Source organism: Anguilla rostrata, chromosome 7 (genome assembly GCF_018555375.3).
Source record: "Anguilla rostrata isolate EN2019 chromosome 7, ASM1855537v3, whole genome shotgun sequence".
Lineage (NCBI taxonomy): Eukaryota > Metazoa > Chordata > Actinopteri > Anguilliformes > Anguillidae > Anguilla > Anguilla rostrata.
Window position 1 is genome coordinate 16,067,010 of NC_057939.1, and position 141,430 is coordinate 16,208,439.

The 141,430-nt window shown below is 39.8% G+C and overlaps 10 protein-coding genes across 24 annotated transcripts in view; 8 read left to right on the forward strand and 2 right to left on the reverse strand.

Moving 5' to 3' along the window:
* The window catches only part of LOC135259150 (voltage-dependent calcium channel subunit alpha-2/delta-1-like), a 125,862-nt gene extending 116,441 nt beyond the window's left edge, over positions 1-9,421 (forward strand). For 4 of the 7 annotated variants that reach the window (XM_064343145.1, XM_064343146.1, XM_064343148.1 and 1 more), the window contains exons 27-39: positions 219-322; positions 980-1,066; positions 1,300-1,367; positions 1,749-1,787; positions 1,879-1,950; positions 2,714-2,866; positions 3,319-3,371; positions 3,960-4,015; positions 4,577-4,703; positions 6,361-6,473; positions 6,885-6,967; positions 7,599-7,687; positions 8,746-9,421. In XM_064343145.1, coding sequence (XP_064199215.1) covers positions 219-322; positions 980-1,066; positions 1,300-1,367; positions 1,749-1,787; positions 1,879-1,950; positions 2,714-2,866; positions 3,319-3,371; positions 3,960-4,015; positions 4,577-4,703; positions 6,361-6,473; positions 6,885-6,967; positions 7,599-7,687; positions 8,746-8,782 — 1,081 coding nt within the window. In that variant the 3' untranslated portion in view covers positions 8,783-9,421. The remainder of the gene's footprint in view (positions 1-218; positions 323-979; positions 1,067-1,299; positions 1,368-1,748; positions 1,788-1,878; positions 1,951-2,713; positions 2,867-3,318; positions 3,372-3,959; positions 4,016-4,576; positions 4,704-6,360; positions 6,474-6,884; positions 6,968-7,598; positions 7,688-8,745) is intronic. The other 3 variants (XM_064343147.1, XM_064343149.1, XM_064343144.1) reach the window with 1 other exon arrangement.
* A 14,505-nt stretch (positions 9,422-23,926) lies between these two features.
* LOC135259151 (hepatocyte growth factor-like) lies at positions 23,927-54,652 on the forward strand. Of its 3 annotated transcripts, none has more exons than XM_064343150.1 (18): positions 23,927-24,067; positions 26,748-26,916; positions 30,119-30,231; positions 30,771-30,885; positions 37,161-37,303; positions 38,739-38,859; positions 41,360-41,478; positions 42,872-43,037; positions 43,467-43,600; positions 44,251-44,344; positions 45,713-45,849; positions 46,249-46,281; positions 46,433-46,538; positions 47,028-47,102; positions 47,704-47,853; positions 48,274-48,380; positions 48,665-48,804; positions 49,490-54,652. In XM_064343150.1, the coding sequence occupies exons 1-18, from the start codon at positions 24,019-24,021 to the stop codon at positions 49,670-49,672; spliced, it is 2,154 nt and encodes a 717-aa protein (XP_064199220.1). In that variant the 5' UTR covers positions 23,927-24,018; the 3' UTR covers positions 49,673-54,652. The 3 variants fall into 3 exon arrangements, with proteins under 3 accessions (XP_064199220.1, XP_064199221.1, XP_064199222.1); XM_064343151.1 differs by lacking the exon at positions 23,927-24,067 and adding an exon at positions 25,691-25,865; XM_064343152.1 differs by lacking the exon at positions 23,927-24,067 and adding an exon at positions 25,691-25,841.
* Positions 54,653-59,412: 4,760 nt separating this feature from the next.
* On the forward strand, positions 59,413-76,486 carry LOC135259154 (solute carrier organic anion transporter family member 1C1-like). 2 transcript variants are annotated; one of them, XM_064343156.1, is made up of 16 exons: positions 59,413-59,431; positions 60,230-60,375; positions 61,427-61,495; positions 61,877-62,018; positions 62,253-62,385; positions 62,892-63,016; positions 63,420-63,566; positions 64,135-64,233; positions 68,115-68,363; positions 70,613-70,777; positions 73,315-73,510; positions 73,906-74,071; positions 74,678-74,859; positions 75,072-75,136; positions 75,268-75,385; positions 75,601-76,486. In XM_064343156.1, the coding sequence occupies exons 3-16, from the start codon at positions 61,445-61,447 to the stop codon at positions 75,821-75,823; spliced, it is 2,061 nt and encodes a 686-aa protein (XP_064199226.1). In that variant the 5' UTR covers positions 59,413-59,431; positions 60,230-60,375; positions 61,427-61,444; the 3' UTR covers positions 75,824-76,486. The 2 variants fall into 2 exon arrangements, with proteins under 2 accessions (XP_064199226.1, XP_064199225.1); XM_064343155.1 differs by lacking the exon at positions 59,413-59,431 and adding an exon at positions 59,438-59,947.
* Positions 76,487-77,745: 1,259 nt separating this feature from the next.
* LOC135259153 (solute carrier organic anion transporter family member 1C1-like) lies at positions 77,746-87,796 on the forward strand. 2 transcript variants are annotated; one of them, XM_064343153.1, is made up of 16 exons: positions 77,746-77,855; positions 80,977-81,063; positions 81,465-81,567; positions 81,668-81,809; positions 81,939-82,071; positions 82,285-82,412; positions 83,035-83,181; positions 83,259-83,357; positions 83,828-84,046; positions 84,357-84,521; positions 84,860-85,055; positions 85,628-85,793; positions 86,024-86,208; positions 86,495-86,559; positions 86,831-86,948; positions 87,340-87,796. In XM_064343153.1, the coding sequence occupies exons 3-16, from the start codon at positions 81,469-81,471 to the stop codon at positions 87,545-87,547; spliced, it is 2,070 nt and encodes a 689-aa protein (XP_064199223.1). In that variant the 5' UTR covers positions 77,746-77,855; positions 80,977-81,063; positions 81,465-81,468; the 3' UTR covers positions 87,548-87,796. The 2 variants fall into 2 exon arrangements, with proteins under 2 accessions (XP_064199223.1, XP_064199224.1); XM_064343154.1 differs by lacking the exon at positions 77,746-77,855 and adding an exon at positions 80,406-80,839.
* Positions 87,797-90,521: 2,725 nt separating this feature from the next.
* On the forward strand, positions 90,522-93,592 carry LOC135259155 (calcitonin gene-related peptide 2). The gene is made up of 4 exons (XM_064343157.1): positions 90,522-90,661; positions 91,226-91,320; positions 91,746-91,880; positions 92,962-93,592. The coding sequence occupies exons 2-4, from the start codon at positions 91,238-91,240 to the stop codon at positions 93,134-93,136; spliced, it is 393 nt and encodes a 130-aa protein (XP_064199227.1). The 5' UTR covers positions 90,522-90,661; positions 91,226-91,237; the 3' UTR covers positions 93,137-93,592.
* Positions 93,593-98,062: 4,470 nt separating this feature from the next.
* On the forward strand, positions 98,063-108,358 carry pyroxd1 (pyridine nucleotide-disulphide oxidoreductase domain 1). Its single transcript, XM_064343162.1, has 12 exons — positions 98,063-98,404; positions 99,818-99,898; positions 100,373-100,492; positions 103,349-103,477; positions 104,063-104,136; positions 104,669-104,853; positions 105,418-105,518; positions 105,860-105,989; positions 106,198-106,310; positions 106,395-106,517; positions 107,257-107,394; positions 107,890-108,358. Exons 1-12 carry the CDS (start codon positions 98,324-98,326, stop codon positions 108,136-108,138), a joined length of 1,524 nt encoding a protein of 507 aa, XP_064199232.1. The 5' UTR covers positions 98,063-98,323; the 3' UTR covers positions 108,139-108,358.
* Positions 108,353-121,166, reverse strand: recql (RecQ helicase-like). Of its 4 annotated transcripts, XM_064343161.1 has the most exons (16): positions 120,865-121,158; positions 118,657-118,737; positions 117,969-118,184; positions 117,548-117,727; positions 117,214-117,320; positions 116,840-117,038; positions 115,848-116,014; positions 115,475-115,556; positions 114,921-115,069; positions 114,647-114,764; positions 114,052-114,190; positions 113,496-113,587; positions 113,105-113,312; positions 112,826-112,955; positions 109,733-109,868; positions 109,245-109,322 (listed from the first exon to the last, which is right to left on the reverse strand). In XM_064343161.1, exons 2-15 carry the CDS (start codon positions 118,676-118,678, stop codon positions 109,758-109,760), a joined length of 1,920 nt encoding a protein of 639 aa, XP_064199231.1. In that variant the 5' UTR covers positions 118,679-118,737; positions 120,865-121,158; the 3' UTR covers positions 109,245-109,322; positions 109,733-109,757. The 4 variants fall into 4 exon arrangements, with proteins under 4 accessions (XP_064199229.1, XP_064199228.1, XP_064199230.1 ...); XM_064343159.1 differs by lacking the exon at positions 109,733-109,868 and having other exon boundaries at positions 108,353-109,322; positions 120,860-121,166; XM_064343158.1 differs by lacking the exon at positions 109,733-109,868 and having other exon boundaries at positions 108,353-109,322; positions 120,865-121,165.
* A 206-nt stretch (positions 121,167-121,372) lies between these two features.
* golt1ba (golgi transport 1Ba) lies at positions 121,373-126,427 on the forward strand. 2 transcript variants are annotated; one of them, XM_064343165.1, is made up of 6 exons: positions 121,373-121,528; positions 122,592-122,683; positions 122,850-123,028; positions 124,475-124,556; positions 124,892-124,926; positions 125,575-126,427. In XM_064343165.1, the coding sequence occupies exons 1-5, from the start codon at positions 121,504-121,506 to the stop codon at positions 124,898-124,900; spliced, it is 387 nt and encodes a 128-aa protein (XP_064199235.1). In that variant the 5' UTR covers positions 121,373-121,503; the 3' UTR covers positions 124,901-124,926; positions 125,575-126,427. The 2 variants fall into 2 exon arrangements, with proteins under 2 accessions (XP_064199235.1, XP_064199233.1); XM_064343163.1 differs by lacking the exon at positions 124,892-124,926.
* A 2,737-nt stretch (positions 126,428-129,164) lies between these two features.
* Positions 129,165-132,861, forward strand: spx (spexin hormone). Its single transcript, XM_064343167.1, has 6 exons — positions 129,165-129,366; positions 129,826-129,906; positions 130,004-130,061; positions 131,672-131,734; positions 131,988-132,074; positions 132,663-132,861. The coding sequence occupies exons 1-6, from the start codon at positions 129,361-129,363 to the stop codon at positions 132,728-132,730; spliced, it is 363 nt and encodes a 120-aa protein (XP_064199237.1). The 5' UTR covers positions 129,165-129,360; the 3' UTR covers positions 132,731-132,861.
* Positions 132,858-141,430, reverse strand: part of gys2 (glycogen synthase 2) — a 16,792-nt gene continuing 8,219 nt past the window's right edge. The window contains exons 11-17 of the mRNA XM_064343166.1: positions 140,907-140,985; positions 139,237-139,350; positions 138,369-138,495; positions 138,060-138,155; positions 137,676-137,839; positions 137,051-137,131; positions 132,858-134,466 (exon numbers count right to left, since the gene is read on the reverse strand). Of these exons, the coding sequence (XP_064199236.1) occupies positions 134,254-134,466; positions 137,051-137,131; positions 137,676-137,839; positions 138,060-138,155; positions 138,369-138,495; positions 139,237-139,350; positions 140,907-140,985 (874 nt within the window). The 3' untranslated portion in view covers positions 132,858-134,253. The remainder of the gene's footprint in view (positions 134,467-137,050; positions 137,132-137,675; positions 137,840-138,059; positions 138,156-138,368; positions 138,496-139,236; positions 139,351-140,906; positions 140,986-141,430) is intronic.

The window sequence follows — 141,430 nt, forward strand, 5'->3', positions numbered from 1 at the left end:
GCAGCTGGTTGTAAAGACACCCCTCCTCCCTTTTCGTATTTGATTGAACGTGTTTGGCGATAACGGTAGTAAGCTGTGGTGGAATGTCACGGACACCCCTTGCAGAGTGTTTGAAGTTATGGACTCCTTTTCTGATTCAGTCTCATTGGTGACTCCTGTTTGGTTGTCCTCATAGACCTGGAATGTCTCAGCCTCCTTTTATTTTGATTTGTCTGCAGTGCTGGGGTGGAATGGACAGAGAACCCAGAGACATATGAATCAAGCTTCTACAAGAGGAGTCTGGACAATGACATCTACATCTTCACTGCGCCACCTTTCAACAGTACGTCACCCCCAACCCTGTCTGAAGTGCTCTTCATCTCTGTCTGCGCACGCACACTCTCTCTCTCTCTCACACGCACACACATACACACACGTGTCTGCACACACATGCATACACGTGCACACACATGCAAGTCTCTTCACGCTCCTTCCCAAACACACTGTGTTGCCACAAATCTTGTTGGCGTGGCCTCGCAGATGTCAGTCAGATAGTGGGATAACGCTGCACATGAACTTTATGTTGTTTGGGAGACTTTGGGCTGTTTCTCAGCTCCGCTGCCGCACGGTGCCAGGGGGCAGCCTCTGAACTCTGAGCACAGCTGCCTTTTACCTCAGGCAGACCCCCCTCACACCTTGCACTTCTACACACCAAAGCCAGCTCAGGGTCCCGGTGGAAATCAGGGTGGGGTGGCACAGGGGAGCGACCCGGCTTGGCTTCAGAAGCCGCCTGGAACTTGCTGCGCCAGTCATGTGCAAAGGGACAGAAATGAGCGCAGGGACCCTTGCTTTCCCTTTGATGTTTCACTCTGATCTCAATAGCAGGGGCGCCGTTCAGCCAAAAAGGAGGGTAAAAAAACTCTTTTTAGCTCAAGCACTAAAACAGCGCTGTCAACACTTCTTTAATGTGCCCTCGTCTTCCTTTCTTCTTCTGGCTCAGAAAGCGGGGAGGCTGACATTGATTCTGGCATCTTGGTCAGCAAGGCTGTCGAGCTGAACATCGATGGGGTGAAGCTGAAGCCAGCTGGTAAGGACAAGCTTGCAGTTCGAAACGGACAAACACCGGTTACCACGCAACATCTTTTCCCACCTGACATCCTAACTGTTCTATTTTATATTCGTCAGTGTTTTTAGTACATGTAGTGCTACTCTTTCATGATGTCTGGAAGCTACTGAACAAAAAATGAACACAATGTAAGCGTTCCAGATGGTGGGAAAAATGGCCTCCGATTTGCTCTTATCCACTATGTGTGTTTGCAGTGGTCGGTGTGAAGCTTAACATCACCGCCTGGATGCTAAGTTTCATGAACGCCACAATGAAGACAAACGTAAGAAAGAACGTTCATTCTAAAGAATTTTAATCTGCTTGGCAGACTGAAGCAGTGTTTCGGGCCTGTAGCCAGACAGCTGGGTGTTCAATTCCATAATGGGGTATTGGTGTTGTGCCATAAAGCAACATAACCTGAATTGATCTATAATCTTCCAACTGCTTTGATGCCTATTATTTAAAAAGCAATTTGGCCCACCAAGGAAATATGAATGATGTCTGATAAGGCAAGAATTTTGCAAGCAAAAATATATCTGAGATAGCATTTCCTATTTCTAAAAATGAGCCTAACCTCTCTCAATGTTCTTAAGTAGGTGCATAATGAACGTTCGCAGAAAAATGAACATTTATTGAGACAACATTATGACTCTTTCCTCTACAGTGCAAGGATGAGATCTGTGGCTGTGTGAGGAATAGTCAGGTATGGTGCGACTCATACTCTTCAGAACACAAGAATGCAACTCCTTTAGTCTCTCCCCCCAGTGACTGTGGAAAACTCTTCTCAATTGCAGAATGTTGACTGTGTTATCCTCGACGATGGTGGGTTTCTATTGATGTCGAATAAAGATGCCTATATCACTCAGGTAAGCTTCCTGTAGTGGAGTACGGTGCAGGTTAAGCAGCCTTGTACTGTACATTGTAGCTTTCCTGCACCTTTATTTCCCACAGATGGAAGGAATTAAATTAATATTTTATCTACGCCATTAAAACAAACAAGGACAGGCTAATCATGGTCCAGTGAGTGGTAAATATATCACTGCCTTAATATTTGCCAGGATTATTAAAGTGGGGACCTAGGGTCATGTATTGAATGTGGTCCATAATCTAAAGAGAATTAAAATAAGGTACAGTGGGGACAAGAGCACTCTGAAAAGAGCGGAGGATGTTAATTTATTATTCGCATTATTGCACGGTGAAAAGGGAATTTATACTCTTATATTTCCTGGTGGCCCTCACGGTTTACTTATGTTGGATTCCCCAAGTATCTGATTTCTCAGTACAGGGTGGGGTCTGTGGGGTCTGAGTAAGTTAAGATAAACAGTGATCTTTCCAGAACTGCATGTGTATTGCAGATGTGTTTACTATCCCCTGTGTTCTGTACACATTTCTAATGAGAATATTGATGGAAGTACGTGAATTTAAACTGTATTCTGTCTGTCTCAAAATCAACAAACCCCAAGTGTAAAAGATAACTTTTTTTCAAATCTCTGGAGCAAATTTCAAGATCCATCGTAATTCCTTGTCTTATACGGTGCTTTGCCTTCAAGTCAGAATTAGGTAGTCACCTTCTTATACAAAGAGATGCGCGTTTGAGTGTTCGCTACCACCTCTCATCGCCCCCCGCAGATCGGGCAGTTCTTCGGCGAGATCGACCCCAACCTGATGAAGAGCCTGGTGAACGCGTCGGTCTACTCGTACAACAAGACGTACGACTACCAGTCGGTGTGCGACCCGCAGCGGGAGATCAAAGCGGCGGCCGGGCTTCGCTCCGTCTATGTCGTGAGTTAACCGCCTAAGTGAAAGGGAGATTCAGCGTGAATCACCACCGGGGAACCGCAGCAGAACAGCACGCTCGCATGCAAAACCTAATCGAAACAGGGCGCTCGTAATTAAAAGCAGAGCCGAGCCGTTGTTGATTCGTTTAGTCTTATTTTGGGTGCTTAAATAGCTCCAGATTTACTCTTCGTCCCCTTCTGTTGGAATGTTCTTGTGATTCTTTTATTTTTTCATTTCTTGTGAATTTTTGTTGGTAACGTTTTAAATATTTTGTCAAAAGATCATTGCATATTTCGAATTCTAGTTTCCCTTACACAGAGCATTCCTGTTAGACAGAGGAAAAAAGGAAGGGGCACCCAACCTAGGCAAACTTCTCACTGGCACTTAGCATTATATGAATGGCTTCCCTTCCTATGTCAGTGTTACATTTAATGCTAGGTCTTTTTCCTTCACAGCCTACAATAGCAGAAATACTGAATATTGGATGGTGGGCTTCAGCTGCAATGTGGTGAGTTCAGTGATGTTCAGGGATTGCATGTTTACTTTCATCCATGCTTCAGTCCCCTGGAACAACTAACGGGACTGCTGGTGACGTGAAGCAGTATCCCAAAACTCTACACAAACAGGAAATAAATTACGGCATGTTTTAATATTGTGTGTACACTGAACATGACGAGGGTGGTGTTGTCTGGGAACTGTGTGCTGTACATATTTCAGTCGACATTATTGGACTAATTCCTTTTGGTCATTCACAAAGTCTGCAATCAGAGGTTAACAGAGGAGAGCTTAGTGTTGAAATGGTGGATTTTGTTTTCCATTATAACCCTGAAAAGATACATCTGTTGCCCATATTTAAAGAACAGGCTAGAGAAAAAGCCATCTGTAAGTACAGTCACTTTAGGTTGGAGTACAAATAGTTTCATGATTGGAAGCATCCACCTTCTGAATATCAAAATTTCACTCATTGTCGATGTTAAAGTTGATATGAAGTCTGCATCAAAGGATATCTTTCAGACATGCTGTTCACATAAAACATATTTCATTGTGTGCGCTAAGTGAATATTACCTACTCACTGCTTTTTTTTTCCTGTGCCAGGTCGATATTGCAGCAGCTATTTCTTAGTTTAACATTTCCTCAGGTCCTCGAAGCAGGTGAGATCGCATAAATAACTCATTTTAGCAAGTTTATTTTTGACCAGTTTCTATTAATTTATTTTGAAATAGTTTCATAACCCATTCATGTTTTTAAATGCATTATCCATTCAAATATTGTTAGAACCTTGAAAGCAGAAATGAATCATGAGATTTCACGTCACGTTTGGCTTCTCGTTGAAAGCGTAGTATTTGTCTGAAGTTGGCGAAGGCTCTGTAATTTTTAAGTGTTTACACTGAACAGACACATCACAGGTCTCCATCTATCATCACTGAGTTTGCTATGCCTTATATCACTTGCTCTGACTCTGTGTACATATCAGTGATTTAGGTCCATGTGAACTATGCGCTATAGAATCACGCTTAGTTCTAAGATATATTTCCAACGCTGCTAGAATTTAATCAGTACACATTTTTTCAGTTAGCTCAGTGTTACTTAGCAATACATTTATTGCAGTGGTGTATGTGCGTGCCTAGGTTCACATGTGTGCTTATGCGTGCGTGTGTGTGTGTGTGCCTGCACGTGTGCGTCCATGTGTGTATTTTGCTTGTTTCCCACAGCGGACATGGAGGATGACCTTACAGATGCTCTCTCCAAGGAGAGCTGCATAACGGAACAGACCCAGTACTTCTTTGAAAGTAATGAGAAGTCCATTAAAGGAATACTGGACTGTGTAAACTGCTCCAGGTAGGGGTCCACTTTGAGAAGAAGCAGCGCATTGACCGTTAGTCCTGAACACGACCTGCCAGCCTAGGCATATCGACTGCAGTTTGAACAGGCGTCTTCTAAAACTGAAAGGCATGGGTTTCAAGGTCAAATGAGTGATTTAGCAGGAGCGGGATGGAGACATCAGCGTGAAAGGGTGACGTGCTGTAAGAAGATCCCCAGTAACTGCATGTCCTAGAATGTCAGGGTTCCACTGGGACTGGGTCTGGTATGGAGTTGGTTTCCTGGTTTGCAGAAGCAGTGCATAGCACGTCGGGATTTTAATATGCTTGAAACTCACACAAATCCATTTAGAAACTAAGTCAGGCACCCCATCAACTGTAAATGTAACATGCTGTGAATTTAATGTAAACTCACTAAAGGGAAAAATGTCGAGGGAGTTGCATAAGTGGCATTTTTAAGGTCCCCACGTGCAGTAGTATGCATGCTATATTTCTTTCTTCCACATTAACGACTATAGACATGTAAAATTTAACAACTGCAATAAAGAAACTTCCATTTCCAGGCAAGTGTGCTGGTTCCTTGGGTTTCAGCATATGTAATTTAATCTAGGCCTTGCCCAAATCCACAGCCTTCTCTCTGGTTATTACAGCAATACAAGCTCATAAATTTTAAAGGCACCTAAGAAGAACCCAAGGAAAATATTTGGTAGGACATACAAAGACATTTATATTTAGCTTGTAAGGACTGTTGATCTGGGGCTATCAGTTTAGCCAGCAAAATTCTTTCTCTAGATTTCCTTTTCAAATTCATGGTGACTCTTCTCGGAAAACATAAAATGCATTACTAGCTCCAGTTTGCAACACACATTAAATGGCAGCTGAAAGAAGATTTATCGAAGAGCGTTTCTACGTAGCTATCTAGAATACCTCAATGGATATTGCAAGCATCAAAACTCTTCTAAACATTTACGTTAATCAAATGTGCACATTTCTCTGTTCTATCATGGCCTACACATGGTCACGGTACAGAAAATTGATGTGTTTGGGCATAGAGTTTTGGTACATGGGATATTCATAGAACCTCCATTTCACCATTGCAGTTTCATTCACTGCAGGTATTGCAGTTATTTTACCTGTCATTTATTTCAATGGTAAAAAATGCCTGTCTTGTTGATACCTTTTTTTATATGAATGTTTTGACCCATGTCAATAAAGATTTGGTTGCTGGGAAAAGTTTTTGAAGTGAACCCTTTTTGGACTTTGTTTGTTTTGGTTGAGATACATGAAACCAACTTTCTTGAAGCAATAATCCCTTCCCAGTGAGGCACTCTCCCATGCATGAAGGAGACTTGTTTTGATGCCAGGATATTTAGCATTCCACCTCTTCCTTTGATTACAGACCAGGAAAGGTCAGGCTGTCGCAATGGCAAACTAAAGACATTGATGTGATTTTCCTTTGGGGTTTGAATTCATAAGGGTAGGGCTGCATGACCAACAAAGGGCTTTGAGGTACAAGCTCAGGACATGTTCTGTCATTAATGCCTTCACCTGAAATGGATATGGTGGCACAGGCACGCTACTGACCTTCACCTGTGTCAGAATGAGCTCAAGACGACCTCATTATTTTGGTCAGTGCCATTGCATCCGTGTGTCATGCACGTGCATTTCTTTTTCAGAATGTACCACGGAGAAAAAATCATGAATACAAACCTGCTGTTCCTCATTGTCGATGCCAAGGACACCTGCACGCCATGTGACAGCAAAAAATTGGTCCAAGCAGAGCAACCATGTATCCTTTACCAGCAGCAGTTGTGCACAGCATAATAATTAGGGACTAATTCATATTATTTATATTCATTTTATGTCTGATTTTTTTTAACCAATTTATGTCATAGGTTGAGCAATGTTTTTCCTCTATTTTGTTTTTAATACAGTAATAATAACAGAAATAAAAGTAATAAATCAGCCATACGTGTAACAGTCACATCATACATTCGCCATACAGTACATAAGGATTAACATTTTAAACCTGGTTCTCTGGAGATAAATTGCATTATCTGGTTTCCTACTTAGCTCTTCCATAATTTAATAAAGGTAACCATGAATTGTAGCTTATAGCTTAACCAAAAAAATATGGCAAATGCATTTTAAAATGAAGAGGCTTAAGAAGTTTGGTTGTTTCCTAAGCATGCTACTTTAGCCTCTGGTCCAGACCCCTGCGAATTAGCACAGAATCCAAGGTACAGGAAAGGACCAGACGTCTGTTTTGACAACGATGAACGTGTAAGTCACTCCCATCTGAAATAGGGTATTCTTACCTTCTGTTCACCAAGACCCGTCAATGCAGCAAAAGGACTCATTTCTGTTTATGCAACTCAAATGAACATCTTTTAATCAGTACACGTGCTTTAAATATGTTGTAGAATTTCTGAACTGCTGAATGCTGTTACAGCTATTTGTTTATAAGAATGGCTGCTTTTCTCTATAAGTGATTTTCAGCTTTCACACACTAAGGCTAATGTTTTGGAATATGTCCCATTAATAATTTTTTCTAGGCCAAGACTTTAACCTCTCAATACAAGCCTTAGTCTGTGAAATCTGGATGCTTGCTCGCTTGATGTGTTTGTTTGAAGCAGTCTCTTACTTGTGTCTCTTCCTGCTTTTGTCATTTTTTAAAAGTTTAAACTTTACTTGTGACACTTACTCTGCCTATATGGATGCTTTTCTCTTTCTCTTTTTTTGTTCCTTTGCCTTGCACATTAACTCTGCTAACAGCCAGATCAGATGTTGCATGACTCTCTCTCATCCCTTTCTTTATCACCTCTCTTTGTATTCTGTTCCCATCCTGCGTTTCGATTGGCCACTCATCACGTCCTGCTTTTCGATTGGTCGCTCATGCTGCCGTTATTAATAGGATGAGCCTATATGCACGACGAGTCGTGGCTCTGCCTTGGCCTCGACTCCTCTCTTCATTTTACTGCAAGTGTTCATGTGCTTTCAAGGGTCAGTCTCATCTCTTTTCTGTCATTTATTTAAGATGCCCTTAGGTGTGTGTGTGTGTGTGTGTGTGTGTTTGGACATATGTGTTTGAGTATGTGTGTTTGCGTGAATGCATGTGTGCCCATGTAGGCATGTGTACAACTGCAGAATAATATTTAAAGGGTTTGTTTCACATTTTTAATTTATCAGTTTATTTAGACAGGGATGGGAGGGGATTTTTGAGTCCAACATATACAGTAAATGTCAGGGTCCCATAAATCTGAATAAGATTTCACTCCAAGAAGGTAAAACTAACATAACTAACCAATTGGATGCCCTAAAGACAGCAAAAGGGTAACATTGCATTTTTTATGTTTTTGTAATGCATTAAAATGTACATTAATTTATGCTGCTCTTGGTTCATGTACTGATTGTCTTTGTAAACATGTGTTGTTGTAAAGTGTGTGTGTGTGTGTGTGTATGTACAGACTCCCACTGAAAGAGCCGTTTGTTTTACCTCAAAACAGATGAGACAGAAAAAAAATGGGATGGCACATACCAGTTCTGCAAAATGAGTGATAGAAAATATAGACCATAGCCCTTTCCTCCCTATTTCTGCAGGAGAAAGTTAATTTTTGGAATGCGATGCTTTCTGAGAGATAGTTTCTTTGGAATAAACATAGGAGGCAGCAGACGTGCTTCCTGGGTTTTGACAGTGTCCAGTAGATTATTATGTTCAAGCCTATAAACAGATTAGACCATCCCTTCCATTGGCTTCCCTAAGGACTACACTGGAGCTCACAGACAGTGCAGTCATTGACAGTTCAGCTTTTGTAGTGGAGTTAGACTGACAGGCATTTTGGGATATGCTAACAGGAATCGTATGGCTGGATCATACGTGCGAATCACAGCCCCAGCTGCACTGCAGACTGAGCGATTACATTCAAGTCTAGTTGCATGTATGAGTCTTAGCATTCACAATTTGAGAATCAGGTACACAGGTCTGTACTGTAGGGTGAGAGAGGGAGTCTTAAAGTAGCTGCCATGTCACTGACTGTAACCATTTGCCTCTGTGGTGACAGGAGGATGATAGTGACTGTGGTGGGGGGTCCAGTTTGAGCCCGTCTCTCTGGTCCACGATGGCCGTCCAGCTGGTTCTCCTCTGGGTCCTGGCCGGGCCGAGACACTACCCGTCATGACCTAAGAGCCCAGGGATTGTCCACCGCTGTCCTCCCATACATTTCAGGATCCTGCCAGATTTTCTTTCTGAGATTCTACATTGACCGGAGGGGGATGGAGGCTGCGTAACCACCCAGGAAGTGAGACTGATAGTATGTATTCCCAAGTCTTGCTCTGTGGGCCAAGGGGACGTCTGTTAAGGATAAACATGGAGCGATCTCAAGCCTACACGTGTCCTGCAGAGGCAACAGAGAGGACTGCCTTATCCCAGAAAGGGAGAATGGAGATTAAACTACTTCATTTTTGTTGTAGGTTTTTTGGTGTGCTGCAGTATGTAAAGAAATAAAACCACAAAAGTAATCAAATTGAATTACACTGCCAGATATTTCAAACAGAAATTCTGCCTCTAGCCATTGTATCGTGGTGTTTGTACTTATTTGTTAGTTCTTGTTTTTACTTGATTGTTTATGTTGAAAGGTTTGGGATGGCTAGTGACTGATTTCTGTGCAGAAGTGACTCAGAATTCTCCTGCAAGCAAAGCAGAAAAATACAAGTAAAAAAAAAACAATACAAGTTTTTTTTTTTAACTTTTTGAAATGAGGCCTCATTCTCTTCCACCTCATGCCAGGGTGCTGATGGTTTGCTCCCAGGCATATCACAACATCTCTTTACAATCCATTTATAAGGAAGCATTTAGATATCCCATTTGAAATACATTTTTAATTGAACCGTTAAGATGCACAATTTTTATGGGGGTCATCACTGCCACCATCTTTGTGTTTCCTGAGGTAGTTAAATATGCAGTTTTTGTTTGCAGACTGTTTATCTCCTTATTTTATAGATTTTTTAACCCTGAAAATACAGGGAATTGCTGCCAGTCTCTACTTCACTCTGCACGTGAACAAGGCCTTGTGGTCTTGTGATACCATGCCAAAGGGCACGCTTTCACCTCAAAATCGCTGTGCATTGTGCTAGCTTCATTGGCTTTCTTTATTGTGCGATGGAATATTGACAGCTAGCCAAATCTTTTCATTTGTATTTATTTATTTATTTGAATTCTTAAAGCCATTGGAAAAAAAAGCTTTTCAGTGCAATCTTTTAGATTTTCATCTATATATTTTTACTTTGGAGCCCGTTTTCTTGGCCTTTTTTGCATGTTTTTGCTGTTTAATTTAGGTTTCTTTCTATGGTTTTGATATTAAGTGTTTATGCAAAAAAAGAGGTTACTTAGTCAAAGAGACAGGGAATTTTGATATGTGTGCAAACTACTGTAATACTTGTTTAAACAAAATGGCACAAATACTTGTGAATGTTTGAAATCATGGAACTTTAGGGAAAATGGTTTCATGTCAGAATTATTCAATATGGCACAAACTCAGAATTTTTCAGAACCTTTCCACACAATATAACTGGGTTTAGTTAACTCAAGTGTGGTATAAAAACATAAAGATATTTCTCAGGCGGGTTACTTTTTCACTCGTCTGCTTTCCTATTCTCATTTTAGATTCCTGTTCAGATTTCCGTCCGATCGGTCAGATAAGCATGCTTTCTTAAAGCATCTTAGTGGATGAGGCAGGCTGTCTCAAGGTATGCTATGGAATAAAGCTGGGGGGTGGAAAAAGGACTTCTCTGTGGTGTGCAAACTGTGTAATCCTGGCAGTAATAAATAGTGGGAAGTGCTGCAGGGACAATGTATTTGTGAATATGAATAAACCCAATATTGCAAAGAAAGTATAGACTACAATCAACTGTAAGTCTGATTATGATATGCAGTTTAAATAACTACGCAATTTATTTTTGTAAAAATAAGCAAGATTTACCACATGATTAGAGGACTTCACTGAATGAAAGAAATTGCAATATTGTATTTATATATTTGAGCAGGGAAGTATTCTTGATCTAGCGATATTTGGAACTTTGGTTTAAAAAAATGTTTTTAAAAAAAAATTTTCAGCTGCAAATGTTTTTATTATTATTATTATTATTATTATTATTATTATTCAGATTGTCCATTGCTTTAACATTAGACAACATGGGGTGGTTTGTAATTTACTTTCTAATGATCCTCCTGCATTGAAGTTATGTACCTGGATGTGAAAATCACTTTTGCTGCACTGTACACAAGAGAAGGCTGGAGCCTGATTGTTTATTCCTGCAGTCACACTGAGGTATTTGTGTAAATATGTGACTTACACCTGGATTCAGTGGTTGCATAACTGCTCATTCCAGAAAATATGAAGTCAGTCATTATATTCTCTCCATATAATGATTCAAGACATAAAGACAATAATGTGGTTGTGTAAGCAATGGATTATGGGTTGAGTTTGTAACAGACAATAAAAATTATATTTGCCCGAAATCGGGCATATCAGAAGATTTGTATCTTACATCCTTAGGATATGGACACAGGAACCTTTAACACTTGCTCAAGACATGCTATTTAGATCTCCTCAAAATCGCATAATTATGTGAAGTGGTTTTGGCCATTAGAATGCTCATAAATTTTTATTCCCCTTCATTGGAGTTGCATTACGGTAGGTACACATATGATCCATCATCACATAGAGTTACTCTATGTGATTTTGCATTATTAGAATAATAGACAGTGGTGGAATATAGTGGCCCTATTTGTACACTATTTGGTCATTATTTACCAAAAAATAAATAAGGGCTACAATCGTACAGATACAGTGCTTGCTTCTGCTTGGGAAATTTAAACCACCAAAGTTACATCTCCATTTCAAAGATATGGATATGATATATACAGTTGGTAAACGTTTTCGTAAACAGTTGGTAAAGTTTTTGTCTTCACTGCACTTGTTGGAAAAATTCATGTAACCGAGACCAATTGCATTTCATATTCAAAAAGTGACATTAAGTGCCATAGGCCTTTTTCATCTGTTATCTTCAAAAATGTGTTTGGAGGGGTGAATCCAACACAGTGTAAAAGGCCAGTTTTGTTGACGTTGTTCCCTAAATGCATGATATGACATCAGTGACAGACAATAATCCTTCTTAGGTATTCAATTTACATAAGTATAATACAGTGAATATTATATGAAGCCTTTGTTCTTAATATGGATCAGCGCTACTGCCGTTTTCCTGAAAGAGACAGCATTTGTTTTTTAACACATTACAATGACCATCTTGAGAGGTGACCATCACCAGAGGTAAATAAATGGAACCTTGGCTTTTAAATGTCAAACCATAGAAAATCTTGAAAAGGAAGCCCAAGATAAACCCAGTTAGTTTCACTAGCAGTTTACTTGAATAAAATTTTGTTTGAAAGAGTCAAATGCACAGTAAACGTAAAAAGTAAGGGGGGGCTGATATTGTGCCGTTATCAACGATGACTTCCACACATTTTGTTTTTCGAGTTTTGCCGTCGTTCTCAGTGCTAAAATCAGATGCTGTCGCTTCAGGATCCAATACTGCAATGTGATTGGACGTGTGTTTAATGCTGTCAGTGCTCTTTGTGCAGGTCGTCTGGGTCGTGCTTTTTTCTGGACTGTTCTATGGAGACTGCTTGATGTGTGTTTATATGGAGGGGCTCGGTGCCTGCTGCCCCTGTGCCAGCAACCAGCGGGTCACTCTGTCAATATCCCTTGATTGTGCTTTAAATACATTACACTTTTGTGGAGCTTGACTAGCCTGACTCAATTTTGTATAAATTTGTACCATAATGTTATTAAACAAAAAAAACAAAGAATAATGTTTATAATCCTAGAAATGTTGTAATTCTTGTGCAAATACAGTATATTCAGAATAAAAGCCTATCATTATTATCTGTCGTTTGGCCTTTTATTGTACAGCCTCACATTTGAAGCACCTACATATTCCTGTGAAAGGCTTGTATTAATAGTTGAGGTCCCTTTTTTCCCTTCAGTGTGGAAACATAATGTTAAAATGTGTAAAACTTTTTTCTGTATTTTCTATGACAGAGAGAAAAAGCAATTGGACTAAACGCAGTGACAGATAGGTTTGAAAAAGGATCACAATGTTGCTTTGGCCAAGATCTTGAAGTGTGTGCTGAATGCCAATATATGACAGATTTTAAAATGATTCCTTTTGCTATGTGCAGTTAACTGTTAAAGCATGTCTTAAGGCCTGTGGGACATTTACATTGGGCCAAATACACTGTCAGCAACCATGTAATTTCATTTTAAAGTGAATTATAATATTCCATGAATCTCTCTGAAATTACTAAATTAGCTTAGTAGTCATAAACTATAATTTAGAATAGAAAATTGTTTACGGTTATTAACAAAAAAAACGTCTGAATGGTTTTAACAGTCAGAAAAAAACAATATATTAGAATCTATTTGCTAGAAACTTTCCATAGTAATAACAGCCAAATTATTATTAAGCACAGACTTTTAAAAAAAGAAATGGAAAACTACTGTTAATTGTTAAACTGCATCTTTTTCATTAGTCTGGTTCTTACGTGATGTATGTTCTCCAAACATACGTCACGTAAGTTAGATTATGTTTTAGTAAAATTCCATTGCATAATAGTAATACATCTGATATTTGGTAGCAAAGGGCAATAGCCACTTAAAATTCCAAGGAGAGCTATAGTAGGGTTTGATCAGTCACAGCTAGGTTGTCCCTCAAAGTTGACTCAAAGGGCATTTCCTCAATTGGAAGCTGGCAGACATCTTCAGGAAATGTTACATTCTCTTCTCCCACCACTAATAAAGGGATTGATCATCAGGGTGGTTTGTTCACAGGCAGGCATGCAGTGCAGTTAGATTTACAACTGCAAAGAAGGGAGGCCTTTGACAAGAAAAATGATTCAGGCTATGACCAAAGACACCGGGGAAGACCATCTGTAACTTGGCTCTGCCAGCACAAGAATGCCCACACAAGACGACAGCAAAATATAAGGCCTCAAGGGTTAACAGAAGCATGACAAAGTTGTTTCCTGTTTTCTGGTGCTCAGAATTGAACTAACTTTGGAGGTATTTTTCTGAATGCCACAGAAGGCACTCCCCTATATATAGATAACAAGCAGAATGATTTGAAGCGGCATGGCACGTACCTTGCACCAGATTTGTGAGAAAATGAAGAAAAAAGCAATCCACGTCAATTCTCCAATGGGTTCTCAAGTTGCCAATTTGAGAACTATTTGAAAGGAAAGTAATAGGTTGTTCATATCAATTAAATCATTTGGTTGTCTTGATTCATTACTCCTTGGCTGTGCCCTCAGTTACCAGAGTGGAGTTTTTTACTTGCTTTTTTCTTGTTGCAGTGCTTTTTGAAGGTTTTATTATGACTATCCGCTCAAGGAATCTGTGCCATGGAACATAGGCAGCAGTCTCTGGTCAAAGATCATCATCTGGGGGTCGATGTAAAACGATACCCTTGTCAAGCAGAGTAGGGTCATAGCCCTTTCATGTCTCTCCCTTTCTGCCACATGCTGGACCTTTAATAAGCAGAACACAAAGTAAACCAAAGAATTTCAGTTGTTCCCTTAAGGTTATGGCCTTAATCAAATACACTCTCAAGGGTACCACCACAGAACCTCACCACGCCAAAGCCATTTGATGGTGAGTGTTTAGAAGTTCACGTTTCGTGTAAAGATTGCTTGACCAAGCAAATGCTTTTTCTTTCAATCAAGAGAAGTGCACAATTTAATGGGCTTTCCTGGTGAAAAGTGAAAAGTGAAAAGTGAAAAGTGATGCTTCGTTGGTGAATGGGGGGAAACCACAATTTTCAACCTAAATCACCATTTAAAGAGAGAAAATGACAGCTTAGGGTTTCTGGGGGCTTTGTTGTGGAATTGTGGGTATAATTCAGTATTGCACATTGTATTTCTTTTTGGATCATTTAAGTTAGTGAATGCTGTAATTAAGAATTTTATGGAGGATGCACTGATTTATATTACAGAGATCTGAATATGCTTAACTGCTACATTTCTTGGCAGCATTGATTGTGTTATTCAGTTCAAACATGATGCAGATTTTCTTCATACAAAGCAAATTTACTCGTAACCTCATCTAGCTAACATTGTGATATGTGCCTTCCAGAATTCCATGTAATTTCTGTTCTTTCAAGTTTTTTCATTTGTTTTGACTTAGTCTGCATAGTTCCAATATAGCTGACCTGTGCCCCAAAGTTCTGTAACTGGCAACAGTTGAAGCTGTTTGGTCATCATTAAGGCAAGCACTTTCCCGTAAAGATAGTTAAGGGGCCAGACATGCTCTTGTCACAATATTGGCACAAAGTTTGTTTGTGCAAGCCAGTGGGGTTTCACTGTGTTTATCTTAGAGGTCTTAACTTTCTTAAAGTCTAATATCAATTCAGCTAAAGCCCAACTCCATTGTGATGTGATGTACCCCATAGTCTGGAATGGAGTCCTGACTGTCCCAGTCTTATTGGGAAACAGTTGGCAAGGCAACAAATATTCATACAATAGAACCTCATCAGGTTGCCTGTGTTATGCAGTAGTATAGCACGATAGCAACTGGTCTTTTAACTACAAGGCTGTCAGTTTGAGTACCAGGTGAGGTAATGCTGTCATACCCAAGGTAATAAATGAGAACTGTTCCAGTGACTTTTCAACCATAAAAATGTCACATAATCAAACAAATCATACTGTGTAAGTCACTCTGCTAAAAACTTAATAAAAAGTAAATGTCTTCTCTCACTTCATTGGCTGCCTGTTATTTCTCACATCAAGTTTAAAATCTTGAGACAATTGAGTTAATGAACCGTTCCACCACACATACAATAAATCTTCAAACACAGATTTCAGATCTGCCCCACAACCTCAGATAACTGTCTCCTCACTTGGGTAGTCGGTCCTCCCAGTCATGATGCATCTTTGCCTTCGTTGACATCACATGAATGTGACCACACAACCACTCACCTATTTTCCTGATCTAGCAGTATTGGGGGGTTACAATATGAATTCTCAGAAAAAGCTTTCCCAAAGCGGTTTTTTGTATGGTATTATTCATCTGACCCACGGCTTGGCCATTCCAATAACATGCCATGCACTGTTTATTTTTCTTTGGCTGCTTTCTTTCTCCCATATTTCTCAGGTGCCATTTAAAGATGACTGATTGCATTCCAGCCAGAACTCCCCACTCCTTTCCAGAAGAAGGAAGATCTGACAAGCAGGTACGCTGTTTGTCACCCCAAGCCATGGGGAAAATTGGATGCAGACAGTTCATGTTTTTACTCATAAAAGGTGTAAAAGAAGCTATGTTGGCAGGGATAATACAACTGGTACGTATGTGTGTGTTGCAGGATTCCATACGGAAAAGGAAAGCCACTACTGTTTGGACGATGACCTGTTTGGACCTGACAGAAAAGTGTGTCCGTTTCATACACTCGTTTTTGTTTTGTTTTTTTTAAATATACACACCTTCTTGCACCTTTTACATTTGAGCCTGAAATATCCGGATTTCCCAGAATTAAATCACTGAACAGTAATTTAAGTTGTATCTTTTTGCACTTTAACATAAAGGTAAGTAAGATTCAGGAAAGGCAATACTAGTTTTAGGGAAAAGTGATCTAAATATGTTATATTTAAATGTAATGTCAAATATTAAGAAGCTAATTTAAGCAATTTGAGCTTCCAAAGTCCCATGTTTATCTATCTTGAAAAATGATGTAATACACAGGACATCCAAGCATTCATCCATTTAGTGTAATGCATACAAGTGTACATTCAAATAAAAACCAAGAATATTGTGAAACTGGAATACTTTTCTGTCTGGCCCAGACAGGTCGATGTCTCACTTGGTCATTATAAGCTAATTGTTTCAGCTGAACAGATTCCATTCTCCAATAGATAGATAAATCAAAATGGTAAATTTGAATGTGAAATTAAGTACTGAAGATTTTTTTTCTCTTATTTTCTCATGCTATTTTTAAACACACACCATAGAAGTTCTCGTTGAGCCAAGATTAATGATAATGCCCCTGTCTACTGAGCTGTCCAGCAGCCGAATGCTTTGAGAATTGAGATGAGTCCAGGGCCTATGCAAACCAGCTCCAGCTCCAGCCCTTTGATAATGCCATGGAGCCAGGAGGCAGGGGACCCATGGAGGAGCATTGGCATTCGTTGAAAGGATACCAGTCAGCAGATGGTGAGTCGGGGGGGCTGGAGCAGGAGCGGTTCCTGCATGGAGGTGGGTTAGTGGAACAAGTGATGCTTCAGCATCTGCTGTATGGACACAGACTGAGACCACACCCCCACTCACCCTCATCCGGCATCACACAGGCCACACAGGTGACTAAAACTAGTGGGTGAAGGGGAGTGCCCCTACCCCTCCCCCACAAGCTGCAGCTGCACTGACGGTGGGGTAGCCTTGCGCTATGAGACCTGCAGAGCAGAGCCTTAATGACTCACATGTTGGTCATTTAACGCATTCGGCACTGCGAGCCCACCCGTCCCTTTATCATGTACTTTCAAGTTATCGGCCATGAAAGTGAATCATGTCGATTCGGAGGGGGAAATTCTCACAGATGTCCTGGGCCCTGCTTCATCAAGAAGTAATCAAGCAAGAATGGTCTGATATGGATGTGGTTCCCATTAAGAAAACAAAAAGCGTGAGCTGACTGTTATATGTGATCCCCCTAGTTTGTAACATGAGTAGGAGGCCAACACTTTGGGCTTACAGAACGTGGCAGCGTATAGCAGGTCCCTGGACACAAAGTTAAAAGTCTCCATGGCTGTTTTTCTACTCTAAAAGATCTGTGCGCTCTCCAACAGCCCGTGACAGCTGCTTAATGTTTCTGGACCTGGTCGGTATTAAAGGACTAATTACACATTTTCAGTCCAATAGGACATGAGTTATGATAGCCATCCTTAAACAAGAGCTCTTTCAGGGGTGGTGGGTGTGAAAATTAGCAGGTTGTATACCAGACAAGGCAACTAAAGTGTCAGCAGATGTTTCGCGTGAAGGCTACAGATGAACTGACTTTTCAGAAAATCATGTTTATCCGGCTATTCTCTTTGACAGAAAATTACAACCAAATTATCACAGCTGATCATGACTGATTATTGTTTTTGTTTTTTTGTTGTTTTTTTTTTTGTTGTCAAGGACTGTAGTTTTTTTAAAATATGGCACTCTTACAACATAAATATTCTGTGTTTATTCTGATCTTTCTGAAAACATTAATTTAACAATATTACATACATCAAAGGGAATTCAACAGCTGAAAATTATGATTAAATTTAAACCAGTAACTTCAGAAAAAACTAAACATGGCTGCACGATTGTACCTCTTGAAAGAAAAATCAATTTTTTTTTTCTTGTGCAATGTGGCTTCAGATATAAACAAAGACAAAGGAATTTAATTGTTTTGGAAAATGACAAAGGGCAAAAGTCTGTGACAGTGTGTCATAGGACGGCGTTACACAGGTAAGGAATGGCTTGTAACGAAGGTGAGTTCATCCCGGTAAGGACACTGCCGTTACCTTGAGCAGTATTACCTGCATTGCTTCAGTATATATCCAGCTGTATAAATGGATACAATGTAAAATGCTATGTAAAAAAGTTGTGTAAGTCGCTCTGGATAAGAGCGTCTGCTAAATGCCTGTAATGTAATGTAATGTAATGATGATACACACTGTGGTTGATTGCACCATATGGGAATGAACATGATATAGAATAGTTATGTCAACCATTGACGCAAATTGCCCTTCACAAAAATATTTGAGTAACTAAATCACCACACCTTTTTTTTTTTTTTTTTAAATAATAATGATAATTCTTCACAAAAGTAGTGAAAAGTGAACGGTCAAAGGAAATTTCCTTTAGTTATGACTTGTACACAGAGAAAATGAGTTGGAAACTGGCTGCAACAACAAATGCCATTGCCAGAGTGTATTATAAACAGCAGCATGTGTATAATAAGCAATTAAATTAAAGTGCTGTTATCCTAGGATACTTAAGACAACCTGGGTATCCAAGCCTTCCACCTACATGTTACCAGTACAGCACCATAGAGAACCACTATGCTGAACTGTTCCTTATACAATGAGCTGAAATCGATTGTTATGGTACTGTTGCCTCCAGATGCGTCCATGGAACAAGATCAAAGGCACAAGGCATAAAAAAAACTTCTCTCTCTTTCTAACTTGAGGTTCAAACATTGTTTGTAGCAATTCAATAACTCAATAAATGTTTAAAAGGAATCTTAACAGATGATCCAACATAACAACTGAATGACCAAACATTTAAGCTGTCATAACAAAACAAGCAGAATACAAATACAACTAAACAATTTGCATATGGTCTTGTGCATCTGAAAAGCTCACAGACAAGTGTGTAATGAAACTATTGTTATATATTAATTGCTCAAGTTTGAAATGGTGTATTCCTGTTGTATATCACTTAACATTATTCATGATAATTTATATAAATCAAATAATTAATGAGAGCTAACATAGAAATTATTTTATGGACACAGATTTTATGACAAGTGAGTAATCAAAAATAGATTCATTGTTTTAGTACTTTTTTCATTTCCAGTAGTGACTAACAATGTATGAAGCAAGCTGTTTGTTTTTGGAAAGATTCTTTCACGCGATAGCCACCTTAATGACATTTAGACTCATAGTTAGCAACAGCTGTTTGGTTTAATGTCGGGCTTGTTCCCTGCTTCTTGTCACAAACCTGACTCATCCTGACCTTCCCTTCCATGCACATCCCCCCCCCCCCACACACGCACACACACACACACCCGCCCGTTTCTCAGCAGCTCCGTAATGGTGGCCACACTCTGCTTCAAACTCCAGACAGGCGAGCGGGAGAGGAGGTCAGCTGAAGGTCCAGGTAATTTGCTGCATAGGAAATTCTACACCGGCTCAAGGACCTGAATGACAAACCTCAAAGCTCCAGGAAATCTATTAGCACCCCGAGGGCTTCCCTCTCACTGCTACAAATTTAATAACACCGTAACGAACAGAAATGAGGTGAATTACAATTCCACACAGCTGGAATTTAAGAGTTTAACAGGGGAGAAAGAGCTGAAATTTATTTGTTGAGTGCTGTCACACATGGCATTAGTTAACCCACAATGAGGGTGTCAACTGGCTCTACAGCCACAACACTAACACTATTGTCATGTGGTTTTATTGTACACTGAGTTTAGGCCACAAATAGACTTTACAAGTCTTTTATCTGTCACATTTCTTTGGAGGCGGGGTTTAACATTACAAGGGTGTTTCCTTAGGGGTTGCCAGTGATGAGTGCTGCATTGTCAAGTCTTAATGGTGCCCAGTGTATGGAAAGTCTCTATTTTGCGTTCATAATATCTGGCTAAACTACTCGGTCCTCTATACATCACTTACTTAATCACTGTAGGACCAAAAGCTTTTGAAAAAAGTGTAAATGTGTACGACTGTCAATAACCTTAAATATACTGTATGTGCGGACCTTACTGGAACTTATAGATCTTTCTCTCCTCGATCTTATACTATATAATCCTATATGCTTTATCATTATGAGTACAGTACTGTGTAAGAAGCTGAGCAAAAAGTTGAAACCTGTTTAAGGTAGCTAATGAGTTAGATGTGAAAGTACTCTATGATTCCTTCTCAAGAGTCAAAGTGCTCAAGCTACCAGACGATTTTTGTTGGACTAAGTGCGGAGTTCAGCCTTGGTGTCATTATTTCTGAATGATTAAATATTCTTACTGTATGTTATTTATAATATAGCTATTTATAGCCACTGAAAAAATTCATTTATTGGGATTATCCATGTTCCTGTTTCAAGCCTAACTTGTGAAATAACTGTACATCTGCTGGTCATTATTTGAGTATATGATACACAACACAAAGTCTTGATACATTGTTCAAGTTCGCTTTTTCATTAAGAAGAACAACTCAGTGGATCTCAGCTAAGCAAGAGAAATTTTAGTTGCCTGTACTCTAACGCCATGCGCCTTTGGTAAAAGAAAGGCAAGAGTGAGTGTCACTGTGACTCCCTGATGTCCCAATGTCATTGAGTTCCCATACAAATAACTGTCCCATTACAAGGGATGTGTTTGTTATTCCTAAACACCTGGAGATGGACTCGCAAAAGGAAGGTATCTGCTCCCTGAGAGTAATGACCAGTATGGCCGCCAGTGATTTCCCTGGGTTGCCAGACCCCAAAAGGCACCATGGTAAAGGGACCGCAGTCTCCCGACCAATGACAGGGGCAGGCCGTGGAAACAGAGAGAGTGACACTGTTACTCTGATGCCTCCAGAAGTGTGAAAACTCTCCACACATCCCACATCAGTTGACACATCGCCCCACCTGACAGGAAGCCTTCTTCAAACAAACAGACACACTTCCTCACACTGTTAACATGATTCAGCTGGTTGAATAACCACTGCCCTCAAATCCAGTGTCTCAGCCAGCATTATTTTCATCAGTGGCTGTCAGCAACCTGTCAAAATTAAAACAAGCCATAACAAATCTTTAAATTGTGTGGTGTGCACATCGAAAAACCAAATAATGGACAGGCGGGAGGGGCCATTTCTAGAAAGCAGACCACTTCGTACGTGTGGACTTTACAGACTTTATGATGCGTTTCTTTCTTTGGAGCCATCTGACTTTTGTCCAATGCGAATTGTGCTTGCAATTTTACAGAGCTAGTAAAGGCCTTGGCTAGGTTCATACTATATAGCAGAAAGTGACTTTTCCTTTTAATAATTTGAACTACATGTCAGAAGGATGATCGTCCAAAAATCTTTGAGACCTCAATTTTCCACAATATCAATTTTTCATTTGTACTATTCCACATGGGTCAGAAGATTGGCAAAGGTTGGATTTTAATGGGAGGGTTAATATCCTTCAGATTGTCCCATTCCCAACATAACATAGCAAAACAATTTTATAGATCGCAGGTTCTTGTTGAGACTATATCACATCTGTTAACTGGAGTTTTGACATAATTTGAATCACGTTAATACAATACAATACAGTATTGGGTGAATGTTTTAACAACAGTGAGTGACTACATAAACGCAAGTTCAACTGTGAATTATTTTTGTCTGTCATACTCCTCAGTTTAGCAAGGAACTACAATCATTAGCACCAATATTTATTTAAAATGAGAAGTAAATTTAGAACACATCAACATCACAATTATTTTTTGACTTTGACTGACAAGAAATTATGCCCCAAGGGAGACCAATGACAGCTGTCCTTTATACAGTTACAGTTTTACAGCTCCATTTAAACAAACATTGTGTCACTTATTTCTGACTATAAGGACCTCTTTAAGCCTTCATTCAACTTAATAAGAAAGAACACGTCTCTATGTTTTACCATAGCCCCTGTTTTCTCAGTTTCTCGGGAGGACACATATAAATCCTCTTAATGGCAAAAGTGCGGACTCTTGTAAAATAACGGCCCAGCCAGTCCTCCCTGGAGCACATGTCTAAACTCAGGAACACTTAGTAAAACAAAGGCCACAGGCTCATACCTGAAATGGATTTCACACAGCTGGATTTAGCACGGAACCTGTAATCACTTCGTCGACCACTGCATTACTGAAAACATGCCGACAATAGGGCAATGAAACTGGCCAAAATTGTCAGACAAATAGCTCTGTAGGTGTTCAAAATACACTGCAGGTTGATTTTTATTTGGTCTTCATATTTCATTCACTGACAGTGTATATTTATTTTTAAATGTATCTATTTTTCAGTACAGCATATACTCCAACAGCTTTAACTAGGAATATGTGAAAGTGACCTATTGGCGTTCTTTTGTATATTACGTTTTTACTTTGTGTGTAACTGTGTTGCTGCCTACAGCCAGATAAAAATATACATTGGCCCATATTCATTCAACGTCTGTCCATAACTTTGGCTTGCTGTTAAATACAAGTTTTTCAAAACAATTTGAGAGTGCAATTATCACAAGAATAAACTCCTCAAATGTGTGAAAAAATATTCCTTTAATTTAGTGTTGTATTCAAAATTAGGGACAAATATTTATTTAATCCATATAGACTTTACCTTGGACACAGCAGCAGTTTCTCTTTTAATCTGATCTGAACAGAAGAGACAAAGGGTTCTATTGTAAAATGTCATAAACATGAATTTGTGTGTCCAGGGGTAGTGATGAGAAAAATAATTTAAATCTGAAGACCTAATTTTTTTTTAAGTGTAAACCATCAGCTGTGGGTCAGTTCCTGGACAGTTAAGTCAGTTCCTTGGCTCAGATTGTCAATAGAAACATTTAACATCCATCTGATATAATGTGCATAGATTTGTCTGGAGTTAAGTGGTAGGCTATATATTTGAAATAATAGCTATGTCATTTTGAAAAAAGTTTGATGTCTAATCTAAATGGGATCCAGCATAAGATCATCACCACTTGTAGCAACTGTGCAGGTTCTGTGGACATTTGGGGATATCTTTCTCTGACATCAATAGTCAATCAGAGATCCTTCTTACCTAGCTGTTGTCGACTGGCCATTCTTCCTAAACCAGTCACTACCTTTCTGTGTTGAAATGGGCCTCACAGGTTTCTGACCATAGGACAACATTAGGCTGCAAGTACTCATCCACGTCATTGCGTTCATTTAGAGCAGTGCATGTGCGTCTTTTGGGGTAGCCTACGGGACATATTAGCATGCCACTTTATGAATTCCTTCTATGGGCAACAAAAGATTTTTTTAAAATTTCAAGCAAAATAAGTCATATGAAAATGTATTAATGAAAAAACCCTATAAAAGTAGCTTCTCTTAATTGTGTTTAGAAAATACATCGATACATCATTGTAGTTTAAAAAACATCATGTTCGGTGGTGTAAAACTAGTTACACACCAAAGTATACATGTGTCAGCAATCGTCCTATATTTGTTCCTCAATGAACAGTCCTCACCAAAGGAAATTACATGCATCTGGTCAAGCATCTCAGCCCTCGGTGAAATAAACCCGCTAAATAAACAAACCAGCTTGTTTGAAACTGGAAGGAAAGTGGGGTTGAGTTTCCTTTAAGTGCTTCGCTTCGGGGGAGGGGTAACGGTGCGATATAGTCGTATTGAGGGTTGAGCAGAGGACGGATCCTTTCCAGTAAGGGGGCATCTTTGCTGTAGTAAGGATTTTTCCAGTTAATCATCCAAGCTAATGGTGAGATCAGACCTTATAAACAGACGCAGCGCAGCCAGAAGCTCAGTGATTCGCAAACCTCGGAATACCTGTAACAAAAACGATAATGTGGATTTACAAGGCGCTATTGTGTGTGGCTTTTGTAGTTTACTCAGGTAAGTTTTCAAAAATGGGTATTTTTCAGATGCGCAAGTCATTGGTTTATTCATTTATTTACATCGCACGTGTGCTTTATATTACAAACCATATTTCTAAGAAGTTTTTTCCTGAATTTTTTTCAGAATTTCATTTTATTTATTTATTATTTTATTCCGGGTAATAAGGTGTTGGAATGTTTGTTATATTATTATTTGGGGGGGAAGTAGCTATATAGCCTATCATGCTTGGCGTGACATATAAACTGACTTCTGCATATAGGCTATCTGTGAAGTTTTTCTGATGTCCAGATGTGCCAGTGCATATCACCAGGAAAAATTATTGCAAACAGACATGTAACCATGATAGTAAACTGACATCGGATAAGGAAATCATCTGCACTAGGCTACTACGCACTCTTCAATGGGGAAAACATCCTTGTCATTGTAGTTTAAATATGGTGAAGTTTCGTATCTTTCGTATTTACTTAGCATTAATACATTGGCAGCGCAAAAAGTCAATTTCACAATTAATTCGTAACGGAAACGGTTTGCCCGTGGCTCGAAACTGAAGTTTGTGGCTTCTTTGGCAGATTATCGGGAGCGGTGCGTGTGACTTCAATGCTGAACCTCAACACGCACAAGTAGCCTACAAATCGCATCACGTATAATATCATTATTTTCATATTGTCTTAATTATCGGTTTGGGTTATTAATGAATCACCTGCGTTCACGGAAGAAAATGATTTCTCACATCAAAATATCAGTTGAATACATAGCATAGGCTATGCTTTGTGTAGAACGTTGCCTGCACGTGAAGTAGCAAACTTGCACAAATGTAACTGAAAACATATTGTAGAGGGTTGTTCGTCCGTGAGTCGGAGCTTTGCATTCAAGCAAAGCCTAAACTTACAACCAACGTTTCAACCAAAGCCTAAACTTACAGCCAGCGTTTCAGCCTGCATTGCATATCAATGTTGTGTTGCAAACTTTTTCAGTAACTGTGACAAATCGTAAGATTTCCATTCGTGGGAGGCTTTTTATCATTGCCAAGGGAGACAAATTAAATTCATATATTTGCCTCCAAATATGCGGCTGTACACTAACCCTTGGCAACGAACCTAAGCTGAAAGAACGGACAGAGATCAACTTCAACTGTGAACTGAATTTTCTCTGGAGAGCAATCGTTTTCAGGTTTTCAGGAGGAATCTGTACGCCCGTGCGAAAAGAAATTACATCATAAGCAATTAGCGCACCGCAACCCGACACAACAGCTGCAATCCGGAAAGAACAACATTTAAAAAAATTATTAAACCTACCGCGCTGTAGGCCTATTACTGGGGTTCATAGCGATCTTTAGACTGCAACAAGTTAGAGGCAGCCCCTCTTCCCTGGCCTATCATTTGAACGGAAAGGTTGTCACGATGTATTGATTTGACGATTAATTACGGCAATCTCTTCAGGTAATCGTTTGCCAATAAAAGAGAACGTAAAGCCAGTCAAGTGTCATTTGTGGCAGTAAAATTGGCCTACAAATGTGGCCCTAATTACATTTACAGCTGCACCGAGAAAATGGGATGGCTTGGAATGCTACACACCAGGAGGACAACCTAAAGTGAAATCTAATTTTGAAGCCAACACTGCCGATGACATAATAAATAACCCAGTGTGATGGCTACCAGATGTGATCCAGTATAGTCCATTAATAACTGGGTTTATTTTAATATTGTTTATTTTGCCTTAGAACTGAAAAGCAGGTTTAATTCTTTAAGCATGACGGTTAACAGATGCTGTGGTGTGTACCTTTGGATTTGCAGTGGTAATGTTTGTCTTTAATATGACTTTTCTCAACAAAATTATTTGCATTATAAGGTTTTCATTTATGTCTCAAATGGGGATTATGAAAATACAACAATAATAAGTCACAGGCAAAACTGAAGTTTAAGAGTGGACTTTTAGTGTTTTATAGGTACGTACTACTGCCCATGGGTGGGCAAAAAATGACTTGATTATGGATAATTGATTAATTGGGTTAGCTCATGGGAAGTGAATGTAAAACGTGGGGAAAGGCTGGCTGATCCAGTCTTGCTCACTTGGTGCTTTGGGAAACCTGGCAAGAAAAGAATGAAGTTATGCCAGACAGGAGGTCCTAGGTTCAAGTTCTAGTGGGCTCGCTGACTCACTTTGAGAGTGAAAATGAGCTGCTCCTCAGTCCATGCTTTCTGTGTTCAAGGAGCAAGATGTTTACTCGCCCCCAGTGAGCGAGCCCAGATGAGTCATTACTGAGTAACATGACAATTGATGTATGGCGCTGTTTTTAACATCAAATCACCCTTTCTTAGAGTGAAACATAAGTGAAACACTGTTCTGTTTTGAATATGTTTGAAAAATTACAATTTGAGGGATGGCATGCACATGACAGAGAACATTTTTACAAAAATATTGTTTCTTTCAGGGTGCTATTCCTGTTTGGGGGAAGGGTGCTATGCTTTGAGTTTACATGTAAAGAACAGTTGATGAAATATTGCATGATGTAAAAACTGAGCAGTCAAACATTATGGGATGAGATTTAAACTCAACAATCCCTTCCAGCTGATTGAGTAGCACAACTCTACCAGGAGCCTAAGTGGTACAGGTTAAAGCTCCAGAACTGGGCTCTTTTCTGATGTGTTTTTCCTTCCATGGTCTTCCATTGTTTCAGAAAGCAAGAGGAACTTTCTTCAGGACTACCAGAAGAGTGATGGGGTACGCCTAATCAGACCTGATGGCTCCTATCTGACAAAGAGCAAGCACCTTAGTGTGGTCAAGTGTGCCCGGAGATGTAGTCGGAACAATGAAATGAAAAACAAAGAAAAAACATTTACCTGCAGGTAGGTTTGAAAGTGTGGAGAGTCCTTTGCTGTACGTGTTTTATGACAGAAAAGAATGGAAATACACACTGATCCAAATAAGCTAGATGCAGCACAGAGGTAACACATGTGCATACATACAGCACATGAACAGATATGTTTTCTATTACATGTTTTGATATATGATATTGGGCCGTTCTTTGTTACCTGGAATCTGTGATACATAATGATTTCTGCAACATATACATAAACACACTCTCACTTCAGGTGATTATAAAAGATATACAGAGTGAAGTGGTCAGTGTTAAATTAACTCTTACAGTGTACATGTGGTTCCCATTGGAGTCATATAAACTCTGTTAGAGAGTGGAATTAGCCCTGGAAATTTTACTGTATAGGGCATAAATATTTGATTTCTTTCCTAAAGAAAATAATCCTGCCACCTGCTAACTTTTTTAATCAAAAGCCAAAAATTGTAACTTTGATTTTTTAGAACTTGGCCTAAGTCATCAAAAAGGCAACAGACTGGATATGACCAAGCTTTTGTTACCATATCTTAACCCATTTGAAGCAGCAATGAGTTGTCCAAGTGTTTTCTGGCCAAACATGTTGCTCACGTATGTTAAGCAATATATTCACATCGCCTCATGTTTAGGAGCTTTCTATTGCTCAAATACAATACACAAATGAAAAAAGGTGGAGCAACAGATAAATATTTACTAGCTGTGAACATGAATATCCTCAAAATGTTGATAACTTTCAGCTACAGTTTAACTGATGCTGTTTACAGACATTGAATGGTTTACACAGCGCCTGTAATTAAGGGCCTGAATACACTGTAGCCACAGCCATGATTTTATCTGTCTCCACGCATGAAACAGGGAACCACTGGAGCAGCAATCATTAAAGTCAATTAAGTCAGCTTCCATAATTCAGTCCTTAATTCAGTCCTTGAACTGATTATGAACTTAATGCTTGTTTGGCTCATGACCACTCTGTGTTAGCTACTGTACAGTAGACAAATGTGGTGAGTGACAACACAACTTCTTATCTTTTGTGAACATTGCTGTGTCTCAAAGCAACACTTCCCCTTCGCATATCTTCTTCATAACAATGTTTGTGAATCCTTGATATCAAAAGCAGTGATTTTCACTAGCATGCAGCTAAAAGGTAAAAATTGTAATTTGAATATCAACCGCCCGGTTGTTTCATCTCCCCATAAGCAACAGAGCTTTTATCCCTCATATCAACTTTTCTATGATGGGTTCCATCCACTGTTTGGTTGCAAACAGTAGTACTGAAGATACTGGTTGTTTGTTGAATGTTAACTATACTGATACGGTTGTTCACAGTACATCTTCTGTGGATATGAACTATATAAGGAAGTACATGGCTATTTAATTTATACATTTTGTTTTTACCATTTAGAAATTAAAGCGCTTTTTATATACAGCCCCCCATTTCAGGAAACAATAATGGTTAGGAAACATTAATGTTATGTAAATGAAGGTAGTCAATTATATCCTTAGCACGCAATGACTGCTTGAAGTCTGTGATCCATAGACATCACCAGGTGTTAAGAATCTTCCTAGGTGATGCCATGCCAGACCTGTACTGCAGCTACCTTGCCTTGCCTTGTCTTGCCTATGTTTGGGATCAATGCCTTGATGTAGGATGAATCACCATCCAATGAGTTTGCAGGGATTTGCTTGAACTTGAGCAGATAAGATGCTTCTGTACAGTTCAGAATTCACTCTGCTGTCAGCAGTTAAATCATCAATGAAGACAAGTGAGCCAGTACCTGTGGCAGCCATACATGCCAAAACCATAACACCCACACCACCATGTTTCACTGATGAAGTGGTTTTCTTTGGATCATGGGCAGTTCCTTTTGGCCTCCACACTTTACTCTTCCATCACTCTGATGCAAGTGAGTCTCTGTAGTTCTGTTAATGCAGTCTTCTGTGGGCAGTAGTCTTTGGCACGTCTTTGGCACATCCATACCTGAAGAGTGTTTCTGATCTGTCAGACAGGTAGGTGTTAGGGGCTTTTTATTCATTTTATGGTGAGAATTCTTCATCCATCAGCTGTAGACGTCTTCCTTGGCCTAACAGACCCTTTGCGATTACTGAACTCACTAGTGCTTTCTTCTTAAAGGCGTTCCAAACAGTTGATTTTGGCAAGTCTAAGGCTTGACTTTATTTAATATGTTTTTTTATTTTTTATTTCTCAGCCTCATAAAGGCTTCCTTGATGTTCATTGGCACAACTCATTGGTCCTCATCTTGACAAACACCAGTTACAGACTCCAAAGGCAATCAAAAGCTTAGAATCAAGACTAGATACTGAAAGCTCTCTTATACCAGCACTAAGAAAGCAATTAAACAGGTCTGACTAATCAGAAACACTTGTGAACCCATTTGTCCCAAGCATTATGGTGCTCTGAAATGAGGGACTATGTATGAAAAGCATTGTTAGTTCTGCATGGTGAAACCAAAATGTAAAAAATGTATAGGAAAAGTATGTCTTGGTCCGAAACATTATGAATCTCCCTGTAAAAATGCAAGTCACTGTGTTTTACAGTCAGTAAGTGTCTCTTGTACTGTCTTTTTAATAACTTTAGTTGCCTGATACATTAGCCGGTTTAATACTCACAATATTGATTACAGTAGACCAAAGAAATGCGGTTGATATTTCCTTTTTTCAGTTCATTTATGCATATATTTGATAGTATCTGGTCTGGTTGACAAATTTTATATATCTATATATAGTTGTATGGAAACAGTGTGTGGTTTCTGCAAAACAACAAAGCAGAAAATGTACTTTTGATGTCCATGGATGCCACACTAGATAAAGGAAGGGAAAGCATCCAACACTGGTGTTTCTGGAGTGGTACTGACAATGTGGATATTTCTGTAGATCGACCAGCATTATAGCTGGGTTGATGAGCTTGCTGATTCAATATGAATTATTGTACATTTCACAGGGAAATCACAATTTTTCTACAGCCTTTTACTGTTCCTTTGCCTTAGTTATCAATGAAGGTAGTTTTTATGGGGTTCATCCCCACTATTTGCATCCAAAAATCCCCAAGTTAAGTTAGATACACCGTAACAATTCATGTAATGGTTACTCAGTGTGTCCTTGGCTTACTAACTCCATCATTATTTTCAGTGCTGTAGATGGCAGAACTAGGTGTCCATCACAACTTCCTGTCTCCACAGAGCATTCCACTTTGACCAGAAAAACAGGAAATGCCATTGGCTCTCCTTCGACAGCCACACGCCCAGCATCCAGAGTGTCCAGGACTTCAACTTCGATCTCTATGAGAAGAAAGGCAAATGTTACTATTGGCTTCGAGTTTGAGCTAAAATTGACAGGGCAGTTGCAACCAATTAACCATGAGTTTTAAGATCAACTTGATCAGGTCTGGACTTGCTGTTCCATTTTTTATCCAGTTATGTGGTCAAGAGATAAGTTGATCATCATTTCCCCAACATTTTGCACTCTGTTTTTATAGAAGAGAAAGCTAAACACCCTGGCACAGGTGCAAAATTTAAATTTGTTGATGGTGAACTTGAAGTTGTTGAGAATCCCAGGCCAAGTGGAAATGTTAGTGGTAATCAGTCAATATTTGTTTTAAACACAAGACAGTTCATTTTCCGTTCTGCAAATTGTCAACAAAAAAAAACTTCTTAGTGCACCTGTTATCCGTACATCACAAGCAATAATATTTAATATATTTAATATATAATTAGATTTAGAACTAATAACTAAGTGACATTTTTCTTGTGAACTTCATATACAGCAAATGCTTCATTGTCGATGTCAGTGGCCTCATGAGTCCTATTTTTTATTCTGGCTTCTTTTTCATAGACTATGTGAAACAGTGCATCGTTGGTACTGGACTGAACTACAAAGGAAATAGATCTGTCACAAAAACTGGAATCAAGTGCCAAGCTTGGGCTTCTACAATACCACATGATCACAAGTAAGATTTTTGCTGTTTTATTGCACTGCTTTGCTGCTTTGTAAGTATATTGTTGTAGGATTATTTCTACTTTAGTCAAGAATTCATGATTGTAATGTTAGTAGTTTTGTTTAATCACCTGGAATGTGCAAGTGTTATGTATTTGGGAAAAATATGTAATTTTATATAATATTTCAACATTTGAAATAATCCCTTAACAAAAAGTAGGGCCTCAGTAGTTAAGCAATTGATATCCTATGTGATATGGCTTGTGCAGTGATACTGTATGACTGAATTTGCACTTGAACAGCAAAGACAAGTTAACTGTATCTTGAGGTTCGTGTCATCATTTTTAGTGCTGTTAGTGCAAGCAAACCACACAACAGAATTGAGTATTTAAGAATCCCTAATGTGCAAGGATAACAAAAACCGGAGCAAAAATAGACTTCATTGAGTTGGAACTTGTGGAAATGCACCTACCCCACACGGATACTGAATTAACAGACAAGTTAGCTGGCTAGGAGGAGGGGGCGCGTGAGTAAACAAATTACCAAAAGGAAATAAATCAAATGATAATGTCTGGATGTGTAGGACACATGGAGGGGTTCGACAATATGATAGAGGATTTGCCAAATTATGTGGGAAGAGTTGAGCAGTTTTGTGTGGCTAACAAAATAAGTGACAAAAGAAAAGTTGCTGTGCTGCTAAGTGTAATGGGGGCTACAACCAAGAACTTACTTCACAATCTCATTGCGCCAGCCAAACTGGCTGACAAAACCTTTGATGAGATAACAGAAATGCTAAAAAACCATTTAAACTCACCACATTGACTCCTGCATTAGAAATAGCCACATCAATGGATGCAGGCGAGTTACAGGGCAAAAACACAGAAGCATGCTCAGTGCACAAATTGCACACCAAGTGAAATGACAAAACACAGACTTGTGGTTGTGGTAGATGTGTTAAAAAAAAAAAAAAAAGTCACATGACCCTGCCGACTGCTGATTTAAGGACTGTAAGCAGTGTAATAGAAAAGGACATATACAGAAAATGTGTAGATTAAACCGTAATGACCGACAGGCAAATAAACATGAAAAAGGAGACAAAAAGGAACACAAAGTGCTTGAAACAGTCTCTAATGATTCAAATGAAGAGAATTTGTCAGAATCTGTGCAGGAAACTGACAGCGATGTGATATGGTTGACACCCAAAATAAATGGAGTGCCATTAAAGATGGAATTGGACACTGGGTCAGCTGTATCTATCATATTCTACAAAGATCATGATAAAATGTTATTAAGCAATTGAGTTTCGACAGAGCTTCAACATTTAGAAGACCAAGGAATTCTATCCAAGGTGGATCGGTCTGAATGGGCAACGCCCATAGTGCGTTGGCAAAAAGACAAGTGACAGAGTATGCATCTGTGGAGATTTTAAGGTTACAGTAAACCTTACAGTAAATCTACTAATACATGCATACCAGTACCCACTCCCACACATAGAGGACATTTGTGCATCCTTAACGCACGTTTTTCAAAGATTGACCTTGCTCAAGCATATTTGCAGATGGAAATGGAAGAATCATCACAAAAGTACCTGACAATAAATACCCGCAAAGGTCTGTATCAGTACCACGGACTGGTATTTGGCATCTGGTATTTTGGCATTCCAGTGCCCTGGAAATATGGCAACGCACCATCGGACCAGGTGCTACAAGGTATCTTTGGCACTCAGTTATTTAGACTATATTATTGTGACTGGACCTGTCGATGATACTAACCTGACAAACCTTGATGTAGTCTTAACCAGGCTAGAGAAGTATGGACTGAGAGCTAATAAGAATAAATGTGAGTTTTTTAAGGACTCCATTGAGTATTGTGGGCACATAATTGACAGAGAAGGCCTCCACAAAATGCAAGAAAAGATTGATGCCATTCTCAATTTTCCAAAGCCAGAAAATGCGAGCCAGTTCTGTTCCTTCTTGGGCCTCATCAATTATTATCATAAATTCCTGCCTAATCTTTCCACTGTGGTGCACCCACTGAACTCACTGCTGCAACAGGATGCCAAATGGAGGTGGACCAAAGACTATGTGCAGCCTTCAACACAGCTCAACAACTAATAACGTCACAGGAAGTATTAACACATTATGACCCCAGCCTCCCTTTTATGACTAGCACGCGATGCTTCGCTATATGGCATTGGTGCTGTATTATCACATAAGATGACGGATGGATCAGAGTGACCAATTGCCTTTGCATCTAGGTCTCGAACTGCTGCTGAGCAAAATTATGCTCAAATTGACAGGGAAGCTTTGGGCCTGGTATGGGGGGTGAAAATATTTAATCAATATCTCTATGGAAAACATTTCTCGTTGATCACTGATCACCAGCCCCTAGTATCCATTTTTAGTCCTCAAAAAGGTGTTCCAGCTATGGCAGCTACACGGTTGCAGCGTTGGGCTTTCTTTTTAGGAGCTTACACATACACTATTGAGTATAAAGGTACTAAGCTGCATGGAAACACTGATGGACTGTCTCGCCTCCCACAAACAGAAATGACTGAAGAGACTATGGATCCTGCTGCAGTCCTCCACGTGACACTGATGGAGCCTCTTCCTGTTACCAGTGCCCAGGTGCAAAAAGAGGCGTTGAGAGATCCTATCCTGGCTAAAGTTTATGATTTAACCATTAATGGATGGCCTGCTCAAGGAGAGTACCTGAGTACTCCAACTGGCGAGACCAACTGCTAAGGATGTATCATGTGGGGTACACATGTTATTGTGTCTCCAAAGCTGCGTGCAAGAGTTTCAGTTCCACTGCACGAAGGGCATCTTGGTGTAGTCAAGATGAAAAGCCTCCCTCGGAGCTACATGTGGTGACCTGGCATAGATGCCCAAATTGAAAATTTAGCCAAGACCCACATAGGTTGTCAGCAGACCTAGCACCAACCTCAGACAGCACCTATGGGAGTGGCCTACCACACCATGGCAGCGCAAACACATAGACTATGTTGGACCATTTTTCAATCACATGTTTCTCATAGTGGTCAACATTTAAAGTGGCCTGAAATCTTCGTGGTGAAGAAGGCAACAGCCACTAAGACAGCGAATCTGCTGAGAATGCTGTTTGCATGCACAGGCTTACCTCAACAACTGGTCAGTGATTCCCATGGGAGGAGTTCCAGTACTTCATTAAGAAGAACGGAATAAACCACATTACTTACACTCCTCACCATCCTGCCATGAATGGACTAGTGGAACACTTTGTCCAAACATACAAACAGTCCACAAAAGCAAGTAGGAAGCAGGAGATGCTGCTGAAGCAAAAACATGCATGCAATGACAGGTCAGACATCGGTAATTTTGCTCATAGGAAGGAGTTTGAGGTCATGCTTAGACTTATTAAGACCGGACATTTGTAAACATGTTCAGGAGAAAAAATTTCCTGCCACTCAGACACAAAGGAAACTGAGAACCTTCGATATTGGACAGAGAATGCTGGCCAGAGACTATTTGAGTTCCCAGCAGAAATGGCAGTTTGGTGAGATACTGTCACAGACAGGTCCCCTGTTATACACTGTAAGTGTGGGGCCCATCGTGGTCTGGTGTAGGCACGTTGACACCCAGAGGGCTCAGATACACCCCATTCCTCGATTGGTTTTGCCTTCATGACACCAGATTTTGGGCGTGATAATAGTGACACTCAAATCCCAGAAGCTGTCAACTTTGCTCCTGAGAGTACAAATGTCTTTGAACCCCCAGTAGAACGTTACCATGAGAGAAATCACAGAGCACCTCAGAGACTTGAGCTATAGTTACTGTACAGACAGTTGACTTGATTGTTGATTGATAAAGAGAGAGAGAAAGCAAATGTAAACATTATGGTTTGCATGTTACATGTTATAATGATGTTGTACAATTGGCTGGTTCTATAGGAATTACCTGTGAGTGTGATGGGAGTTTGTTTTCATTATTGCAAATCAGATTGTCCCATTTCTTTGCCTTTAAAAACAGTTTGATTAGCACTACAGCCAAATGCTTATTTCATCATGGAGGATGAGCAAGCATGTTATGAGAAGCTCCCTAGGAACCCCAAGCCAGATCCTGGTATTTGATGTTCCATCTCAAGCACACCTGATGCAACTAATCAAGGGTATGATTAGTTGTGTCAGGTGTACTTGAGGGGTAACACATGAAATACTTGGATCTGACTTGGGGTACCCAATGAGAGATTTTGGAACCACTGTTCCTGGCCATCCGGTCCACTAATGTTTTTCAGTCACATGGTGTCTTGCAATGGCTTTCTTGAAGAACAATTATAAGGCAATTGTAAAACCTGTTTTTGATACAGTTGTATGGGCATGTAGATATCAATGAACCTGACATTCAAATATGACAGGAAAGTAACTGATGCCAATAATAAAAGATGTATTTATATGGGTCTTTCAGAAGTGAGTTAAAGATAGTCGCATGTAAAAACTGTTTAAATTAGGTTGTAAGTGAGGAGGAGTGTTTAAGTATTTAATTACACAAAGCACAAATAAGGAACTTTGTAAAGTTAAAGGTGTTGAAGACGCAGGGTTCATTATAGGTGCAAATACCTTTCAGCATTACTTGCTTGCTATGAGATATTTATAGATGATTTATAGGGTAGTGGAGAAAAGCACTAAAACTCTAAGGGTTGGCATATATGGATTTTTTTTGTATGCCTTCCAGTTGTTCTTTCCATTCTGCAGGCACATGGCACGGCAGTATTTTTCTCTGAGAACTTACTTTCCTCCCTGTTTGATGTTGGTGCCAGTTAGTTATGTGCTTCTTATCTCCCCGTGTGTTATCACAAACGGAAAATGACTTTTTAATATTTAATTGTTTCAAAAAGTCAGTGGAATGTCTACTCCTTAGCTGCTTGTTTTACACACCTATTATGTTTCTAGGGAAAAATAATGGTATCACCATCCTCCAGTGCCAAGTTTTCAAGGACCCCCCATCTTTGAACCATTTGTACTATACAGTTGGTCAGTGGAAATTCACTTGAAAATGAATGTAGAAATATGAGAATTAAATGAAGTAATTGAATCTAAAGGCAATCCGATTTGTTAACTTATCAGCTTGTCTTATGGTTTCTCAGGTCATTTGTGAATGTTTTGTGTTAACATACTGTAGCAGTCAGAAAGTAGTTATACTGTAGGTCATTTACCAATCAGTGACATAGAGGCTTTCCGTAAACAACCTCTGTTTCTTGCATGAATGAAGTGGTAGCTTGACTACTTCAAACATGCTTTTTGTTCATAACATGCATCCCTGACCAGTGTTTTCCATACTCTCAGTCTCACTTCATCAAATCAGTTTCAGATCAATTTATCTAAATTGCAACAGTATCATCCCAGATATGAATGCTTTTCAGAAAGTATTCCAGAAGTGTACCAAATGGCTAAGCTAAATCTGTTAATGCTGGCTACCATGTTCAAGGCAGTCAATGCCTGAAAGTCTGGATAAGGAAACTAATTTTTCTGGATGCTTCCCTGAGAGGGAGTGAAATGCTTTCCATTGTAAGCTTCATCAGGAGGTGTCCACTGGGATTCCAGGGAGTCTTGCTGCATCTCATAACAGATTCTCGTTCCATTTTAACATACTGTCTACTGGCTCCCTGGCAAGCCACTGGAATCCTTTTGTTCTTGACTGGCTAAGTCATTTACCCGATCTGAATGTAATTGAACAATCATTTCTAACGCCGAAGAGAAAATTAAAGTCAACTAATCTCTTAAACAAGCAGGGGCTCAAGATGGCTGCAGTTCAGGCCTGCCAGAGCATCACCAGAGAAGGTACACCTGCTGATGTCTATGGGCACAAACGTCAAGCAGTTATTGCTTGCGGAGGATATGTGAAAAAGTACTATACATGACTTTTTTAACATATCATTAATATGTCCCCAATGTTACCGTGCCCTGAAATGTAACCACATGTGACTTGTTTGATTACAAATTCAAAACTGTGGAATACAGAGCCAAATCAAGACAGAAATGAGTCTTTGTCCAAAACATTATGGCGCTCACTGTATGTAGTTTGTCCCATGCTATTATTGCTACCAAGAGAGTTCCAGTCAATGTGCTTGTCCAAAAAAGCATGGGACCAGAAGTCTCTTGAGGGTTGTCTTTGTTGAAAGTGTTTTTCTCCACAGTGTCCAAGAAGGCTCCACGGAATGTCAAAGTGGCATGAAAAATGAGATCAATATCCATCCAGCCGTTACAGTGTTATTTGCGAACCCAGTGGACTCATGGGTCTTTTCTCTGCTCAGTTTCCAGCCCACAAGGAACAAGAGAAGGGACCTTCAGGAGAACTATTGCCGCAATCCAGACAACGAGACCACAGGGCCTTGGTGCTTCACAACCGACCCCGAACTCCGGCATCAAACATGTGACATCCCCCAGTGCTCTGAGGGTAAATCTTCGCATGCAATGCAGAAACAAAGAACCCTGTGTGGGTACGACAGAATTAATAGAATATACACTGGGAGCGTAGAATATCTGAGTATTTCAGGATTGTCTGCTGCTATTAAGCAGCTCCTAGAAATGATAATAAACCTGAGTAGCTACCGCCCATTACTTGAGTGCATAAAGAATTTAGATTTAGTCCATTAGAACACCAGAGCTTCCCATGTACAGCCACTTTTACATTTGGGAGAAGACCCATCAATTTGCCTTAAGCTGCTTTTTGGTCTGAAAGTAGAAAATTGATTTTATCAAGCCCTAAATCAATTTATTGCTGTTAGTGAGTCACGTTCATATGTGCATCATAAAAGATAAATATTGGCTTTTATGATTTTTTAAATGCAGCCAAGGTGCATTTTGTATATATCTCAGCTGATACCATGTACCTTATTCTGAATTAAGAGCAGTTATCTTTCATCTCATGTCCATTACTCATTTTTGTTTCCATTAGGCATATATACAAAATTGGGAACCAACATTCTACATCAAACAAATGTAACCTAAAGGAAACATGGTTTCTGACTAAAGTCGTGCATGCGCTGCTAAATTAAGGGCAAAATTTTCCACTAGATGGCAAAAAAGGCACCATAACAGTTCTCTGCAAATGAGGTCACAACTCGTTTATATTTCTTGTTCTTCAATCTTGTTTTTGTGCTTTCTACTCAGTGACTATTTCAAGGACTTTGAAAGCGTTGGCCCAGATTAAGTTCAATGCAAAGTATCTTTAGCCATCCGCTATGAGTTTTAGAAATTTGTATGCCACAGAAAAATGCATTGTGGTTTGACTGAATCTGTACCCTTTGCTCTAAGAGTTCAGAGGTGTGGTTTCTTTTAATATTGTACAAAACGACCAAAAGAGGAAGATACTGTGAATGAATGGTTGAGTCTGTGGAAAAAAGGAACAGGATGTGCTTTAGAAAACAGTGACAGTGCTAAAGTGTTGTCTTTTGTCAGCTCTGGGGGGGAAATAAGCACAAAATTTTTTGTTAATGAATTAGTTTCCCGTAATCAGAAACACAAGACAGGATAAATTCGGGTTTCACAAGAGTGACAAACTTAAACATCTGTTTTGCGTGCTCTCCACTCTTTTTCATATTATTGTGCGTATTTTAGTGAGTCATAGTAAACTGCAAAAACAGAGATGTGACCTTTTCAAATTTCTTATTCATTTTTTGCATGCAATTCTATGGCAATTATCATATAGTCAGAACAACTTACATGGCAAATATTCCATAATGTGCATATGTTTGGTTTTATTATACAGTTCACATTCATAGCTATATTTAACCAAATGATTTTACTGTGGTAAAGTAAGAACAAAAATATGCACATAATCTTTTTTCATGTCAGTGGTGACTTTTTCCAACTTTTTTCTTTCTATGCAGTGGAATGTATGAAATGCAATGGGGAAGGGTATAGAGGCCCCCTGGACCACACAGAGAGCGGAAAAGAGTGTCAAAGGTGGGACCTAATGGAACCCCACAAACACCTCTTCCATCCCAAAAGGTAGGAAAGAGGCACCTGGACATACATTATCACTGGCATAAAATGAAATCCAGGACTCTTTTAAACCCATCAGAGGGGTGGCAAAGGGTAATTCCTCTTGTCTGCTTGGCTGTGGATGAATTTTTGCTGCTTACATTGTTCAGCACATTATATTCCATACCATGCCAGAAGTGAACTTAATCTTCTAAACAGAATGTACAAAAAAAAGAACATTAAACGTTAACTAAAATTTGTCAGCTGAAGTCAGAAGACTATAAGGGGATCAGGAGGGTCACAGGTAGGAATCAAATGTATTTCAACAGAATAAATTAGCTGGGATACACAAAAACTGCCTGACAGGAGGTCATGATGTGTACAGTACTGTTCTATTAGTTAATCAAGGTGGCTTTCAAAGGGTGGTTTCTCTTACAGAGGGCTGCTAGATAACTCATTCAGTTAAGGTACCGCACTGGGGGTGCATGGGTGATACTCCTTCCAATCAAATCGGAAGCGTTTCAGTGCCTACCGTGGCCTGCAGCTCCATAGGGTGATGCGCGATTGCCGATTGTGTCGCCCAGAGTATGGGAGAGTCGGTTAGGGATCTAGCAACCCCCGCTAGTCGATCAGGCGCCTGTGGACAGCTTGCAAAAGTCGAGTGTGAAAGGTATTCTTCCAGATCCGATCTGTGCAGCTTAGTCTGTGGTGTGAAAAGAAGCAGCTGGCGACACCATGTGTTTCAGAGGAGAATCACGGATGTCTACACTCTCCTGAATCGACAGTGGGATTTTGCAGCATGAATGCAGCTACAGTTGCAGAGGATCAGAGATGCTCAGCCTGTTGCCATGTTGTGTGCCAAAAAAAGGTTTCAGCTCCAGATGTTTATAGTTAGTAACTGTCTCACCACAAACAGCTCTGTGTGCATGACATTATTATATAGTATTGTGCCCATGGGTACGCCATGCAAACCCTCCGGTGTTTCATAGTGCCGGCTGTTGGCCCGAGCCCTGTGGGTAGTTATCCATCTCCACTCTCATCTGTTACATGCTCATCAGAGCGTTTCTCATTACATCGCTGCTGCCAACTTTCAGTAATCCTCACCACAATACCTATGAGTACAGTTAGTAATCCTGCCAAAGTCCTTGAGTACATTACAAAGTCATGACAGACAAATGAAGAATTCAAGAGAAAAACACATGACGGACACTGGTGGGGCATGGTGTGGTGCTGTTTGAATAAGCTGCGACCGTCCAACACGCAATGGAGAAAGGCTAACCACCTTTGTGGTGGTTTCCTAGTAGGTTCCTACAACGGTAATTTTGTAAAAGTGTTTTGTAGAGTGAAGGCGGAGGAACTGATTTCTGCTTTCCATTTGTGACATAGTATCACGTTGTGCACAGCGAAGATAAACTCACGGTGCACTAAAGTGTGCACAAAATGAGAGATTTATCATCATATGACATGCCTGATCGGTGACAGTGGTCACATGTAAATGTTGGATTGCACTCATGCAAGCCACAGTGTACATTCTGAGTGTGTGTGCGGCAGTTCTGGCTGAGAAGTAGTGACTGGTTAATCTTCAACGCATTTTCCTACTGATGGTTATATAATATGGGCTGCACATGTAGCCCATATTACACTGTACCCTCGGTTTTCCTTTATTAAATTGTAAGTCTTATGTTGTAAGAGAAATTTCATTAGGTACTAAGTTAAATAAGCAGCATTTGTACACATATAATATTCAGTTTTGCTAAATTATGGAGTTTGGGAATTTTATTATTATATATGTAACAGCCTTTAATGTGCTGAATCAAAGGAAATAGCATAAACAGATATGTTTTGGAATGTTTTTTCCAGCTCCTTAATCAGGCCTTGGGAACTGACACTAACATCAACATTGCATTTTTTCCAAAATACTTTTGACTTGGCCCCAAAAACTAATTTGTCACATTCAGAAGATGACAATAAATCTAAACATTTAATTTTCCATTTCTTTCTGTTCATAAATTATGGTTTTCACACATATGTGTGTATGTGTGCGAGATTTATGTTTATGCAAAACTTATAAAAAGGTTAATTCTGAATTACTCATAGTGTGCATAGTTCAGCCAGCATTTCTCAATATCATTTTGTTCCAGGAGTGTTTGTCTTTTTATCTTTCGCCATGTAATAAATAGCAAAGAATACCATAACAAATGGAATCAGCGTGCAATAACATTTCATCAGCAGGTAATTTAAAGAGGGGAATTAAGAAGGGGAATTCCAATATGGACCATTCTTATGCTCTGAGGAACTGTGACCCAGTGTTTCCTTTGTATGACTTCACTGGAGTCCCAGACAGCACTCCTCAGCGATGTGTGTTTGGATAAGGCGGCCCAATCCTCACCCCTGCGTTTATCCAGGCTGATGATTTAGAGGCATCTAAACCACATTGTCTTTGTGTGCACGTGCATTTTTTTAGTGTAATACTTCAGCCAAAAAAAAAAAACTAATGAGGGATGGCCACGCCCCTTTCCTTTCCCAGGTACCCTGACAAGGGTTTGAGGGATAACTTCTGCCGCAATCCCGACAACCGCCTTCGCCCGTGGTGCTACACGCTCGATCCCAAGACCCCCTGGGAGTACTGCAACATTAAAGCGTGTGGTGAGTCGGCCAAATTTACTGCTTCCCCTTCCTGTCCTTTGGTGCTCTCTGTTGCTGGCAACCCCTCCGGAATGTTGTTTGTTAAAAAGTGTGTTTCACAAAAAAGGAGTGGTGGGTCTTTCACCAGGTCCACTCCTATCGTTATCTTAATAGCCATGGTGCAACATATTTATTTGTTGAAACCCCTCCACTATCTAGAGATAATCCACCTTAGCACTGCAGTTTGATCTGTAAGTAATCTCCTGACCCTTCTCAAAGACAAAATAGGAGTGTCTATTACACTTCAGCCTCCACCTTCCTCTGGCAATGATAAACCTCAAGGGCTGTTTCAATGGCATGCAATCCGCTCTGCAGTTCTGGTGTAGTTTTATCATTCGTTTTCATTAACATCATGTCAGAGCCGCTTATGATGAGGAGAAGTGATTAAGTGTGGCAGAAGCTTCAGGAGCTGGTATCCTGATAACCTGTCTAAAAAAAAGTCTACTTTGTCCCAGACATTATTAAAACAAAGAGGTCTGTAAAATAAAGAAATGGATTGTTATTTATTTTTTGCACATTTCTTTTTTTACTTGGGCAGTCACAAATACAAACAAACTTGCCAAATATATTTCCCTTTCAGTGACCCTTTGGAAAATGATGCTTGCTCACAGCTTGTATATTGAACATTAAATTTCTCAGGTTCTATTCTTAAGTGCATTCACATTTCGCACTTTCTAATTTTGTCTGCTTTTGGAGATTTTATAAATTGAAAGGGTCATTTTTGTTTATGCTCATGGTTTTTTTTTTTTGGTTTATTTTATTTTATTTTTAATAAAAAATTGTGTATGCTACTTCAGGTTTCAGGTGTGTTCTGTTAACCAGTCAGAATGTAACTGTTCAAGTCTCTGAGGACCTAAACCTAGTGGTGGTTTCATGTAATAAAATCAAGGCACTCTAAAAAATGTAATAAAAACTTTAACAATGTTGAAATGTGAAAAACTGGAAATGACTAACGCTGTGCCCTAACAGAAGACGCATGATTATCATAGAAAATACTATGAGAGTTAAAACACTCGTGAACAGTGAAGCCAACATTGTAATGTAACGTGTTTGGCAGCGTACACTGTAATTATTTTTGAGAATTACTCCTGGAAAATATTTTCATCCAGTCTTCAGGCCAGGGGTTGTAATGTTATTCATCCAAAGATTATTGCAGATGTTTTCCTTGGTGATAACGATATTGCCGTTATAGCCATTTCTTCTTTTGACACACTTCTATTGGATGCTGCTCTAGTTTTTCTTAACTTTATTTCATTCTGTGATGTGCTTAATTAGAGGCGATTGCCAGCATTAATCTGATTGAATTACAGTTGATGAGTTTATTGCCCCTCCATTTATTTCTCTCAATCCCCAGAGCCAGACACCAAGAATGATGCTGACGTGATGACAGAGTGCTTCCACGATCAGGGGGAGAAATACCGTGGGACGGTTTCTGTGACTCCCAGTGGAGTGCAGTGTCAACGCTGGGACTCGCAGTTTCCCCACAATCACTCCTACAGTCCGCAGAACTACAAGTGCAAGTAAGGCTTCCTGCACTAATAACGTCACACTCGTGGCTGTGTTTTGTTCTGTTGGTCTTTATATGTTATGGGAGCCATTGCAGAATGTTCAGTCTGGGGTGAAAGTTCAACATGGTAATAAAATAGTACCTTTAATATTTGCTCTTTTACCCTGGCCTTGAAATATTGCTTATTCCAGGTTCATTTATACTGTCATACTGTCCAAATATTGTCAGTAGTTTATTGTCTCTGCTTGTGAGCCTCTGATTTGGAAGAACTGAAAGGACAATCAGCCAGACTGCAAGCCCTGTTAGGACACCCAAGCAATGGGTACATCTTCATTGAGTGTTGAGTAAATTATTATCATCGGTATCATAAACAGCACTAGCTTGAAATGACTTGCCACTGTCCAGCTGGTGCCACCTGTCCTCTTGTGTGTTCCTCTTACAGAGACCTGAGGGAGAATTACTGCAGGAACCCAGATGGGGCCGACCTGCCCTGGTGCTTCACTACTGACCCCAAAGTACGCATGGCCTTCTGTACCAGCATCCCCAGATGTGGGGCCAAGACCACAGAGGCAGAGGGTGAGAACATTCATTAATCTGGATTAATTTGGAGCGAAAGTGGGATGTAGAACTGTAAACACAGCTGAACTCTGGCCTCAATTATTTAGAATGGTTACCGTTCATCATTAAATGACAAGAATTTAGCACACATTGTGAATATTCCTCGATGTTGGATGGTGAACATCTCCAGATCGATTATTTTAACTGCATTTAATGCTGGTAATTTTGCAAGTATTTTTGCTTCTCATTTTCCATTTATTATTGTGGCGTCTTCTGCAAAGTAACACATTTCAGATGTGTCCTGCTTTTCAAGTGATTTACTGCTTTGTATTTCAAAACAACTAATGAGAGGGCTATTCAGCTTGAGGGTTTGGATTAATGCAGCTCAGTTTCTTCTATTGCACTGGACCTAACAGACCCAGCGTGAATTGAAAACAAAGGGCTTGGAGTCTTTGAAAACCACACATTACACTGTGGTCTGTGAAGGAAAATATTGCTAGCCACAAATAAGGCTGATTTCAAACATGCTTAACCACCTTTGATAATCCCAAATGCAAACAGTTTTTCTTTCAGGAACCGCTAAGGAGGGGTATGTGAATGCTGAAGTCAGTCATTGTCAAAGACAAGGGTTTCAGAGCCAATGTTTTCTGGGTTCGTGTCTGTTCTAGACTGCTACGAGGACAATGGTGAGAAGTACCGAGGCCGTTTGTCCAAGACAAGATCTGGTATTCCTTGTGGGCTATGGGAAGACCACAGTAAAAGGTATTGCGTGCTGCTACATCCCCCACCCCCCAAGTGTTGTGGGGTAATGCGTGGAAGAAAAAAAGCATACATTTCAATTGTAGTTTCTATGGAAACGCACCTTGGCCCTGCAGTTCGTTTTTCTGCATTGCGGGCCTTTTTTTTTTTTTTTTGAAGATTCTCAAGGACAAACCTTTGTGGTTCCTGTTCAGCTACAAGAAATATTCATTTTCTATTTGCATTCAGATTTGAATGTCATGTTAGCCTTTTTTGTTGCTTTGTAAGCATATTTTAAATCAATATAATGGTGCCACATGGTTTTGTTTCCTATAGGCCTAGATTACACACACATGGTTATTCAGATGATATGGTAATCATAATTGCCCAAATATTACAAGACTTGTGATGCATGTGAATATTTCACTTTCACTGTGAGTGTTCTAATCACACCGTGGTAACCTGTACCTTTAGTATACAATGTACAGACGGGGTTTGCTGTTGATTATATACATCTCACAGGAGTCTTTCGATTGTTGGTGTAGATTTTTCATTTAAACAGTTGGTTTTGATTGTTTTGACACTGGGGGAAGTCAAAGTTCACCCAGCATAGCCATAAGTGTTAAAAACAACATGGGTGTATCTCTGAAACCACAGGGACTAATCCTATGTGAGGTCATATTTGTCAAGCTCGAGAAAATAAGGGAATGAGAAAATAGGATAAACACAAAATAACTCACATTTACAGGTCTTTAGTTGGTAAATGTGTTGTTAGCATTACAAATTTACAAAAATTTAAGACAGTGATTTCAGAGCTGGTTGGACATGATCCAGGGGTGACCCATGAACCGAAGAAATTCTTGCCCAGTCACTCTTCTGAGCAGATCAAAGTCAATCAGCTTCTTTATTTGGCTCACATCCAAAGAAGCAACCTTCAAAGGTCAGGTGTTGGCCCTGAAAAACTTGTGGGAGGACTTGTTTACATTTTGCAGAGATTATATCATCACTCAAGTAACTCCATGATCTGTGCTATACATTTTTGGACCATATGTCATTCCTGTGTGTTTCAACATTTACCACCAAAGGAATTGAGAAGGCAGTTTCAAAAAGAAAAAAAGAAAAAGGAATTCCTTCAGCTATGAGAATGTGGGAGCAATGAATCTAGGTGGGCATGTCATGACTAATGCTCAAAGCACATACTTTCATTTTCCCCAGGGAGTGTTTCAGGAACCTTTGGGCCTTTGGACCATTTATAGAATTTCTTTTTTGAACTGTAATGGCCAAATCAGGCTTGTATTTCTGTTCAGTGTGACCATCTCAGTCACATTACATTGTTCAGGGAAACTTGGTCTCCAATTGACTATGCTTGTGTGTTTGTCTTGTTGAATGCAGTGGGGACAGAGATGCACCAGTGCTGACCGCTGGACTGGAGATGAACTACTGCAGAAACCCTGATAAGGACAAACATGGGCCATGGTGCTACACTAACCGGTCATCTATTCCCTGGGACTACTGCCCAATAAAGCCATGTAAGTTCTGTGGGAAATGGTACAAATGACCCGCTAAAGATTTTTATAAAATATACCAGAATGTCCTTAATATTATTATATGCTATTTTTTTTAATATAGATATATATATTACAACCTAGGTCAATCGATCAAATTTTATTTATAGAGCACATTTCATTCAAGCAACGCAGCTCAATGTGCTGTACATAAAAATAAGAGAGGTAACCCTGAAATTATAGTATTGCTTCCACATGTTGTTTGTGGGTCATGGATCAACCCCAATCTGCTTCTGTGTATGGAAGAAGAGCCTTGCCCCATAGCCCACTATCAGCTGTATATCCACTTTGGATCTAACAGATGAAGATTTTGTGTATTTATGCATTTAGTACCAATGGTAATTACCTTGCTTTTAATTCCAGGTAAAACTTCACCAAATATGATCCCTGCAAAGAGTGAGTACCTTTTTTTCTTCCAGAATCAGGATAATTAGCTGAATTAGCTTTTGTTCTACTTGCTTGGAGAGCTGCCCATCCGATGTACAAAATTTTCTCCTTAGTGCTCCAGGTTTTGGTTTTGATTTTGGTCTGTTTTACTTTTTTCAAGCTGACACATTAAAGGCATCCTGCTTTGTTCACAAAACAACGAGGATTGTGGGAGGAACACAGGTCAGGATCAAGGAAGGGAGCTGGATGGTCAGCATACAGAAAGGGTAACGGTCTCTAGATCATTTTAACAGGCTTTACAGTTCACGTCTGCAATTCACATTAAATCAGTGTCAGCCAACAGAGAGCCATAGATTCTGATTCTGTGCCAACATGCATCTTCACTATTTAATTGGAACAACTGAGTGGATATTTAAGTTAAACGTATGTGCCAGATGATTGTGAGCAGCAGGTCTAGAAGCATTATGAGGGTACATTAGCCATACTTCTTTGCTTTATGTGGCAAATTACATAGCTTTGCGCAATGTCTTTGTTTCTGTGAAGGTAGATTGATCAGTACTTTGTTCATTGATATTTACAAACTGAGGCTTATAGTTCAGGTTTTTTGCATGGATTAAAACCTCGTGTTTATTATCCCAACTCCATCAGTTTTGAGGACTAAGCCTGCACTTCTATGCCCTTTCATTTCTTATGTTAGCACATTGTGAAATTTGGAAGCAGTCCACCTGAATAAACTAATTTACTTTTGTTCCCAGTAACATCCACTGGTGTGGCGGATCGTTGGTACGAGAGGACTGGGTACTAACCCATCGACAGTGTTTCTCTTCCTGGTAATTTTTTCACATACTGAAAAATGTGAAATTATGTGAACAAGCTGCCATTTTTGTGAAATTTTAAAAGTTACTTTTGTGGCAATGGGGACGAGTTCCTCAGAATAATTTGTTCTTTTCTGGTTGGTCTCATCTGTTTTGTACTTGACATATCAGTGGCCTGAAATATGCCTGTGAATTTTCAAGAGCAGTATGAAATAAAATCTTGGTGGTCCCTGTGGACTTTTAATAGTGGACCACTTGTCTGTGTTTTAGATTATCGCTCTCATCCAACATCAGAGACAAGAGAAAAGGCACTGTTCAGATTTAGCAACTCTTACTTTTTAAATGTTGCTTATTTTGAGAGATTAACTTTTATAATCATCCAAGCTTTCCACCAAGAATGTTTACTCAACTCTGGTTATTTTCCCCACTGATCAGGGTGCTTAAAAACACTGTCAAGTACTGATGTGCAGCCAACGTAGAACCATTTAGCTGGTATTAATATTTATACACACTTGAGAATCAGCCAGTTCAGTGAACCGTGTCACTAGGAAAGCCACAAAATTCCCATGATATGAGGGCATAAGGGCGATGACCAAATTTTGGCCTTACTCCACAGTATCCCTGACCTAACTGAATACAGAGTGTGGATGGGGTTCCTCTACCTCAATGACTCTGGTGGGACGTTATCCACTAAGCAGGAGCTGAGGATTGCCCATGTCATCTGTGGTCCAGAGGGCTCCAACCTGGCCCTCCTCAAGTTATCACAGTGAGATTCCTGGAATAGTTCTCTCGTTCATCTGTTTATTATTTTTCATGGGAAATACATAACATGTTGATACATATTGCAAGATAGAAAATCTGTAATACTGTGAAGTGTGTTAAAGTAAACTGAATGCATTTGAAACCATATTGCTGTATAAAGATAACTATATAAATATGTTGTTCAATTTACTTATATTTTATTTCACATTGTCAAAAAAATGTAATTACTTACACATTATTCTATTTGGGATTTTATGTTATAGCACTTATTCATTTTTCAAAGGAAGGTAATGCTGCTTGCTTACAATTATGCAAAATGCAGTATTTTATCACATTCTGTTTCAGCCTTTAACAGTACAAAGAAAGTGGGCGAGTGTTGACCATCAGTTCTGTTAACATCCATGTTTTGCTGTTCCATGCTCAGACCTGCCCGCCTTGCAGAGAACGTCAGAACAGTCCAACTTCCAGTGGCAGGATGTGCCATGAAAGAGGGGACCAACTGCACCATGTATGGATGGGGGGAGACCAAAGGTACCATCTGGTCTACCCAACCCCCTCAAAGACACCCTTCCTCTAAAATGCACCACATTCTTTTTCAGTCGATGGCTCTGTTTAGAGTGTTTTATACTTTTATTTGATCCAAGTCAGGTCGAGTAACTTGCCAAAAACATTTAAGTGCCCTATCAAGGATTTCGAACCTATAACCTTCTGCCTTGCCCAGGCCCCACCCTACAATTTCAGTCATGCGTTTCTGTATCTGCTTTTGGTTAATGTGATTTATGAGCACTTCCCCTTTGTTGTTTCTGTCTTTAAAGGGACTGGATATGAAGGAGTGATGAAGGCCGTCCAGTTGCCAATAGTCGGTAATGAGAAATGCAGTGAGAACCACCGGGGGAATCTGATAACAGAGACCAAAATCTGCGCTGGGGGCCGAAAGGATGAGGGAGTTTGTGATGTGAGTGTTTTTAAAGGTCTCGACTCAGTATATACACTCTCCACATGTGAGCCAGTCACTGTGGGGAGAATTATCACTTCAGTGGCTGAGTTTCTGAATTTATGCTATGCCAATTCACTATTTTTTTGGGCTTACCTAAAGAAAACAGGCTCTCTGTATATTAAAACAGATGATTTGACTGTTTTAAAAACAGAAACTTGTCAGTAATTGTCCTATGTGCTCAATGGTCTAAATAGTAGGTATATATGCATTGAATACGCAACCCTGTGGGTCAGAGGCAGTACATTCAATTCCCTGGTGGGGATATGTGTACCCTTGTGAAAGGTAATTCCATCTAAGTTACTTATGAAATACTTGAGAAATATCCAACTGTATTAAAAATAATAATAATTAAAAGTTGTTTTAGGTGCTTTAGGCGAGGTTATTCATTAAACGCTTAAAATATAATGGAAATTTGCCCTAATACACGAGTGCATTTTAACTACATAAAAAAATCAATCAGCCGTTGCATTATTTACTAATTGAAGTGTAATACACAGTGTGTACTCAAATCATGCAATTTCACTTTTCAAAGTCATTCCATCTTAGCTAGTAGGCTTTAGCAGTATGTAAGATCACAAACTTGTGTTTAAAGACATTCATTCATACATTCTATTGACTTCCTGATCTTGCTTCTTTCTTACAGAATGATTATGGTGGGCCACTGGTGTGCCAGGAGGGTGAGAGTAAAATCATACTGGGCGTGAGCATACATGGCAGGGGGTGTGCTCGAGCTAACCGGCCTGCAGTCTTTGTCAACGTCCCCTACTACACTCAGTGGATACACAAGGTTTTCCGATACTTCTTCTACCTGGAGGAGAACCACTAGAGGAACCATTCTTGGAAGTTTGAGACAGACAGATTGAACTTAATGACATCTGTGATGTTTAAGACTTGCTTTAAGAAAGCCATATCTTGGAATTTGGTCACAATACTCCTCTACAGCCTCTTCAGTTTTCCGTGGTCTGTATCGGCAGGGATAATCCGGATATCCAAGACAGCTGCTTACGTGGGACATGACAAATGAGGACAGAATGGATTTTTTTTTTTTTAATGCAAAATGGAAACATTTTTGGATTTCTTTCTTCTTAAAAGACTTCTTAAAGGTTGAACATCCTTTGGTTTTGGTTGCCACATTGACATGAGGGCTGGCATCATTCAGTAAGCTTTACAGAAATATTTCCTTTGAGGTCAAATCTGTATGAAACCTAGTCGTGTGTACAGTAAGTAATCAAAGTTACAGTGAGCATGTGTGTGTGTGTGTGTGTGTGTATACAGTGCCCTCCAAAATTATGCTTAATTAACTTAACAATTAGCAAAAGGCTATACAATAATAAACAAGCACTTTTACACATTTTATTCTCAAACATGTGGAAAATATTCTACTTTAACAATTATTCAGTGTAAAAATATTTTGGAACGTACAATATAACTCATTGCCTGTATTGATTTTATACAGCCTTCTTTGCTCATGTTTATCAAGGGTGTGAATAATTTTGGATGGAGCAGACTATATGTGTGTGTGTGTGTGCGTGAAGTGAATTGTACTGGCAATGAAAATAATGATGAATGGCAGTAGCATTGGTGATGGTTGTTTTGATGTGTGTTATCCCTAAAGTATTGTCTCCTGAAAATACTTGAATTCTTTCAAAACCAAAATACTTAATCTGTCTGTAATTCTTGTAAGAAACTGGGTGTTTCTGACTTCAGTACCCAATGCATCATTTAAAGCTGTGTGGTTAGTGTCAGATGCTAAATTGTGGCCAAGCAGTGTTGTACATACTGTAGGTTTATGAGAGCACTGCAAACACTCCGCAATGTTTTGTAGGTCTTATAGATCTGTATATTGGAAATGTTGACATAGTAACATCTGGCTTATCCCATTTTCAGTGTTATTTTCCGTGTTGAATTTGCAGTTAAATCTGTCATGTTACATTTCCAGGGAAATCTTTTGGTAAGAATGGTTTTCCCTTGTGTTTGGACAAATTAAATTGTTAAATAGATTTCTGGTAGCTGGGAGCCAAAGCAAATGGTATCTGTAGAGCAAGTATTCCTGAATGTATTCTTTATAAATTAGTATCAGTTCTGTCTTGAAGATGGTGCATGCATGTGTACACAAGTAACTATTGTCTGAAGAAGACTGCACTGCCTGTTTGCGTTCTGCTGGTCAGAATACAGATGTGTGTCTATGTGTGTGTATATAATAAGGTTGTCATCACAAAAGATAAATGGTCACACGTTGGACCAGATTTCCCTCTCGAGTTCTGGTGTACCTTATAGCATGCATGTTTTATTGTTGGCTCAAAATAGGCAGGCCTCCAAAGTAATCTACCAGAGAAGTAGCTTCATTAAATACAGTCAGTTAAAATAATATTGCTGAAAGACTCATTTTAAATGTCTGTCTTGTGGCAATGTTCATTGTGCAGACTATCAAAAATAATGAATAATGAATCATTAAAGTTTATACAAAAAGACCTAAGGGATGTTATATGTTACAGAACAAAAATAAGTTAAACGTATTTCTCTGATTTGCAAAAAGGAACAGCAACAGTAATTTACTGAAGGAAACTCACTAAACTGTTTTGGCACTGTCTTGGCAAAATGTTATTTCTAACAGCTTCTAATGCTAGTAATGTTTATACCCTTTGGGAACCTGGACATAAATGTTTTCACCTTGCCCTCTTGTTGTGTTACAATATCCATCCATGTTTCATATTAAATAGGCTATGGTCCTGTGTAATTGGACCGTAGATAAAAGCGTAAGAAACTACAAGCAAGTACTGTGTAATTGCTATGAGTCTATTTATAGTTGCATAGTTGATTTGTGAATGGCATGTACAATAAGGCCAGAGTTAGCTGTGGGTTTAGGTTTAAAGAAAGGGGATGAACGTATACTTTAAAGTATAGCTGATATTGGGGCTATAGTTAAAACAAGGGGTAGGGCAAGAATTAGTCAGGTCATTTGTAATGATAAAATCTGTGTGTTCCCAGTTCACTAATTTTAGCATAGTGATAGGAAATCAGCATGGTAACAGGAAACAGTATGAGCAGAAATAATTTCATTGAGGAACATTTAAAAATAGGGCCATTCCAGGAGATGTAGTAAGATCTGGCTGTCTACTGGGTTGATAGCTGCAATTAATTAAAAACAAGCTATTCTTGCAGTAAAAGACTCTGCCTCTTTGAAATATCCAGCCTTTTATTCAGACTAATTAACGGTCCAGGAAGTTGTTCCAAACAGGAGAATTCTGCTGACATTTTAAATACAGCACCCTCTAGTGTCTTGGTGGTAAATATTAAAAAAAGACCATTTTGAACAACTGAAGGCAGTTAAAAACAGGCAGAAAGTGAAAGGAATTACATTTTAAGGATATGGTCCAGAGAGCATGTTTTTGGTTTGTGAGTGAAGAAGCCAAGAAACATCAAACTATGAAGCAGAGCAGACTGAGTGAGGGCGAGGTTGCGTGGAATCTGAATGACAGGGCACTTAGAACCAATGGATGACAGCACGTTTATCTGTTAAGATGCATCCACAGTGACAGAAATAAGAGGGTAACTTCGGGAGGCGAAAAATAGTTTGTGATTTAGTAGCTGCGTGTTGGTATTTTGCCTGGAAGGATTATATTTTAGCTGCAGTTATTGGAGACTGAAAAGTTGGAGGTTGGCGTAGAGGGTGCGTTCAGTGGCATTCGATTTCTTCCGTCTCCTCTGCTTATTGTAGTTTGATTGCCATTGTGTGTGGCAGCTGAGAGCTAGGGACTTGGTGGTCTTTTCTGTTGATTTGGATGAGAGATGGCAGAGAGTGTCAAGGATGCTGTAGACGGGAGAGTGGTTGTTAGCAGAGCTAGCAGTCAGGAGGAGGAGTCAAAAGAGGACAGAAAAGACAAGACCATGAAGGAGGGGGGGAGAGCAAAACCTGTTATGGAATACACAGTGGAAAGTGACAAGGGGTAATGGAAATAGACACAAGAGGAAGGGGGTATTTCTGTCAAAAAAGGTGACATAATCATGATCTGAGAGCTGAAGTGGCATGACAGAAAGATTTAACGTGCTGCAGTTTATCCTGAAATGCAAGGTCATGCTGCCGGCCAGCCTTACTGTGTGTGCCGAAGACTTACAAACAAGGATTGAAAGAGTATAAAGGAGAAGTAAAAGGGGAAAGGGAAGACAGAACACAAGGAAAAGAATGGAAGTCAGAATAGCTGGTAAACCACATACTCTATTCCCCTCACAGAGGACTTCCAAAGATAAGACTACCATGTCTTTGTACAACGGAGTAATTTGACAAAGAGGTTTATGCTTAAATCATCTTTACTTCAACTAATAATTCTACCATCAAACACTTATTCCAATTGAGAGGTAGACAATGGACGACTACACTTCTACCTCGATTTAACAAAAAACTGACAGTTGAAACTGCATATTCAAGACCTGCTATTTATTAATGTGGCTGGCACAGGACGTAGGCAGCAGTACAGTATAATGGTTAGGAAATTGAACTTGTAACTCAGAGGTTGCAGGTTCAGTTCTCAGGTAGAGCACTTCTGTCGTACCCTTGAGCAAGGTATTTGCCTGAATTGCATCAGTACATAGCCAGCTGTATGAATGTATGCTATAAACATTTCATGTGTTGTGGATAAGAGTTTGTTAAATGTATATTCTTATCCACAGTAAAACCTCTATTTACAAAATTAAAAAAATTCTTTACGAACAGGCACTGTCAATTTATCTATGTATTTAGAAAAGGTAGCAATACTATGGCTATAGCTTTAAAACCCATGCCATCTCCTCTAGGTTGTTTATTGAACTGCTTGTGGATACTTAAATTCTGTGAAGTAAGCTATCGTGCACACATCACTCTTTTTATTGAAGATAAAGGTAGCTAGGCAAGCTTAGTAATAGGGAAGGCTCTCTCTCCCTCTCACATGTCTAGCAACAACATTGTGGAGGTGCTAACCTGTCAAGCTGTGCTTCAGCTCAGGGGGCAGCCACGCAACTCTATCAGAAATCAATGAAGCTAATACAGCGTTTCCAAACATTTCTATTTTATACTACAGAATGGCTGATACTTAGTGCAGAGGACAGTGTCCAACAAAATATCTGAAACGGTGATACAGGCCAGCAGGCTAGGTACTATATAGACACAGGGTGGGATCAAAGGTCAGGACTGAATCTGCTGGATGTAAACATTTGACTAAACAAAAAAGGAGAATTCATCTGACAATATTTTATAGTAGGGATCTAATGGTCTTCATAAAATCTGAGTAAATTTCAAAAACAATGATTGGAGTATTCTGCATGAATTGGAATAAATTTAAAAAATAGACAGTAGGTAAGATGATATTCCTTCCAAAGAGTATTGTGTGTTTTCAGTGTCAAGGTAAACAATGTACGAGACTATGGTTGATGTTTGTTTGTAACTGAAGGTGATACAATCTCTAGAGCAAAAACATGAATGTGCGCCACAATAAGGAAACTAGAGAGGTATACTGGTACCATTAACATGGTATTTAAGTACCGTTGCATGGTGAAATGGTAGTGCGTCAACTGTCAAGATGGTGGATGCATGTGCGTGGGGACGTGCCTTCTTGTCTTGAGCCCATCCCCCCAAAATGTCTGTATGCTGCAAACCTTAAATATAAATTATGATACTGGACATGGTCCTTGGCAGCAGAATACCAAGTGTGCAAGCTTTTACTTGCATGACTCAGGTGGGAGTTTTATTGGTGGGGCTGAACCTTGTTACAGTATTTCTTAAAAGCACTGTGTAGCACAAATGTCTGCTTGGAATAAACATGCAAAAACCCAACTGTCATATTGTCAAACTGGCTGTAATGCAAGCTTTCATTTCAGTGGGACACATTCTTTTGAAAATGCCGACAATGGTAATAACATATTTACATTCATTTTGACAAATTTCACAAAAATGTAAAACGGATATTTATCCTTTATAGATTTCAAAGTAAATCACAGAAAGCCATTGAAAACCCCCCATTTCCAGAGGAAAATTCCTACATTTTTTCAATGCATTGAAATGGCAACCAAAGGAATTTCCCTAATATGGTATAATAAAGTATCACTTTACTTGCTTTTACTTGAAAATAAATTGTACAAAATCACTATGCATTTCAGTCCAAGAAATACACTGACACTCCATGCAGCATCTCTAGGGTCTCTGCCATGAACACCATTACCGTTCAAAAGCATTAATTTTGCTGTGGTCTTTGCTGTCAAACCCTGAAGCTGAAATGTGGTACTATAAAAACTGGCATGCTATTACATTCATTCAGCAGATTCACTTATCCAAAGCAATATACAGAATAGGATAACTATAAGTGCATCCATCTGATTAATACTGTAGGAGGGTAGGAATTTGATCTTTCATAAAGTAAAACTTGTAGCAAAAAATAGTCTTAACAGTATGAAACATACCAGGTGCAAGCAAGGCAGTTTAATTACAATACAGTGCCATTTAAGCACCAGCTCTGTACTACTTTCCCAAAACAAAATGTACCAATAAGGTGGCAGGTAACCAAACAGACATTGATACCTCTGTATGCATATCTGCTCCCCTTCTGACAAACTTTCAAAACATCCCTTCTGTACTTCCATGTCCCTGGTAGGTCTATCCTAAATCAACATGCGTGCATACTGGGGCTGGTTACAAATAGTCTGCATATTGGGGCTGATTACAAATAGTCACTGTCACCTCTGGGTGTGTGTGTTCCTCCCATTTAGTTCTGGTTGGCGATCAACCACCCCCCTTTGGTCAATGAATGTCTCCAGCTAGTCCATCCCAGTTCAAGTCAACACTCAAGGAAATAGTGGCAAATTAGATCACGCAAAGTTCCTTACACTATGAGCAGTAAAATGCTAAAAACAGCAGTCAACCTTGGTACTGCAATTAAGGCCAACTAATTAGAACGTTTGGCAGGACGTATGAGCTATATTTATGCTGCACCTGAGTTCCTTGAGCTATAGCCTGCTTTAGTCTGTGTCTTACAGCTGCGAACATATAAATACAGAATGTTGAATACTTTCTTTGCCAATAATCACAGTCAATACTACTTGGTAACATATTAGCTTACAATCACTTGGCAAACACTCTTATCCAGGGCATCAAACAGCAGTGGGGAAAATCAGTGTTCCTCTCAAGAATACTAAATGCAGTACCACTAAGGCATACAGGCCTATTTATAAACACTAAGGGTAATATTAACCTAACAATATGAATACTATTTGAAGTATTGCTGTGCTACAGAATCACAATTTTTCCAAAATCGCAATTGTAACTTTGCACAAACAAGTGAATGAACAAAAAGCGTGTGACTCACCTAGATGTTCCACCTTGATCGCAAGTTAACTAATCAGTGGTGTCACAACCAGGAGCTAGGTACAACTGTGTTGTGCATGAAATTATGAAAAATAAGTACCGCAAGCTATGCAACCTTATTTCTTATATAAAGGGCCACCAGTATGTCACCTCTTGTTTTCTAGCAGTGTAATTCAGTCCACCACCAGCTAGAAGTCGTGATAGCCTCTATGTAAAGTTAATTTGCAAACAACTATCCCATTTGCACCACCTCAATAATATAAGTTGACAAAGTAATTGCCTTTAATTAAGCACAGGTGATGATCGATAGGTGACACTAATTAAATTTAGTTGAATTACTTACTACTGTGGACGTGCAGCAGTATTTTAAAATGCTGTACTTGGGCCACATAGGTTTTGTTTGAAGCAGTGGTAAATGTCCACATTAAAAATGAGAGCAGTTATATAACATTTAACTTGCACACAAAAATAAATAAATAAATTCATAATTTAACTAATTATCTAATCATGGTCTTCAATTAAGACTTTATGTAGAATCAGGTGTTTCAGTGCTGGGCTAGAACAAGAATCTGCAATCCCAATGGCCCTTTTCGGATAGGACTGGACACCTCTGCTTTATATAGAGGTATTTTCCTTTTTACTGCAGTGATACTCATTCCTGGTCCTGGGGAGTCTGCTGATTTTTGTTGTTTCCTTAAAATCAGTGACTGATTCATATCCAAGAAGACCCTGAGTTAACTGTGCAATCCACTGCTTTTCCTGATCAATTGCTGTGCTACTCAAGTTCTGAGTGACAACTAAAGCAGACTCTGCGACTCACCATGACCTGGAGTGGGGACCACAGACTCAGAGACATGCCTTTCATTGTATTTAAACTTCATCCACTTTCACTTTCTTTCCTGATTCTCCCCATATTAGATCAACCAGATGTTTACATGAATGTCTCAGTTAGAAATTCAGTTGTACAATTAGTCACTTGATTGTGCTGTTGGAGTGGTCACATGGTTGAGGCAAACTCGTTGCCCTACTTGTTTAAAAGGATTTGCCTCATATCATTGGTAGCAGCTGTGGGATATTTTACATATTTCTGCGTAGGGCCTTACGTCATTTTAGAACATCTGTTGGTAACTCTGTTGTCTCCCCTCGACTCTCTGCAGCAGCTTGCGGGGCCAAAACATTGCTTTGATTACAATTGTTAACAGTTACAACTCCCAATATCTAGCAGACCTAATGTTATTTTTGGATGTCTCATCCCAGTTTGCAAAGAAAATTCCCATACTGGGTCATTTAGCCATAGCTTGCTAAAAGCTTAGCTTGCTAGCCCACCGCTAAAGTTTGACCTAGGTTGATCAGATTTTTCTGAATTTCAAGACAATTTGGTAATAGTTAAAATATAGGGGAGACTGGGGTTAGTTGTTCCTCGTAGACCTTTTTTAACACCTTCAAGTGCTGTACGTCATTTTTGATTCATTTTGTAACATCCCCTTCTGGGTCAAGATGAGTGTTGGACCACACAATGGGTATCTCCATCTTTTGGCTAAACTTCCAAGTTTACAAGGGTATTTTGGGGCAATGGGGCAGAGCTTAGTGCCTCTTGTCCCTAAGAAGGGGGACCTAAAGGTCAGCCAATCAGCCTCAGTTGATTACCAGATCACGGTGAAGGCACTGATGATAAGGGTGCAATTATCAACTTGCTCCTCTTGAGACATCTTCACCATCAATGGCACAGACATTCATTCTATCACCACTGCAACCAAGATATTATATGACTTCCAAGCAGCCAAGGGTGCCCTGGTCAATAGGGAGCAAGCATTTCATGTCCTTTCATGGCCTTGGAGTGGGAGACCTTCCCTTTCCCTTTCCTAAAGCTCTTGGGGGTCACCTTCAAATAAAAAAATTTAAAAACATGGTTTTGCTTTCTTTTCAATTCCCATTGGGACCTGCTTTTCTTTTTTTTTTACCAGCGCAACAGAAACACAGACCTGGTTCTACTAATTAGCAGCTCAACAAGAGCTCTATCTCAGATGTTACCAAACTAAATCCTGGGGCCCCCCTGTATAGCCTAAGATGGTTTTTTTTCCAACCAGTCACAATCCCAAATTTTTTAAAAAGCTGTTATTTTTTTATTTATTTTTTTAATTAGGCTATTTTCACATTTAGAGAGCACATTATGACAGAAATAGCTATGCATGCCATAAAGAATAATTATCACATTTCCTTGTAGTTACTACAAGAGGAGTTAGATAGATAATCATTACAAGATAATCATGAATCTCTCATTTCCCTGTAGTGACAACATGGAGACCTAATTAATATCTGTTCGTTTAATCAAACTTTTTTTTTTCTTTTTTCCTCAATTGCCACTCCCATTTTAATCCAATATTTTCCAACAGCTAATTTGTGAATAACACTTGATAATATTCTATTGGTTACATAACATCATGCCCCTTATGCTTTGGAACCCTGATGGAGGCTGTAATCTGTAAGTCCAGCATGTTTCAATTTGTCTTTCCATGTTTAAATAAAGGCTTTATAAGAGTGCCTTGGACTTCCACTTGTTTGCTATCTTTACTTTCACAATTTTTGACTGACAAACGAAACCCTTTTTTTCTACATTGGAATATCCTCCTCCTTCCAAAGAACACCATTTTTTCGGCTATTCTGTTTGTATGTGCAGTGTTCCTTCTCTAGCATTCTGCACAATAAAATGTCCATGTTTATATTGTGCTTATTGAGTTACATTGCAAACAATTGCATAAAAGGAGGTACAACTTCAAATTAAAGACTGGGGTGAATCAATAGGCTCCTAATTAGTGAAAGTGTGAACACCTGGCCACTAAAACTAACCATCTGGTCGATAATGAATTCAAAGACAAGGCAAATGATAATGAGCAAAATCTGCATTGTGTTAAGTTTAAGGGAAGAAATTATGAAATTAAATATGTGTTCAATAACTTAATTGGGAGCCTACTGATTTATCCCTGTCTTTCATTTGATCAAAAAAAGTTTCTTCTTTTTAAGCAAGTACACAATAACCACAATGTAACACAATATCAACATGGGAATTTTATTCTTTGTGGCAAGAAAAGCTACTTCAGACATAATAATGTTTTAAGAGGACAAATAATTCCTCTAAACGTGAAAAGCACCTAATTAAAAAAATATGCAGCTTGTTAAAATTATGGGATTGAGATTGTGGTTGGAACGAAAGTTTGGGAACTACTGCTCTAGGTGTTAAATTAGGTGTGCCATAGGGTGAGTCCCTTGGGTCGAAGTGAACTCTTTAAACGGCTTTATTCAGAAATCGTCGTTTTTAACCCTAATCTGTTAAGAAATGATGAGGCATGATTCCAATACTGTGGCGAAGTCGAGTCGACGAAGTTTTGTTTGCTAGCCTGTCCCATACTATGGCAAGCCGTTTTATCACTCCATCGACATCATCGTGGTCATATCACATTGGATCACGTTGGACAACACAAACGTAGATGTGTTGGTTTTTTTATATCAAGCTTTCTTGCAGACAATATGAGAGGCACCTAACAATGCAAAGAAATTGTGTTCATCAGATAACCTTCGTTCTGATATAAGGGAGGGCAGACAAGTTTATCAATAGCATAGGTGTTGCTTTAGGAACAGAAAGTGTTGCAATCAACCGGTCACGCTATGTGGTCAAACCGGCACAAAAAAAACAGTCTCTTTGGGTTTGCGGAGTACCCAGAATAAACGAAATAATTGATTTTGCTACATAGCCTACCCCTCAGTCTGTCCCAGGTGAGTAACAGAAATGTAGCTATTCAGAATGATGACTGATTCACATCAGGCTACTTTCAAATAAATTTCAGCCGCCTAGCTCATATTCGGATGCAGTGAACTGATCAGCAGTTCTGACACTGATATTTCCCAGTTTGTATGATCCGATGCACCTTTCTTTTGGAGGTGCAAATGTGTTTAGGGCGGGGTAAGGCCTTTTCACCAGAAGGGTGGTGCGAAAGCATGCCAACGTATTGATATAACCCGCAAGTAAACTGTTCTCCGTGTTCACGTTTGTTCCAGGACCTTTTCACAGAATCAACAGAAGTACTAGGTTACTGATTAGACGGGATTTTATAACATCTCCGATGACCAAAGTCCCGTTTGGAAAAGCACCAGTAACCTACTAATCCATTTGAAGAGGACATCTGCTGCAGTTCTGGCAAAATGTAGGCTATTCCATTAATTTCACTTAAAGCTTTCAAAATAATTTTAATTAATTTTAATAAATTAAGTGTGTGCGCGTGCGTGCGTGTGATTTTACGCTTTGCATAGTTAGTAATCTGTGTCTTGATTTCTTGGGTCCCTAAAAAGACACTTGGGGATGTTTCATTGCTGTATCTAATAATTCAGTTGTAAAGGGTCCAGAGGATGATACGATCTTCTTTGCAAGAAAATAATGCGTTAAAAGATATGTAATTGTCTTTTTTATTAGCAGTGCAATACAAAGGAGACCAAAGTAGTTTACACAGACACTGTACTTTTAGGACTGTAAATTAAGACCACACAATAAAATAGGCAGTATTAATTCAACAATCAAAGGATAACATTTTGTTCCCACATTCCATGGTGGGACCAAATGTTATCAGTTGAGAGCTAAATTAACATTGGACCTTTTACTGTGTAGGAATTGCCAAACAACGGTCAGTTTTTTGGGTTCTCCCGCTGACTATAAAAAACGTATGTCTTTCCCAACGGTTCTTTTTTGTATCCTTATTGATTTGTGAAATATTAGTAAGCTACCAACAAGTGCAAGAAACACAATGCCAATGTGCCAAGCATGTTGCTGAAACAATTACATTTATTAAGCAGTCAAACGATTTGAAGTACTACTAGGGAAAGAGTGTTCTAAATTTGTCAGTCATGAGAAAGCAAAATTAGTATATCTACAGTGCATTGTGAATGTAACTGTTACCTGGGAGTTAATGTCTTATTTAGCTATCTTCATTATGATAATTTACACCTTGGATTTTGAAGCGGTTTGCTTTTAATTAAACTAATCAATTAATAATTTAAAATATGCATATTTTGTCAGCAAAAATACAGCTTGATTAAAATAATTTAAATATTCTAATCATGGTAAAAAAAATGTAAACTGTTGAGAGTGGAGCTACTCGAGTGTGCTGTGATACTACATAACAATGCTTGAGTTTTAGATAAACCAATTCCTCAGGTCCTGTCTGGAAATATTTTTTTCTCAAAGTGTTTGTTTTGGTACAGCATCTGCCACTGATCATCATGAAAGAAGAGGTCAAGGAAAAAACAGAGCCTTGTTGCTCCAAACTGAAGGTGACCTGCCCATTTCCATCACCCCTAACCCTTTCACATATCTCTTAAACATTGTACAGTCCTTCATATTTTCCTTGAACCTTTACCTATAAACTTTGCCCCACACCCTTTGCCGAACATGTAGGCTAATACCCAAGCCTTAGTGTTTCCCAACACTAACACTAACTGTATCTCTGGCTTTAAGTAAATTTACTTATTTTTTTGGATTATATATAAATGATGTCATATATAAATGATATTTCAATGGATATAAAGCACAATAGCTTATTGTTCAGCTTTGTTGTGATTGTTTTTGGATCTAGTCTAATATTTTCATGCTGATGGAAAACAAGAAAATCATCAATGCAGGTAACCCCCTAAATGCGTTGACCTCTGTTACAGATGTTCTTGGCCTCCCTGTCCTTCGTTTACTTTGCTAAAGCCTTCCAGGGGAGTTACATGAAGAGTTCCATTACTCAGATAGAGAGGCGGTTTGACATCCCCAGCTCCATGATTGGAGTAATCGATGGAAGCTTTGAGATGGGTGAGGTTATTCAAGCTTGAGCAATTGCAACAGTGAACCATTGATGCACTGTCTAATGAAATTCTAAGGCCTTTATCCAGGGGTGACTTGCATTGCTTACCTTTCACCTATTAGTACAATAATGTACTAATGGAATTTGGAAAGGAATTTTCTCTCTTTTTCTAGTGTGAACTCCTGTGATGTTCCCATTGCCACCCGTGGTTTCAGTGTTCTGTTTCATACCTTGCTTCTCAGGGAACCTGTTGGTCATTGCATTCATCAGTTACTTTGGTGCAAAGCTACACCGCCCACGACTGATTGCAGCCGGATGTCTAATCATGGCAGCTGGATCATTCTGTACTGCTCTACCTCACTTCTTTCAGGGCCAGTGAGTCTAACCCGCACTACACCTACATCTGCACCTCATGTGAATGTGCCTTGTAAGAATTCCTGAAGGTATTGTGCTTAATGCAGTAGATTGCCTTTTGGGCTGGAGGGATACATTTGTCGTATCTGGGCTGTATCTAACTAGCTAGCAACAAACACAGCTGAAATCTGACCTCAAACCACAGGCTCTGTATTTTTAGCCACACCCACCCCTCCCCGTACAGAAAAGAGTGCCAAATGTCTCATTTTAGAATAACACAGGTAAAGGTTCACAAATTTGGCAAGAGTACAGTAAGAGTATAGACACTGCCTTGGCATGGCTGTTTTATAATGTTTTCAAAGTGAAAATCCTGCACAGTATGCAGTACATCCATTACATTTATACCGGCTGAGATATGAAAGTGATTAACCAAAATCTGATGCATACTTGATTATTATTGGCTATCACCTTTATGAAACCTACTGTCTGCCCTTGCATTGCACTTACCAGTGACTGCTCTCACATAGGTACCAGTACGAAACAACTGTTTCACAGCCCCAAGACACCAATTCAACTGAGAGCGCCCTTCCATGCCTGGCCAATCAGAGCCATGTGCTAAAGAATGATGAAATCTCAGCAAAGAGTATGGCAGGTACAGAACAACCAACCAACCAACAGAAAGAAGGAAATGATACTTATGACTTAGAGAGAGCCTGATCTTGTGAGGACGTCATTTTTACCTTTTACTTAGTCCAGATAAATCAGTACCCATGACAGTGTAGTCGATGGAGGATTAATATTGAGATCAGCATGCGTGAACCTGACGATTGCAATACGATATGTGCACTAGACCAAAACAGAAGAGGAGATGTGTATGTCATTTAGCACAATACTCGAAGGTAGCACCAGGCATGATTGATTAATATTTCAATTTAGACCAAAATGGGTCAAAGTGTTTGCCCTTTGCTTTTCAAATGATACCCTTGAGAAGCTGTGGTGCCTGCGATTGTATGACTTGCTGGGTCATGACAGACTAATGGGCTTGGCTCCTGTAGCGTGTGAGAAAGAGGCCGGCTCCATGATGTGGATCTACGTGTTCCTGGGAAACATGCTGCGTGGAATTGGAGAGACCCCCGTCACACCTCTAGGCCTGTCCTACCTGGACGACTTTGCAAAGGAGGAGAACACCGCTTTTTACCTGGGTGAGTGAGAGAACCGTTTCACAGTGGAAAGTGAAATATACTCGCTGACAAGTGGAGAGAGGTCTCAAATGTGCCTGAAACTCATTAAATAAAATCATTGCCTATCAAGCATCTCTGAAGTGCTTGTGTTTCTTGATCCACATTGATGTGGTAATGTCTGTTCTCTCCTTAATTAAAGAAAAGATTTGCACACTGATGGATCCAGATTCCACGCTTTTAGCATTTAGCATCAGTCTTGTAGTCTGAAGAGCAAATGGCCTTGAAATGTTGCTGCGGGTGCTGAATAATGCATGAAAACAGGGGCGATCAGTGCTCAACATTTTTTCTTTAATTCTGGATATTACTTGGTCCTGCAGCTGCCTAGTATGGTTTCTTCGGATGTGCGTGTAACCACCTTTGCTGTCTGTTCTCTTCGGCACAGCCTTTTATATGCAGTATCAGGCCAGATCCTCAGTTATGTAGTGTTAAGTACTGTCGATGTAGTACAGTACTGCCTGTCCTCTTCACTGCAAGCTGTGTAAATATGGACTGATCCACAGTGATGTAATGTCTCATCTTTCCTCTGCAGCTTGTATACAAACCGTGGGCATTTTAGGGCCCATGGTTGGATTTATGCTGGGATCCTACTGTGCCAAACTCTATGTGGACATCGGTACCGTGGATTTAGGTAACTGAATTGCATAAGACCACAACTTCAGATTTTTTAAAAGTGACTTCAGGGGAAAAAAACAAGGCCAAGGTCACGTATTATAAGCAGATTTCGCAATACTGATTTTGAGGCATCTGATTCAGATGCTGCTAACTGTATTTGTATCGGCGTGGTTGAGACTGCCCCCCTACATACAAATAACTGAAGTTGCACATAAGGAGCATCACTATTTAGCATACTTTCCAAATATTTACATTTATATTTCACTTTTACATTTAACATAATATATAATTTTTCGGTTTTGCTTTTAGACTTACAAATAGCGATGACTATTTTTTAGATTAATTTCTTCATTAAAAAAAGTGATTACAATTTGAAAATTGAGTTCCTTTTTTTCGACACTTGGTGATTCTAAATTTGCTAAAACTGAGCCAGGTTACAGTGTGCAACATTTTACATCCCACCGAATGTGACCGTGTGGCTACATAAGGGATTTCAGACATGGTCAAGATCTCCGACTTTGCTTTTTGTCTTTTAGCCAAGTACCACTAGCTTGCTAGCTAATGTTAATGTTTATCTAGCTGGCTGTGTACACCATGCCCCTTATCATGAAGGAGCGTGGCAAAAGTAGTTCTAGATAATATAAGAAAATAACACACTGGAGCCAATCCAGAAGAAGCCTGACGGGATAGATGCCTTCGAAAAAATGTAAAGTAGCAACAAAGTGCAATTTTTTACAACTACGAGATAATAAGCCCTGGAGTGAATTTCACATTGCTGCGACACATTTACTAACAATCTAAAGGCTTTGGCCTGGAGTTTTCCTTTAAGTTACTAGTTGTAAGGAATTATGTTTTTAGCTTCTACAGCTTTTATAAAAAATATTTTATAACATTTGATAAATTTTGCAATGGATTTTCATCAACTCAAAAATAAAGCAAATTAGCAGCAAATTAGCAAATTAGCAAATAAATGAACCCCCCTATTACATTTGGATACATCCAGTGAAAATATTTTTTTCACTTTGCTACAGTATGTGCATTTGTCATGTGTCTTGTTAAAGTCCAGGTCATACTTTCTTTATGTCCATAATCAGGTCATTGATTGGTGCTCTCTTACTTTTGGTCATTGCAGTTGTTCTCTGAGCAAATTAGGAATTTCCAGAATTACTGTTTAATTCAGCCTTGATTGACCCCAGTGTTGTTTGGATTGCAATCTATAATCTGTTTGCATGTGAGCAATGATAGCAGTAGGTTCAAGGCCAGACTTTGTCACTGTTCTCTCACCTGATTTATATTGGCAGATTCCAGATTTCCAAATCTTGTGATTTTGCATATTGCGTAATCTTTCAAAATGTCTAATTGTAATTAGAGCCCGACCGATGCCAGATTTTTGGGTCTGATGGCGATCCCGATTTTGGAGAGTCCTAGCCCACCGATTACCGATGTTTTGACCGATATTTTGTCAAAAAGTGCAACATTTTCAAATCAATTTGAAAAACTTATATTTTATCAAATGTTTCTATATTTGAGAACATTTAACTTAAGCAAACAAATAAAAATAAAAATAAACACACAAAGAACTTTTTAGATAAAAAAAAGTAAAAGATGATATTAAATTAAAAATGCTTTATTTAAAAAAATCTGTTTTCCCATTTCAAACATGTATTTTTATGAATATTATTTTTATCGTTGTTGGTTTTATTAATTTGTTATTTCTTAGTATCTATTCTCAGTACATTATATTTTCTTATTTTATTCCTACTACATGATCTCAGAGTAAGACTATCTAGCGAGCTTCCCTGTCCATAAGAATTCGGTGGTGAAAATAACTACAATGCGCTCGGACGCGTGACTAGATGACACATTCGCTCGCAATAACGCATTAGCTATTGACACAGCCTCATTATTTCTTATTACATATTCTCAGTAAGTTAAATGAATTATATTTCCTTATTTTATTTCTACTACATGATCTCAAAGAGTAAGACATTATCTAGCGAAGCTAAAGAGTGAATCAAGTGTAACGTTAGATGAAATTAAATTGACTGGATGAAATATGTGAAAAAAACTACAATGCGCTTTCATGCAGGTTACCCGCGCTAACTGTTGGTTGATTCACTTCTCCAACAGCAATCCTTCTCTCATGTTATCATGACAAAGCTAGATAACATGGCTTAAAATGATCCATGTTAGTAGTGTTTTATCTGCGTTTTTACTGTCTGGTTAGCTTGCTACGATGATGCGTGACTAGATGACATGCTTGCAATAACGCGTTGGCTATTGACACAGCATCATATAGTAGCTCATATCATTATCTCAGATAAAAAACAAATGTGTGATGCATTCAATCACCATTTTATTTTGGCTCGTTATTTATTTGAGAATACAGCGATGTCCTCTGGAAATGCAGATCCTACGCTGCTTATGTGCTCACTGCCACTTCATAGGAGTGTGGCCAGTGGGTAGACTCGCTTAGTAACCGAAAGTCGTAGTTCGAATCCCGGTGTAAGGACACTGCGTTGTACCAGAGCAAGGTCTTTAACCTGCATTGTATTCAAATATCACTGTATAAATGATACAATTAAATCTAAGTAAAGTTGTGAAGTGTCTGGATAAAGGCGTGCTAAATGCCTGTAATGTAAGTAATGTATAAAGGCTGCTACAGCTAGCTGCAGTGAACAAATTGTTGTGCTCGCTGCTTGATAATGAGATTGTAAACATAGTGGTCTTATAAAACGATTTAAGTAAAAACTGTTCACTAAATATACATACTTTATTGCGGCAATCGAATCGTGCAGACAGTCTCAGTGAAATATGGATGAGGCCGAGTGGCCAAAGGGCGAAAGTACGCGTCGTGTGCAGTTCAATTGTATTAGGAGCTTCTCTACTGTGATTCTAGTAATCAATACAACTTTGACAACAGTACAGATAAATAATCATGTTTTGTTAATCTTAATATCGGGACATCGGCAAACTGCGATCTGATTCGCAAGTCAAATAAGGCGATATATCGCCAAACGATTCGCGTCTAATTGTAATGAGGCTTCGTACTGGGAGAGATATGCAAACATGAATAGGGCAGATAAGCGTATAAACAGCAAATCATGTAAGATAGGTTACACAAAATTACTCTGTAGTATTGCACTACCCCTTGACAATTTTGCTTAAATAGCAATTATATATTGGGATCTTGTTCACTTACTGCTAGTCTCAAACCTACAGCGGATTAGGTAGCAAGCTAAAAGTATCCATTACGAGCCACTGTAGCTGTATTTTATATTGTTATTCAAAATATGATAAAGTATACTTTTTTAAATATCAAAAATTATATTATTTACAATCCACCGTTTCATCAGTCAAGGGAATGGTTTTTAATTGGCCAGTAAATAGCTAGTTAGTTACAGAACTATTGCAGTTAGATGACTAGGTACGTTTATTTAGACTCTGTAGCTTGCCCGCAAGCAAATCTGGAGGAGTTAATCAAATTCTTATATGCAATGCCCAATTTTTTGTATTGTATATATGCGTTTTTCATTGTTGGGACCATGTGCATTTTGTGTGCAGAAGCATTTAGATTTTTTATTTTTATATTTTATTTTTAATACCTAGGTGTTATGACTTATGGTATTGCAGTTGACTAAAGTGATTTCTGTCGCCATGACAAAGTGTAGAGATTGATTATAGTCAGAAACTACACTGAAAGCTGATTTATCAGCACTATTGACATATTACCTAATGATGCTAGTATAAATCCTGACCTATAATGTTTCACTCAATTTTGACCTTTCTACTTCTTTCAAAATATAGAAAGCCCTTGATATTGCAGTTCTGTCTTGAAGTGGTATAGAATCATGCAGAACACGTCCCACAGACCTCACCTCTACATGCTCCCTACAGACACCGTGTCCATCACTCACAAAGATTCACGCTGGGTTGGGGCCTGGTGGCTTGGTTTCCTGGTTACTGGAGCTTTGATGCTCCTGGCTGCGATTCCATTCTGGTTCCTGCCCAAGTCTCTCAAAAAGCAAGATGAGCAAAAGGCCCAGAGCACTGATGATTCACCAAGTGAACAGGACCACTTCCTTCCGGAGACTTCCTCGCCTTCTGAAACACCACAACCTGGTACCTTTTCGGGGCATGCTAAAGGTACTAAGAATTTCTCTTGCTGCTATTCATTGCTCCCATTACATTTTGTTAGCATAGCACATCAAAACTGCAGAAGCAATTCATATTTTTACAACTGTAACCAGCCAATCACTGTTTGTAGATTTTTGGACTGTTCCTTTTGTTCACTTTACTGCTTGTCCCAAGGAACATATGTAGCTACTGTGCATGCATTGTGCAAGATTTAAAATTTTGTTATTAGCTGTGGTGACCAGAGTATGTTTTTCCCTGCATGTTGCACGAACAGAAGGCAAGTATTATCAAACTTTTAAATTTTATTGTGTATTTGAAAATAATTGCACAGCTTTAGCAACATCCTCTACTGTAAACCCCTGTTCTGTCTGAAACAGATCTGTACCTCATCAGCATAGTGAAGTGCATATGAAAGACATTGTAATGAAGTAATATGGGTATTTTGCATGCCAGTGCAGGTAGAGGTACATGCTAGTGAAGTTTATACAGTTTAGAGGTACTGTAATATGAAGAATATAAAAGACCCCAAGATTGTATTATGGTTAGAAAAAAGTTCAGTATAAAGCAGAAGAGCTTATACATAGTGTTGTGTAAGACTATTCACTTGTACGGTGCAATTTTGACTTCTAACCAAATTTCGCTTTTTCGCCTCAATGTGTACTTTAACCATTCCATTGCCCACACACTGGCAGAGTCGTAAATGTCACAGGCTGTTAACAGCGTCTCGAAAGACAATATAACAAAAACCTTCCAGGCTATGGGACAGTCTTGCAACCTTTTTACCCCACCAACGCTCATGGCCTGGAGGAACGAGAATGGCCAGGACTCCCACAGGCACCCCAGTTTCACATGAGAACCTGGCTGACCAGTACCAACATTATGGACTGGTAGAACGCGTTATATGTATTTGCATGTAAATGCAAGTCTATACAATGTTGTTTTCCCCCCCTGTTTTCCCTTTTTCAGTGCATCTTAAGTATGTGGTTTGCATATGCATTGTCTGGACTGTGCATCTCTGCGCGGATCCGTCAGTGTATTGGTCTCTCATGCAGTTTTGGGGTAATGCAGTAATGGGTTACTTCCTTGGCATTTTTATGCGTTCACTAGCTGGATGTACAGCTGCTCCAGGATAGCTGTTTGAATCAGTGCCCAGGTGTCATGGTCTGCGACATTCAGATAATCTCACTGACCAGCTGAAGTAACTTTAGTTAGGGCTCCCTGGGACAGCTGTTAGTTTCGGTGCTTGGGCATACATATTTTTAAGCTTCTTCATAGCTGCTAGGATAAAAGTCCGTAGTGTCAGAACAATTAGACGAATGCCTGGCAGCAGTAGATAGCCTTGCTCTCCGGGGTACAGAGTTTTGTCACCCATTATTTCAACACACCCCAGTCAACGTACGTATATACAAACCTGAATTCACACAAACATCCACGTTACAGGTTTCAAAGTTAGTGGAGTCAGAAACTTGTTTTCCTCCCTGCCACCAAATCGAAATCCTTACAGACTCGATCCTCAAACACTGTTAAACCATGCCTGTCGCCCAGATAGTTTTGGTCAACTTACCATAAAGACAATGCAGGTTAAGCAAGTATAAGCGACACCTCGCTACTGATCTGCATAGTACTCAATTATACAATAGCGACATGGAGTTGTGAAAGAACGATTGCAAACAAGGAGACTTGATTAACACTGCCATCTACAGTTTCCTAACTTTTCCTCTGGAAACTGGAACATCTGACTCCCTATTGATTGACCAATTGTTTGATTTAGGGAAGCCAGACACTGGCTTCCTTAAGTAAAATCGCATTGTTTAGAATATGGATATCTGCTTCCCGCCTCTGAATTGAATGTCTGGAAAAGGGTATTTAAGACCATTCATTCCTGATAACGAGGTTGAATTGACCATTTGAGGCAGTCCTGCGTGAAAGCTTTACTAGATCATATTAAAAAACTTTGTCACTCTTCATCAAGATCGGAACTGTGTTGAATTTCCTTACAGTTCACATTAAGTTTAAGTATTTGTATACACTTTTTTGAGCATAGTAAATGCAAGTAGGTATTAGTTTCCCACCATCCTTCTGTATACTTTTTGCTTTTTGCTCAAGACCTGTAGGAACAGAAGATTCTGGTCTGTGACATATATTGCTGTCTGACTCATCCAGCCCTTATCAGACAGAAGATAACAAGACATGTTGTTCTTATATTTTCTGCTATGATTTCAGCACTAACTAAATTAATATGTCTTCTTATTTTCTAGGTTTTGTGACATCTTTGAAGAGACTGTTTAGAAACACAGTTTACCTGCTGATAATTTTCACGTCCCTTGCGCAAGTCAATGGCTTCATTGGAATGATCACCTTTAAACCTAAATTTATGGAGCAAGTCTATGGCCAGTCTCCCTCCAAGGCCATCTTCTTAATAGGTTGGTTCTTTCTTATCTCTGTTTGACCAGCAAGATTTCACCTCTAGCAGTATCAATACACAATTCTTTCTTTTCAACTTGAGTCATTTCAACTGACTGCAGTCAAAGTATTCTGAACTGTTCCCAGAGATAGTGCTGCTTTGGTCATAAACTCCAGGGTACAAGTGCCTGTTGTTCTATGAGTTATTAGCTAGCCTTAAACTGCATATGATTATTGGATTTCATCCAATCTTGTGACTGAAAACGATATTACTTAATGCCATCTTCATGGCCAATCAGGGCAAAGATGTGCTTTTGTGACTTAATTTGGGCAGCAGTACAATAACACACAAACAGCTGATCTGATTGTAGTGTAGGCTGTGAAAGTTGAACATATATCGACAGAGCATGCACTGGGCCGAGTTTATGAAGCACAGCATCTTCCTCATTGTCGTGAGGAGGGGGCTTAAATGCCACCAGGCCCAAAATACATGAGCAAAAGTACGTGGCGATAAGCTTAGGGATAAACACAGGGTTTGGTCACAGCACAATTCTGTCTGATCATGAAAAGGAAAGCAGACCGTTCGGGTTCACAGACAAGGTGCATAAATCACTTACTAGCTTAGCGGAAACTAGCGCAGTAAGCAGCACCACCTTTAGAAACAAAGCCCTTCATCTACACTCTCCAGCGGTTCGAAAGGAGGGCTGCACAAAGCTTTCAATACCACCGCTATGTCCCACTGCGGAGCACGAGGCGGGGCAACAAGTTTCATGCGCCGGACGGCCTAGAGAAAATGTTTTACCAGGGGGTAGACAGAAACCGTATAACCAGTATACTGTAACCAGTATGGCATGCAGAAATTGCAGACAGAGGCCCTTATCTAGTAGACTCTGCACTCTGCACAAAATTTAATACTAGAGATACAGGGAATGCTAGGGGGTCCTGAGTGCATTCCGGATGGCAAGCTTTGAACGTCTCCCATCTACCCTTATATGCCACCATAGTCAAGGTAGTGTGAGAATGCTGGATAGCGTTTATCGCTGCCCTGCTCAACCCCATCCTCACGAGCTCGCATCTAACGGGCCAGGTCTGAGGCGTTACCTCTGTACCTCACCCCCTGTGCAGGTCCCGGAAGCCAACACAGGTCCCCGGTCAGCAGCAGGGCTATGTCAGCCATCCACTGTTTGTGAAGCCAATCTGGCCCGATCAAAATGAGGGCTTGTTTCTCCACTCTCGCCGTGGTTAGCACCTGCAGTATCAAGTCAAAGGAAGGAAAGGCATAAAGGAAGTCCTCGGGGCAGTGATGGGCCAGTGTAGTCAGCTGATGCCATCGTAAACCAAATACTAGCAACTGCTGCTTTGTTGTTTCTCCTGATTAGAAAGTGTTTGCCCTGAAGATAGGGTGCACATTGTTGTAACACAAGCCACCCTGCTCCAGCACATTGATAGGAGGCAGAGGAGGGTCCCAAAACCCGCTCGCCATCATGCCATTGCAGACCGCACCCCACCCCTTAGTCAAGGTGTCTGTGTACAAAGGAACATGAGACAAGATGGTGCCCTATCAGCACACCGACACTCAGCGTCTTGATTTTTCACCAGTGCAAGAGATCTCTTGCAATCAACTGCGGAATGCAAAACAGCGTCTCGCGGTCTCTCATGGGGTTGAATTTTATTCGCCAGAGTTGTTCCGGGCTCATGCATAGCCCCAACCAAACTACAGCAATTGCTGCTGCTATTAGTCCCAACAGGTGTATAAACCAATTCCCATATGCAGCTTAAAGCGAAGCTAATAAGGAAAAGAACTCCTATATGCCATTGAATTTCTCCCCACTGGTAGATCACTGTTGCCTTGCTTACCTTCCACTGTTGTTGGTTTAGATCTTTGAACCATTTTAACAGTAGTTGCTTTTAGCTGTTTGCAAGGATCATTAGGAGACCACTTCATTGCATTGCTGATCAGTTTTGAGCATTAATTTAGTTAAAATGATACAATGTATGCATGCCTTAGGAGAATCAAACATTAAGGTTGTGATCAGTTTTCCTCTTGTGAAAGTTATTTTGCTGGTAGGCAAATATGGTAATTATTTTACACCATCTGCGTAAAAACCTGTGACTGTGCCTAATTGAATAGTAGTTCATTTGGTACAGCCTAAAAATTTACATTGGTACTGAGAGTAATATCTTGAACGCTCAACACCGTCTTATCATAATAACCACTGGAAGCAGAGCTCTCTCATTTTACTGCATGGACATAATCAGTGCCTGCATATTTTCTGCCACTTTGTTTACCTCTGTGCAATCACAGCAGGTATTGGGGAGAGTCAGTATAAATGTAGCAGTTTTTGGATTTTGCTGTAGATGGGGAATGCTTTTTTTAAATGCTTATTAAGAGAACGACTTTACAACTTTATAAAGCCATAGTGAGTTGAGGCATTTTATCATGTCCTGTTTTCCATTATTAAGCAACATATGTGGGCCTCTTGGCACGTATTTTGAATCTAACCATGTTTGTGTCTTGGCAGGCATTATGCATTTACTCATGTTTGTCTCTTGCCAGGCATTATGAATCTACCTGCAGTGGCCCTAGGAATCATTACTGGAGGGTTTGTGATGAAGAGGTTTAAGCTGAATGTTTTGGGGGCTGCAAGAATGTCCTTCAGTGCCTCGGTCTGTTCTTTTATTTGCCTCCTCATGCAGTACTTCCTACAGTGTGACAATGCACAGGTGGCTGGACTAACTGTGACTTATGAGGGGTAAATGTACTTTGCTCTGCTCTACTACTTTCTCTCTTTTACCGATGCAACAAGTGCATTTATTGAAAGAAAAGAAATCAGGCTTTTCATTAATAAAAATGAAAGAATCTATCAAAATTAGACAGAAGGCATTCTTGGCACAATATCTGATTAGTACAATAAATTGACAGAAATTTTATCTATCTTTGATCGTTTTGGCCTGTACTGTATATTAACCTACCAATACTGTAATAGTCATTGGTGACAGTAGTTTATCGTACTACTTTTCTGACTATTCATAAATGACCACTGATAAATGTTTCTTTTAATTAATTTGAACTATTAATTTTGAATTATTTTTAGGTAATTACAGTAGTATGTTTATGGTAACTGAGTTTAAATATTCTGTCTGACAGGGTAAAACAAGTGTCATACCTACAGGAGAGCTTGCTGTCCCAGTGCAACATGGGATGCTCGTGTTCACTGAAACATTGGGATCCCGTGTGCTCGTCCACTGGCATTACTTATGCTTCCCCTTGTCTTGCTGGGTGCCAAACCTCCAGCGGTTTGGGTAAAGGCATGGTGAGTTCGTCTTTCTATTATGATGTACGTTTATTTTAGCTTTTTATTAGGCAGCCTCAACTCAACTTCGTACCTTCTGCTCATACCACTTTCACAGAACCATCTCTACAATCAGACCCAAGGTCTGCACATTTCATGAATCCCATGATGGGTTTTCATAGGAGCCTTTATTAAGAAGAAATTAAGGAAAGTTTTGTGAATGAAGCCTGATGACTCTAACACTAGAGCCTAATGTATTTGGCTCATTTTTCATTAAATAAATTATTTCAGACACATTTCATCTATTGCTTTTGTTGAATTGATGGCTGCTGCTCTAACCACTGTTCCACACCTGTCCCATGTGTCACACAATGATCTTAACTATTGCTTCACATTGCTGCTCTGACCACTGTTCCACTTTGGTACCCTGTCTTGCTTGATTAGTCATGTCTGTTCTGTTTTTATCTTTTCTGTATTTCCTTTGTGTTAAATCATGTCTGTTCTGGTTATGAGAACATTCCTTCAGGTGTTTGTTTAATCATTTTGTTCTGCTTCTCAGTATAATGCTTAATGTATTTGATTAATCGTCTCTGTTCCTTTCTGTGTTCATTCTTCCTTGTCTTCCAGGGTTTCCACAACTGCTCCTGTGTCGAAACATGGCCTGTCCTCTCTGCCAACTACTCTGTAGTCTTGGGACAGTGTTCCCGCCAGAACTGTGACAGCATGTTCCGATACTACATGGCGGTGTCAGTAGTGGGGGCCTTTATATCTGCCCTAGGGGCCACACCCGGTTACATCGTCCTTTTCAGGTAATATCCTGCACAACTGTGGAGTTCAACTTGCTCAACTTAATTCTGTTTTCACTGAATTATCAGATAAGTAGCCTCCTGTATGTCACTATGTACTAGAATTGAACACTGAACAATTGCATGATATTCTGAAATATGCTGTAATGGATTTTTTAAAATTTATCAGGACATGGAATATCAATATTCACGATCAGAACTTGTTTTGTGTTCAGATCCATTCCACCAGAACTGAAAGCACTGGCCATCGGCATGCACATCTTGATTGTCAGAACCTTGGGTAAGAACTGAATAAAGTCCTGTTGTGAAAGGAGATCAAACCTTAATTCTCCTGTTCTAAGAGATTGTTTATTCTCTTTGTGGGTAATCCACCTTTGTGCCTCAATGCTGACTGTTCGGAACGTGTCATAGGTGGGATTCCGGCTCCGATATATTTTGGGGCAATGATTGACAGGACATGCCTGAAGTGGGGTTCCAAACGATGTGGTGGTCAAGGAGCTTGTAGACTGTATGACTCTGATGCGTTCAGGTAACTCTCGTCTTAATACGTATTACAAAATATTTAATAAACCTAGGGATCTAAGTTATATGGCACTGGTACTAGTGTTGAATATATACCCTATGATGTATGGGCTTTTATAGTATTATTGTACAAATCCTTTCTTATATGAGGCCAAAATATGTCTCTTGTGGGACTGGTTAGTGATGCTGTCTTGGACCACCTTCCCGTCTCTGTGCCTGTAGAAATGCGTTTCTGGGCCTGATCTACGGCCTGTACTCTGCATCCATCTTGCTGTGGGGAGTTCTCTATGCGAGTCTGGTGAGAAGACACAAAAAACTTGCGCTGCGGGAGAAAGCCAAGCCTTGTGGACAGGAGGAGGGTGCGGTGAACAATGTGAATGGAAAGGCTGTTTCCGAAGCGAATCTCAAGAACGGTACCGAGCCGGAGAGCGAGTGTGCCGTATGAGACATCCCTGTGTCTGCTCTCAATGCACAGAGCTGCTATTGCACACTGCGCTATTTTTTAAACACATAAACACAGTATCATATTAACATGTTGTTTCTCTCTTTCAGTCGTGCACATGTGAACACACACGCACAGACACACACAGATTTTCTTGGAGCCTACAGTGCAATGTCATATTGTTACTCAGTATTGGTTTCATTACCAATGGTTACAGCTTGTATATAAATCTTTTATAGTGAAAAATTATCATATGCCTTGTGTCATAACTTGGCAACAATGGGTGTATGGAAATACCTGAATTATAGTGATATGTGTAAGGATGAATCAGCGGTATGTTTAATATATTGTAAATTAGATGTTTTAAATTTTTTACAGAACTTCCTGCAAATTCTCACTGTCCGACCAGTCTCATTGTCACAGTTCATGCATTGCTTAAAAACCATTCATACTTAATACAGCATTCCAGTTTGAGGTCAGCATCACATCATGTTGATTTTTTGTCTCGAACCAACTTTGTTCCCTTTTATCTTTTACATTATTAGAAATGATTTGATTTCTATATTTTGATTAATATATTTTGTTTTTCTTTTGATTTATAATGACAGAGAAGTTGACCCAATGATCACAATGCCTGGATTTTTTAATAAAGCATTTTACATTGTATTTTATTCTTTACATGGCTGATATACAGAGTTATGTACATTACTGCACTTAATATTATTCAGATGGTGATACTGAAAACATTGTCAAGTGCTGGAGGTTTTTCCCTCTACAACAGTAAATTTACTCAGTCAAACAGTTGAAGTCAATTTTTTCTTACCAAAGGTCATGTTCTCCCCCCCTCCTCCCCCCTTCACTGTGTTGATGGTTAAAGTGGCTTATTCAGTCCCAAATTGGTTATATAGCTGAAGCAGTACTCCAATTCTAACTGTAGGTGGTGCTAATTTATTATATATCGACACATGTCTCTACTGATAGGCTGTGCCTTTTGCTCTTGGTAATAGAACAAATTGAACAAGTAAACAAACGCTCTGAAAATCAATGCAGGTTTAATACAGTATTGATTTGTGCGAATGAATAATTCTGTGGAAACGCGTATCATCTCTAAATGTGAGGGTATATATGCTAAGACTGTCCGTGAATTAATTTTGTGCAGATTTATGTACAATTAAATGTCTTGCCACTATATGTACCTCAGGAAGTCGGGAGAAGAAAGTGCATTTTAGTCTGTTCAGTGTTAACTGAGTAAGCACATGAAAGGCACAGAAGAAATTGAGCATAAATGTGTAAAGGGGTGTTGGACATGATTATCTGGGTGTTTTTACTTGAAATTACACTCTTAGACATATTTCAGGTAATCTTGTGCACTATGCTGAAAAATAGTTTGCAGCCTGGAAAAAAGGAAATAAATCTTGTGTGCTGTTATAAGTTGCTAACAAATTTGTGTTCTACCGGCCCCTGATTCTGAATGCTTGAGTGATAGTTGTCCTGCACTTGGGTAACATGCTGTACCAGGTATTGAGAAACACCCTAGGTACTGGTGTACTCTAGAGGTATGATAATTTTCAGGAATGTGTACCACCCACACCAAAAATTTGAGTAACTAGGCAGAGGTGAAGCCAACATTGTGGTCGTTTTATAGAGTTATGAAAGCACCAGCAGTTGTGTGGAGTCAGCAGATATATTTGTGTAGCTTCATGAAACCTAAACCTAAACCCAGGGCGACATAGCTCAGGAGGTAAGACCGATTGTCTGGCAGTCGGAGGGTTGCCGGTTCAAACCCCGCCCTGGGCATGTCGAAGTGTCCTTGAGCAAGACACCTAACCCCTAACCCCTAACTGCTCTGGCAAATGAGAGGCATCAATTGTAAAGCGCTTTGGATAAAAGCGCTATATAAATGCAGTCCATTTACCATTTACCATTAAACACATGCTCATTTCCCCGTGGACTAAAATTTTGAACTGAATTGACCGTATCTTCAATGTGATTCTGTCTGCGTTCTGAGTTTATCTGAGTTCACAACACCAAAGTGGTAAGTATATTTGTATCTTGGGGGGAGTTGATATCTACATATGCAAAACGAAATGAGAAGTTGGGATGCCTGCGGGCCACAGGTGAATATGGAAGAATCATAATTGTAAATGGATACATGGTGGAGTAACTCAGGTCCGAGCGCTTAGCTACGCGCAGTTAATCACTTGCTATGATTTGTTTAAAATGTATCATAGGAGATACGGGAAGAAGAAAAATATTAGTTATGTAATGTTTAAGTGTTCTTACAATCAGTGGTCGATTACGCCTGAACAGGGCAGGTTTATTGCATTGGGCATGGCTCTGGAAATAACAGAACAGAAGACGTTACATTTATTTGACAGACGCTTTTATCCAAAGCGACATACAATAAGTGCATACCGAAGGTCATTGGAACAACTGCAAAACACAGGTCCGATAAGGTACAATAATCATTTTGTAATAGTTATTCATAGCCATGACCACATTAAGTCCAGTTTACACAGTAAACAGTACTCTGACCTAACCTATGCTAAGGCAAACTAGGGGGCATGAGAAGCTACAACATCAAGATAATGATACAAAGTGCAATAACTGCTGGATGGAGGTACATGTAAAAAAAAAAACAGGAAAGTGGCACAGGAGGTGTAGCATGAAAGAGGGGGATTTAAGTGAATAAAAATGATCCCTGATTGCCTCACAAAGTGGTGATAGTTAGGTAGTCCAGTTATAGTCTGAAGAGAAGAGTCTTCAGACCTTGGCGGAAGATGGGCAATGACTGAGTGGTTCGTAGAGGAACAGGGAGTTTGTTCCACCCCTGGGGAGCTAGGGTGGAGATGCTTTGTGGTAGGGACGAGTGATAACCATTCTTGGGAAGACAGGAAGAGAGCCAGTGTGTGCACTGGCAGCAAATATGCATTTGAAGTAGTACATGACTACATGGTATTTGAGAACACAAGGGAAACCTGACTGCAGGGGAAGACGACACGAAAAACTGACTGGAGACAGTGGCTAACAGCAGTAATCCATGGACGAGCCCATAAAATGATAGAGACCGTGTAATGGCAAGGTATGCTTATGACGACGAAGCAACAAAGCAGGCTCTTGATGACAAAGTCCACTAGAGGCTGTAGGCTTGAAATGCCAATGATTCAATGGTATTGTGCAAGAAGCAAATTGGAAAAAGGCAGGGAGTTTACCAGATCAGAATAAAATTTAGTGAAGGGTTGTTCATAACTTCATGATTCCTTCTACTTTAAGAATGATCTCTCAAGGGCCATCGTAAAAATGGGAGAAACGTAGGCTGTAGTGTTACCAGCAGTTATATGGAAAGTTCCAGCAGCCCCAAGAATAATAGTCCTGAAGCCCCTCAAGACTGTGACTGAGAGAGCCATTAGGCTCTCAGTTTATACTCTCCTGCTGGAGTGGGAAATTAAGGTCAGGATTGTTTGAGGTAATATCTGCTGGTGTTGGACCAGTCACTGAAACAGCTGGTGGCAGAAAATAAGGCCAAACAAAATATAACTAGTAAGGCAAGAGCTCTGCTACAGCATGGGCTACATGTTATCTCAGCAGAGGTGGGCCCAGGTGACTGGAAGAAATGACTTCCCAACATTGGAGGTCTGACTTCTTCTATACAAGTACTGTTGACAACTGAGATGTGGTATTATGTATAGTTTGTTTTAGTCAACACAAAGGTATATGCATTTTAAATATTTTTAAATAGGAATTAAATTCTGTATATGAAAACGATTCTGAAAACTGGACATAATGAACATCATTTTTATAAATTTTGCATATACCCCTGAATCAAAATCTGAGAATAGTGCTTCAAATACACCAAATATTTGCAAACACGGTAAATATACAGAAAAAGAAATAAAAATGAAATGGACCCACCATCGGTGTAAAACAGTTTAACATTGTTAGTTTGGTTAATTAATGTGTGTACTGTTGCAGTGTCAGCTGGGTGAATGATTGTAACATCTGTAAAAGGTCTGTCGCTGTGGTACATTCCCTTCAGTTCAGGGGTGCTGTAGAGCTTAAATGTTAATCCTTAAATCTCCTGTGAAGGGAAAGCTGTTTGTATAACCGGCCTGCCGGTACCCCATGCTGATAAAAAAATGTTAAAGCATTCCTTAGACTATAGCTCTACAACAATTAAACATTTAATCACAATAGGACATGACATTCAGTTTTTTCCACATGAAAAAGATGTTTTTTATATGTATGGAAAGGTCTAATTCACTTTATAGGTTTGCCACAAATGTGACATTTAGTTCTTATTTAAGTGCTGTGTTAGTCTTTCAGTAGAAGCTAGAACATTTTCTTTTGATAAAAACATTGAAGCGGTTGTTTTTCTTTTTAATTTTTACAATGTTAATTAGAAAAAATGTAACAATTCCTGGAGACCCTCAAACATGTGGACACAATGTTTTATCATTAAACCACAAATGCATAATCCACAAAAAATGTGTAAAACAGATTTATGTGAGAGTGAACTGTAATGTTTTTTAGCAGTGCTTGCTGCCTTGTTAGTGTCCAGTCCAGGGCTGGTACATGGGCAGAATAGAAATGCGCCAGGTTCTTTGTTCTTTTGGAGCCTTTGTACTGTAGCACTCTGTGGCACTCATTAGTGCCATCCCAAAGCCATGAACTGGGATGGAAAAACACTCACTGCCACCTACAGGAAGATAAGTTCCATCACTGTTCACTCATCTACCAACAGGACAATGAGGCAGTTTACTTTCACTGCCTGGCCCAGCTATATCTGGGCATAACTCTTGTAGCATTCCAGCTGTCTTTGCTTTCAGCACCTGGTTATTCTGCCCTATCCAATAGCACAGAATGTTGTATAAGAAACTGCACAAATTCTTAGATGCTCTGGGGAGACCTCTGTGCAGAATGTTTTGTTCTCTCTAAGTTTTTGCTTGCTGTGCATCTGAAGGCTCATTATTGGTGGGGGAGAATTACCAGGGCTAAATCTGTAGGATTACCAGAATACTGGTAGGTACTGAAAACTGGTGAGCTTCTCAGCAGCATGTAGTTTTGGACATTCCTCTGTGTTTGCCGTGCTTGTCCTCAGTCTTCAGGGAAAGAAACTTTTAATTTTTAACTAATTTAATGTTGCATCTGTCTGGCAGGACATGGAGTCAACAGGTACCATGTGACAATTACAGACATGAACTGACATTTGTGAGAACAGTGACGCACTTAGAAACAGACTGAAGGTAAGGCAACTCCTATTTACATGATTTAATATGTGTATATGCTCCTGAATGGTGATTGTGGTAACACAGTTGCATTTATTTTTTTAGAATAGAAGCCTCAGATAAGTACTATGACTTAACTAAAGGAACAATTTGAAATGTTTTATTTGGATCTGTACTGGTAGGTTTTTCTTTTTGTTAATTTTGGTGTAGTTAAGTTAAGTACCTTTAACTGAAATATTGCATTTTGTGAGGTCATTGTCATTTTTGTTGTGATTGCTTATGATGCAGTTGATAGGAGTAATGGGTAGTGTAAATAGAGTTGATAAGAACAAGAAGAAACAAGAACAGAATTAAATGAATGTTGCTGACAGTCCAGTATGTATGCTGTATATATTGGTGGGTTCGGTGAATATTTTCAGAAAGATGAGCAATCCTGCAGAACAGGCTGATGAGAGGCTGACCAGCCAAGAGGCCCTATGCCTAAAAGAAACCTCCAAAGATCAATGCTGCTCCACGCTGAAGGTAATGCCAGATCATAATTCCAGTGCACAATGAGGACTTCTGGTTGGAGTCCAGGTTTATATAATTCTTACTCTCTCTTCTTTTCCTGTCTCTCTTTCAGCTGTTCATTGTAGCCCTGTCCTTTGCCTACTTCTCCAAGGCTCTGTCAGGGACCTACATGAAAAGTTCCATCACACAGATTGAGAGAAGGTTTGATCTTTCCAGCTCCCACACCGGGCTCATAGATGGCAGTTTTGAGATCGGTAACAATAGCACATTGTCATAATGAGTGAAATGTTTCAAGCAATCCTGCTTCTCTTCTGCTGCTCCTGTGGCTCTCCCTGCTGTAATTCTGTAGGTGACCAGTTGTTCCTGCTATATTTCTCCTGCAGGGAACTTGCTGTTCCTGGCAGCAGTAAGTCACTTTGGGGCCAAACTGCACCGTCCCAGGCTAATAGCGGCAGGGTGTCTAGTTATGGCTGTTGGTACAGGCCTCATTGGTCTACCTCACTTCTTCATGGGACGGTAAACATACGTCATCAAAAGCACATACTTTAAAAGTACAACGTTCCACACACTTTTGTTGTAGTGATTTTACAGTATGCTGCTCAGCTGATACATTGTGTCATGCTAGATCTCTTGTAGTGAACAGGCATCATCTATAGCTTATTATCTATAAATACCCCAACTGTAAATGAATAAATGTTTTTTTGTTTGTTTCTGTGATTATCCTTGTAGTTACAAGTTTGAAACTGTGATCCGAAGTTCAATGAATGAAAATGGCAGTATATCTCCCTGTCTGGATATTCCAAAACTGCCTGCTTCTCAGGAGACCCTACCTATGCCATCTCTCGACATTGATGCAGGTAAAAGTCACACCTGAACACATTACTCTTGTATCAGCACAGGTGAAGACAGAATAGCTTCTCAATGAGGCAGACTTGATAGGCAGAAGTCCCAAAAAGAGTAAATTTGACTCATTGATTCATTGATTATTGGAAAGGGACAGATTGGGTGACACAGTCAGCCAATACATCTACTATGTAGCAAGGCCAGTAGTAGGATGCTGGCCTCCATATTATTCTGTTATTCCCTGACCAAAGATCTCCAACATAGTGCCTGTAGATACATAGGTTGAAATGATTATAATGTAAGGAATCAGAGAAGGTTTGCAGAGTGAGGTTTTTTTCAGGGATAGCTTCTCCTGTGCTTGCTTCCAAAGTGGCCTGTTCCTCTTTGGGTTTATCTGTCCTAGGTATTTGAAGTTACTCTGAGCCTAGAAAAGGCCAACTGTTGTGTCTTTGCACAGAACCATCAAAAACTTTCCCAGCTCTGTGTGTAGAAGTATGTCTCTGTCTCTCTGAGTGTCTATATGTGTATACAAACTGAAGCTCTTTGGGTAGACAATAGAAACTCTGTGCACACATGGTGTATATAGGCTGCATGTGACATTGCGTGTACACCGTGTGTGTCTGTGTGTTTCTACAGCATGTGTGAAGGACTCTCAGTCTCACATGTGGATCTATGTGTTCCTGGGAAACACCCTCAGGGGACTAGGCGAGACACCCGTCACACCTCTGGGAATATCATACATCGATGACTTTGCAAAAGCCGAGAATTCGGCCTTCTACATTGGTAAGCACCTGTAGAAACTGTTGTTGCACATGAATGAAAGACAGTTATATTTTATGGAATCTTTATCTGATTCACAGCTTGTCTACAGACCATCACTTTGCTGGGACCCATGTTTGGCTTCTTATTGGGATCAATGTGTGCTAGACTATATGTAGACATTGGCTTTATCAATACAGGTAAGACTGTCATCAATGATGCAGATGATGTATAACTGTATATTGCATCATTTATACGTTGCTTTTTATCATCTACCATTATATCGATTATATACTATAATCGATTGTATTGATATCGTACCCCATCTATGATGTAAAAATAGATAATCTATTCCATTAGTCAATCAGTTTTTTACCTCTAAATGTCCTTAAGTTGCATGAAAGAAACGTAAGATGTGTGCTATGTAAACCGATGCTGTATTTGGCAAATTTTGCAGGAACAGCTGTTGTTGACAAAAAAAGCATAGAATGGTTAAATGATTGGGTCTGTGGCTGTGCTCTGTGTTTGTGTATCATTGTTGGTGACAGAAGAATGTTCATGTGTTTGCATGAACACTCACATTAGAGAGCATGCTTGTTCATGTGCATGTGTAAGTGCTTGTACAGGCCTGACTGCATGTGTGTGTGTGACAGAGGCTGGTCTCTTGCAGACAGCATAACTATCACTCCAAAGGATGCACGGTGGGTCGGAGCCTGGTGGCTGGGCTTCCTGGTGTCCTCAGCCATCATGCTCCTGGCTGGCCTCCCGTTCTGGTTCTTCCCCAGGTCTCTGCCCAAACAGGGCGAGGAGCACGTGGTTCCACTGCCTCCACAGGAGCAGCCAGAGCTCCCTGCCCCTCAAGCCTCAAAGCTGGCTGACATTGCCAAAGGCAAGCTGATACAAGCCCAAGCCCTGACCCACACCATGACCACAGTAGGGCCTGCAGAACACCAGCATTTTTGGTTTTGTCACAGGAGACATCACCCTCTACATTCTCTGCTCTCTTCCTTCCAAGCTTCTTTGTCTTGTTCAATCAGGACCTCTGTATAAAGCCATAATACATAGAGTTCCATGTATGAAATCCACACCTCTAGTTCAGATTCCCTGTTGTCCAAATTAAGCGAGCCAGTAAATATGCCTCCAGATCTTCTGCCCAAATACAGTAAGAGGGTTAATTAGTCATTTCGGTTCTGTTACAGGTTTTCTTCCCTCCCTGAAAAAGCTTTTGGGCACCCCAGCCTACTTCTTACTTCTGTGTGGTAGTATTCTGAAGTTCAACTCCTTTATTGGACTTTTCACATTCAAAGCTAAGTATATGGAGCAGCAGTTTGGCCAGTCAGCAGCCCGTGCCAACTTCCTCATTGGTAAGTGTGAGCTACTCGCCAGCGTTCTCATAAGTGCGTGACCACTCTCACCATAAAAGCTCCCTCACCATTAAGTGAAAAGAAAGGGGGTCGTCTAATCACAGGAAGTAAGAAGGGTTCACTTCATAACCAATCATTGTAAAGTTTCACTATTTATGTCCAGGTCTATCTGTTCAGGCTCATTCTGGTCTGTTTCAGAATATTCCTCTGCTCTTTTCAGTGATGGTATTTTCATGTTAAGCTTATGATAGCTGGCTCAAATTGAACCTAATACAGATAGTCTGTTTAACAGTATTGACCAATCCAACATAAATAGTTAGGACTTCTGTTCCCTGCAGGTGTGTTGAACCTGCCTACTTTTGCCGTGGGGATATTTCTGGGCGGGCTGTTAATGAAGAGGTACAAGCTCAGCGTGGTATCAGGGGCCCAGCTCTCCTTTGTGACCTCTTTTCTGGCCTACCTCCTGCTCCTCCCACAGTTTGGAATTAAATGTGAAAACTCACAGGTAGCAGGGTTGACTGTCTCATACAATGGGTGAGTAACCCTAACTCTAACTGCTGTCACTGTGCCATCTGTAAGGTTGGCAATGAAAGCTACTTACTTCATATTGGAATTGGGATATAGTACTAACCACTGCCTCCTACAGTTAAAGAGAAGTGCTGTGCATATTGGTTCTTATAATGCATGCCACATTCTGTGTTCTGTTGTACATTTGTACTGATTTGCTTTATTGTTCACTGCTGGAGGTTCACACAATACTGCTGATGTCCTACTACAGATTAGCATTATCATTATTCCAGCAACAAAATCGTTCTCTATTTCCCACTATGCTGAAACCAGACTATAACAGTGTATTAACAGAGCCACCCAGCTGCTGCATGAGACCAAATATGTAAATCAAAACAACATAGAAAATACACTATGGTCTATAATTACAACATAACACTGTAAGCAGACTTAACAAATCAGAAAATCCTGACCTCAACCTTAAGTATTAATTATACTTTACCAGATACTCAGCAGCCAATCTTATTTAAACATTATTGATAAATCTAATAGAATGTGGAAGCCATACCTTCAACATTGATTCATACTCCGCCCCTCAGGTCCCCTGGAGTCTCATATGAGGAGCATACATTGTTTTCAGAGTGCAACACAGGTTGTTCCTGCTCTGTGGGAGAGTGGGACCCCGTATGCTCTGAAAATGGTATCACCTACATGTCTCCATGCCTGGCAGGCTGTACTAGTTCATCTGGAACTGGGAGGAACACGGTAAAGTACTGCTCTTTTTAGTTTTGTGTATATCAAACACTGTCACTTTTGAGGAATACACACACCAGTGTTTGAATAAAGACTACTTGGGGTAATGTGAGTCAGGATTGTGGGTGTGCACTGAACTTGAGCAGTAGTCATTTTGAAATAATTTTAAAAGTATTTAAACTCCATGTGTCCATTTTTTCGTCACTGATCTTTTCAGCTTTTGTTTTTGTATTTGAACAAAGGTCTTCCACAACTGCAGCTGTGTGATGGCCTCTCCTCCTGAATCGGGCAGTCTGTCTGTGTCTCTGGGTCAGTGTGCTCGCAGTCCCGCCTGCGGCCACAGCTTCACCATATACATGGCCGTGTCTGTCCTCAGCTCCTTCATAAACTCCCTGGGAACCACACCAGGATACATGGTCATTATACGGTCAGCTGCCTCCTCGGACCTTGTGACTTTACTCATAAGCCAAAGATATACTGTTCTCAGCTCTCGCCTTTCTTCGTTGATTGAATTATTTGATTCTATAAACTGATTCCTCATTTTGAAAATTTACATTTGTGTTGGGTAGGACAGAGAGCAGCATGTTTTGTTAGGGGAACAGACAAATATAGCAGGGTTGTGTTAGGGACAGGTCAGGAGAGCAGGATTTTGTCAGGGAAATGTTTTGGATGTGATTAAGGTGAGTTTTTCCTATTTTATGATTTCCTTTCAGGTGCATCACACCTGAATTAAAATCCCTGGCCCTGGGCATCCAGACCCTGGTGATTAGAGCTCTGGGTAAATGACATAATTTCATCCTAGAAGGAAGCACACTGGGAACACTGTCAGGACTGATTCCATCACTGATATTTGAGCTGGATGACTGCCTATTGCTAAACCCTAACCTTTGAATTAATCTGTGTATTTTCAACATGCAAAATAGCCTGGTGGAAACAAAATGAAGCGTGCTTCATTTTGTTTACTCATATTACTAAATTAGAAAAAAAACTTAGAGCTGAAAGTGCCTGTGGTGTTCCTCTATGGGATTTTGCTTGTGGTTCTTCTACAGGGGGACTTCCAGCTCCAGTGTATTTTGGTGCTCTGATCGACTCCACCTGTTTGAAATGGGGACTCAAGAAATGTGGGGGCAGGGGAGCTTGTCGGATGTATGACTCTGATATGTACAGGTGAGTGTGTGCGCATGTGTGCGTGCATGTGTGTGCGTGTGTGTGTGCGAGAGAGAGAGAGAGAGAGAGAGAAAGAGAAAGAAAGAGAGAGAGAGAGAGAGAGAGAGAGAGAGAGAGAGAGAGAGAGAGAGACTGATGTGTGGTGTATATTTAATATTATTTAATCTTTATTTATTTGGGTAAAACACATTGAGACAAAAGTTTGTTTTCAAGGGGACACTCTCCAAGTATAAGAAAATATGTGCGACCCTGATAAGAAAGGAACGTTATGAGAAGGTAGTATGTTGAAAGTGATGTTCTTTTCTGCCAGAATGCCTGAGATTTGAGTGAGAGGGAATAAAAGCAGATTGTTCCTGACATGACATGATTTGGTTTCCTTTGCTGAATGCAGGGTGATATTTCTGGGCCTCATCACGTGTCTCAGTGGCTCCTCCTATTTCTTCACTGCTGCTGTGATTGTGCTCCTGAGGAGGCAGTTTCAGAGGGAGGAGGGGAAAACCGGAGACCCCCCCACAAAGCAGGATGGACTGGAACTCCACCTCTCCCAGCCAGAGAAGGAGACAGACAGGAATGCAGACCAAACCAACGGGCAGTTCTAGAAGGGTAGCTCAGACCAATGGGCAGGCCTTCAAAGGGGATCAGCCCACCGGGTAGTTCTATAACAGGGATCACCAATCAATATGTGGTTCCAGAAGGGAGAGAGGTTTAGTAACCAGGGAGTCATCAAAGCTGCATAGGGCTAGGAATTCCTTCTCCAAAAGCTGAATAACAGAGCTACAACTCTGAGCTGACTTCTCACACAGCACGTTGTTGAATCTTTTCAAATAAAGAAGCCATGAGTAATTACATTTTTAAATGTTGTATTTTTTCAAGTAAATCTCTGTGAAGTAACTGAAATAGGAAAAGCAGGAGATTGCTGGAGTTTAACACAAAAGTATGTATCTGGAAATAGTCCAGTAATAGAAATAGTTTTAAGAAAATGAAGACTTATGACCCCTGGAATCAAGTAACCATAACATAATACATTTTCAATATATATTTTTCATCAATATTTTTTCAATGCACAAACTTAAGCCATGTTATCAGCTTCAGTTCTTCAGACTGTTCAAAGACCATCACATACAAAATAAAATTTACAATTGAATGCTTACAGCATGCTTCACAAAATGGTCATTTTATGAATTTATAGGTATAATTTATAGGTATAATTTAGTCTGGTATTTAGGAGGAGTGATTATTGTAGTTATGTTTCCTTAAGCTCTCTGCATGTTTAAATACAGTCAACCAAAATAACTTTATCAGCCCAGTGTTCTGGAAAAATAAAATATAAATGCCAGAAGGCAGTGGCAGAGATTAAATATGTGTGTTTGCTGGCTACAAATTCATGTGAATATAAAACCAATCTGTAGGAATGCAAGCGCCTATCACAAACATACATGTAATTCTGTGTATCATCACACTGTGGAATATTGTCCTCTAACAATTGTCCGTACACCCAATACCTACATTGTCCAGTTCATCAGTAGATACACAATATTGAAGGCAGGGGTGCAAACAAGAAACTTGATCACCAATGTAGATAATTACCTTTCATTAACAGAGACACGAACAATGGGCGACTTCCTGACCCACAGCTGCAGTGGAGAAGTACATAGCTAGTACATTATTAGAACCACCATTGGCTCATTATCCTGATCCCCATCTCCCTGCCTCTCTGCCTAAAAAACAGCATTCCACCAGCCCCAGTGGACAACAAAAGTCCCAGTTCAGAGGGCAAGCACAGCACATTCAATTACAACAGGCCCTGAAGCTGTTGGCATCTCAATGAGTTTTTATTTGATTAAAAATAACCTCCTCTCCAGCCTAGCATGATTGGCTTTGTAGTCATCACACAACCCTTGTTTATTACAGGGTGACATTGGAAAAAACAATGGAAAATGGGCACTCTCTGTTGATGTACACACCATACTCAAGCTGAGGACCTATCCAAGCAAAATATAATTTTTTGTATTGAAGTAGAAGCTTCTGCTTTCTCCTTGATTAATAATTTAAATTGTTTCATTCATGTGCAAATAATTAATTAACAAATAAAAGATAAAAAGCAAAAGGCATTTCAGTTCAAGGCAAAAGTCAGTGATGTTGATTTGTGAGATTGCGTGATGGCAATCTTTATCTGAGTGTGGAACTGAAGGGAAATTGTGAACTGGGATGTAAAAGGCATTCGGGGAAAGCTGGAGCATCTTCTTCTGTGAGTTCAGCTATAGTGTTGAGCTGCCACTAGCATAGCCCTGCAGTTCCCCTCTGTGCGGAGTAGAGTAATGCGAGTGTGGAGGAGGTGGTAGGGCATGCAAGTTGAAGTGGACGTGGTGTATAGCCTTGAGAAGGTAGTTGTGGAAGAGGTAGCAATGAAAGCCCATGAGTTGAGATGATAGAAAATGAAAAGGAAAATGCAGATTTGAGAGAAAAGGGTGAGGAATTGACAGGGTAACCCCAAAGAGATGGTGATCATTAGTAGGGAAAAGTTTAAGGGTGTAGAGGAATAAATCATTTAAAAAGGTGTGGGGGATAAGAGTAGGGCTTAATTGCCTTGCAAGCAGTCAAGCAATACACACTTGATTATATACACATTTAATAAGCCTCAACTATTGTTATTTTCATTGTTCCCTCAGTGGAGTTCTATTTTTAGAATGTAAGCCAAACTTAAGTATAGATGTATAAGGATTCACAAGGTCTGAGTCATTGACAATTTACAGGCCATAAAGTTTCTGAAGATACTGTGATGTGATTAAACAATATTATGCTTACACATGAAACAAGACTGCAGTTCAGCTCAAATAAAAGCTGTGGGCTTCTGTACTCTGCTAATAATTCATTTCACCTGGTCATGCAGCTGAATCTCAATAATACAGTCTGTAATGCCATGATCATGTTTTTGAGAATTAGATTTTATATCCATTGTTTAATTATGTACTTTGCCGTTTCCATTTAATGCAGCAAAAATAATTTGCTGCTTATAAACATACTGGATTTGAGAGAGTGACAGGACCCCAGGCTGTCAATTCTTTAATTTCAAAGAGCTTCACAAGAACTCTGTGATCCAAATGAAAGAGACAGTGTCTCTTCAGATTTATAACTGAGGGTAGAGGTCTCCCTCAGCTATCATATATAGCTATGAACAGAATGTTGATAATTTCCTGTTTGTGTGTGTGTGTGTGTGTGTGTGTGTTTCTAAATCATAAAAAGTGGTGGCATAAAAAACAGGAATAGGACATGTGCGTGTCTGAGTGTCCAAAAACAAAAGTGAAACTGACTGAGCTGTCGAAGAATGAAGGTCAAGGTTTCAGATATGGCAATCTGAGTTTACCATAGTGCGGGCTTATGACTGGCCACTGACCACAGGGACGAAGTTGCTGTTTTCGACAAAGACGATTACGATGGTGATGACGCTGTGCCTGCGTGATGCATTTGACCCACGTCGCATCCCCGCATTCCTGAAGTGAGGTCCCATCTCCACAGATGGAAATCATCTCTGATGATAGAAACCGTGGGCTATATTTGGAGGGCTGATGATGTCACAAGTGGTTCAGGCGTGATGCCTATAACAGGACAGACTCTATAGGCAAGCCCACAGAAACCAGTGGCAACACTAGTGCCTGTTGGGACCTCTCGCTGTACCTCCTCATTGCCCTGGATCTGATTTCCAGCTCCTAAATGTAAGTGAGATCTGCAGCCTTTAGTGACCATCGTGGTCCCACTGTCGCAACAGCATTCTGAGAATTGTGCATGCTAGCTAAATGGGTTATAATACACTTTGATTTTATTGCACTTTACTCTTAACATTGTATGTGTTAGGGTGCATTCCTCTGAATGTTATATTTCCCTGTACTCTCATTTGAATTAAATGATATCATATGTTCTGTTGTTCTTTCTAATATGACTGTTATCAGATTTTATATTGCAATTCGTGGGTTTAATTTATCTTTGTCTCATATTTGCTCCTGAGATCTAAAAATTAGTTTAGGCAACTTGATTATTTTTTTGCAGGCAATAGTGACTGTATAATAATTATTTAAAACAAAACATAAATAACAATTCATATTAAAACTATTAAATAGTCATTATTATTATACTTTTTAAAACTGAAGTGTTTCTGTTTACAAATAAATATTATTAATATGGAGAGAGCACATAGACAGAACGTAAGGTAATAGATTATTATTTTGAGTATAATTATAAAATATTAACGGTATGATATATTTTTGTTTAAACGACCTTAGAAAGCTTTGTATATGATGCACAATCAGAAGCTGCCAGCTCTCATTCTGGCGCTGTCTCTGGTGCTACGCTGCGTCACCGCCGCCCCCAACAACAGGTAAGTGCTGCGACGTTTATTGCATCTCCTCGCCGGTATTGTATTATATTTTTGCGAGTGCCACTTTTGCAGGACAAAATATCTAGAGCGGGGAATTGCTGCTAATTATGCTCCTTGTATATTTTTTTTCTAACAACCCTTGATAAGTGAGAAATGGTGGTGCCACCCTTCGATGATACCACTTACCACGTACTATCGATCATAATCTTTCCTTGTTAAAAAAAAAAAACAGGTGTACTCTCCGTTGCTGAAACTTTTCGTTTGAGAGTGATCGATCGTGCATGGGACCGCGAGGCAATTCTCTTTGACTGAGAGGCCACTTCAGGCTTATTAGAGTGCTCTCTGGCGCGCCCGGTGAAGTTGATGGCACATGGAGTGGTGATCTAGCGGATGGTGTAGATGCCCTTTCTGTCGCTATACTGCAGGTATGAAGCTTCATCCAGTGAACAAGCAGGTGCACGACCAGAGAGAGAGAGCTGGCTACTGCCTAGAATGTCCAAACACACCTTTCCGAGCCTTGATGGAGCGCTACCGCAGGGTGGGCTAACGGCATTGAGCGGGTATGGTCTTCCAATTATGGTTTTGTTATTTTGTTGAGGCTGCATTCCACTGTTTCGCCGCTAATTCTTTTTGACCTATGAACATTTACAGTAGTAGTTACGTTAGGCTACCTGCTGTTGATAATTAAAACGTAATGAATTCTCATTCAGGGAGCTTGGAAGTGGGTTTAATATCTTACTTAAGGACATACGTTTTGAGGCCCTTTGTTACTTCTAAAGTATGTTTATGCGGGCAAACCAATAAATTACACGATTCTCTGGACAAACAAATAGCACACTCGTCATAAAGGAGATTTTTGTCCTTGGTATTTTTTTTCTTCTTTCCTCCATATAGGACAGTTTTGTTGATTTTATTGATTTTCAAAGCAAAAGACCTATGATTTCTGATGATTCTGATTGACTGTGCATTTGGACAGTACAATTTTGTTGGCACACATTAGGCATTTAGCAGGCATTCTGTTCAATAATGATTTACACTGCGTATGTTATTTACGTACAGTGCATATATACACCTAGACATTAACTGTAGCAATTCAGGTTAAGTGCCTTGCTTAATGGTAGAACTACAGTACTCTGCATTGGACTCAAACCTACAACCTCAGATTTAAAAGTCTAGGTCCCTACCTATTTTGCTACACTGCCAAACCTGACACAACACTGTACAGAAGATACATATTTAGGGGATTTGTTATTGTCCTTAGGCAAATCCTATATTTGTGAAGCCAGTCAGCCAATTATCTTAATTTAAACTACAGGACGCAATGCAATGAGTCTTGTTATATACACAACATAATCTAATTATATTTTTGCTGGGCGCTTTGTTTGTCTTGGTTTTATTTACAACCTTATTCATTCATAAATCTGTATCTTTACTGGAATCATTCTGTATATATAGTTATAGGTAGAAGAACAGTACAATATGAATGAATGAATTAATGAATTATTGCATTTATATAGCACATTTACGAACGCTCAAGCTTAAAATATAGCCAACGCTATACTGACTCATTTTGTGCTACTGCTACTCCAAACATTGCTCTAAACTTCTCCATCTATCTCTCCATTCCTCACCTCTTCCCAGGCACCAAATACAGAAGCGGAAGTGCAACACGGCAACGTGTGTCACCCAGCGCCTGGCAGACTTCCTCGTCCGCTCCAGTAACACTTTGGGCCCCCTGTATGCCCCAACCAACGTGGGATCTAACACCTATGGCAAGAGAGACCGCCTGCAGCCAACCAGCTACCTGCCACTGTAGCTCTGGAACTGTGTGGAATTCCCTATCCTTCTGGAATGACCTCACTAAGAACAAACTACAAATAGTCTTATATCTCTTCTATCTTAAACATCTCAACAATCATTAAATATGAGTTTAAGTGGTAGTTTTAACCCTAAACTCCCAGTGCCTTGTGGTGCAACATCTGTGGTCATGATGTGCATTGTGGGCCTGTTTGATTCAATTTCCTTATCTGTACACCTATTACAGCCTGCCTGAAATCAACTACTGCTTCTGTACTAAAATTTCAGGCTCTTCTGATTCAACTTCTCCATCTTTACACCAGTCACAAATTGTTTCAATGCAGGATCACAAAATGGCATGTATGTAAAATGTATTGTAAAAAAAAATAAATGACCTTGAGCAATTATATTTAACAGAACTGAATCAGTCTTTTGTTCATTTTCTAATAAAAGTTTAAGATGTTCAAAAGCCAAAGTTGTTGTGTGTCATTGTCCAGCAGAGAATACTTCAGATGAAGCAAGCTCCTAAAATGCATATCTATGATACAAATACAAAGCATACTAATGAATCCCATTTTTCAGTTAGTAAAAAATTAAAACAGGATTTGCTCAATGAAAGTCCAGGCGCATGATCAGTCTATTTATATGTGCAGTCTTTTTAGGTTTTTCTTCTTTTTTTTTTAGAAGTACATCAGAGACTCTGGAGAAGAGTGAGCATGATGACTAAGAGATACAGGGGAAAAGACAGAGCCTGTATCCGAACATAAAACATAATTTGTGAAAATATGAAATGGGTCTTTACTGATAAACTGTGTGTTCTGGATACAGGACATCCATACAAACCAATGCTAAAACAAGACCAAGAATAACAAGAATAAGGAGTGCATGATGCTCTTGGGTCAGGAACCCACAATGAGGTGAGTAGGTACAGTAAAGGAGATGCAGAGAGAATAATGAAAACAGTCTCATCGATAATCTGCCATTAGCTCTCAGGAATGGAAAGGATGGGGGGTCACTGGGTGACCAATCTGAACAGAGATGAACATTAACACACAGCAACAGTGATGAGTGAGAATTATCTCCTGTGATATCCTCAATCCCCCACAGGGATCTCTGACCCTGTCTGCCTACATCTCGCTCAAGCACCTGTCTATTTAGCAGCAAGGGTGTAAATTAATATCTATCAACACAAATATACCAAAAAAAAAGATTAATTTTGTGCAGTGCATTACCTGTTTTGTTGTCATAGCTACAGTCAATTAAAGACCAGGCATGACATAGGAATAGCAACGGTACACAAACACAGACCACCTGTCATAGTTACGCTAGACAGGGGGACAGAGAAGCAATGGATGCTACTTAAAAGTAGAATACACACACAAAACAATGAAATACACTTCAAAAACTTCTATTTGTTCTCTTTTAGTCTTATTTATTAGATTCAAATGGGGCCAGCAGCAGAAGCTTGGTGTAGAAACAATGGACAGACACAATTTTTGTCAGTATGAGAATAGATCAGTACAGTGCCAAGTGATACAATAAAATATTTTAGCAATTCCTATGATTCTACAGCATCTTTATCTCACTTTAAAGTAACCTGAGGCACCACTGTGCACTGCAAGGAAATATATACTCCCATTCAAATATCCTTACTACTCCTCTGTATATAAGCACATTTTTCAATTCAGTGACGACTACTGGTCCTCTGTAGGTAAAGCAAATCTTCAACTGAGATACATTAGTGGCCGTCTGCAGATAGAGATATCCCAGCTCAATGATCTTGGAAAAAAGAGGACTCTGACTACACATAAAAAATAAAAATAAAAAGAATTAAGGTAATTTGGTCAATGAACATTATCTGTGGTATCTGAGTTGCAAGTTACCCACTTTGGCATAGATGGTTGGTTGGTTGACTGTTAGCATAGCCCAGTGTGGTTGACTGGGTGACTAGCTGACAAATGCATACTACCAAGAAATTCCAATAGATGTAGATTAAACATTTTATGTGTTCACAGATGAATCTTTGGCCCCTGGTCTTTTTCACCAGAGAGGTCCAGTTGTAGTCCTGTAGCAATCTGAATGCTAAAATGCAGTCATGCTTTTCTGTAAAAAAAATAATAATAAATTACCATTGCAAAGCCATGTTTGTATTCTGAGACTGTATCTCATTTATAAATTATATATTTACTCAGTGAATGTAATTCAATATTCAAGCATAAAGCAAGATCTTTGTAAACCTGAGATTCATCAGGCAAATGAAATTCATTAATCCGGCATGTGGGGATGGCTGGAAATTGTCTCACTGCAGACCAATTGTGAGTCATTTGAGTTCCTCACCTGTGATATAACACACAGTATAATTAACATGACAGCGGAAATGTGCTTTTCCTCTAGTGTGCAGCTCTGTGTCAGATCACTTCTCTTTAATGGAGGCGTATAAAACCACATTACAGCCTCTAATGAGTTTGTCAGATAACTGCAGTCATGGGGGAGGTTCGGTTGCAGAGATATCTCAAACACTGACGTGAATGCAGGCGTGCCTTTATAATGTGGGTTCAATGGTCGCTTTGCTTGTCCTGGGCAATTATTATGGCTACCACACAAGGACAGTTAATTCTCTTCTCTTATTATTATCTTTAGATTTCAAGTCCATTTGAATCAGACCACAAAGGACTGATTAATATTACTCACTAATATACACACTCTAATTAATTCCATGGCTTCTCATGGATGAGTTAACCCTCGTCTTCTTGTGTGTGTTTCAGGCTAATGAACACAGTCTTGCGCACTTCACACTTATCACTCCCTTATTATTATTTTCAGTACCCTTTTACTACACAAACCCAATGCACACAAACACATGCTTACTCTATATATATAAAATGTATACAATGCCTTTAGAAAGTATTCACCTATCTACCCTTGTTTTGATCTTAGACCTTAAAATTTCAAAGCATTGCAATATTTTCTTCACTTGATGAATGCAATAAATTCAAAATATTAATGATGTAAATAATATATTTTTTATTGAACAACAGTTTTTTTTTTCAAAAAGGAAATACATTCCCCATGTCCCTCTTAATCCAAAGCGTCAATACTTTGAACGCCATTGGTAGCAATTGCAGTCTTCTGCAGTCTTCTTCTTCTCAGGTATAACTACATGAGCTTTGACCATTTAAGTTTTGAAAATTGGATGAATACTTATCAATGAAGTTATCTTCAGTTTCATTTTTACATGATTCCGAGCATATTAAAATGTTTTATTTCATTTTGACATGATGGATTTCATTTTATAGGAGTAGAAAATTTTCTATTCAAATATATATTTGACTTTACAGCACAAAATATGAGAAAAAACTCTACAGGAGGTGAAAACTTTCTGAAGTCACTGCACCTCTGAGTCCTCCGTGGTCTGCGTGTGACCTCTGACTGTTCTCAAACCCCTGTCTACCACTAAACCATTTGCTGCCAATAACCACCTCACCTCTGTTTTGTAACCCTTCTTCTCCTTTTGAATTGTGACTTCTCCCTCATTAGATCTGCTGGAATGAACAACAATGTTAAAACATACCCTGTGATTTTGCATGTTATTGTTTAATGATCTATGACTATGTTTGGTGGTACAGTTTAGTACAGTTTTCTTTGCTCTTGTAGAATTGTTTGTTATTTCCCTCCCTGGATTGTGCTGCTTAGAACCGAGAAGGCAAAAGTTAAAAATATCTTTTATTAAAAGAATTTCTTTCCATGGGTCAAGAGCAGAAATTGACATTGCGCATTTGCATTCAATCTTAAGGGCTGAAATTGAAACTGTCAGGGCAATGGTGATATAGCATTGTTTCTGTGAAATATTGTGAACCACTCTGCCACTGATAGGGAAAGTTGGGACAAATTTTTCATTTCTCTGTGAATTTTTATTTTGATATTTTATTTTATTCTTTTGTCTGTGCCTTCTATTTATATAACCAGTGATACATTCTGACATCATTGTATAGGCTTGAGTAGAACAGAGGGTTGATTGCACCCTTCAGTAGGGACAAATAAAGACAACAGTTATCTGCTGAAAAAAAGAAACATGTTATTTGCTTTCAAATTCAGGAGATGCTGTGGCAGAAAGCAGTTCACCTGACATGTATTGCCTTTTGGTCCATTCAGAGTAGGTTGTCTTCTGTCTCGGTGTGAGAGAACTAACGCTCCACTTGTTGTAATTTTTTTTATTTTTACTGTTTATTAACAGTCAGAAGATAATAGCAATTGTTTATTTACATATTTATCGATACAGACAACCTTTTATTTCTGTGCTTATTTACAATTTTTCAATTCTTTGTACTTTTCTTGTGTTTAGTTTAATAACAAAACAGGAATAAAAATATCATATTTCCAAAGTTGTAAGAAGTCCAGAATTTTACACAATTGAAGCATTCTATAATTGCTAGATATATGATAAAATATTAGCATATAAGTTTTTTGGCTGATTAGCAAAAAAAAAAAAAAAAAGAATAAATAATTAAACATTATTTTGGCTTTTTGGGGCTTAATCCACCTTAACAAAGAGAAAGAAAACCCAAACTGTGCATAAGTGAAGGTATAACAATCAGGATATAATTTAAACAAAAACATATTTTATACAAGTTTTATGCTTAATACACTGTATTTTGTAAACAGGGCTTAATGTGCCAAAATTTTGCCTCCAGTTAATTGTCTGAGACTGGATGTTTCAAACAAAATTTTAGGGCTCTGGCTCTTCAGTCTTGTTAAGCAAGTTCTTGTTGTGTATTAACCATGCATCAAAACTCTTAAAGAGCCCGCGATATATTTTTAATTCAATATATAATCATTGATCTCTAAAATGTCTCTGGTCGGGACATAGTATCTGACAATACATCGCCGTTGTTGCTTCACGAAAGGTTTTCGTGGAAGTTTGACCCTTACCGTGTATCGTAGTTTTTGTTCACATGATCGTGTTTGCAGGAAGTTCCTTACAGTACTTTAATAAATTATATCAGCCGACTGGCGCACATTGAAATTCAAGCTGCCAGTTGTCTCATGTAACAGTCCGTAATGGTGACAATATCTGCAGTTTCTTGGTCGGAAAAAGTCAACAGCAGATCAGCGTTCCACTTCTTTAGCTCTTATTTCCTGCGCATCACTTTTACAGTGTCTGTGCATAGAGCAGAGAGGTAGCGACCTAAATTGTTTGGAGCTGTAAATGATGGCAGATAAAACAGCAAAGAGGGGCAAGTTTGTGGTGGTTGGCGGTGGAATTGCAGGTGTTTCGTGTACTGAACAGGTAAGTACCTGCTTTTAAAAGAATAAAAAAATAATGAAGTACATGTGATGTGACACCTGTACTGTACCAGCAAGTAGCGTTGTCGTAAAAATTCTCCGTACTGTGAAGAATCCCTGACTTGTTTACATTCTGGACAGATGTGTCTGCTATGCGAATATATCGCTGTTTCTGTCGCAGCACTTCCGACGCAACTCTCCTCGCTCCCAGAAGAACAAACTACACAAAAAATACATCTCAGTTCAGTAAGCTCCACTCATTGTCCACTCCTAAATCTTCTGGAACTGCTCAGGTGTCTGAACCATTTGTACTGGTCGGGGATAGATCTTGTTAGGAAACTCCAAGAGGCAATAGCCTATCTACATATGGTTCATGATCGACGACAATACTAAAAGTGGGCAGAGGCATATCCACTAAAGTCCAAGCAAGCTGAGGATGCAGCCTAATCCACTGTGGAATTTTTCTATAGGTTTGGGGCGCCTAAATAAATTCTCATTGACTGAGGAGGGGAATTCAGGAAATTCGTGCTGCCCTATTATTATGTATTTTCTAATGATTTCTTCATTAACCCAAAAACATGGCTGAGGCTCACTTCAGTTTTCTTATGTAGTAACTACAGATACCTCCCCTGAATTGAGTTCTGCTGGGATCATGTTAGGCCTACAACTTGAATAACAAGTTTCAGGTTGAAGGGAACTTTGGCAAGGTGGACCCTACAAGGTTTTATAAGCACACTAATATAGCACACTTTTTAAAAAATAAAAAAGTACAAGAACTTTCTTCCACAGCATCTACTTTGTTCACTTTTGAACTATTGGTGGCATTATTAACAGACTGAGTGGGTGATTGAAGAGTGTTTTTTCTTTATGCATGGTAGATTTGATCCTAATGCAGTGATAGCATATAGACCTTTTTCCAAAGATGGTATTTCTCGATATAATTGTGCCATCATGGTAGAACATTTCTATGCTAGCGAGTCAGGCACTCTTCAAGGTAAGAAGAAATTTTAGGAGAGCGCTTCAGATATTGCTTGTGTCGAAACTGCTGCAACGAAACAGCAATAGATTCACTTTGAAGTCACATCTGTCCAGAAGTCAGGGATTCTTCACGTAAGAAGAAATTTAACAACAACGTCCTATTGTCTTTAAGTATACACACACTGCAGTGTCCACAAGTCGACAAGTTGAGGTAAATCAGTAGGTATAAACGTTCATTTTTGTTTGTCTGTTAAGTCTATCTACTAGTAAAATTTTATGCCATTTGTGATTTCTTCTGAAACGTTTGTAAAGAGACTTGCTGTCTGTGTTACCAAACCTGTTGTGTCTGTTGAAGTCATGAGAAGTGCTAAGGCGTCTAGAGATAAACGTCATTGTATGCACGCTGATGGACGTTTCGTGTATGAATACTTTCTTACAGCTTGCTTCACAGTTCCCATCCGAAGAAATTGTGCTTCTGACTGCTGCCCCTTTGATAAAAGCTGTGACGAACTTCAAACAGGTAAAGCCATAGAGTTGCACGGTACATAATCACAGTACAAATCCTCTGAGAACTTGAGAGCTAAGATGAGCTATCATTAATGGAAGGAGGTAGTTCTTAGTCCCAAACCAGTTTCAGTTGCTGGTTATTGAAACATTCTGGCTGTCCAAAAATAAATAATGAAATAAAACAAATAAATATGTGTTATTAATGTACGTTTGGTTATGTTTTGAGAAGAGATGGCTCACAGAAAATGTATTCACTCATTAAACGAGTTGCAGGCTTTGAAAGGTTTTGAACTCCTTCCCTAAATTGTTCTGAGATTTATCTAGTTGTGTCCCTTGTAGTCTCAACTTTTTAACGGTATTCAAAGAAACATAATGTCATTGTGTAGTCAAGAGGTAATCATGCTGAAGCTGAATTCATTTTAATTTGACAGTCTGATTTTAATGTAAGGAAATACAGTGAAAGGAATGTGCATGTTATACTTCAAAGGTTTCCAAGACACTGGAGGACTTCGATGTGGAAGAACAGCCTTGCAGCATTATAGAGAAGAAGTATCCAAATGTGAAAGTGATCCAGTCAGTAGTGAAACAGCTTCAAGCAAAAGAGCATGTGAGTTTATCAGCAATAGAACTTTATGCTGTGCATATAATGGGTTTAAGGGATGAGTGTGTGGAATTCTGGGAATAAGAGAGGGGTGCTGGCAAAGTGATTAGATAGGGCATCATTTTGCATCTCAAGTTTACACCAGGGATGGTGATTTTCTGTTATTTCACTGATCGAGTGATCGCATGATGTGCTCGATTCCAAATCGATTCCTAAAATTGGGGAAGAATCTGTATTTAGAACACATCTTGGCCGGGCAGCACCACTGTTTATATAGAGAATGCATGAACTTGAACGCATAACAACACATATCAGTACCGAAGTGCTTCCATAGTAGTTAAGTTTGTTAATGTTTAGTTAATGTTTAGTTTACTGTGTCAATAAATACTGTCAGTGTCAGATATGACACATGTGCATCGACAAATAGGAAATTTGTAAGAGCAAGCACGTCATCAGTTACAATATCACACTTGCAATAGTGTGAGCTTATGTCCATGACCGACTGTATAGAGCCTAGGGCAGGTAGTCTAGTTACAGCTTGACTACGTAAACGTAGGCTACTATAAATGAATAAATTCCAACACATAGTTGTACATACATGAGAAAATAAAAAATATCGAGTGGGCACGAATCCGACGAGTAATCATTCAAAACTCATTCCCATTGCTAGTTCACATGGGTTTATTGTGGCAGTGTCAAGTGTACATCTGCCTTAAAGTTAATTTTATGTTAATGGTAATTAGGTAGGTTTATGAACTCAATGGAGTTCTGGAAAAAGCAAAGCAATACTGTACCAGTTTAGAGTCTTGCTAATGCTTGGGAGTTGCAGAGTTCTATCATTTGGTTAAGACCGTGGAGCATTATTGTTCTGAGCCAGAACCTTGTTAATTCTGTAGAGGGGGGCTATGAAATTAGAATTCTGTTAACTCTGTAGATTGCTGATGCAATGTGTCAGATCCCTCCTGGTAATGTAATGAGTCATACTACTGTTGGTGCGCATGAGCTGTCCTGCAGTGGGTCTGAACCCCATAGTGCTGTAGAATAGTGCTTTTGTGTAAGTACCTTTTATGAGTAGTCTGGTAAATATGCTTCTCTTTTTTTACAAGGGGCGATTCAGACATTAAATGCGAAGTCAACATAATTCCAAGGTCAACTTAATTTCAAAACTGTGCTCTCTGGCACTTTAAGCTAATTACGAGTTTGGTGCTTAACCAGTGTGCAAGTGAGAGGGAGCTAGATATGCACTCCAGCAGGGAATACTATAAACTACAAGTGGGGTTAATAAGGTCAAATGTTTTTTATTATTATTTATTTCAAGTACAATGCTTAATGAGTGCTATAGATTTCAAATTAGGAATTAAAGTTGGCATCATACTACCATTGTTCACTTCCAAAATAATTTACAACAGTCATTAATGAGTTTGTAATTAAACAATGTTCATCTAAAAATATGGCTTGTCCTGTTTAACAAAGAACTATATGAAAAACAACACCTGATAGCTGAATTAATAATATTTTTGACATGCAAAATCATGAGTACAATGTTAGGTCAACAAGGAGCAAATAAATTCACGAAGGTTCCCATCAAAAAATACAATCAGTGGACAGAATAATAATATTGAAAGCATAGATTGAAGAATAAATCAATTCCAGTGGAAAATGTGTACAGCAAATGATTTTTATTTGTTTCTGGGTTCTAAGAAATTGGTTGTGAAATGCTGTCAAGCTGTTATCCACCTGTCAGTTCACTGGGTACAGTGCTGTTGATTTTGGCAGTTAAAACTCATCTGAATGATTTGTTCCCAATTTGTCTCAATTACCTTTTGTGCATTTAAAATGTAAAATTGAGGGAGATAAACATTTTCTAAGGTGGCTTGCGGCTTCATTATTTAAATGATTGATTTGTACGGGCCTTCCACAGGGAGAGTCAAAATACAGTAGCAAGGGGATACTTCTGATTAGAGGCTACATTTACATGTGGACTGAAAATAGTTCCAAATACAAACTTTCATGCAGGAAGTTTTATGTATTGTCTTTTTTATTATTTAATTCTTGATTTGTTTTCAAGTGTTTTTCAGCTTTTATTAAGTTTTATCTGTGGTTTGAAGAGTCACAGATATTAGACAGGCACTTAAGTGGAATTTCAGTGGCAGTATTTTGTCCCTCCTGGAAGTGTGCTTCACTTCAGCAAATTGACTTCCTGTGTGCACAAGGGAGCACCTCCCAGTATTGAAGATGAGCAAGTGCGCAAGTCTGAATGCCTACTTGGAAAAAGCATGCCTAACTTGGCAACTAGGCTAAAAACACTTAAGCAGGTCCACAAATCTGCCAACTCTGAATAGGGTCCTAGATTAATGCCTTAAAGAGATTAGCATACACTATGCTAACATTGTAATAATAAACCTTACCAATACTGCCACCTAGTGGAAAGATATGCAGATCTCCTTTAGAAACCGCTGCCCAGAGGTTGAAATGTTACAATGTAACACAAGTCTTAATATCCATGTTTATTTTTCATGTTCTATATTTCATATTTCACTTTGTTTCTCAGGCAGTTCTGCCTAGATTTATTCTCATTATATCAAGTTTAAACTTTGCTGATTTGATCTGTTTTCTTCCTGCTACTTCCATCTCTTCATCCCAATTCCCTCCTCTTTTACCTGGGGGGAACACCTATGTCTTTTCCTTAACAATTTTATAACAATGGTTACAGTAGGCATGTAGAACAGTGGTTAATGGAATAGTATGCTGGTAATGAGTCAGTCTGATGATGGTGATGATTAATTTATTTATCCGGCTAAGCCCCCACTGGGATGCAAAGCTTTTTAAAGGGAGCTCTCATGAAGGTGTTTGTGTTCTCAGAAGCTGCAGACAGAGAATGGGAAGGAGCTCCATTATGAGAAGCTGTGTATCTGTAGTGGTGGCAGACCCAAGCTCTTTATACGTGACAGCCCCCATGTGCTGGGGATCCGAGACACGGACAGTGCGCAGGTACTCGCGTCTTGATACTTCATCAACAGTAACATGAGTCATTTCAACTTGTTGTACTCTCATATTACTCTTGTAAATGTGCAACTCTCCAAGTGCCCATCCTATGCTGTGCACATAGTCAGTGCATGTTCAAATAAAACTTTCACCTGTTTAGCAGGGACTGATAAATAAAAGTACATTTACACCATGAGTGAGGGTGTACTTAATGTGCATTTCTGTGTGACAGAGTAAACTTTGAGGTTTGATCCATGTTCTTTAATGACCCAAGTATGGATTTCAGCCAGAGCGTCTTGATATACACAACATTTCTCAGTCAGTTATGTCAATATTTGTCTTACCCATGAATGCCAGAATGTTAATATACTCGTACCACTTTAATCATGCGTGTTGATTTACACATAACTCATTAATTCCAGCACGTCAGTGTACATTTCAATCATTCATTTCAGTGTACTGAAATAAGATTCACTCATTAATTCAAATATGTTAGTAAAGAGCTCACTCATTCTTTTCAGTGTATAAAGTACACTCTCCTTAGTAATTATGGTTATAATGTGAACCTCATTCATTCCCTTGTGTTTGTAGGAGCTTCAGAAGCGCTTATCAAAGGCAAAGAGGATAGTTGTTATTGGGAATGGAGGAATTGCCTTGGAGCTGGTGTGAGTATAATAATAATAATAATAATGCATTACAGGGAAATCAGGGTAAGACACAGAGTACGGAGGATTAAAACATTTTTTTTATAAAGATAATAAATAACATCTTGACCTGTCTCTCCAGTTTGTGTTCAGATGTAACAATGCAGGCAATATTCATTTTATATGTGTAAGACCTGAAAGTGATGTGTAGGGTGTTTCTGTTTGTATAGTGCCATGAAAAAATATTTGCCCCCTTTTTTATTTCTTTGGTATTGTGTCTTTGTCACTTTGAATGATTTCTGAACATTTAGACAAAATTTAATATTTGACAAAGAGAAACTGAGTAAACACAAAACTGAAACTAAACAAAAATCAGAACCGCACCCTGTGTATGAGCTCCCAGTCTTGGCCCCGAACTGTGGAGAGGAACGCACCTTTAAGTACCTGGGCTGATTAGTTAATTCAACCCAGGTGTGCGTGCTCTCCACCAGCATGTATGTATGGTAGGTACAGGTGATGTATATTTTGTGTGCATGTGTTTGTGTCTCTGCAGGTACGAGGTGGAGGGTTGTGAGGTCATTTGGGCGGTGAAGGACAAGGCCATCGGAAATACCTTTTTTGACGCAGGTGCTGCACAGTTCCTTATCCCCTGCATGGACACCGACAAGCCAGAAAGAGCCACACCCTACAAGAGGACCCGCTACACCACTGACCGGGCTGCACCTACATGCTCTGCAGGTGTAGACCCATGTACACCACTGAAAATACAGACCACATGCACCTCTGTGGGTACAGACCAACCAACCAACCAACTGCAGCAGTGGACAAAATACACGACGAGAGGCTTAGACCCATACTGACACATCCTCAGCTGATGTAGTTCCACATACACACCCCCTCTGTATGAGCAGTCTACATACACCCCTCCTGCAAGTATAGACTCAAATACACCCCCATCTGCAAGAATATCCCCCCATACATCACTAGTTCATATACACACCCTTTTTGTACCTAAATACACTTAAGCTGTAGGTTTAGAACCACTGCATAGCCCTACATACACAGAATTGCAAATATAGACCTATACATGTAGACGTACAGTATGTAGACCTGTATACCATCTGCAGAATTGGATATAAATGCACCATAGTAGATGTAGCATAAACCCATTCCCACTTCTGCTGGTATATTCATGTACTCACACTGCTGCAGGTATACATACTGTGTGTAATTATGAATCAATGTTTGTTCTGACTGGATTGTAAAGCACAATCTCACATTGCATTCTGTGTTTGTTTTCAGAGCATGGTAAACCGAACCAGAACCCAGATTCGGCAGAGAAACTAGGCAGTGCTCTGGGCCCAGACTGGCATGAAGGCATGAAACTGAGAGGAGCACAAGAGGTGTGTGTTTGTAAGGGAGGGAGCAATGGGATGAGCTCACTTGCTGAAGGTGTGTCTAAGACATGTTTGAGCTCATTTTCTAAAGGCCTTTGTGTGCTTTTCGTTGTTATATATGCAAACAGTAAAATTAATTAAGTTAAATACAGGATCCATCGTGTTATTAGTGACCTAGCTGTGGAATGGAAACTGAATGGAAACACCCTCATGCTGACCAAGAGGTATCTCTTTGTCAGAGATGTCATCCTGTGAAGGTGCTACCTTTTGTTTGGGCCAGTGAAGGTCCGTAGTTTTCAGCGGTTTAGGTCATGTGATAATGTGTTGTGTCCTGTTGCTCCATACAGGTATCCCGCAGAGTCCACGTGGAGTATCAGTGCGAGGTCCTGAAGGTCTATACAGCTGAGGAATTCCTGAACTCTCAGCATGAATCCCAGGAGTCCTCGCAGTGCGGCCTGGATCCATCGTCAGAAACAGGTGAGCATAGAGACCAGTCAAAGTAGAGAGACGGAGAGGTGAGAGTAAAAAGAGGCAGGTGACTTGAGGGAGAGGTCAGAGAAGAGTAGAGCTAAAGGTGAAAGAGATGCAGGTTTGTGTACAGAAAGATGAGAGGAGTTGAATGATTATGGCAAATCTCTGTTAATCTTCTCTTCCATTGACTGACCGTGTCTCCTGCTTCTTCCAGGGCTCTGGCCAGTGTATATAAAGCTAACCAACGGCAAAACCTATGGCTGCGACTTCATCGTCAGCGCTACAGGGGTCACGCCAAATACTGAACCGTTTCTCCAAGGAAATGACGTAAGAATTCACATTTCCCAGACTGAGGGAATGGCTATGTGGTCGCGTTGGAACAGCTGAGTGCTGTACTCTCTTCTGTTTCAGTTTGCAGTGGCAGAGGACTCTGGCCTCAAAGTGGACGACCACATGCGGACATCGGAACCAGATGTGTATGCAGCTGGGGATGTGTGCACTACAGGCTGGGATCCCAGTCCCCTGTGGCAACAGGTGCCGTAACCTCTATATACTGTAGATACTCCAATATGTACGCAATGATGGGGGCATCAGCGTGGATTAAAAGCATCTAGATGTATGTCAGCCTACACAGTTTTCTCTCCAAGGGGGAATGTGACGTTTTTGTACATCACCGCAATGTCAAATGATTCAGAAACCAATTATATTTGAAATTTAAATATTACTGAACCATGTGGGAAAAGTGCTGATAACAGAAACCCATAAAAACAGCAGTACATTAGTGCACACTAATGCATTGAAAATAATTTATCAAAGTGATCTAGCGGCCGGCTCATTAAAAGGGCAGTTCGCTAATGCAGGGTTCCACACACATTTTCTGGGGCTGATGGGCGGTGGAATCCATAGCCTAGCCAAAAAGCAACCAAATGGCCTTCGAAAAAGTGGATTGAATGTCCTTTTAAAGTAGAAATAAATTAAAGATTGGGCTCTTTACCAGTTCACCAACATGCCTATATATAGAATCATTCATGGTTAGAAATAGTACCAAATTAGCATTTAATTATCAGACCAGCTAAAATTATTACAAGATTTTTGTTGAAATGGGAAACAATTAACACCTCCTCTTCTCTGGAAAGGAATCTTTTCATTTTGTCTGTGTACTTCTCCCTGCCATGGGATATAAAATAATATGTAAAGCCTGGTCTTGGACACCACAAGGTTCTCTCTGTAGTATAATGTAGTCTCAGGGTGCAGTGTATTATCCCGTTCTTAGATGCGACTGTGGACCCAGGCCCGGCAGATGGGCTGGTTTGCAGCGCAATGCATGGCAGCGGACCTCCTGGATGAGCCAGTAGAGTTGGACTTCTGCTTCGAGCTCTTCTCTCACATCACCAAATTCTTTAACTACAAGGTGGGGAACTAGAGTTTGACCAGACAAAATCTCAACAACATTGTAGACCTTCTACTGACAGAAGTTGCATTTAGTTTAGATGGAATCTCAGTAGTTATTTTTTCCCCAAATAGTCACTTCAGATATATGAGAGCTTTGAGTATCTAGTCTCGCTTTTAATTGCCTTGGAGTCTGTTATTGCAATTGGTCAACATTAGTACCAGAGCTGTGCCAATGAAAGTCAAGGAAGCCATAAAGAGGCTGAGAAATATGAAAAATATTTGGCATAGGCTAAACCTTATGGCTTACCAAAATCAACTGTGTGGAACATTAATAAAGGGAGCACTGATGAGCGCAGTAATTGCAAAGGGCCTAGTAGGCAAAGAAAGACCTCTACAGTTGATGAACGAAGAATTTTTGAGTACAGTGCTGAGCCAAATCAAGAAAAAATGTTTGTCCCAACATTACGGAACTAATTGTATAAGTTGTATGTGCGTTCGATTTACTGCTTTACAGGTGGTTCTATTGGGAAAGTTCAATGCGCAAGGCCTGGGGCAGGATCATGAGCTTCTGGTACGCTGCACCAAGGGGAAAGAGTATGTGAAGGTGGTGCTGAGGCAGGGGCGGATGGTGGGTGCCGTGCTGATTGGAGAGACAGACCTGGAGGAGACCTTTGAAAATCTCATGCTCAATCAGATGGACTTGTCTGCCTATGGAGATGAGCTGCTCAATCCCAACATTGACATTGAGGACTACTTCGACTGACCTAGGTTCTGTCACTCACCTGTCTTTCCAGATCGTTTCAGCTTCAAGCTTTTCATTCATGAAAGGATGGTGGCAAAGTTAAGTCGACTGGTGCATTTTGAGGATATTGCCTATTTGGGCAAGTCTATGGAAATATTTTTTGTTTTCATTTTATGCCTTCCTAAAGCTGTATCAACAGTTAAACCTGGCTGTAAATAAAGGATAATCCAATGTGTCAAAATGTGATAGACGTTTATTTTGTTAAACAGTGAAACAAGACAGCAGATCTCAGAAGGCAAACTAATCAGGAGAAATAAGACTAACAGAGTCTGTCATCGTGGTTGACAGTGCAGTTCACATGATTTAAAAAACTTCTGAACTTGGCCCCTTCTTTAAAAGTTGGCTCCAATCATTGAGCACAGTTGAACAGTGTTTGCAAATCTTTACAAAATCATTAACACGAATATGAAATTAAAGGCAACATGTCAGTGACCCAAACAAATGGTCAAAGCAGAACATTTCCTTCAAGAGTTCTGAAGCAGTGAATTCTGAGTAGGCAGTCATTTCCGGATAAGTTTTCTCCTGGTGCTGACTCTCATCCACAGGCTGCGCACTGTCCTGCTGATAGATGATCTTGAGGGCAGCCGCAGGCTTTTCAGAGGCCCTCGGCTGCAGGTCAGGACCCCTGAGTCAGAGTCCTTTAGGCATTCATGGGAAATGTAGTTAATTCTCTGAAGCTGCTTGCTGTAGTAGCTGCGCAAGTCACTCAGCTCCTCCACTGCAGCTGCTGAAATGATGGAAACCTCAGAAGGAGCACTAACTAATGCTGATCCCCCATGGACAGGAGGCATGCAAGCATTGCTTTCAGCCTCAAGAGGGTTTTGCTTTGGTCTCTTTTTGGGTGTTGACTTTCGTTTTCCATTGGCTTTGAAAGGAGAAATGTCAGGAGTTAGCGGAACTTGGTTGACGCTTTCTGAGGCCCGGTTGTCTTTTTCCACAGAACTGATCTCCACATCTATCTCAACGGTAGCAAGCTGGAGACATGTGGGGTCCTCCTCCTCAGCTTCACCCCCAGCTTCGCTCTGCATGTTGTCATGTTTTCTGGCTTGATTCTGCTGATTCTTGGATTTCTTTGTAAATTTGCCGTCTTTGGAGAAGGTGAGAGGAGGCATCCCCGCCTGTGCAACTCCAGCCAAACCGCCGTCCTGGGAAGAAAACTGCTATGAAAGACCCCTGATAGGCTGTGGCCATGACTGACCTGCTGAAATGCAGCGGTGTTAGTGATCTCTGAAATGGGGCGGGGTTAGTGCTCAAAACCCTGATATGAAACAAGCCATGCTCCGTTATGCATCTCCCTACATGCAGGCAATTAAACAAACATAAACACCACACCAGGTTAGTATGCTGCACATGAATGGTTATGCACAAAAAAAGCATGCTTCAATAATTCTCTTAACAGGTTTTGATATTTCTTTCAAAAATGCACATTATCTTTGATCCCCTGCTGAGCATTTCTCTACATTTTTTCAGCAAGCACTCAATACTCTGTAAGGCTGATGTTCTGCATTGCATGCTGAGATGCAAGTAGTTGTTAAAGATAGTAATTGAACTGTACTTTTCAGTTCTTCTCGTGGATGAAATTAGAGAACCTCCTTGATTTTCTTGGCATTGGGGAGTGCGCCTCCTGCTTTGTCACCAGACCTTTTCCTTCCTTTGGTCTGTGCACTATTCCCACTTCTGGACGTCTTTACCTGTTGGTCATTAATAGCATGAACTGTGAACACTGTGGCCACTGAACACTAGAGAAAGTAAAAATGGATTGGTACACATTTGGTTTAGTACAGTTGGTTCAAAAGCAGGTTTTTAGGGCCAGTGAATGTATTTGATGGGTTTTCAGCTGAGCTGACCCTGTTTATCAAGGTCCTATCCTGTTTAACTTCCAACTTTGAGGTCAGGGTGTGATGCTGAATCAAGCATTTTTTCTTAATAAATAGCAAAAAATATACTTAGTGGACAGTTACTTAAAGGCAGACTATGCAGGATTTTTAACTTGAAAATATTATAAAGTAACCATGCACTGGTAATCTGTCTTTACACACTTTTGCCGAATTCATGCACCTTTACCTGTTCTTGTTATACTAAAATGTGTTTGGGACATTTGTGGGCATGACACTTTCTCATATGTGGGGCTACAGTGTGTTCGTTGCTATAGTCTGACTGATTTCTCTTTCACACTTCTGGGTCCTCAACCAGTTTCAAGCCAACTGGGGATGGTTTGCAGCGTTAATTATTTCTTGTGTCCACTCCTCATCCTAAAGAACACAGTCCCTGCTTTAAGTGATGCCTTTCAACCAGACACTTACTGAGAAACTACTTACTGCATCCATTTAAGCAGCATATAGTTTCAGTTCAGACTGATACGCAGACCTTCAGCTGATACCACTGAATTGGAGGCTACCGTGTTGGGAAGAAGATTTGGGGCAGGTTCGGAAGATTAAGAGTCCACGGCGATACAAGAGCACTCGTGTTGGTGAGCAGCTCTCAGGCATTTTAGGTCCTTTCTACTCCATACGTACATTCATAATTACATACACACAGTGGATGATCCTTCTGACCAATCCCCTTCCATTCCTGATAAAATTATTTCCTGACTTGGAAGAATGATGAATTATATTGATGTATAATTCAATACAGCGGAACCTGAAAAGCAAATGCACAGCAGAACACCTGCACTAGCTGTCCACAGATTTCAGCTGCAATCGCAGCTTCTAGCTCTTTCCTAGAAGTGCTTTCCAAGCCTTTTTGTGAAAGCACATTGAGATACAATTGAACTCAACTCTTCTCCTTCTCCAAAGTTCTATTCACTGGGACAGGTAGTACTTTGTAGTTCAACTTCTGTGAAAGTAATGCCCACCTTTGGGACCACAAATTAAGTGGTACTATACATGCCAGTGGTGTCTGGAAAAATTAGTAAAACTACTGAGAAGAGTCAAGAGATAGCAAAGGCTTTTATAAATTACACTTCAGTCCCTTCCACTGTTCCTACTTTAGTGTTTTCTCTTCTCCCCTTAATTTCTGCATATCTTGTTTGCAAGTAATTATACATGAGATCTGATTTTACTTTAGTCCCTCGTATACACACGTTTTTAGCCCTCAGAGAGAGTGATAAATAGCCTTTGGAAATCCTCAAAAAGTGCAACAATAATCAGTCTCTACCAAGGACTACAGAACAATGGTGCTACAGGAATTTCAGCAACTTCATTGTGGCTCATTCTGAATCAGAATTAAAACACATCTTGCACATTCTGGTTTTCATTTAGAGTGCAGAGTGCCTACGATTACATGGTTGTGATAAAATTGAAGCTGTGATTCTGTTAGTAAATGGACAATGTATGATTCGGCTAGTGAACTTAATATGTGGAAAACTAAAAATTGAAATTAAATGGAAACAGCACTAATTTATATACAATAACAGACAGCAAGGACCTACCTTTGAGAGTTACTCTGGGTATTTTCATGTATGAGAGATACAAGTAGAAACTGGTACAGATGGAGATCAGGTGACAGATACAGGCAGACACAGGTGGAGATCAAGAGAAAGATACAGGTAGAAGCTGATACAGGTAGAGCTCAGGTAGTGGAATCAGGAAGAGATGGCATCATTAAATCAAATAAAATATACCTATTAATTTATATGGCAGACATGTAGCTACCATGTTGCCAAAGGGACCTTTACAGATGGCAGCAATTACTGGAAAATAACACCTGCATGAAATGTATGTCATGTACGAAGGGCAGGAATCTGGAAAGGCAGTTTTAGTCAATTTTGCCAACTGGACTTTGTTCACTACAGATAAACAGTATGTGTGTCACATAAATACAACTTAAATTACATAACAGTCAATTGTTTTTTCAGGGTTCCTTCTTACACATAAGATATGTCTGCATGGTATTTAATATATTAAATAGACCACTACTTATGAAGGCACAAGAAAAAAAATGAATTTGTTATTTGAAACCATTTAAGAGAAACAAATTGCTCTCAATTACATCATTTTGAAATGGACCCTTCCATTAATTAAGCACTTACTGGAATATTAAGAAATATAGATCTGTCAGATCTTTTCAGCAGCTTTTAATTAAGAAAAATGCAATTTCAGAAGGCTGAAAGGCTCAAGAAAAGATAAAATTGAAGGACAGAGGTAAGATTCAGAAACAGAGGAGAGAAACTGGGAAAGATGGAGGAGTTGTGATCAGTATCGTGGAGGCGTAAAGAGATCAGTGAAAACGCTGCAAGAAAAAAAATGCCTCCCGCAGCTAGTTATAAACTAAAGACACATACACTGACTTGCAACTAGTCAATAGCCACTTGCAGCTGGCTACAGGCATGCAATTGCTTAGATAAAGGATGGGGGATCTTACAGGGGGAGACTCACAACCAGGCTACAGGAAATTACAGAACCTACAGCCAGACTTACAGGGACGCCAGGTCACAGAAATACGCAGCCAAGTCACAGGGGACTTGCAGTGCCTTAAAGTTAGGCAGAATTTACCCAGTAAGACAGTGAGGTCACATGAACATGTAAGTCGGAAGTCAGTGTATGTGCACTTACGGTTGACTAATTAGGACTAAAGCAAGGCTACCTTGCTACCTCAGGCTGAGGACCAGGTCAGCGGGACCAATAAAATCATTTATTGACTGACTTACAGGATCGCTGTTGGGCGGGTTTCTTTTCATCTTCAGGGTGATGGTGTGTTTGTCATTCTTTAGAAGTGCAGCCTTTCGACCCAGCTTCATATAGAAGTAGGTGGTGTAGGGGGTGAAGCTAAAGTCCTCACTTTTAGAGAAAGAAAGTGATTTGAGCATCAGAACTGTAAATTATTTTCTTTAGTCTGTCCTGAAATTGTAATTCATCTTTTTCAATCGAATAAATCGACGGTTTGTGAGATACAGGGGTAGTTTGGGTGAAGAAGGGGCAGTAGCTACCTGAAGTACCCCTGCAGTAGGAGGTGAGTGAGGATGGCCTCCACCTCCAGACGGGAGAGGGTGGTGACTTGTGCGGTCTTCCGCCCTTTGGTCCCCATCCAGGTGTCAGTCAGCTTCAGTGGGGTTACCCTCTCGTTCTTGGAGGTGGCCGCCTCAACGATCTGCACTGCCTCGCGGGCGTGCTCCGTGATGTCCACAGTGATGTAGTCTGCATATAAACAGTGTTATCAAACAGAAAGGAAGGATACAGGCCACACTTTCCCAAGCCCTCAAGGGAAGGCCCAGGATTACAAAGCAAATTCTAGAACAAATTGGTCAGGCTAGGGTTGAGGTAGTGTTTCACAAACAAACACGTTCTATCAGTGGACCTCCAATTTTCCCACGCCCTCACCATTGCCGTGTCGACAGACGTCGCACATCTGGTTACAGCCCTCATCATCCCAGACCTCATCGAAATGACTTGCCATGACCGTACGGCGGCACCTGTGGAGCGATGGTCAAATAAACAGGTGAGTGCGTCGTCCACACAGTGCTTCTCTGAAATGGCTGAACAATTCACTTTTTCACTCAGTTCTGTACTTGAGATACAATGCTACTGCAGTCTTAAGCCAGGCAAGACATGAATGTGGTGCCAGAAAGAACAAATTCAACAAAAGGAACTTGGTGTTCAGTCATTAACCTCCTCACGTCCTGAGTACTAATTACTCTTGTGTCCAGTTATGTGCTGTCTTCACCCCATCTGCCAGTTCCTCCTGTTCCTCATTTACTTAAATTATATACCACTGGATGTCTTTTGATGCCGGTTATTCCATTCTCCAGATCAATGCCTTATTCTTTCTTAATGATTTAAGCAGCTTGTTGTTTCTGATATGTAATAAATTAAAAAGAGGATCTTTCTACTGCAGATCTCACCTCCTACATTTGTATCTTCCCTGAAAATACTGTACCTGTCCAAATTCTGGCAGTAGGCCACCATCTGCATCAGCTTCTGCTGGCCAACGTTCTCCATGACGACCATGGTACTGATTCTGAAGATGTCCGCAAAACCAAAGTACAGGATGCAGTCCGCAGGCTTGTCATCCCGCCCTGATTACAGAAGACAATGTTACACTGAAAAACATTTTTATGAAGCCCATAGAAAAACTGTGTTTGGGCTGTCTCTTACTATGTTGTTACAGTATTCTATTTTTGGAGTAAAATTGTGATTGAAATTATAGTGTTGAAAAGAAGGGGGGGGGGAAGCTAGTTCAGTGTAAATGTGTGTAAAGTTAGGGATGGCTAATTCTTACCAGTTAACTGTTAAAACAGTATTTGATCATTACATTTGGTCCACATGTAATGTCAATCATCAGCTTACTAAATAATTTACCACTGGCTTGCTGAATGACTGAGCATAGCCACTGCATACAGAATACAAATGCACACAGATTCTGTGTCAGTATGAATTAAATGTGTGTGCGGGACTGCATCTGCAGAGGTTGGTGGATATAGTACCTACAATGGGTCCATAAAAGGTGTGCTCATTTAAAATATAGATTGTACCTGCGCGGCCACTCTCCTGGTAGTAGTTCTCCATTGACTTGCTGATAGAGTGATGAATAACGAATCTGACATCATTCTTGTTGATTCCCATCCCAAATGCTACAGTCGCCACCACCACCTACAACCATACAGTCCGATAACCATCTTCAACCTCACGTTCCTATCAGTTTCTCATTATCATTTATACAGTTGTTTGTACCAACCAGGCGTATACCTGGTTTAATACCATACACCATCTGGACATCATTCTTTGTTACGCATCTTGTGCAGTCACCTGAATCTTGTTGTCGCTCCAGTGGCGGTGCACTTTGCTCTTGTCAGCAAATTCCATGTTGGCGTGATATGGCTGGGCCATGATGTCCTTCTTCTGCAGGACTGCAGACAGGGCCTCTGCCTCCTTTTGTGAAAACACATAAACAATTCCTGCAAAAAAATTAATTTAATCCTTTTTAAATAGAAAGCACACCATGCACATGCAATCACAATAAAAGAGCAATTGGCTACCGTCTACAATAAATCTGTTATATTTTATGATTTCTACCATTAGTTAGTTGTATCCATTCTATCTCTCTTTTCCAAATTTGTTGCAATGCGATTTGTGATGATTACTTCTGTAAAGACTACTATGTAAAATAAATTTGATGAACAAATCTGTTACTATGTGTTTATAATGCCATATCCCAGCAGTTCAGGGATTAAAGGGAATTTCATGTCTCCTTTGCAGGAGAATCAGTGTTATGTCCCATCTGATCTTACCTGCTCTTTTTCGTGCACAAACACATACCTGCACTATCTACCTCTCACATTCTCTCCTATACACACACCTACCTGACTGATCCTTGTATTTCTCCAAGATCAATTCTGCAATGTCCTCCATTGCACGTTCAGAGTTGGTTTCTTTAATCCGAACCTTAAACAAAAGGCAAAACCTCAATCACAAACATTCTCATTTGCCATTTCTGTAGCAAAATATAAAAGGCTGAACCACAGTGCAATGTGCAGCCCTATAAGAACTCAGCCACTTGATTAGTAAAAGCATGAGAGAGGACTTTACAGAGCCACATAAGGGATGTTAACTAATCAAGTGGCACATTCACTTTGACTGAGACTAGACTTGAACCCAAATAATGACTCCTGGAGAAAAACAGCATGAGCATGCCCTAATGGCAAATTAATAGTGTATGATTGTTGCGACACCCACCTCGTAGTAAAGGTTGGGACGGTTGAAGGTGGAAGTGAGAGTGAGGGCGTCAGGGACACACAGGATCTTTTGGCAGTCCTTCAGGACACTGCTGGTTGCCGTGGCAGTAAGCCCGATGAGGGGGACCTTCGGAAATTGTCTCTTCAGGATCCCCAGCAGCTTGTAGTCTTCAGCAGGAAGAGAGATGGGGCGTTAACTCTGAACACCACTATTTTACAATGAGAGCTTCTCGCCAGTTCTGTGTTAATGAAACCCTCAGGGGTTTCAGTTCTGGTCTAATGAGGCACATCAGATCTGAACTAATGGCACACCTGCACCAGTTAAGCACTAATAATACCTTCAGCAAATCAATGCTCATTAAACTTTCACCAAATTCACACAAATTCCACACGGACCATGTAATGAAACCATTATTGGGTAATGAAGCACATGGTCTCCATGGTGAGATCTTAATGGTGAGTAATTCAGCTGTACTACTGAAGAGGCTTGTCTGAGAGCGTGAACAGGGCCGGTGCCAGAGTGGAACTATAACCAGGCCTACAGGATTGAGAACATCATCATATCTGCACAAACGTAACAATTAGGTTTGCAGTGATCAAATTGCTCAATACTGGAATTGGCCCAGCATAGGCTTAAAAAGCACATCAGCTACTGGCATAATGGCTGATTTCTTCAGCCAATGTTATGAAATTTTATTGAGACCAAAACGTGAATAGGACACAGAATATGATGAACACACAATAAGAAGTTTATCTTGCGATGTTCCTAATTAACAATAAAGCAAGATTTGATCATGTTTCTTGTTCCTTCTAGGTGACTGCAAATTTTGTAGATGAAACAACACTGGAAATGGCATTGGTACTGATTTAAATCTGTCTAGAGTTTCTCTATTGCCTGTGTAACAGTTAAATATAAATAGATCAGTAATAATAGCAGAGTTAGTAGGCCTATAGTACTGGGAGACTGAGCAGGTCTGTACTAATGAGACTCACCAGGTCTGAAGTCATGGCCCCACTGGCTGCAGCAGTGAACCTCGTCCACAGCAATGCGCTCCAGTGTGCCCGCACTGTTGGCTTTCTCCAGCCGGGACATCAGCAGTTTGCTTTTGGAGATTTTCTCTGGAGTCACATACAGGAGTCTGAACGGGGTCTTCTGCTGCGTCATACCGGCCATGACCTCCTTGGCATGCTCCTGCATTTCGGGTTCCGTACAGATTTAGGGTGCTTAAGCACTCTTCACATACATACACGGATATTTGTGGCAAGATTAATTGTTTTCATAAAGTATGTTAACTGGTATGAGGGTCAACTCATCACAAGGCAATTAAATGAGGGCTTTAGAGAAAGAGGGATGCTGGGATGTCTACCTTGCTGCTGGAGGCATTGAGAGAGACTGCAGAGACACCAACATTCTTCAGGTACATTAGCTGATCCTCCATCAGAGAAACCAGGGGGGCAACGACCAAAGTAAAACCTGCCAAACAGAGAAACAGAAAAATAGGCAGGAGGGAGGAATTCAATGGGGGTTATCAGGATATACATATTTAACAAGTGATCTTGAAACACACCTTTATAGGTGTTCCACACAAATCAAATTGATTGTTTCTAGCAATCCAACATACAGTTTCAGCATAGTTGCGCTGTAGATTGTGCTGTGGCTAATATGGGACTGTCTGTGTGTGCTTGGCAGTAAGGTGATACCCTGAGAGCAGACAGCAGGCAGCTGGTAACACAGGCTCTTGCCACGGCCTGTGGGCATCACCAGAAAGAGGTCTCTGCCAGACATGGTGAGGTTGATGGACAGCAGCTGGAGTGGCCGAAACTTGCGAAGCTGAAATACAGCGGACAGCTGCTTCTGCACTTCCTTGGACCATGGGAAATCTGGAATAAAGAGTGCACGCTCATGGTCACATACAAATGGATGTACAGTGAGAGGGTGGTGTGAGCACAATGCAGAGTATATTCTGTATGAGAACATACTGTATATCTCATTGGCAACAGACTTTTAACAGTGCATTTTTTGTCTCTTTTGGAGACTTGGTATTTGGTCATTTCTATTTAACATGGCAGCATTCAGGTTTACTTCTGTCGATTTGTGTATGTGTGTGTGTGTGCGTGTTACCTGTGCCCTCATAGCGCTGCAGGTCCTGCTTGGTGCTGCCAGATTCGGAGGGCTGGGCAGAACTTGAGGGCTGGGCAGAATCGCAAGCTTGCTCCAGCCTCTTCAGTAACCGTTTCCTCCTGGAGTTCAGACTCGCCTGCCGCTCCAGCAGCTCCGCAACCTGCAGCTCCACCACCTCTAGCTCCGCCTCCACCTTGTCTAGCTCCACCTGCACTTCTGCAGAGATGCATCATCGCACTTCAGGAGCTGTTCTGGGAGACTCTCACAGAGTCATTTTCCTCTGTATCTTGAACAGCCATGTTACATTACATAATGTTCATTTAGCAGGCTCTTTTATCCAGACGCATGTGCATCCTACATTGCTAGTCGCTCAGGATAACAGGGTCAGCCAAAAGGACAGGAAGATTGGATGCTGGAATCTGTAGTAAACAACTATTTCAGGGGATTCTGTCCCAGCGCAATGCTTGGTTGCATGCCCTTTATCATTTTTAGAAATGTTGAATGCAGCCTATGGCAAGAGATTCATTTTCAATGAAATTCAAATAAAAGAAAACACGAAAACATTCCTATCTTTTTGATGCATATATCACTTGGTTCCAGTCAATTCAGGGTTTGTTTATAATGGAAGTTTTTTGTTGTACACACGAGACATCTTTGTGAGACATGGTGAAATATTTCTAAGACCTACCGTTAACACTGTCCCCCTCCATTTCACAGGATAAGCCACAAGCTGATCACCCTGGGTATTCTCACAGGCGTCTTTATATATCTGATGGCAAACCAACATTACAGAACAACATGTAAACACAGGTACCACACTGCCACATTCATAAAACTAAAATAACTAGTTTGCTCACAAAACCATATACAAAATGAATGAGAGTAAATTGTTTCTGCAGTTTGGTACAAAAATGAATTAAGGCTAAGTAAATGAGAAAATACACACAAGTATTCAGAACAGATAAACAGTTGAGTCACTAGAGATCCTTTCTGAAGTCTCAAGCAAATAGTGTTGAGCTTCGTAGGGGTGGTATCATGAATGTAAACATTTCCTACACACTCCCTTGTGGTGTACAGCACTCTTGTGTTGAGGATGCATGTGTTTTATACAGTACAGGGGTAAAATGATTCCACTTGCTTAATATGTATAAAATATTAATCCCAGATTACATCATGTAAAAAAAAACAGAGGTTCACTAACAAATTTCCATAAAAGGAATCAATCACTTACTTACGCAAGGAGAAATGTACATAATCTACAAAAATGTCCCTAAACTAAATCTGTAAATTATCGCACTGCTTCACCTTGTCCACACACACCTGTGAAATATTAATGTTAGTCTTTGTTCTCTTCCTAACAAACTCTTTAATCCTTCATTAAAATATGTGCATGTGCACTTTCTCGTGTTTGACATACGAAGGTAAAACTCCTCGAGCTAGTTCAATTTAGGTGCGATACTTGTCAGTGGACCACTTCCGTTCAGGGCTGTTCCTTTTTTGGTATAGCGTAGCAAAATGATAATAAAAGATATGCAGTGTTTCCTGTGGAATTGATCTCTTGGTGTGGTGGTGGGTGTCTAAAGGGGGAGGGGGGGCGTGTAGCATAGGCGAAAAAGTTTAAGACTATGAAAGCATAACCTCTTGAGACTTCTTAAAGGTTTTTTAAATATCTAAATCTATCGTTTAGCTTTGACAAGCTCTTGATACAAGGAATAGCAGTTTGCAAGAGCTAAAAAGTAGTTTTAGATGTACTTTAAAACCATAAAAGGTTTGTTAACCCTTGTATTGTTTGTAAATATTGAAGCAAAATAGGCCTGTATTTTGAGTTATGGTGGGGTGAGAACAATTAAAATAGCACATTGTCCATCTAGAAGTTCTATCTTCAAGAACAGAGGACTATATAACCAAAATTGATACTCAAGAAAAGTTACATATTGCACTTTAAAAGGGACATTCTTCTGCTAAATCAACTCAATTACCATGACAAAACAGTACTTAGTTAGAATGTTTTATCTTTTTATTTAACAATATAATTTGAGCTGGGTCCACATTCAAAGCCCTCTCTCTCTGTCGCAAAACCTTAAAAATAAACACTTTCCCTTTCGTTTTCATTGGAAAAAAATCCCCATGTTGTAGCATGGAAATGGAAGTAGTTTAATCACTTTTTAAATGCCCCCAAAAAAAATTTTTTAATTCGCCGTTTTGGCGATTTGGCGACATCCGACGGGTTTTTCCAGGTCACCATTATAATCAGATGTATTGTACCATTATAACAGCAGCTCTAGATTTTTAAAAAAGGGTAGGCAACTGGAACAGGTTCCGCTTCGGCTCAAACAAACACTTATTATTTTCAGATAACGTTACATATTTATCACATTTATTTTTTACTTGTCCGATCAGACAACTGCATGAGGTATTCCACTTGCCCGAACAGTTAGGATCCGCCAGTTGTCATCACCGAATGATAGTTATGATGATGGTGTGGCGGCACGGCAAAACCTTACCAGCGGAAACGCTGGATATGTATCTAGGCCCGAAACTCTTCAAGTACGAGTAGTTGGCTGATCATTTAAAAACCAAACTGCACAATCTCATAATAATTCGAAAGCTAGACTAGCACTAGCAGCTTACATTCTAGACAGCCCGCTAGCTATGAAGATGTTTACACGCGGAGCAAAAACATGTAGCAGGTTCAAATAAATTCAAATTAGCCAGACGTTATATGTCTATCTTATACGATAAGATATTTTAGTCACTCTTGGTTAACAAATATAGCTAGTTATTCACAGCTAACTAGCTACATCAGCAAAGTTAAATTTACTGACGTAGCTAGTGAGCTAATTAAGATAAATTAATCGAGCAGTGTTCAGCATTTATACTGGGTATGTTAGCGTACTTAGCTGTCAGCGAATAGCTGCGAAACCGACTGTTCATCACCATCAAATCTCTTCGCTTGTTTGCAGACTTCGCACTCCTCTCAACCGTTGCTAGCAACCTTGTGGAGGAGAACGGCTGAAAATGCTCTCAACAGAGGGCCAATCACAGTGCGAATCAGTTGAGCAGAAACTGAAACTAATGCAGGAAACTGACGTGACGCAGAGCAAAAACCATACATGGATTTCCAGATCAACGGATAATTTTACTATGGAGAAAATAAATGGGACGTTCACAATAATAAAGGAAATTAGAAAGCTAGCAATACTTTTTCACAGCACTGTAAAGTATTGTATTGCGCACACACAGACAGCAAGTACATTCTTTTCTTTAGTTTGATGATGGGCTGACAATGTACAGTACTGCCATCTACTGGACCGGTCAACATTACTGGGCGTGCAGTCAGCGTACAGTTCAGTGCGTGCTTTCTACGACCTTCGCTGATTGGCTTTCGGTTTGAGGACCAATGAGTGCGTGTAGTCGTGGTTCCGGAAGACGTGGCGATTAGTGCACAAGTGCCTAGCTAGTCAGCTAGCAGAAGCCTCAACAGGCGGGTTCGTTTTGAGAAAGTTATAATTGGAGCATTTAAACTAGCGCAACAATGATCTCTCTAACGGATTCACAGAGTAAGATGAACCAGTTTCACGTGTTTACTGAAGTAACTGATATCAGTCTCTCCGTGATGTCAATGTTGTAATACAGCACGCGACATCAAGATCAGTAGCTGAATGAATGACAAGTTATAGCTGGTCAGCTTGTAGCCTTAAGACATGAACAGGCCTGCGGAGCCAGAAATTACATTTTCTCGCTGTTTGTCGGTTTCATACTCGCTATCTGACCAGTTCTTGTTGGCTTCATGTATGTTTTTGATTTATGGTAGTAACTAATGTCGTTTTCTAACGTGAGCTGTGTGCTTTTTTTTCCTTCCCTGGGAACACTTAACGTATGTAGCTAGCCTCCAGGCATTAGTTTTTCAGCTAGGACGGGTAGGCAAGATCACAATATAACAAATGAACGAATGTTCAGGCGTTTTACAAGTTATGCCTCCCTATGTCATTTTGCTATGTAGTTCTGTTCACTGAAAAAAATGCCTGTAATCCTATTAAAAGTAAACCGGGGATATATTGCATAAACGAGTCATCTGTAAAATAAACGAGAATAAGTCTTATAGTCATGCGTATTAACTAAAGCAGTAGTTATGTATTGGCAATAGACATTAGGTAGATTACAGTAAATTGTTATTTTCAATTTCAGATTTTGAGTTGGTGCTAAGAAACAACGGCAGTTAAAGTTGTCATGAAAAAGTTGACAGTCTTGTGGTGCTGATAATGTGCAGCCTTCCCTGGCTGTAATGTGTAAATCCACAGTATGCTTATAGTATGTAATCATAAGTAGTAGTAGTAGTAGTAATTTAAGTTGTTATCGGTGCCGTCATTTCGGGAATTTGATCCATTAAGTAACGTTAAATGGAGTATTCGAACCCTTTTGAGATCACCGGAAGTGTTCAGCAGATTATTTGCATATTGATCCATACCTGCACGGAAAATATGTTGTTTGCAAGGGAAGACTGAATAAAATATGTATTAACAGAAAATATGTATTCCTATATCAGTAAGTCATACTTTCATTCTACACTAGTCAAAATGGGTACATAGACGCGTTTCAATTAATGCATTTTTTTGCCTTCAGAAATTGGAATGGGATTAACAGGATTTGGGGTGTTTTTCCTTTTCTTTGGAATGATCCTGTTTTTTGACAAGGCACTCCTTGCCATGGGAAATGTGAGTACTTTCATTTTGCTTTCAGTGATCCTGACCGTTGACAAAGTGAACACTGTTGTTTCCTCACACGGTTTTCCCTTGCTTTCTCTCTCTGTGCTTTTTTTGTATGGATGAATGCGATCATGCATGCTTGTATGTGCCTGCATGTGTGTATATGTGTGCACAGATTTTGTTTGTGGCTGGCCTGTCATTTGTCATCGGGTTGGAGCGGACCTTCAAGTTCTTCTTCCAGAAACACAAAATGAAGGCCACTGGCTTCTTCCTGGGGGGTGTGCTTGTGGTGCTGATTGGCTGGCCCGTGGTTGGGATGGTCCTGGAGATTTATGGATTCTTCCTCTTATTCAGGTGAGTTGATCCTGGGAAGAGCAGGGCATCGTGGGTACATAAGATGGGTATAGTGGGGTATATGGATGGACATGAACATGATCTTACACAATGTTTTTTGTTTGTTTTTTACACGTGAGTTATGGAAGAATGAATTATTGAGTGTAGTGTATGACGTTTGGATGGCTAGAACTGAATTAGAAGTGGTGGAAATGTAGAATTTTTCATAATAGAGAATACATGCATTATCACTACACACTAAAAACCTAACACCATCCTTACCCTATGTAGATCCTGTCCTACATAGGGTAAGGATGACAAGATCCTGTAGATCTTGTCAAATGGCTAAATCTACGTGTGGTAGAGTTTGATCAGAGCTCTGGTTAGTAATGGAAGTATCATCTTTGGGCCAGCAGGGGGCAGTCTTTCATTAGACCGAGTAGAAAACCAATGCCTTAGTACAATATTAAAATACAGTGCTGTAGGAGATGCCCTGTGCACCCGTGCAGTATCAGAGCCCGAATTGCACATATGAATGGTAATTTAGCCACTAGCTAAACTGAGACTGTTTAACATTGACATGAGCCCAGTTTTATACGGCATCCATAATAGTCAATTTTTAGTCTGAAGTTCACATTACTCACAAGTTCATCAACAATGCAAAATTATTCAATTTTGAATAGATAAGTGAATAATGTTTTTACAAATTAAAGTGTCATTTTGAATAAAAGGTAAGGAGGAATTACTCTCCTGTGAAATAACCCTCTGTGTGGCTAGTACAGTGGGAATATTTAGTCTTGAACAGAATTGGTAATGTAATATTTAGATTATGGTTGTGTTTGAAAATCTCAGTGATGTCTTCTCATGTATATCATGTCCACATACTATAAGGTAGTTTAATGGGGTAGGCCAGGTGCAAGTTTTTAACTGGGAGGTAGGGCAGCAGTGTAGTATAATGGTAAGGCCAAGAGAACAGTTGATATTCTTTCTGAAGCTTGCGGGGGGGGGGGGGTGTCACTGTCTGTAACTGACATTGACACGCTCACTGATTTTTCTGAACTCTACACTGGTGTGGTTTGTGCTTCTTCATCACTCTGTGCGTACGCTTGTGTTCAGATTGGCAATTCATTAACCACACAAAGTAAAATAAAAAATATTTGGTAAAATGTTTAGGTTATATATTTAGTTGGACATTGTGTGCATGTGCATGACCATTAACTTCAGTTCATGAAACATTTAAAAATTAATTGCGTTATTCTGATGAAAAATAGTTCATTTCTGTAACAGATCGCCACCTTCTGCTTCACTAAAGAGGCCTGATCCCTTCTCCTTGTCATTCTAACTGTGGCTCTTTCATTCCTGTCTGCTTGCCTTTTGTCTGCTTGTGTTCTCTCTGTCATGCAACTCTTTTTCCTCTGGTCCCACCTCTCCTCTGACCTTTTCTTTCATTCCTTGTTTCTGTTTCAGGGGCTTCTTCCCCGTGGTTGTGGGCTTCATCAGGAGGATCCCGATCCTGGGGTCCCTACTAAATCTCCCAGGAATCAGTGGGGTAAGTGTACCGACTCAGCCAGTGCAATTACTGAGGCACTAATTAGCAAGAGTATACAACGAGCAAAAAAAATCCTGTTGAGCCTATTGGACCCGAACTGAAGCCCTTCAATGGTAAACCCAACCATAAGCACAGCACGTCAGTGTGTTACTTGACTGGAGTGCCATTTAACCTTCATCTGGACCAGAACAAGGTGACCAGAGACCAGGGCCCAGGCACTTGTTCTTCAGTGCTGCAGCTCTGTCCAACACTTAAGCTCTGTGTGCTGCGTCCTGTAGTGTTACAGCACTGCTCCCTGTTTCTGAGCTGACTGTTTTTCTGTCGTTCCTTTAAAGCCTTCCTAAGGCTGTGAAGACCATCTGCAGTCATGGTCAGTTGCTGTTCATTTCTCCCAAGGTCATCGCATGAGTCTTAAGTTTTCCCTCATTGCTCCGCGTATGCACGGAAGATGTGACTTCAGAGAAAATGTTAAGGAAATTACACATTCAGAGCCATGTGTTTCTTTTGGGATTGTAAAAACAAATGTCTGCAAACAGTGGTAGAAACCTTTCGCTAAATCTCGCTTACTCAACATTTTTTCCCCCATAGAGTAAATATTCTTGCAGATCTTTATCAGATCTCTCTTGCTATCTCTCTTTCTGTTCTCTTCTCCCTCCCCCTCCTCGAATGATCTCTTGATCTCTGTCACACTGGTTTCTCCATGTTGTTCATCTGCTACACATAAAGCCCAGACCACAGTGTTATTTTAGTTATAGAAAAATAACTTGTTCTCTTTTGGGCTTCAGCTGATATATTTTAGGCCATAAAGCACCGAGGTGTGAGTAAGTGGTTGTCATTGTGTCTTAAAGAATAGGTAACCATGTATCATACTGTCATCCTTGTATTTTTCTTGTTTTAATATGTGATATGATACTTAGCAGTGCATGTTTTTTTTTTTTTTTTTTTTTTTTTTTTGGTTGACCATAGTTACAAGGTGACTACTGTGACTAATCCTGTTTCTTTCTTATTTATATTTCAGTTTGTGGATAAAGTTGGAGAGAGCAACAGCATGGTATAACAGTGACAAATTTTTATTTTTTGTTTTTGAGAAGATCTCTTTTTTTGCAAACCTGGTCAAATATTCCCCAATGTTAAGGTTACGTCACCAGATACGTATGAGCTTTTCTCCTATTTAAAGGCCAAACCCATTTGTTTTTTGATGTCACTGTTCAGTTACTTCTGTAGCGTGGTAAAGTTACCACGCCTGGTTACCATGGGACTCTGTTACTAAGAGACTTACCTGAAGGACAAGACGTGTGTCCTATGAGGTTCCCTGTGTGCCCTCTTCACATAGCCCTCCACATGAGTGGAGGATTTGGGGATGTAGGAACGTGACAGACCAAGCTGGTTCTTCAACAGCCATCAGGATTTTTGTGGAATTTACCAAGAATCAGAATAGCTTCTGAGCTATTATGAGACATGCCAGGATGTTGTTACAGCAGTCATCGTCCTCTTCTGTTTTGTGCCTCTGCCTCCATTTTCCTTTGGAGACAGTTTTAGTTGTGGAATAATACCCTGACTTGCCGCAACTCGGTATGAATGCGGTTCTGAACCTTAAGGTATTTTTTACAAAGTGCCCAATGTGGCAACTTGGAATCAACTCCCTCCTTCCACTTGACTCCACTTATCAGAACCAAATAATGCACAGGCACTTATGTACAATGAGCGCAAATGCAGGTATTGCAGTCTGTGGTTTTAAAATGCATCAAACTTTTTATCTGTGTAAAGTATTTAAGAATATTGGGCAGAGTCAGTAACAAAAAAAAAACAGCCTTTGTTTTATTTTGTGGAACTTTTGTAAATACATATTTGAAATAAAAAAGTGAAATGTGTGGGTTTTTTTTCTATGCTAGGTGATTATTTTCTATGCTAGTTATGACAAAAAGGCAGAGAGTTCAGATTTTAAGAAATGCCACCTGGATAAGCTTTATGATTTCATTGTTGGGCTCATTCCTTTACATCCATTGGCAAATTTAATCCACGAACACTCTGACAAGGTTTGCTCAAAAGATTTTCAACCTTTAACCTAAAGGGCAGCTAGACAGGAGGCAATAATTTAGCTTCTGCTTGAACTGTGGCCTTAGGCTGCCTTGTGCCTCTTAATTCTCTTCAGGCTCAATTTGTGTCACATTCTGTCAGAATTAATCTAAATGGATTGAAACACACTGACTTCTTAAATAGCCAATATGCACCCTCCAGAGGACCCAGCAGGAATGTTTTCTGTCTGTCACATGAAGGCACCCAACAATGCTTGGTAAGTTGATGGACTAAAAACATTCTTACAGGTTCCTCTGGAGGTTGTCAGTTGCATTTTGGCCTCAAAACATAAAGCATTGAATGGAGCTGAGGTGTAGCACAGATTATGCACAGTATGTGCGTACAGGATGGGCATTTACTATGTCCTGACCTACTTAGTCTGAATTAAGTTGTTTTAGTTGGCACCTAACAAAGTATAAAAAGCTAATTTAGATGTTATTATTGGCAGCATGAAGATGCACTACATGTCCAAAATTATGTGGATACCTGACATCCAGCATCTCATTCAAAATTATGGGCATTAAAATTGAGTTGGTCCACTCTTTGATGCTATAATAACTTCCACTCTTCTGGGAAGGCTTTATAGTAGATGTTGGAGCATTGATGCAGGGATTTGCTTCTGTGCAGCCAGAAGAGCATTAGTGAGATCGGGCGCTGATTGGGTGATTAGGCCTGGCTCACAGTTGGCTTTCCAATTGATCCCAAAGGTGTTGGATAGGGTAGAGGTCAGGGCTCTGTGCAGGCAAGTGAAGTTCTTCCACTCCGTTCTCAACAAAACCAAATATCTATATGGACCGTGTTATGTGCACAGGGGCATTGCAATGCTGAAACAGGCAAGGGCCTTCCCCAAGCTGTTGGGGAAGCACAATATCGTCTCAAATGTAGTATTATTTGGTGTAGCATTAAGATTTGCCTTCTCAGAAACTAAGGGGCCTAGCCCAAACCATGAGAAACAGCCCGAGACCAAGGTGTGTCCAGATGCATTTGGTCATATTGTGTATACCCAATATCATATCTAAAGAACCTATGTAGTTTTTGGCTCAAGCTTGGCTGTAAGGAAATGCATTATTGACCTAAGAAAGGCTTCTTTATTTGTCCAATATTTGACAAATGAGTTGTAGTCTCTTGCTTTCAAATGTAGAGAAGATTATTCACACTCTTGTTTTCCCAATATTGATTATTGGAATGTCTTGCTTGTTGGAGTTTCACGGTCTGTCTTGAAAAATTGCAACATGTCATTAATTTCTGCACAGTGTAAGACCTTTCTACACAGTCACAGTCCTGCACACTCTGGGGGTGCTGAGGGTAGCAGAGCAAGACCCTTTGGTCAGTTTCTGAGGGCATATTTGGCATTTGATGGCAATCTGTCACTTCGGATGTGTCACTTAGGTGCAAATTCAGGTGTGAAAAACGAATCTGATTTCACCTAGGTCAAAATGAAATTATTAGGTGCCCCAGAGATACAGATTATAATGACTGCATACATTAAAGGTTTAAACACATACATTAATATGTTATTTTATACATTGTGTACAATTCCCAATATCCAAAAACCTATAGAAAGTGCTGTTTAGAGATGGGGACAATAATCATGGTATGGTCAGTTTACACAATAATGAAGATAACATTAGCATTGTGTACAACTTGTAGTCATAAACCGAAGTTTCAACAACAGACTACAGGTGCAACTCTTCAGACAGTCTTCTCCCATGCAAAGGGGAATTGCACCCATCCTTAATTAATCATTCAAATTTGCCTTATGTGTCTGTACAACTACAGCTTCTTCCAATACAATTTCTGTCTCTCACCAATTTATGTATCACAGTACTCCAAAAATTATAATATATAGTATATGTTTTCCTTCGTATCTGCTTAACGAGGTACATAAAATAACAAATAATGTATGTGCTTAGATAATCTTTTTAACGCATATAGCCATTCAAATCTACCGGAATGCACCGTCACCCTTTAAATAAATCTTATTAAACGGATGCTACCTTTTCCAATTAGCGATGGCCTTTCAAACCAGCTGGAGGGCCTCTCCGCGGCGCGTGCTCTCACACCTTGAGCTCACAGGAAGTGTCACTCTGCCGAGACTGCCCAATCAAACACACAGGCATTCATTGACAGGCTGTCAGCGATCCCTTCATTCATAAGAATGGCCGTTCATTAAAAAATGCTATGCTCCACTGCACAAGGGGTAAACATATTAATAATGTCCAGAGCAATGTTTTTTTTCCATAGTAGGCCTATAAGAAATAAAAAAGGCCAGAGCGAACATTATTTACCTAACAACAGACGGTAACCCACAGGCTTATTCTTAAATTGGCCCTGGTTAACATAATTGCAGTTTCTCTAGAGGTGGTTATCAGTTCTTTGTACCTACATTCTAAATACAGTGAGAAATAAAATAAAGGGGGCAAAGAGTGAGAGGTCGGGGTTATCCGATGTGGGAGACATTTGTAAACTGTATCTAATCACGTTGCGCGAAAAGATGGCATTAAAGTGCTATAAACCAACAACTCACGTTCTCAATCGTATCCTGACCGATCGACATTGACAATTCTCAAAGGAAAACAACGCAAGTCTTGTTCACAGGTTCTGACAGGAGTTCCCTCTAGACACCCCCACCTTTTCCATTGTTTATAAAGAGCGAGGAACAGTGCGTCACAGCCACATACCCTCGCCGTTGCATTAAACGCTGACGGACTTGAAGATATCCTTAAGAATGAAAGTAAGACAGGTTGCTTTTGTGTAGTACTCTTTTCATATTGAAATAGTTACTCAATATTTAATTCCACATACATTGCTAATATTTGATTATATTTAATGATGTACATTTCTGTAATGCTACTTGCTAAATTAAGTAATGTGGCTAATATTTATTTGGGACTTTACATTTTTCCAAAATTCTGACACTAACTCAGGGTGATTTTTCTGAGTAATATAGAGAGGAACTAACATTTTGCCGCATTTATGTGCATGTTACGCATTTGTATATGGATGTTACGCTAATAATGATTACAACAGCATGCCAGTTATCCACAGTGCGTTTTTACGCACGGGAATACGTGCAGCCCTTTTATCCATGTTTGGAAATATAAAAAATATTGTCATGAGTGAAGCAAATGTTCTGGGTTCCATGGACCTAGAACTAGGCTATGTATAAGAGTGCTTGTTTCTCTTGCCTCAGGGTTTGAGAACTTTTACGGCTTATACCCTTGCTCTATTATTCTTGGCAACATTCGTTTCTCAGTCCTGGAGTGTCCCGAAGGTAGCTATGACATTATGTTATACTTTCTTTTTGTTACTGTTTACTGGTGACTCAGTAGTCCTAACTTCGTTCAAACTATCTATGCTTCTGAATGAAGGATAGCTTTCAGCGAAGAAACTGGACTCCCCAGGCGATGCTGTACTTGAAGGGCGCGCGTAAGTATCCTGTCCACGAGTTCTTCGGTGCAGGTGTTTTCTGGAGGTGAGCTCTTCAGATGGCATTTGAAACCAACTTCAGCTTTGTTTTATGTACAGCTTCTTCAAATCTATCCGATGACCTGACATTTAGCGTCAAATCACATATTTCAACTGAATTTGCACGACTGATAAATATTCATATTTGAACTATGGGTATGTATCCTGCTCTATTTCACTCCTGTACAAAATGTGCAGTAGTTGTATTTATATTCACTTACCGTTGTGTTTATTATGAACGTGCCTATTAAATGTGCTGTTTTGAAGTCTGAATTATATCGACACTACTATTTCTAAGGCACATCCACCTTGCATGGATTTCCGAAGAGACAACGTAGTGAATGTTAGATTGTAGTACATGTACCTAGTCCTTTAGTTTTTTTTTTTTTTATGGTAGAATTATGCGTCTTGAAGACTTTTCATTTTCAGAGTTATTTCGGGTCTCACTGAGCTTTTTTGTTTCAGGCTTAATTGAAGCGACAAGTAATTTGTATTGGTTGCCTCCAATATTCTCTGGTACCCCTTACACTCAAGACGCCAAGAGAATGTCTTAACCTGTGCTTTGTTTAATAAGTAAAGAAGTAACTATTTGTCAGATTCTTAATATAAATATCAAGTTTTGTAATAGATTCAAAAATTACTTTGATTGTTTAACATGGTTTAAAAGTCCAGTAAACTAGATTCAAATTGTGTTTACATTCGCCAGAAGTGAGAATTGATTGTCTTTTTAATACTGCTTTCAGGTTTTAAACCTAATTATAAACGTTAAATTGTAATTAACAGTTAACCTGTTCAGCAGATTAGGACATGTTGCGCGTGTATCCTGTGCTCATTAATATTCATATACGTGAAATACGTCATTCACGTAAACCATTCTTGGTCGCTCGGTTAGAGCTGGTTGTCCCATGCATTAGTACAGTGGTTCTCAAATTCCGTCCTGGGGGCCCCTGTCCTGTATATGCTGGTTTTCATTCCAACCACAATTGTAATCCCAGAATTTTAACAAGCTGTTCATTTTTCTTGATTAGGTGCTTTCATGTTTTAGTGCCTGGGTCCCCAATCTTATCCAGAAAGGGTCAGTGTAGGTGTCGACTTTTGTTTCAACCTAGCAGTAACACACCTGATTTTACTAATCAAGGAGTTTAGCAAAGACTCTAGTGAGGAGGTGACTGCACCATGCACCAGTGCTAGCCTTTTAGGAAAGCCAGATTGTTCTTTTAGATAGTTGGTGAAGTACTCTTTTTTAGAAAAGAAAAAAGTGGATAGATTTTTCAGTATCCAGAGAAAGTGCATAATGCTTAGGCATTTCCAATTTAGCTTGCCCCCAAAAAAAGTGGAAAGAGCATCATTTACATTCTACAAGTAGAAAGGATTTCACTGGACTTTGTGTTATAGTGATTTACATTGTACCCAGCTAATTCTGCCCACTGAAAACCTGGCGTTTAGCCAATGAGGAAAGTAACGAGCAATCTTGGCACAGGCTTTTCTACTTTATTTTTTCGCAAGAATCATTTAAAAATGTTGTCCCTTTAGACAATGCGGCTCATTTTCTCAATTTTATTTGATTGTAGAGGGACGACGTTTTGTGTCTGAAGACAGAAAAGAAGGGAACATGTATGATGCCATTCATTTAGGTAAGGTCCTTCTGTTTGTCATCTCTGTGGAAAGTAACATGCTTTTGATAATTTGTCAAGGCTATACCAAGTAAAAGTGGGTTGACAATTTGTGAATAAAATATAGCAAGGCCGTTGAACAGGTGGGAGAAGACTGGCACATTTTAATGGAAGGACTTCATAAATATGAGAACATGTCTCGTCGACATTTTGAGAATCCTTTATCTGGGTGGCCCCAATGAGTTGTATGCAACATTATGTCCTATGCTTTCAGAGACACGCAGTCAGAACACAGAACAACGCAGAGTGTCCCAGGCAGCATCAGTGCTCCTCGACTTTCTCCAGCAGGCCAGAGAAGAAGGTGTGACTTCTAGAACTATGCGTGCTCATTTCAAACCACAGCATGTCACAAAAACTGCATGGATTGTTCTCCTATACTGACGTTCGGTATCAACAGCCATATTTTGTTGTTGTCCCATAGCTGCAATATAACGATGTAACTCCACTGTTTGAGCTTCCCCTAATCGCAGCCCTGCTTCAATCTATGGACACTCATTTTCCATCATGCATCTCTAGAATTATTTTACAATTAAATGCTAAAATGTAACTTCTCAAGTATGTTATCTTCACACAACTATTGGCCCCTCTGGATGGAAATCCCTTTACCTCTTTTGCATGTTCACATTTAATTGGCATGGTATTACATATTCATAAATCTAAATTAATTCCTTTGCATTGTTCCCTCTGGGACAAAGTCAACCCCTCCATTATAAATTAATCAATTTGGTTTCTGGTACAAAGCTGGATGGGTCTGGACAAGCTGCTTAAATGAAATTTAAATGTTGAGTTGAGACATATTGATTGTCCCTTCAACCATTTCCCTAAAAAACAGCACTGAATGAATTAGTCAATATAAATCTAATCAAATTTCATTTTTTTCTCATTACAGCTGATGAGAACCAGGAACAAGTCTACTTGCAAGATCTGCCTGCTTGGAAAAGAGAATACTTCAAATAATGCGTCGACTGATTAATCTTTATAGTATTGAATGTATTTCATTTTTATTTAATTGTGTAATGTAATAAAACTGAATTATGTGGTGTAGCATTGGATGTTTTGAATGTACTATTAAAGCGCATTTGCATTCAATACAACACATTTTATTGTAAATGATTGTTAACCAGTATTATACAGCCAGGGTGCTTTCAGTAGAATTAGAGTTTGCTTCACGTGTGCTGACATCTCCCTGAACATGTGGTCAATCCTGACAAAGATTCAGACAAAGAAAATGGTGAATACATAGTTCAAGTATGAAAGTGCCCCAATATTACGCTCCAGAATTATTTGCCAAATTGCCACATGTTATAGTGTGCTATGAACCAACAGCAAAAGTGCACTACAGGGCCAATAACCATTTCTGGATCAGGCTACACGTTCACTTTAATTATTTAATCAGTCCAATCATTTATTTGATGTTTTTGATGAAGCCATGAGCTGTAGGCTGCACATGTGGTTTCTGTGTTTATAGATGTTAAGACATATATAACAATAATTGCTTAGGACAAAAAGCAGCATTCATTTTGGCTCACCAGGAATGGAGTTGTGTACCACTGACACACAGTAATGTGAATGTTAGTTCCAGTTGCAGTAGATGATACACTGAACCAGACTCAGATAACACTAAAAAAGTTTCACTGACATTGACAAAGCCAGGTAGTGCACAATAATGATATTTCTTCCAGAAACTTTTTTCTCTACAGAACAGTATTCTTGATCTAATCTGAAAGTATCCCTCAGGAAACTTATTTTTCCAACCAAAGATTAAATCTATTAACATCAAATCAATATCATTTGATAAAGGAATTTGGCTTAATACGCAAATTGCTCACAGCAGTGTTTTTATCACCATGGTAAGTGCTTATTGCCAAACAGTGGAAATTCTACTGTTTTGCTTTCAGGAGGAAAGCTAAGTGCAGTGGATTTATCAGAAGGTACAGTATAGATTGTGTGATAAAATTCCATTCTAAGTCTAATAACATTTATCCTGCAGTTAAACAAATAACCATTGATCACCATAAATTAAGTCAATTGTGGGGCAATTTACCACAGTATTCTACCATTCAGTGGTTAAAGGCAGGAAAATTGAAAGACTAGAACAAGGAGAAAGGTTGTGGGCAGGCCCAGGTAGAGAGGAATAGCATGAGGAAAAGAGCTGTGGGCAGTGCCAGGGAAAGACAGGTAAAGTGAGGGTGAGGCTGTGGGTGGGGCCAGGTAGAGATGTGGGGCATAAGGAGAAAGACTGTGGGCGGGGCCAGGGAAAGAAGGGTAGAGTGAGGGTGAGGACTGTGGGCAGGGCCAGTGAAAGACAGGTTACATTGAGTGGGAGGGCTGCATATGGGGCCTGGGAGACAGGTATAATTTGAGGAAGGTTATGGGAATGGCCAGAGAGGGAGGCTCAGTGGGAATGAGAGCTGTGGGCTGAGTTGTTGAAAAAAGGAAAGAGGTTTGTGTGAGCTGGCAGTGGCTATCAGGGGGTTTCCTCAGTTACTGTTCTCCTTAGGCTGCCTCTTCTTGCGGTGAAATACTGCCCCCAATGTGAAGGGTGATTTGATGTTTTGTCGGTCACGCTCGGCCTCCTCGTCATGGTCGTAAGGCTCCTCATCTTCCTCGTCGCTGTGGTGAGGGGTGGAGTGCAGCGAGGCAGAGGGAGAGGGAGGCACAGAGGGAGGACGGGGGAAGCGGAAACCTTCCGTCTGTTGACAGAAAGGAAAGTCTTATGCTTAGTGTGAACACATAACTGTCAGCTAAACATAAGAGATACTTGACATTGTTGGGGGAAACTTACTGGGACCTAAGACAAACTGAGATGCTGGCCAGTGAGATACTGTTGAGGAAATTCTATATGGCATGAAATTACCGACGCTGGTTTCAGACAGATTAGCAATAGCTGGCTGATTATAGCACATGGAACAATTTTTCTAATGGTGGCCATTGTCCAATATAGTATCTTCAAATATCCTGCTCTAAGCAAGCAAGCAACCTTTGTAAGTAAAGCATCATACAATATGAGTATAAGATAGATTCGTTTCCTGACATTCACGAATGTTAGCTACCGAAGTCCATCTGAATTCATACGAACCCAACAGTGAGGGCAGGGAATAATTCTGCTTTGCAAGAGTTCACCCTTTCTGTACAGTCCCTCATAGGCATGTTGCAATCCCTTGGCAATGGGAGCGAGCTAAAGTCTCTGATGTGGACAAATTGCTCAGTAAACTACCAGCTAATTACCAAGACAGCTTCGGGGAGCACTGTTTGACCCATGGCATACTTTAGGATGAGGACAACGCCTACACACTCCAAGACCTGTCAAAATGAAGGGTGTGTACAAAAAGGATTGTGCAACATACTTCTGTCTTCTACCAGACCAGTTGTCAGAGGGAAAGATCTACTACTATGTATCTGATCGGTGAGCATGGCACAGTTCCTTCAGGCTCTCCTCTTGTCAAACCTCCCATTAAAGGTCAGAAGGATGACCTTAGCTCACTGCATCTAATTAGTGAGCACAGTACACCACTATGTGATCCATGTTCAAGGGGCAACAGTGTCCTTTGCAATCTCTCCAGCCAGATCTCAACTACCTGCCCGGGAGCCAACAGGCCTAAGAACACCCGGCTGTCAAAACCCTTCCCAAAATATGACCCAATCCTCAGGTTCATCCGAAGACATGGATCCAGATGCCATACACCCGATTGTCTTAGCTCACTATCCATACATGTACATGTTTATTGTATATGTGTACGTGAATTGTTTGATTACAATGTAAATTGTGGAGTAGAGCCAAATCAAGAGAAGATATGTCTTTGTCGCAAAAACCTCATGGAGGGCACTGTATATAACAAGATCACCTGGTTTGGAGTGGTTTATTTCTTGTTTATATAGATACTGTGCTTGTGTGTGCATGTGTGTGTGTGTGTGTGTGTGTGTGTACAGTATGAGTAAATGTGAGAGGTGTTTTTTTTAAGTATACATGTGCTTAATAAGTTTGAATTCAAACAATGCCATGTCAGTATTCACCAAAATGTTAAACTGTCAATTAAGCACAGAGAAAAGGAGTCAGACTTGACAGGACTTTATCTGGCCCTGAGGGGCTGCCAATCAAACACCAAGACAGCCAAAGCTTAGGCTTTACCTCGGTTAATATGGCTCCACGTCAGCGCAGTCTATCGTAGACATTGAATTCTTTGCACAAAATAAAATATTTACATATGGCAACCATTTCATTGAGCTAGAGTCTGGGTATGCGTGAAATCACCTCAAAAAACCCATTTTCTATAGGGTAACATATTGTGCAATAAGTCCACCCTATTAGCCACAAATTGACCATCTATATCAGGGGTAGGCAACCGTGGCCTTGGAGTTCCAGTGACATTTCTGCTTTATGTTCCATCTGAGCTGACCTGAGATTCAATAGATGAATAAATCCAGTTATGTTGCTATAGGTTTGGAAGAAGCCAAAACCAGGCCCATCTCTGGCACTTCAGGGCCAGGTCTCTCTGCCCCTGCTCTATATTAACAATGTCACTCTATGAATTTTATCTTTTTTTAAGGTAGTGCAGACTCTACAGTCTCCGTTAATACATATATTTTTGTGTTCAGACAAGGAGAAGCAGAGAGGTCAACAAAAGAGAAAGGATCACAGCTGAGAAAGGGCTATGGCAGGAGAACCCCCAACTGCGTAGGGGGACTTGTCGATGGCTTGAGAATTGGCCACCCTATGGACTGTGCCACATACCATGGATGCTGAATAAGATTTTCCTCAAACACTCAAAAGGGAAGTGATTAGTTAATCTGAGAGAAAAAATGAGACCTTTTAGAGACAAATTGTATTAGCTGGTTTTTAGCACAAAAATTTCATTTCATCAACAGATTTTAACACCAGCACAGAAATGAAGCACAATTACCTCTATAATCAAAATATTATCACAATCTGATCCCTGATAAAACATTATGATGCACAAATAGATTGCCACTGTATGCATGTTGTGTGACATGCATACAGTGGCAATGAACTCTATGGACAAACTCAAATTAAGAAACATTACACTGTTATGTAGGTATTTAGGTAACTAAATTCCTGAAGTAGGTACATTGAATGTAAATTTGCGAAATATATACATTTTGATGCTTTTGCCTCAGACACAAATAAGCTTTTCCACGTACAATACTCATGTACAGACAATATGGTGACCAATCTACTTTTTATTTCATCTCTACCAGTTTTTTATACCATGGACCTGCTTGAAGATGTCAGTGGTGTTACACTGAGGTCACACTCACCTGTGGAGGTGCGATTGGGTCCATTTTGAACTTTTCTGGGAAGGCTCTGCTTAAGGCCAGGTGTCGAGCATGTATGTAGAACTGAAACATTACAACACACCATATCAGCACTGCTAGTCCAATCCATTTAGCATAGAGGGATAGCACTGATTCTGTACGTAGATCAATCAAAAAAAGCAGGCAAAAACGGAGACTATCAACCAATCAACACAGCAGGTCAACACTGAGACTATAAACCAGTTAGCACAGGTCAACACTGGGACTATAAACCAATCAACACAGTGGGTCAACACTGAAACTATCAACCAATTAAAGCAGATCAACTCTGACACTATAAACCAATTAAAACAGTGGGTCAACACTGAGACTATGAATAATTGATGCAGCAAGTCAACACTGAGACTGTAACCAATCAACACAACAGGTGAATACTGAGACTAAACCAATTAACACAATTAGTCAACACTGAGACTGCTCAGTACCAGAATAACAGGCGATACACATTGGAGAAATAAGGTTTTTAGCTCTGTGATTGATGAACATTTGATAAGAAAAATTAAAAACAAAATACAATGGTTTATGAGTCAAATACAAGACAATACATGAAGCTCCTTTCCTTACTCACCCTTCCCAGATACCTCCAGTCCAGCAGGTCCGATAGCCTCTCAGTGCGATTCCGCTGGATGATGCGTTGCCGATGGGACTGCTGGCAGAACCCAAACATGAACTGTGTGAGCTGGCTACAGGACTCATCGGCTGACCGGAACCGCCGATCCACAATGTAGATCCCTGAGATAGGAGGAGCAGAATGGCTAATGGTCAAGAATGCAGAGGAACATAACCAAGGGTGGAACTGGGCACGAGGTGCTGGGTAAAACTGAGTCCGAAATGCTCTGTACTGGGAAAGAGGAGATCTACACAGAAGAGAAGGAGCTCTCTCTCACTCCCTAGTGAGAGTAGAGAGTACTAAGAGTGAGAAGCTCAGAGTTGAGGCAAAGGTTTTGCATACCATACGCTGCAGGATCTGAGACATGTTCCTCCATGAAGCAACCAAACCCAGACAGGTTGGTGGTCACACTGGGGATCCCCATCACTGTACACTCACCTGGAGAAAGAACCAATCACACATTCATGTAGGAAAAGTAACAACCAATACAAAGACACATGAAAAGCACAATAATCTACCAGTGATGAACAATTATTGTGTTGATTTGTGCATGTATAATGATAATCTGTATACTCACCCCATGTTTGTTAGTATATTTAATTTGTGAGTATGTCTACATGCATATGAACAACAACAAATGTGTATATTCACCTGGTGTGTAGCCCCAGGGCTCGTAGTAAGAGGGGAAAACACCCAGGTGGCAACCGCGCACAAACTCCTCATAATCCATGGGAAGCAATGGACTGGTGGAAGACAGGAATTCCGGATGGAACACTATCTAGAGAGCGCAAAAACCAAACCTGAACACACTGAGAGACTGAAGACAGGGGGAACATCTAAGCACAGAGCCTGCAAGCTAAAAGACCCGACAGAAAATCTGAGTTCACACAAAGGGGTGTTCAGCAAATACACCGAATATAAAATGCACGCATACTGCAACACTGTCAATGTTGAACACTAATACAAGTACAAGTAGTTTGCAATAATATGATATTTAGCAATGTTCAGGAAGAGCTAAACTGTTTACTTATTTATAAATTATCTTTGACAAGTGGTAGAAACAGGCCACACTGTAGTCGTGACTATTCCTATAAAGAACATTATAATATTATCATTGTGATATTAATACCTATTACATCTGGATGAAAATAATTTCACAGCCAATTCAATTAATAATATTGAGACATTAGATCAACAATTGATACACAAATGTCATAAAATGATTCTAGAACAGGAATTAATTACATAGGCTGGTCATTTAGGCAATCGCAAGATGCGAATAATCTGAGTACTCACAAAATACTGGGAATAAACGTTATACTAAACACCAAAACACGGATTCAAAGTGTTCTTCTGATCTGAGTCTCTACACGGTCCAAGGAGTTCAAACTAGCTTGTGGCACAGAATCGACAGACACTTCTCTTCACAATTGCACTGTTCATAAGAGAGCTTCATTAACGTGGAGAGGATTACATTATTCTGTACTTAAATTGGATCCATACTGAAGTAAGAATCTACCTTAACCCTATCGGTGCGGGCGTTGAAGAGACTGATACGACGCACGTTGGCCAGGATGGGGTCAGTGGTGTCGTCCAGCATGTTATGAGTGGTCACTGGGGGTAGGGTGTGTCTCTGTCAAAACAGAAAGAGAAAAAGTATATGTTTGAGCAGTGTGTGTGTGAGTGTGTGTGTGTGTAAAACAGAATAAGAGAGCTTGGAGTCTGTTAACTCACTCAGTCATAACTAGTGGTCTTGTAAGAAGCATTGGCCATATGCCTGGTACTTGATAAATGAATTTCTTTCAGTCTGTGATTGTATGAAGATACAGCTTGAAGTTTTCACTGATCTACAGATAATGCTCGGAATTACTCTGCAAAAAGCTAGCCACATTCTTTAAGCTTTCTGGCAGGATGTATCCCTTGTTAAATTTTCAGAAGAATCTTTTTTTAATATCTTCAATCAGCTAAGTTTGGTTACAATGTGTCTAAGCAGTATTGTGCTGAACACACACAAAATCAGTAGCTTTTACAAAGTACATTTTTGCTGCAAAAACTTTGGTTTTGCATTCTGGTAGTCAAATTTTTCAATTCAACAAGCACAGACCATCAATTCTAAAATTCTCTAAAATTCTCATATTTGAGCAGAAGGGTGAACAGAAGCTATAGGTTTCATTCAAGAATCTGATATATGTTGATGGAAGTGAGAATATAACAAATGTGAACAAAAATATATTTCTCCTTGATTTATTTAAAAATTTTCCCACATTTACTATTAACTATTCAATACTATTAACATTTGAATGAGCTTCCATTTGCACTGTAATGCAGTGCAATGTAATACTACTATGGTATAGCCAATAGCTAACACCCCTCAACTGTCCAAGGGAGTGGGGATCAGCAAACAGATTTGATTTCTCTGCCACTGCAACTGCAGAAGCAAAAGGTCCATCTGAAAATGTGAAGAGGAGTCAGTGTTCCATGACACAAAGAGACCACATTATCAGTAGAGGCAATCCTTCCTTCCACTGGACATCTGAGATCCACATGACTGTGTAACACAGTAGGCCAAAGCCTGTAGGCCAAGAGTGGATAAATAGCACTCATAATGGTCAGATCTATCAAAGTTCACTCATAAATAATCAATAGCTTTTATATTCCTGTCTCCAAAAGGCAGATGCAGATATAAATCTTAATAAAATGTCTTTTTATTGGCATTTTGCGTGCTGATCTCCATTAGCTGTCTGATACATATATCACTGGAACATGCTGGAACATTTACCATCTATTGACCAAGGGTTTTAAACAGAGTGTGTGCGTGTGTGTGTGTGTGTGTGTGTGTGTGTGTGTGCTTGTGTGTGTGTGTCTGTGTGTCTGTGTGTTTGTGTGTGTGTGTGCGTGTGTGCGCGCATGAATGTGTGTGTGTGTGTGTGTGTGTGTGTGTTCATTGCGATGGAGGAATGACATACTGTAGGGCTGAGCTAAATCAGTCTGATGTAATGCAAGTCAGATATCTGGAGTAAATTTTCTTCATTTAATGCGATTTTATCACCTTGTGTGCCCATATTTTACAATGACCTGTATATGTGACTCATCCATCAAAAACCCAGCATGAATTCCCCTGTCCATCTTAGTCCCTTCCTCTATATTTCAACATGTGTGTAGTAAATGGCTCTTTCCCTTCTACTGCACCTGAGTAGAGTATATGGCCCTCTTCATAATAGTGAAGTCATCTTTGTCCAGGATTTTATTCATGTCAGGGATTTCCCCTCTGTGGAGAAGGCAGAGGGGTGATCAAAGAAAAGGTGTTACTGTTACCGGTAGCCTCAGGTCATTCTGGAGGAAGTCATTAACACCAGTCTGACGTATTACTGAAACACCCAGCTAACTCATGGATACCACTCTGGAATTAACGGAACAGTATAATTAACACTTGTCACAGAGACTGGGAATTTACACCATTTCACTGACAAAGTGGCAAATCAGGCCTTTACTCTCCCTGGGTCAGACTGAGGATAAAAGGGGGAGGAGCACTTTTTACTTTGTTTGTTTGGTTTTTACTTTTTACTTTTTTATTCATTTGGTGCTGGTTCTTATCTGAAGTGATGTTGAGATCCATTGTGATATGTTACATAAACACATTGTCAGTCATAATCTGCAAAAGTCACCCAGCTCAACCAGGAGCTCGTTCAAATGCACGACAGAAATAAAAGAAA

Coding starts and splice junctions, on each gene's coding strand:
- LOC135259151 (XM_064343150.1), top strand. CDS start 24,019: ATGTGGATTTACAAGGCGCTATTGTGTGTGGCTTTTGTAGTTTACTCA. Junction 47,103..47,703: donor CGACAGTGTTTCTCTTCCTG/GTAATTTTTTCA, acceptor CTTACTCCACAG/TATCCCTGACCTAACTGAAT. Junction 47,854..48,273: donor GCCCTCCTCAAGTTATCACA/GTGAGATTCCTG, acceptor TTCCATGCTCAG/ACCTGCCCGCCTTGCAGAGA.
- LOC135259155 (XM_064343157.1), top strand. CDS start 91,238: ATGATGCACAATCAGAAGCTGCCAGCTCTCATTCTGGCGCTGTCTCTG. Junction 91,321..91,745: donor ACCGCCGCCCCCAACAACAG/GTAAGTGCTGCG, acceptor GCTATACTGCAG/GTATGAAGCTTCATCCAGTG. Junction 91,881..92,961: donor GGGCTAACGGCATTGAGCGG/GTATGGTCTTCC, acceptor ACCTCTTCCCAG/GCACCAAATACAGAAGCGGA.
- recql (XM_064343159.1), bottom strand. CDS start 118,678: ATGGAGGGGGACAGTGTTAACG. Junction 118,185..118,656: donor GGAGGGGGACAGTGTTAACG/GTAGGTCTTAGA, acceptor GCATCTCTGCAG/AAGTGCAGGTGGAGCTAGAC. Junction 115,557..115,847: donor GTCCCAACCTTTACTACGAG/GTGGGTGTCGCA, acceptor CTTTTGTTTAAG/GTTCGGATTAAAGAAACCAA.
- LOC135259154 (XM_064343156.1), top strand. CDS start 61,445: ATGAAAGAAGAGGTCAAGGAAAAAACAGAGCCTTGTTGCTCCAAACTG. Junction 62,386..62,891: donor CCTCACTTCTTTCAGGGCCA/GTGAGTCTAACC, acceptor GCTCTCACATAG/GTACCAGTACGAAACAACTG. Junction 75,137..75,267: donor CTTGATTGTCAGAACCTTGG/GTAAGAACTGAA, acceptor AACGTGTCATAG/GTGGGATTCCGGCTCCGATA.
- golt1ba (XM_064343163.1), top strand. CDS start 121,504: ATGATCTCTCTAACGGATTCACAGA. Junction 122,684..122,849: donor CACTCCTTGCCATGGGAAAT/GTGAGTACTTTC, acceptor ATGTGTGCACAG/ATTTTGTTTGTGGCTGGCCT. Junction 123,029..124,474: donor GGATTCTTCCTCTTATTCAG/GTGAGTTGATCC, acceptor TTTCTGTTTCAG/GGGCTTCTTCCCCGTGGTTG.
- LOC135259153 (XM_064343153.1), top strand. CDS start 81,469: ATGAGCAATCCTGCAGAACAGGCTGATGAGAGGCTGACCAGCCAAGAG. Junction 82,413..83,034: donor ATCTCTCGACATTGATGCAG/GTAAAAGTCACA, acceptor GTGTTTCTACAG/CATGTGTGAAGGACTCTCAG. Junction 85,056..85,627: donor TTGACTGTCTCATACAATGG/GTGAGTAACCCT, acceptor TCCGCCCCTCAG/GTCCCCTGGAGTCTCATATG.
- spx (XM_064343167.1), top strand. Junction 130,062..131,671: donor GCTGTACTTGAAGGGCGCGC/GTAAGTATCCTG, acceptor ATTTGATTGTAG/AGGGACGACGTTTTGTGTCT. Junction 132,075..132,662: donor CCAGCAGGCCAGAGAAGAAG/GTGTGACTTCTA, acceptor TTCTCATTACAG/CTGATGAGAACCAGGAACAA.
- pyroxd1 (XM_064343162.1), top strand. CDS start 98,324: ATGATGGCAGATAAAACAGCAAAGAGGGGCAAGTTTGTGGTGGTTGGC. Junction 98,405..99,817: donor GTGTTTCGTGTACTGAACAG/GTAAGTACCTGC, acceptor ACTTTCTTACAG/CTTGCTTCACAGTTCCCATC. Junction 99,899..100,372: donor CTGTGACGAACTTCAAACAG/GTAAAGCCATAG, acceptor TATACTTCAAAG/GTTTCCAAGACACTGGAGGA.